At 46.6% G+C, this 136,379-nt stretch overlaps 6 protein-coding genes across 14 annotated transcripts; 4 read left to right on the forward strand and 2 right to left on the reverse strand.

Annotated features, from left to right (window-relative positions):
* Positions 1-2,400: 2,400 nt before the first annotated feature.
* On the reverse strand, positions 2,401-9,973 carry Kmt5c (lysine methyltransferase 5C). 2 transcript variants are annotated; one of them, XM_021657324.2, is made up of 9 exons: positions 9,856-9,973; positions 8,150-8,335; positions 7,837-8,002; positions 7,420-7,529; positions 7,025-7,188; positions 6,889-6,908; positions 4,004-4,140; positions 3,675-3,871; positions 2,401-3,549 (listed from the first exon to the last, which is right to left on the reverse strand). In XM_021657324.2, the coding sequence occupies exons 2-9, from the start codon at positions 8,257-8,259 to the stop codon at positions 3,044-3,046; spliced, it is 1,410 nt and encodes a 469-aa protein (XP_021512999.1). In that variant the 5' UTR covers positions 8,260-8,335; positions 9,856-9,973; the 3' UTR covers positions 2,401-3,043. The 2 variants fall into 2 exon arrangements, with proteins under 2 accessions (XP_021512999.1, XP_021513000.1); XM_021657325.2 differs by lacking the exon at positions 9,856-9,973 and adding an exon at positions 9,650-9,822.
* Positions 9,974-30,583: 20,610 nt separating this feature from the next.
* Positions 30,584-38,024, forward strand: Tmem150b (transmembrane protein 150B). 2 transcript variants are annotated; one of them, XM_060367132.1, is made up of 7 exons: positions 30,584-30,713; positions 30,930-31,006; positions 31,338-31,397; positions 31,487-31,554; positions 31,936-32,063; positions 33,866-34,049; positions 37,750-38,024. In XM_060367132.1, exons 2-7 carry the CDS (start codon positions 30,939-30,941, stop codon positions 37,947-37,949), a joined length of 708 nt encoding a protein of 235 aa, XP_060223115.1. In that variant the 5' UTR covers positions 30,584-30,713; positions 30,930-30,938; the 3' UTR covers positions 37,950-38,024. The 2 variants fall into 2 exon arrangements, with proteins under 2 accessions (XP_060223115.1, XP_060223114.1); XM_060367131.1 differs by having other exon boundaries at positions 30,618-30,713; positions 30,847-31,006.
* Positions 38,025-38,159: 135 nt separating this feature from the next.
* On the reverse strand, positions 38,160-61,837 carry Brsk1 (BR serine/threonine kinase 1). 2 transcript variants are annotated; one of them, XM_021657319.2, is made up of 19 exons: positions 61,511-61,837; positions 59,897-59,991; positions 59,684-59,769; positions 57,847-57,987; positions 53,199-53,315; positions 53,077-53,110; positions 52,925-52,993; positions 46,751-46,897; positions 46,269-46,300; positions 45,735-45,905; positions 44,964-45,061; positions 44,586-44,745; positions 44,347-44,407; positions 43,571-43,940; positions 43,115-43,163; positions 42,897-43,020; positions 42,101-42,299; positions 40,577-40,666; positions 38,160-38,821 (listed from the first exon to the last, which is right to left on the reverse strand). In XM_021657319.2, exons 1-19 carry the CDS (start codon positions 61,638-61,640, stop codon positions 38,664-38,666), a joined length of 2,331 nt encoding a protein of 776 aa, XP_021512994.1. In that variant the 5' UTR covers positions 61,641-61,837; the 3' UTR covers positions 38,160-38,663. The 2 variants fall into 2 exon arrangements, with proteins under 2 accessions (XP_021512994.1, XP_060223110.1); XM_060367127.1 differs by having other exon boundaries at positions 59,680-59,769.
* A 6,719-nt stretch (positions 61,838-68,556) lies between these two features.
* Positions 68,557-87,549, forward strand: Hspbp1 (HSPA (Hsp70) binding protein 1). Of its 3 annotated transcripts, none has more exons than XM_021657323.2 (8): positions 68,557-68,878; positions 69,208-69,498; positions 71,630-71,834; positions 74,032-74,256; positions 84,700-84,855; positions 84,959-85,055; positions 86,126-86,237; positions 87,223-87,549. In XM_021657323.2, exons 2-8 carry the CDS (start codon positions 69,295-69,297, stop codon positions 87,295-87,297), a joined length of 1,074 nt encoding a protein of 357 aa, XP_021512998.1. In that variant the 5' UTR covers positions 68,557-68,878; positions 69,208-69,294; the 3' UTR covers positions 87,298-87,549. The 3 variants fall into 3 exon arrangements, with proteins under 3 accessions (XP_021512998.1, XP_021512997.1, XP_060223113.1); XM_021657322.2 differs by having other exon boundaries at positions 68,558-68,878; positions 69,205-69,498; XM_060367130.1 differs by lacking the exon at positions 68,557-68,878 and having other exon boundaries at positions 69,027-69,498.
* Positions 87,550-89,016: 1,467 nt separating this feature from the next.
* Ppp6r1 (protein phosphatase 6 regulatory subunit 1) lies at positions 89,017-114,233 on the forward strand. Of its 2 annotated transcripts, XM_060367126.1 has the most exons (24): positions 89,017-89,561; positions 97,737-97,969; positions 101,471-101,657; positions 101,771-101,908; positions 101,989-102,054; positions 102,829-102,941; positions 103,036-103,149; positions 103,408-103,570; positions 103,663-103,815; positions 103,900-104,034; positions 104,764-104,828; positions 104,948-105,063; positions 105,166-105,251; positions 105,376-105,465; positions 105,541-105,638; positions 108,736-108,793; positions 108,882-109,054; positions 111,853-111,986; positions 112,079-112,211; positions 112,337-112,410; positions 112,546-112,627; positions 113,135-113,240; positions 113,331-113,393; positions 113,472-114,233. In XM_060367126.1, the coding sequence occupies exons 2-24, from the start codon at positions 97,743-97,745 to the stop codon at positions 113,685-113,687; spliced, it is 2,790 nt and encodes a 929-aa protein (XP_060223109.1). In that variant the 5' UTR covers positions 89,017-89,561; positions 97,737-97,742; the 3' UTR covers positions 113,688-114,233. The 2 variants fall into 2 exon arrangements, with proteins under 2 accessions (XP_060223109.1, XP_021512981.1); XM_021657306.2 differs by lacking the exon at positions 89,017-89,561 and having other exon boundaries at positions 113,130-113,240.
* Positions 114,234-114,369: 136 nt separating this feature from the next.
* On the forward strand, positions 114,370-117,440 carry Tmem86b (transmembrane protein 86B). Of its 3 annotated transcripts, XM_060367134.1 has the most exons (4): positions 114,370-115,255; positions 115,400-115,425; positions 115,679-115,925; positions 116,769-117,440. In XM_060367134.1, the coding sequence occupies exons 2-4, from the start codon at positions 115,405-115,407 to the stop codon at positions 117,149-117,151; spliced, it is 651 nt and encodes a 216-aa protein (XP_060223117.1). In that variant the 5' UTR covers positions 114,370-115,255; positions 115,400-115,404; the 3' UTR covers positions 117,152-117,440. The 3 variants fall into 3 exon arrangements, with proteins under 3 accessions (XP_060223117.1, XP_021512977.2, XP_021512978.2); XM_021657302.2 differs by lacking the exon at positions 115,400-115,425; XM_021657303.2 differs by lacking the exon at positions 114,370-115,255 and having other exon boundaries at positions 115,383-115,425.
* Positions 117,441-136,379: the final 18,939 nt, after the last annotated feature.

A 136,379-nucleotide genomic window follows, 5' to 3' on the forward strand; every position in this document is an offset into this window, starting at 1 on the left:
TTTGGTGTATCTTCCAAACATAAGGAGTGGCACCATCCTCCTTTTTATGGAGAATGTAGCCCAAGTTGGCCTTGAACCCACAGTGATCCACCCATGTCTGCCTCCTCTGCACTGGGATTAAAGGTGTAAACCACTACCGCACCACACTAACTTCCTTCCCCTTTTAAAAATGTGTGAGTGGGTGGGTGCTGGTGGGAGGTGGCTATAAGAGAACATCAGATGCCTTTAGAGCTGGAGTTACTGGAGACTGAGCAACCTAATGCCAGGTCCTCTGGAAGAACAGCAAGCACTTTTAACCACTGAGCCCTCTCTCTATCCTGAAGTCACCCTGTTTGTTTATCATTCTGAGATAGTCTCATATAGCCACAAGGGCCTTGAACTCTGAATCCTCCTGCCTCTCTCTACTTCCCAAGTGTTGGGATTGTAGCACTAATAATCCTTAACAGAGCCAGAGGCCTTTAGGTTGGTTGTGCTGGCACCTGCTGTTACCTACAGCTATCAGCCTCTTGACTAGACCTGAAGTAATCCTCAGACTCTATCTTAAAAGGCCTCATGTGACTACATTTAACTCCCGGGTTCAAAGATAATTTTGATGACGCATGTCACTTTCCTGAGTGACCAACCTCAGTTTCTCCAGCTGTAAGCCAAGATGGCTCAGAGTCTGGTTATCAGAAGCAGGAGTGGAGAGATGGCTGACCTCAAAGGACTGACTGGTCACACCCTTGATGACCTGTCTACCACCTGCCCCATATGGCCTGGGATGACTATATCTAGACCTTGGCCTCAGAGCTGTCTGACCACAACCTGAGAGGGAGGGGCAGGATGGAAGTACCAGTGGAGACAAGGCTTCGGGAAGGTACTGTTCAGTCACCATCCCCACTAGTGCTGCTGTTGATAGAGCAGCAGCTGACTAGAGGGCACTGTCATAGGAAGAGGCCAAATGCTGCCTGAGAACTTAATGATGTCACCCAGTTAAGTGTCAGAGCACAGATGCGTAGCCACCTTTTGCCCTGCCCAGAGATCTGGGTCTGGAGCCCATTTTCTCCCAATGTACAGCTTTCCTCTACTTCCCCTCCTTTTCAGGTCTACAATCCTTCCTGCCATTGTCACTTAACTACTTCCTGTCTGTTTCCAAACCTTTTAAAGACCAGACTGGCTTCATACCCTCCACCCTCTTTCCACAGAAGCCTGAGTGCTCAGATTACAGCTGTGCTATCACCCCGGCCTCACTCCGGGCCAACTTTGCCCTGTTCGAGCTATGTGATAAGCCAGGACACACCTTGCTTCTAGCCTGTGGACCATCCCATCACAAACTCAACAGCTCTCTAGGCTCCACCTCTATCCATTAGGGTAAATTTCCCAGGATCCCAGGGCCACACCCTGTCTCTCAGCAGCCTCCCCTGTTCACAGAATGCAAGTCCAATCACCCTATTTTCCTCTAGCTATGTAGTTCCTTCCTCAGAAATCCATTTCTTCCTAGGAATACTCTAGGCTCATGTGCTTCATGAAGTAAGAATGTCAAAATGGCTCTGCTGCTCTTCATAATTTGTTCTATGGATCAAGGCCCTACTTCATTTCCATTCACTGGCTCTTCCCACAGGGCCCCATGCTCCTGGAATCATTAGATCAACCTCTAAGGTTCTCCAAGAGGAAAAACAGGGTTGGGACAGCCCCACAGAGGCAGCACCAGTTTCCATGCTGGTCCTCTTTATTTCTTGTTCCTTTTCTGGTATGGACAGTTAAATTCAGGACTTGCTACATACAAAATAAGCCCTCTAATACTGAGATATACCCTCCAGCTTATTTTACTCCTAAAATACAACAGGAAGTTTGAAGCTAACTGGGCTACATGAGACTTCCTCTAACCCTCATCAGAGCTAGGTTTCAGGGCTCCATCTATGTTTCCTCCCCAGAACCTGTTCCTGTACAAGGCCCCTCCCACCCCCCCATGCACAGATCGATTTATTTATTTAGGTCAGTTTCACTATGTAGCCTTGGCTGGAACTCCCTGTGTAGACCAGGCTAGCCTCAAACTCACAGAGACCTGTCTGCCTCTGCCTCTTGAGTGCTGGGATTAAAGGGGTGCCACCACACCAGGCCCTGCTCTAGATGTCTGGGTACCTGGTTGAAAAGTGAAAGGAGCAAGTCACTCTGCTTCCTTGCCAACTACAACTAGTTGCCAATAACCAACTAGTTATTGGTTATCTCTTCACTTTCCCCTAGAGAATGCATTTGGCCATCTCCTATAAGCAGTATACAGCAGCTCCCAGAACCCATTGCTCTCTCCTTTCTTAAGGCTTATTAGGGTAGCTGCCAGTCTCCAAGGCAGCCAGCTCATCTTCCCAGCAAGGCTGAGATCTCACCCTCCAACTTGACATCCCCTACAAACATAAAAAGTGCTAAGGGCTTATAAGACTTTAATAAAAAGTTCAAGTTCTTCCAATCCCCCATCATACCCCATTCTGGTGTGGGGAGGAGAGGGAGCCTCCCCTTCACCCCAGTAGCACCAGGGATAGCACCGTGAGAAAGATGAGGTCACACCTGGCCTCCCTGAGACCCATGGGGCAGGGACAAGGATGTGCCCCCGGGTACCACCCACCCCATCTGACTGCCCCTACCTCTAACAACTGCAGAGCTGAGAGCCAACCCATTCCCCATTGTGGAAGCAGCTCTGGGAAGGCAATCCCCGCAAGTCAATTCCACCTTCTGAGGCCTGAGCTTCTAGAGAGTTCCCATGGAGTGGCCCCTACCCCCTTATGGCTTTGCTCCCTGGGGAGGAAGAGGCTGAGGGGAAGGGGATGGCTCCTACAGTCCTGAAGTGGAGGCAGGGATGGAGAGGGGGACATCAAATGGCCAGGGCTCCCTGCTGAAGTGGGGCTGGCTCAGGGGTCAGCACTCATAAAACAAGGATCAACTCTCTAGGGATGTCCTAAGCAACACTCCCAGGATCAGACCTGGGTCAAGGGTCAAATCCCTCTTTCCTGTCTGGAGGGGTCCAAGCAGAGACTCTGCAGTCCAATCTGAGCTCCCTGCAAGCAGCCCATCATGGCTCACCACTATTGATGTCCAGATCAATGGAACCATGACTGACCACTAGCCGGAGGCGCTTAGGTGGGCAGAAAGGAGCGAAGGCAAGGGCCTGCTTAGGGATAAGGTCGGGGGTGGGGACAGGGCCTGGGCTCCCAGCAGGGGCAGGAGCAGCTGGTAGGGCAGGGGCTAGGCGGTTAAGTTTCACACGCACCACAGAAGGTAGCCCATAGCGCCGGGCCCAGTACCAGTCCTGTTGTGGGGTCCAGCAGGTCTGGGGGAGCAGGGGTAGGGTCACCACGGCCTCTGCCTGTAGTTGGCAGTGGGGACCACAGCCTCCCCATCGGTGTAGGGAGACACTGGCAGTGTGGAAGACAGGGGTCAATGAAGCCTGACGGATCCTAGGGCGGCGCCGCTTCCGGGGACGTACTCTGGGCTGGGGCGGGGACATCCACTGGAGCCAGAGGGGCAAGTAGTCCAAGTGGGGGCTGGCAGGCAGCAGGCATGGGGGCTGGCAGGCAGCTGTGAAGGTCAGGGAAGAGAGAGAGAGAGAGAGGGGGGGGGGAGCTGGTCAACAGGACCTGTGCAGTTGCTCCTGCGGACAGTTCAGAAGAGAAGTGACAAAGGCCAGAGAACAGGGTGCTCACCACAGAATGGGTCACGGCGCAGTGGGGACTGATGGGAGCAGCCCCACAGGCTCATCAAGCTCTGCTGGCTGCTGTCCTGGCCCTGCTGCAGACGCCGCTTTGTCTCTCGGAGATCATACTTGTCCAGGGCCTGTGGCTGCAGCTTGTCTGGCTTGTCTGGCTCCCTGGGCTGCAGTCTGAAAGCCCCCTCGCCATTCCTGCAGGAACAGAAAAGGGCAAAGGAAGATGCTGGGCTGGACATGTTTTAGAGTGAATCCCGAGGGTGCATCCCAAGCCAGGGAGTGACCAAGGCAGGCTGGCACGCTCCACCCACCCTCAGCCATGCCTACCTCTCGCAGGTGTGGCATTCACAGTGTTCATTCTTCTCACCAAAGAAGCCCTCGCCATAAAAGCATGTGACTTCGTCCCCTGGCTCAATGTCTCGTAGCACCTTCACACAGGCAGTATTCCCATCTGAGGGCACAAACTGAGGCGATGGCCACTCAGCACTCTAGCCTGGAGCTGTCCAGCTCCTCAACCTGGCCAGGCACCCTGGTCCAAGGGTTCCATAATGGGTTGGGCCACAACTAAGGAACCTCACCCTGACCCCACCATTTATTAGTAGCTATCCTGATGGGAGCCTGTCCCCCACACAGCTCCTTAAAAGCCCATCTTCTGTGTTTATCCCTCCCTACAAGCCAGTGAGCTAACCTGACCTCCCAGCACCTTGTACTCCTCCTCTGACTTGTGGACAAATGTCAAGCTCCACCCCTGAGACCTACCCACTCTCACACAGTCCCTCAAGAGCCACTCACTCCTCCCTACTCTGCTTCTGTGGCTAGGTCCCATCCTCCCAGAACTTGTGTCCACTCAGCAGCCCAATTCCCATGTCCTCCAGCCCTACCTTTGAGATCACTCACTTCAAGGCTACCCTATAGACTCCTCATTCTAATCTACCTCCCACATCTGTGTCTGCCTCTGTCCTCCCTATCTGGAAGGGAACATGGTCACCATCTAGCTATCTAGCCAGCCAGCTAGCCACTCAAACCTGACACCAAAAGTGGCCACCTATATTCTTGCCTTCCCCTTGTCCCTCTACCTTGACTTGTTCCTTCATCACCTCATGGTCCATCACCTGTTAATCTCCTTGAGGACACCCATACTCTATATACTTCTTCCCTTCCTACTAAGCCTCCTGTACACCACTGCCTTAGCCACCTAGAAACCAAACCTCCATTTATGCAGCTAGAAAGAGAGTCACCTAAGTTTACTAGTCTGGTTGCCACCATCTTTGGGCATGAGATGCCTCTTTACAGTCCCAGACTTATGACGTGAAATTTCTTACTCTCTTGTGCCCCTGACTTCCTTCAACACTCAGGAACTCTGGTCCTCCAGAGCCTACTGATTCCAGATCACTATATTCACTTAGTGAGCAGGTGACCGCATGTTGCCCTTTGCTTTCTGTCTCATCCAGTATCGTCATGCAGAGCAGGCGTCCTAGTGAGGGCTGTGTGTCACTCATCCTGAGAGCCTCTGACACAGGAAACAAATCTGTGTAGTCTCAGATGCTCACTACCCAACTCCAACAACAGTCTTAGGGCACTGACAGGGAAACCTAAGGCCAGGCAATACAGCTAACTCTTTCTAGTTCTGACTCAGGAAGCTGAGCTTTGGCCTTCACTCATGCCTTGGGGGCTCCCACAGGGAGTTAGACATCTGTGTCCTGACAGGACATAAATGGGGGGCTTTCCAGGGACTCCCCTTACCTTCTAATATTATTATTATTATTACTTGGTTTCTTTTTTTTTTTTAAAGATTTATTTATTTCATGTATATGAGTGTTCAGTCTGCATTTACATCTGCCAGAAGAGGGAATCAGTTCACATTACAGATGGTTGTGAGCCACCATGTGGTTGCTGGGAATTGAACTCATGACCTTTGGAAGAGCAGACAGTGCTCTTAACTGCTGAGCCATCTCTCCAGCCCCAAAAGATTTATTTATTATATATACAATATACATAATATTTTTATTATGTATACAACGTTATGCCTGCATGTACACCTGAATGCCAGAAGAGGGCACTAGATTTCATTATAGATGGTTATGAGCCACCATGGAGTTGCTGGGTATTGAACTTGTGACCTCCGGAAGAGCAAGCAGTGCTCTTAACCTCTGAGCCATCTCTCCAGCCCCCACTTGGTTTCTTTTATATAACTTACTTTTATTTTATGGTCATAGGTGTTTTGTTTGTGTGAGGGTGTCAGAAGCCCTGGAACTAGAGCTACAGACAAGTGTGAGGGGCCATGTGGGTGCTGGGAATTGAACCCAGGTCCTCTTAAGCACTAGGGCATCTCTTGATCCCTTCTTTTTTAGTTTTTTTGGAGACAGGATCTTGTTACTATATAATCCTGGGTGACCTGGAGTTCACTATGTAGACCAAACTGGCCTCTCTAACTTGCAGCAATCCTCCTGCCTTTGTCTCCAAAATACTGATTTCACACGTACAAGCAGTGCTTAACTAAAACTGTTTCTGCTTCTGTTGGTCCTATGGATTGATCTCAGACCCCTCCTGTGTTAGGCAAGAGCTACATCCCCATCTTTGTCTGTTCTGCTCTGTGTAGAGTAAGGATCTTGCACACACTAAGCAAGCCCTGTACCCTGAGCTATATCCCTAGCCCTTTTGAAATAGTTTCACTCAAGTTCCCCAGATTAGCCTAGACCTTTGAACATTTCCACCTCAGTCCCCCAAGACGCTCAGATGACAGGACAATATCAACATACCCCACTAGACCTCCCAAACCCTTTGCAATATGTTCAGGCCAGTTACCTCCTCACTCTTTTACTCTGCCCTTCTACCCATTTTTTGGTTTTGTTTTTTTTTTTAGCAGAGGTCTTTGCCCTCCTGGATTTTCTTGGCTTCTCCCCTGCTCCTGCCATCAAAGCTGTCTAGGTGAGCTCAGCCATCTGCTAATCTGTCTCCCCATCACACCTTAGGTTCCATTTTAGTCAGGCTCTGGCACAAGTGTGCAAACACACTGATGCCCCTCTTCCAGCTCTGATGTCCTTGAGGACACATGCCTTCCTTTCTATGCTGCCAACTCTAGGTGCTGCTACCAACTACAAGGGACTGTCAAGGATAGGAAACCACTTTCTCAGGTGGGATGGTTCAAAAACATCCCTCGATGCACTTCATCTCCCACATGCCCCACCCCTTTCACACACTGCAGATCTTACCTTGCAATTGGGTTTGCAGTCTGCCACCATTGGGTGAGCAAGAGAGAAAAGGGAGAAGAGTGAGCAAGTGAAGGCAACCCTTTCCCCTTATCTCATGCATCGTCCCCCAGCATCCTCTCCCTAGCCTTGCCCTCACCATGGTTGATGAAAGCAGCCGGACCAAGCCACAACTGGGCACTCCTTTTGCGTGTGGAATACATGATGCTGAAGTCATTCTCCCCAGCCCTAAGCAGATACTCGTCTTCTTCACGCAGGTCTGCAATGCAGCCCACCAGCATCTCCAGCTTCTCATTCTTCTTCCTGCCAAGAGGCTAGGCTATAGGGCTGTGAGCAATACCTCCCACCTTGCTGAGGGTGAGGGCCTCTTGTGCAGAAATACCCAGGGAGCAGGAGCTCCAAGGGACAGGGCCAACAATTGCATCCTCCATTCTCTCACATTCACCAGGTCCTCCTGTCTTTGCTAGCCCCACGTCTGCTGGATCCTACCTCATCCACAGGGATTTGGATCTCTGCTCCTAGCCGCCCCCTTACCAAGCACGTGTAGACACAATCTTGGCCCCATTGGTCTCCATGGAGTAGCGTGTACAGGGTAGAATGGTGAAGCCACTCTCAGGCAGGAAGGCTCGGAGGTAGCAAAAAATCTGAGAGAAGAGTAGGGGAGGGCAGGAAGGTGAGCAGGGCCAAGCATGGGGTCTCTTTCTTCTGGACCAGGTCTACTTGACTGTGTGGCCTGGGTCCTTTCTGGGTCTAGGCATCCTCATCTGTCAAAGGAAGAGGAAGCTACACTCATCTCAGAGCTCACCCACCCCCAATTCTAAGGAAGCTGAGCCTTGCAGAGGAAAAGCAGTCTTGGACCTGAGGGCTGTTCTCCTGAGAATGCTAGAATCTTCAGCTAAATGGAGAGAGTACGGTGCAGGGCAGGGCAGGGCAGGGCAGAGGCTCCCTCACGTGGGTCTTGAGGGCAGCTTCCTGCCGAGGGGCCCGGGTCTGGAAGTAGTGGGCCATCCAGCCTCCCAGTGTCAGGGCCCGGTATGCAGCCTCCAGGTCCCGTTGCCTCAGGAAAGCTTCCAGTGCTGAGCGAAGGTAGTGTTGTCGTCGAAGGGTGGGCGCAGGGCTAGGAAAAAGGGCATGCCTGGGTTCCAGAGACTTCCAGGGCCCCGACCCTCACCTGAAGCTTCAGGGAGGCCAGGCTGAGGGTTGTAAAAATATAAAAGAAAGGGTCCAGGACCCATCCCTCTATCACCCTCAGGAGCCCCCTCACCTGACATTCATCTTATGGGTTCGGAAGCCGAGGTAGGGGTCAAGAACAAGGCTGGTAGCCAGGTCATCATTCTCGCACAGTTCTCGGGCTGTCACTCTGTCAGGGCCCATGCTGCTCTGAAGACCATGCTGCTTCTGGTACAGAACAGGGCATAGGGATGTGCCACTCAGAAGCCGAGTAGGATGTCTGTAGGAGAGCATGAAAGAAAAGCAATACTAACTTCACAGGGCTCTATAGAAGAATGACACCCAACAGGTACTTTCAATAGTGAGGAAACCCCAAACAGTCTCTGGTGCATTAAGCATAGCCCCCCCCCCAGTCACATACACAACCTCCATATACATTTTCATGGATGTTGACACACAGAGATCACCTTGCCAAGTGCACATTTAGGAGACAAGTCCCTGTGCACCCATTGGAAAGGCAGAATAATTGGCAATCTGTGAGAATTCCAAAGGCTTAGCATTGCAGGGGAGAGCTAGGACCATCAAGGGACCAGAGGGGAATGAATTCAATGTTTCTGAGCTTCTAGCCTGCCTCTGCTAACCCTTGCTAGGCTGGGTCTGTCTTCACCACCTCCATCCAAGGTCACCTTCCTGAGAAGTGGTCAAAAGGTTGTGGGTGGAACCCAGGCAGCCATGAGGTAAAGTAGGATCTATGACCTATTCCCCCACCAGAGGATTCCAGCAAAGGGGAGGCCCTCAAGAGAACAAAAATCAGGGACAGAATGAAAAAAAAAAAAAAAAAAAAAAAAAAAAAACAAATCAAAACAAAAGGGAAGGAGGTGAAGTGGGGGGAGCCAGATCAAATAAAATGGAGGCACAGGTTACCCTGTACCCTCACCATGGGGTGTCTGGCAGATCTAGGTTTGGGAGAGAGCTATGTAGGAACAAGGAAGGAGGGAGGGTGGCCAGACACGTGAGGAGAAGCTACAAGAACTGGGAGAAAGAGCTGAAAAACGAAACAAAACAATAAAAGTCTGCCTTAAATGAAGAGGGTGCTAAGAAAAAGCCTGGAAGGTGAGGAGGAGCCTATGGGAAAAGACAAATAAAGCCAGGTACTAAGAGTATGGCTAAAAGGGACAGAAAGGCTACAAACAAGGAGGGAAGTCAGGAAGGACTTAGTAGGGAGTTGGGGGACGAGGGGAAGGAGGCAAAGGGTGGACAGATAGGTGGATAGGCCTGGGGTCCAAGGAAGGGCCTAGCGGACCTAAGTAGGGTTTGGGGGAAGTCCTGGGGGATTTGAAGTGATGAGAATCTCAAAGACCCTAGGGGTTCCAGAAGAGAACTGAGGAAGGTAAGCAAGTAAGAAAAGCCTGGGAAGGTTGTAGAAGGGGGCTGGGGAAGCAGTGAGAGTCAGAGAAGGGACTCTCGGAGGCCAGGACAGTGAGACAGGGATCAGGAAGTGCCCTGAGCATGACTGGGGAGGTTACGGTGCGGAAAAGGTGTGGGGACATGCCCTGGCGGGGCAGGGAGCGGGCCCTAAGGTGCAAGCAAAGACCTGAGAGTAAGAGAAGTCTGCTTGGGCTCCGAGGGTGTGGGCAGGCTAAGAGTGCGGAGCGCCAGACCCGCGGGGCTGCTGACTTGGGCGGCAAGGCTCGAAGAAGGGCCCGGGGACAGCCCGGTCAGGGGGTGACTGGGAGGCCGGGCGGCACGGGGCGGGGGCCAAGAGGGGGCTCAGAGGTCGGGCCCCGCGCCGCCCCTCACCCGCTTCTCCGCCTCCTCCTCCTTCTCCTCAGGCGCCCGCGTTGCAGCCGCCACCTCCTCCCACCGCCTCCTCCGGCTCCCGTCAGACTCAGCCGCCGCGCCTCCCCTCAGCCGGCTTGACGGACGACTCAGCCTCCTATTGGCCCAGCTCGCCGTCACTCCTCTGTTGCTATGAAACCTGTGCTGCTCTTATTGGCTGACTAGCATTACTCTCTTTTTTCCGCTTCTCGTGGCCTCATCTTGTGCCCTGACAAAACCCCGCCACGCCCACGCCGTCAATAAATCTAACAAACTACAGCTAATGGCTCACGTCGCTGTCATTCAGCTGTTGCCATCACGATGTATCCAGCCCCTCCCCCTGCCCTGCCCCAAATCAATGCTTTCATTGGCTCAAAGCGCCGTCACTCAGGGCGAAACTCTGTCTGGGTCAGGTTATTCAGGTCCAAATGAAAAGGGGGCGGGCTCTGCCAGATCCAAACTTTGTATATTATTGGTTGAGTTTGTGCAAGCCCAGCTTCCATTGGCTAAGGCCTCCGCCCATCACCCTAGAGTCCGGAGTCCTATTCTTTTTCTTTCAGCATCCGGAGGGCAAAATCAGAGCGAACCAGGAAGGAAAGAGGTGAATCCGTGCTCGTTCCTGCTGCCCATGGCCCTAGGAGACCATTGGTTGCCATGGCAACAAAACTTCGTTGCCAGCTCTGCTTGGCAAGAAGACCTCCTTTTCTCTCTCCCAATATTCTTTATCGTTTTGGAAATTGTACCTGCAAGAACCCTGTGAAGTTCTCTTGCCCTGCCTATGAACAGGTCGGAAAAGAGGCTGAGAAGTTGGGACTTTGGAGACAAGTTCTGACTCATAGGGCACTCCCATGGAGGAAACCCCTGTAATTAAGATCACCCCCTCTTCAATCCTGCAAATATAATTAGCAGTGTATCATAATTACATCCAAACAAATAAGCTCCATGCTTGGAGCAAACAGTCTTTGTTTTTTGTTTTTCATGAGTTATCTATTTGGTGGGTTAGAACAATGCCTACCACACCAGAATGTTTTGTTAATTCAATACAACGGATTGAAATGAGCATGGCCCAAAGGGTAAAGACGTCTGCCCCCAAGCCTAACCGGATCCGCAGGATGGAAAGAAAGCACAGACTCCAGCAGATTGTACTCTGTCGTCCGCATGCATTCAAAGGCCAGGGCATCCCCACACATGCACATACACACAAAATCAATTAATTAAAATAGAATAGCTTCTTTTTTGAGGGAGTATGCTGCTCTGACTGTCCTGGAACTCACTATGTAAATCAGGCTGGCCTTGAACTTAACAGAGATCCTCCTGCCCCTGCTTCCAGAGTTTTGAAATTAAAAATGTACGCCACTATGCCTGGCATTTTGTAGTTTTGTTGTTGGTTTGGGTTTTGTTTTGGTTTCCCTTTTTCTTTTCTTTCTTTTGTTTTGTTTCGTTTTTCAGTACAGGGTTTCCTTGGCTGTCCTGGACTTGCTTTTGTAGACCAGGCTGGCCTGGAACGCAGAGAGATCCACTTGCCTCTGCCTCCATGAGTGCAGGCACACCACCACGCCTGGCTGGTTTTGATTTTTCAAGACAGGGTTTCTCTGTGTAGCACTGCTGTCTGGGAACTCACTCTGTAGACCAGGCTGGCCTCAAACTCTCCTGTCTTTGCCTCCTGAGTGCTAAGGCATGTGCCACCACCAAACAGCCTAACATTTTGTTTTTAGTGACTATTATTTAACTTTTATTTTATATGCATTGGTCTGATTGTCAGATCCCTGGAACTGGAGTTACAAACAGTTGTGAGCTGCCATGTGGGTACTGGGAATTGAAATCAGGACCTCTGGAAGAGTAGCCAGTGCTCTTAATCACTAAGCCATCTCTCCAGCCCCAACATTCTGTTTTTAATGAGGCTGAAGTTTTGCACTGTTCTGTGACCTTGGGGAAGTGTTTTGCCACCTCTCAGCTTCATGGTTCTATCTATAAAGCAAACATCACACACACTGGTACACTTTTAAGCTTCTGAGGTCCAAGCTTCACCACTGTTATCCCTCCTGAGTTCTAAGACACCTCCTTGTAGGTGTTGTTTTTAAACTCTACTTTATTTGGGATTCCTAAAACCTCTACTTCCCTTCCAATTTCGCAACTTGAGGTAGGAGAGAAAGAAGGTTAGAAGGGAAAGCAGGCATAGACCTCTTTGCTTCTCCTGGCTCGATTGATAGGGTTATCAGGTTCTTTTAGGGCCAATACCAATCTCAGTCGTCAGGATATCCTGCAGTTCAGGTAACCAGCAAATGCAGCAAGCAGTCATCTTTCTTTGAAGCATTACACCGAATTGTTCTTGTTAGGAAATGATCCCAACAGTTCTCTCTCCTCCAAGTCTGTCTCCTCTAAGCTGCCTGGCGTTCTCACTCTAGGCTCTCAGATTTATACCCATTATAGTCCCCAGAATTCAACTAACTCCAGCTGGCAAAGACCATGCCTCTACAGGAGGCAATTATCAGCTGTGGACAAACTAAAGGACAAACTAAAATCCCACACTTGGGATTAAAGCAAAAAGATGTGTACATAACATAACTGAGTTTTTAAAGAAACCAAAACTTCCATTATACCTCCCTAACCTAAGCTTCACTCCGGATAAACGTTATGGGTTCAGAAATAGTTGAATACTGACCACTCAGACACTCAGACTGATGCAAGTTTATTAAATGCTGAACAAAAACTGACCTGTCAGGGCCATAATCTAGACTCAGGAGCCAGACAAACTATGACATTGGTCTGCTCCTAAGGCAGGTTTCTTATACAACAAACAAATAAACAAACAAAAATGTAACCAGGTGATAAAACTATAAACAAGTGCAGGAAACAAACTGCAGCTAGGTAACAACCAGGTAATAAAATCACAACCAAGTCTCCAGGTGTAGAAAGCAACAGTACATCATTTTGACTAGCTAGACAAGAAGTTTCTAACTGACCTTTAATTTAATTGGTTCTGCAGTTGGGGGACTTCATAGAGTGTCCAAGTAACAAAGTGTACAAAATTTGAGAAGTGAAACCATAATAATTGGAAGGCAGAGCATAATAACTTGAATTTAATTCCACCTTATAATCAAAATGAAGAATTGGAGACAAAATGGCTTCTGATATGTTAAAGGCTACAGCAGGTATTAACAGAGGAGCCACAGTAACATTAAGAACTAAATTAGAACCCAGTAGAAGTGCTATAGAGTTTAAGCAGGTTACAATAACAAAGATGACTGCACCTTCCTTGGGTCCCATCACATGAACACATCTAGAACCGACAGAGGGGAGTCAGGCCGAGGTATTGCACTGTAGCAGCCCCTTAACAGGGTGAGCCCTGCTGTGAGTTCTCTGGTTATCAGCCTAGGAGAGATTGACAGCAAGAGCCAGGTATGATGGTATATCCCACAATTGTAGCATTTGGGAGGATCAGGAGTTCAAAGTCACAGACTGGGCTACAAAAGACCCTGTCTCAAAAAATTAATTAATAAAAAAAATTTAAAACAAATGGCTAATAGTGGGGTGTTGTGGCACATGCCTTTAATTCTAGCACTCAGGAGTCAGAAACAAGCCTATTTCTGAGTTTGAGGCCAGCCTGGTCTACAGAGTAAGGAATTCCAGGACAGCCAGCGCTACACAGAAGACCTGTAGCACAACCTGTTGGGGGATGGTCTTGTGCACTGTGTACTCAGATGCTGATTTCTGTGCCCAGAGATCTGGCTCCAGTCAGAACACGGGCATTGTCATTTCTATGAAGAATCTTCTGTTTCAGTGTTGTGTAAAAATTGTTCTCCATTATCTCTGATTGGCTAATAAAGAGCTGATAAGCCCATAGATGGGCAGAGAGGACAGGAGGTTCGACTTCCGATCCCAGTCAGGATGTCTCAGGGAGGGACTACAGAGAGAACAGAGAGAGAGGAGGAGCTCGCCATGAGGACAGAGAGAAGGAGCAGAGTCAGCCAAGGTGAGACCAAGATGGTAGGCAACATGGGGCACTGCCTCAGAAGTGGTCAGGCTAGTTTAGACAGGTTAGAGTAGATCTATGTCAGCCCAGCTATAGTGCTTTAAAGCTTATTAATAAATGTAATAGGTCTCTGTGTCATTATTTGGGAGCTTCTACAGGCATATAGAAAAAAATCATTATACTTTACAACAACCTGTCTAGAAATCTATGTAGCTCAACGCTTCTCATGAACTTTCTAAACTCATAAAACAAGCACTGAGGCCAAGCACTCACACTGCAAGAGGACCACTGAGTTCGGGCTTCTAGCACCTGTATAAACTTTTGGGCAAATCCCAGGGCTCAGGAAGTGGAGATGGGATTTCTGAGCAAGCTAGCTAGCTAAAGTCTCCAAATTTGCAAGGTCCAGGCTCAAGTGGCAATGTCCCAATAGGCCCTGTCCCCATAAGCAAGATGGAGAGATCTGGAAGCTTGGCATGGTTCATCAGATAAAGGCACCTACTATGCCTGGCCATCTAATTTTTTACAAAGTTGTCACAAGCTTACATAGGAGAAAAGACAGTGTTGCCAATAAATTGTGTTAGGAAAATTTGATTTTCATATTAAAAGAATGAAATTAGGGGCTGGAGAGATGGGTCAAAGATTAAATGTACTTCTTCTGGCTGTTCTTCCACAGGTCCTGATTTCAATTCCCAGCAACCACATGGTGGCTTATAACCATCTATAATAATAATTCTGGTGTGTAGCCAAACACATAAGCAGGACATTTTATGTGAAATAAATAAATAAATCTTTTTTAAAAAAGTAGAAAAGGTTTTTTTTTGTTGTTGTTGTTCATTTTGTTTGGTTTTGTTAATGAAAGTAGATCCAGGGAGGGAGAAATGGTTCCATAGGTAAAGGTGCTTGCTTCTAAGCCTGATAACCTGAGCTGGATCCCTAGGAGTCACAGGGTGGAAAGAAGGCACTCGCTCCTGAAAATTGTCCTCTGACTTCCACACACATTCTGTTGGTGTGCAGGTGATTCAGCTGGCCTACCCTCAGGGTCCTCACAAGGTCGTAGTAATTACCACTTGTGTCGGGCACAGAGGTTATAAGAGCCTTCCTGCCACCCCAGCACTCTCTGTCTCTGTGTCTCTTTCTCTCAGTCTCTCTAGGTCTGTATCTCAGTCTTTCTCTCTGTCTCTCTCTGTGTCCTCATGGCTTACTCAGGCTCTAACTCCTCTCCTTTCTTTCTCACCTAAACCTCCTTTATACCAGGTATGCTACTTGGCATATCCTTTATTATAACACACTCACCTCCTCACCTGAATCAATAAATGGAATTTTTTTAAAAAAAAGAAAAATTAGATGTGGTGATTTAAATAATCCCAGAACATTTGATCTTAACATAGGAAATTGCCTTTTGTTCAAGGCCAGCCTGGGTTACAAAATGATTGAGGCCAGTCTCTGCTACATCTTTTTATGGTTGTTTTTGAGACAGGGTTCCTCTGTGTAGTCGTGGCTGTCCTGGAACTCACTCAGAAGACCAGGCTGGTCTCGAACTCATAAAGATCCTCTTGCCTCTGCCTCCAGAGTGCTATGATTAAAGGCATGCACCACCACTGCCCAGCTTAAAAAATCTTAAAAGTTACAATATGATGGCTCGGTTTGCAATCCTGATGACCTGAGTTGGATCCCCAGAATCCATGTAAAAGTAGAAGGAGGTCAATTCTGCTGACCTCCATCACACATACAATAACAGTATTTTCAGTGCTTAAACCAACAAAATAACATGCCCATACACATATGTCATGCCTACACAATAATAACAATTTAAGCCAATAACCATACATGATGATGGCAAATAACCAATGAATAAATGAATGAACAAATAAATAAATAAATAAGTCAGGAGAGAAGGCTCAGAGGTTAAGAGCACTGGCTGCTTTTCCAGAGGTCCTGAGTTGGATTCCCAGCAACAACATGGTGGCTCCCAACCACCTAGAATGAGATCTGGTGCCCTCTTGTGGTGCACAAGTACACATGCAGGCAGAACATTGCATACAGAATAAATAAATCTTAAAAAAAAAATCACTCAAAAAGTTAAAAACAAAACAAAGCTGCACAGAAAAACCTTGTCTCTAAATAAATACACACCAAAAAGGGTTTTGTTTTTGTTTTTGTTTCTGTTTTTCTTTGTTTGTTTGTTTGTTTGTTTGTTTGTTTTGAGTCTTGGCTGTTGTGGATTCGTTTTGTAGACCAGGATGGTCTTGAATTCACAGAGATCCAACTGCCTCTGCTTCCCAGAGTGCTGGGATTACAGACATGTGCCAGCATGCCTGGCTCCAAAAAGTTTTAAAAAGAAAAAATCCAGGGCTAAACAAAGAAACCCTCTCTCAACATAAATAAATAAAAATGTCCAAATAGTTTTTAAAAAAAACACATGTAATCCCAGAACTTTACAAGTAGAAGCAGGAGCATCAGGAGTGCAAGATTATCCTCAGCTGCATTTGGAGGTACCAAGTTAGAGTCTAGCCTGGGCTATAAAAAGACACCTCAATAGCAACAGGGCTAGTAAGATGTCTCAGTGGGTAAAAATGCTTGCTTAGAAAACCTTATAATTTGAGGACCCAAGTTTGAGTTTCAGAATCCACATGGCAACTCACAATGGTCTGTAACTATAGCTCCAGGGGATCCAATACCACCTTCTGGTCTCCACAGGCACCAGACATGCATATGGTGCACAATACAAACAGAGGGAAACCACATTTAAATTAAAAATAATTTAAAGAATACACTGTATGAGATTTTCAAACAACTAATAAAATATATTTAAGAGCAAAGAAAAGAAAGAAAAAAACTAAATCACAAAGTCACTTCCAAACTGTTGAAGTAGATTACAGGATGAGAGTGTAGCCTGTGGTTACAGAACATGCACCATGGATGAGGCTTGTGGTTTGATCTTTATATTAGAAGAAAAAGAGGTTTGCCTGGGAAACAACTGAGGCCATCAGCCAGGGTGAATACCCAGGTGTGCTCATTTGAGAAGGAGAGGGGACAGAATCTCATTATGCAAGACCAATCTCTATGACCTGGTCTTTCAGCTCCATCTTCAAAGACCACACCTACTCGGTGCTGTGTGTTACTCCCAGGGCTTCATACATGCCAGGAAGAACTCCACCAACTGAATACATCCCTGGAGCTTTTTGTTTTGTTTTGTTTGTTTCCAGACAGGGTTTGTCTGTGTAGCCCTGGCTGTCTTGGAACTCACTCTGTAGACCAGGCTAGCCTCAAACAATCTGCCTGCCTCTACCTTTTAAGTGTTTGGATTAAAGGCATGTGCCACCACCAGCCAGTTGCTTTTTGTCTGACAGGGGGTTTCTTATAGGAGGAACTGGCCTGGAAGTCACTATGGAGCTCAGGCTGTCCTTATACTCAAAAGATTCTCCTGCTTCAGACTCTGGCGTTCTGAGATCACAGGCTTGCACCCCTGCACCTGCCTTTAATGTACATGTTGACTATAACCCCACAAAGCAGAGGTAAGATGTAACAGGCCCACAGATCTTAGCACAATTATGATTTATGATGACATTATGATGGAAATACCATTCAGGCCTTGGAACCCAGCATGTAGACAGCACCTCCTTGCCAAAACAAGAGCAAAGATCTAAAATTCATCAAAGTTCATAGTTCTGGAAAAGTCTCTACATGTCCTGGTCTTGCTTTTTAGCTTCTGTAGTTCTGCTTCTGGCCAACTGTTCTTGTTAACTGAAGCATATCAACCCAGAGCATGGTTGGAGCTACACTGGGGTTCAGAACATAGTATAGTTGCTAGTCAGCCAATAAAGACTTTCCAGGGCCTGTAGAGATGGCTCCATGGTTAACAGCACTGGCCGCTCTTCCAGAGGACCCAGATTCAAGTCCCAAAAATCCACATAGCAGCTCACAAGTTTCTGTAACTCCAGTTCCAGGGGATCTGACACCCTCACACAGACATATATGCACATAAACTAAAATATAAAAGTAAGTACATAAACAAAAGACTTTCTATTGGCCTGAACTTGTGTCCAACTAGTTTTCTCTGGGGAACACCTCACAGCAAGGCCAGGACTACATAGCAAATTCATTCTTCTTTTTTTTTGTTCGGTTGTCCTGGAAGCAAATTCCCAGAGATTGGGAGGTGCTGAGCATTTCTTAGGCCTGATGCTGCTCTAGTTAATCAACACATTCCTAGATTAAAATCTGACTTTCTAACGAGGACATTTTTCTCTGTCCTCCCCAGTCTCTCCAGCCTTAAGCTGTCTCTGTGACCTCATCTGTATCTGCTCCCTCATCAGTTCAGTCTGTAACCATCTGGTCAGCCTCCCTGATAAATGCTGAATCCAGCTTGTTTTTTCTTTTTTGTTTTTTTGTTTTTTTTTTTTTTTTTTGGTTTGTTTGTTTAAGATCATGTCTCCTGTCACCAGGGTTGTGCTCTAATTTGTACACAAGCTGATTTTGAAGTGACCTCTCCAGTGCTGGGATCACATGTGTCCATCATTTCATTTGATAAAGATTTGCTGGGGCTGGTGAGATGGCTCCCTTGGTAGAGGCACTTGCAATCAAGCAACACACAAACAAAATAATATTTTGTTTTTTTTTTTTTAACAGTTTCCTGAAGGATGAAATAGTATCAACCACGTAAGAAGTAAGGGAGAAAATACCAAATTGAATGAAAATTGTTATCCATAGGTAGGCAGCTGTTCTTCTGGACTTCCATAAACACAGTGATTCCAGCATGTCCACACCACTGTGGACATAAAAGTATTTGTGCATGCACATACACACAAAGACGTAATAAGTACAAAATAAAACAAAAAAAAAAAAAACAAATTGGGATAATTTTCTTCCTATTTTTTCATTCCCTTTGTTAACCAATGTGGAGAGGGGTTACATGAGAAACCAAACAATAGATAATGTGCATAGTCCGGTGACGATACAGACACCACTTCTAACTAGTTCTAAAGCATTCTTATCACTCCCAATGGAAAGCTTGAACCCATTATGTAATTACTGTATTTCTCCCCTCTTCCCACCCCTTTCCCCTCTCATCTGCTTCCTAGCTCCATGCATTTGTCTATGGGCTCTCACATCACCCACTAGGGTATCACACTCTCTTAGATCTCAGGTTCTTCTCTCTGTCTCCCTCCTCTCCTTTCCCCAGGGTCAGGTCCACCTACACCATGTCACCCATCTTTTCTGCACTTTTTCCCTTTTCTCTTTTCACCCATCATGCATTAATCTCTTGTATTGTCTGCAAGAACCATGTCACACAGTCATCTGCTTTTCTGGGCTACAGTTACCAACTCTTCAAAGACAGTGTTTTGAAAAATATAAGAATGGGTCACCAGAAGGTGTTGACAATGCAAAATAGGTACAGAGGTATTCAGAATGGTGCGTGCAATTGATCAAGGACTTACAGACAGAAGTGTGTCTTCAGAGGCAACAATAAAGGCAGGAGCAGGGCTAGACAGAGGGCCACAGCAAAAGAGTACTTCTGGGATTTCTCTAAAGTTATTAACCTGTCATAAGTTAATCAGTTAATCAACAGTTTGGAGGTGCTGGAAAGATGGCTCAGTGGTTAAGGGCACTGACTGCTCTTTTAGAGGACCCAGGTTCAATTCCCAGAACCCACATGGCAGCTCACAACTGTATCTCCAGTTTCAGGGGATCTAACACCCTCACACATACATACACACAGACAAAATACTAATGCACATAAAAAATAATGAATAAATTTTTAAAAAAGGAAGAAAACTCTGTCTCAAAAAAGCAACAAATAATAATAATAATAAAAGAAAGAAAAAAATAAACAGTATAGAAGCTGGGTGTGGTAGCTAAGACCTGTAATTCCTGAATTTGGGATGTTGAGGCAGGAGGATCAAAAGTTCAAGAGCAGCTTGAGCTACATAAAACTTTGTCTCAGAAAGAAGGAGGAGGAGGAGTTGTGTGGAGATAAAAGAAGGAAAGACCAAAGGGAGGGAATGAAGACAGACAGACAGACAGACACAGAGAGAGAGACTGGCATGAAAATGTTCAGCTGACTTTTTGTTGTTTTGTTTTATCTTGCTTTTCAAGACAGGGTTTCTCTATGTAGCCCTGGCTGTCCTAGAACTCAGTCTGTAGACCAGACTGGCCTTGAACTCACAGAGATCTGCCTGCCTTTTCCATGGGCTAGGATTAAAGGAGTGCAACACCACACCCTGCCAAAAAAAATTTTTTTTTTAAATTTTATGTTTGTTTTTTCCCTTGTTTTTGTTTTATGTGTGTGGTGTGTTCCTTGCATGTACATATGTGCACAATGTGTGTGCAGTGCGTAAGAAGGCAAGAAGAGGACGTCAGATCTCCTGGGTCTGCAATTACAGACAGTTGTGAGCCACTGTGTGTGTGCATGGTTTCAGAGGAGGGTGTCAGCTGTTGTATAGTGCTGGGAACACAGGTCCTCTTTAAGAATAGCAAGTGCTCTTAACTCCTAGGCCATCTCTCCAGCCCTATTTATTTTTAACATGGGCACAGGAGATCAAACTCAGGCCCTCATGCTGGAGAAACAATTACTTTACCAACTGAGTTCAGCATCCCCAAGGGTCAGAAGCAGAAAGAGAGGGGAGAAGATGCAGGCCTGAGTCAGAAACCTCACAGAGATAACAAGGCAATGAAGAAAGGTGAAGGAGCATCTGTAACCTGAGCATTCTAGAGGAGAAGAAATTCATAGTCATCTGGGCAACAGGGAATTGAGAGCAGACAGGGCTATGTGAGACTCTGTCTTAACATGGCTCAATGGCTAAAGATGTTTGCTCCTGAGCCTGACAATCTGTAGAACCCACATGGTAGAAGAAGACTGACTCCTGATCTTTTCAGGCACAATATGGCACCCACCTCCACACACACACACACACACACACACACACACACCAAAAAATAAAAATGTAACTTAAAATGTCATCAAGTAGATTCTGGTCTGGAGCCTCAGGGATAGAACCAATCAGGCTAAAACTGCACTTCAGCCTAATGAGACTTTCCTGAGGCTGTAGATCTCTAGAACTCTCAGCCAATTTGTGTTATCAGTGGTCTTTCCTGTGGCAACCACAGATAACCATTCCTACTATTTTTGCGTTAGGGGTGATATCTGAAGTCAACCCTTTTTGAGCTGAGTGTTTTGGGTCATAGTCCTTTTCCCTTTCAGTGTCAGGACAGGACCAGAGCCCATGCCATGGAAGAACTCCACCAGAACAACCACTGCCTTCCACAATCTCCTGAATCTATGCAATTTGAGATAATTGCAGGTATTCTGTCCTCAGGGTTACTGGGCTGTGTGTATGTGTATGAGTCATACAGAAATGAGTCATGAAATTAAGCATCCCCTGGGTGTGGTGCAAGCCTGTAATCCCAGCCATTGGGAGGATGAGGCAGGAGGATGGATGCAAGTGTGAGGCCAGCCTAGGATACATAGTAAAATCCTTAAGTGAGAGAGAGAGAGAGAGAGAGAGAGAGAGAGACAGAGACAGAGACAGAGATAGAGACAGAGAGGGACAGAGAGAGACAGATGAAGAGACAAAGAGAGACAGAGAAAAGGAGGGAGAGAGAGACAGACCGGCTCAGAAACAGAGAAATGGAAAGAGATGCAGAGAATACTAATGTCAGACGTTATAGGCATAGTAATGGTTCTCTCTCTCCTTCTCCCCTTCTTCCATATCTTTGAGACAAGATCTCATGAATCTCCCTGTGTAGCTAAACATGACCTTGAACTTCTGCTTCTCCTGCTTCCTCCTCCCCATATGTGCACTATCACATCGGTTGACATGGTGCTGGGGATTGGAACCAGGGCTTCATGCATGCTAGGCAAGCTACATAGTGACAGAGCTACATCCTTAGCACTGTTTATTTGTGATCTTGTTTTTTGGAACAAGAGTCTCAGTATGTAGCTGTGACAGGCCTGGAACTTTCTGTATACACTAAACTAGCCTTAGACCTACAGAAATCCTCATGCCTCTGCCTCCCCATTGCTGGGGCTGGGATGACAGGCATACATCAACATAGCCACCATCCATGGTGCGTGTGTCTATCTGTTCATCTGTCTTTGTCTGTCTGTCTATGTGTCTTTGCGTGTGTGTGTCTGTTTTTCTCTCTGTGTGTGTATATGTGTCCATCTCTGTATGTGTGTGTTTGTCTATTTCTCTGTGTGTATCTATCTCAGTGTGTGTGTGTATCTGTCTATCTGTTTCTGTGTGTGTGGGTCTGTCTGTCTCTCTGTGTGTCTTCTATCTGTTTTTGTGTCTCTGTGTGTGTATATGTCTCTCTCTTTCTCTGTGTATGTATCTGTTTATCTCTCTGTGTCTGTCTATCTGTCTCTGTGTGTGGGTCTGTCTGTTTTTCTGTGTGTGTATAACTGTCTGTCTTTCTGTGTGTCTGTCCATTTCTGTGTGTGTCTGTGTGTCTGTTTCTCTCTCTGAGTGTATCTACCTCTCTTTCTCTCTGTGTGTCTGTCTGTTTCTCTGTGTACATGTGTCTATCTTTCTTTCTTGGGTCTCACTATGCATCCTTGGCTGGTTTGGAACTTACTATCTAGACTAGGCTAGTTTCAAACAAAGATTCCACCTGTGTGTGCTTCCTGAGTCACCATGCCTGGCACACCCAGGCTTTATTGTCTGTTTCCTGTCTCACCACTTCAGTATCCTTTCCTCTTACTTTACCTGATTCCAAGACCTCACAAGATTTCCCAGTAGCCATGGAACCAGTCCAAGCCTTTGTGACATCCAAGAACATTGGGTCTTACTCTGTTTCTTCTACTGGATGCTCCCCTTGGACCTGACAGAGGCATTGCATTCATGTCCACGTGCCAAGTTTCAGAGTGGCCTCAACTCTGCAGAAGCCTTTGTGTACTCTGCAAATTCTCACATATCTCTTTCTAAATGTGCCTGATGAGGCCTCTCTGTGAGATTTTTCCCCCTTCTTCCCACCACCCATCTATTCTGGCTACAGTTGCTAGTTGGCAATTTCCTCGTCTGGGGCCACTGTGCCCATTATTATATCTTATTTCTCTCCCCTCCTACATCTTTGTGTTTATGTGTTCTTGGTTAGGGAGAGGTAAACTTATGTGTGCCAGTGTATATGCCTGTATATGTGCATGTATGTGGAAGCCGGAAGACAACTTCAGGTGTCCTTTTTCAGGTGCCATCCACCCTGGTTTTTTTAATTTTTTCTTATAATTTATTTATTGTTATTTTATGTGCATTGGTGTTTTGTCTGCATGGATGTCTGTGTGAAGGTGTTGAAAACCTTGGAACTGAAGTTATAGGCAGTTTTGAGCTGTGTCTTCTGGGAAGTCAACCATGGTCCTCTGGAAAAGCAAACAGTACTTTTAACCACTGAGCCATTTCTCTAAACACCCCCTGCACACACATACTCCTTGACTTTTTAAACAGGACCTGTCACCAGCCTGGATCTCATGAAGTAAGTAGAATAGCCTGGCCAGGCAATGAGCCTTTAGAATCCACCTGTCTTTGATTCTCTGGCACCAGGATTACAAACAAGCTACAATGGTCAAGTTTTAAAACAGTTACATTTATGGGCTGGGTATGGTGGACATACTGTCACCCCTCTTTTTGTAGGAAGTCAGGATGCCACCTTGCCAGAAGTGCACACTTCTCCTGAGGGAAGGGCCAAGCGTTCTTGCCTTATAGGCAGAAAAGGGTGTAGTGTGTAGGGCAGGGTCAAAGTGTCTGCCTCTCCCAGGAATACTGGTCCCTGGGTGAGAAGGGTAGAACGTGGAACTGAGATCCATGCCAGGAGATTTCCAGGTCATCTAGAGGTACAGGAGAAAAGATTTTCTCTGCAAAAAGGTGTCACTCCTCCTTTAGCTGGGCTGCCAGCACCAGGCCAGGCACCAGCAGGGAGCTCAGAGCTCCAAAACCCCAGCCAGGAGGCCAGGAGGCTGTGACTGCTTCCAGAACAGCTGGCAATAGAGGCTCAGCACTCTGAAACCAAGAGGCAGTGGTGGAAGCCTGATTTGGTTGGGGAGGACAGAATAGCTGCTTTGAGAACAGCTGGCTGCTTGCCTTTGAAGATGGCGCTGTGGTGGATGCAGTGGTATGAGAAAGATGGCAACATTCATCCTCACTGACATGCCAGTGAATGTTGGAAGCACTGGCCAACAGCAAGTGGTGCTAGACTCGACGCCAAGCACAGGGTTCAGCAGTAAATTATTTGGGGAGAGGGAGAGCCTTTCTTTCCCTAGAATAAATGATGAGTCTCAGGCAGTCATGGTGGAGGAATGGAGTGAGAGAAAGTATTTATTTTGTGAATCAGAGACATTATAAACCTTGAACAGTGGGAGGGGTTTCAGGGGTGAATATGTTTGATTCAATGGGGCTAGGAGTGCCAGGGATACATCATTTACATGCAGCAGCACAGTCCAACCATAAGAAGGGAAACACAGTTCTTAATTATCCTATGGGAATGGGGGGAGGTATGGAATAAGGTAAAAGCTGAGGTACCAGGAGATCTCATTATCATGGGGAGGACATTTCCAGGAATTCCCAGGGACACAATGAACAGGGAAATGGTTGGGTCTATATCTCCCTATGTGACACTCCATAGATCAGGAAACCCCAGATCAGTGCAGACAGGAGGGAGCCCAGCTGAGGAAAAGAGTACTTCATTTAGCACAAAGCTCAGGGGCTATCTGATACTGCCAGACTTTGACCTTAACAGCAGGGTCCAATAACACACATTTAGTTCTAGCACTCAAGAGGCAGAGGCAGGTGCAGCTCAGTCAGGTTCGGTGGCTGCCTCCTTACATACTGAGCAATCTCTTTAGCATCCCCTAGGTTATTTGTTTTGTTTTGCTTTGCTTTCAAGTTTACATGGCAAGCACTTTATCTACTAATCTGGGTCCCAGGGGTTAAACTCCGATTGCTAGGCTTGCTCATCAAATGCATTTACTCCCTGACCCATCTCATCAGCCCCTTAATGTTTTGACTCTGTGTGTGTATGTGTGTGTGTGTGTGTGTGTGTGTGTGTGTGTGTTTAAAAATATTCTTGAAGGGACAGGAGAGATGACTCAATGGTTAAGAGCACTGTCTGCTCTTACAAAGGACATGGGTTCAATTCCCAGCACCTATATGCCAGTCATAACTATCTGTAATTCCATTTCCAAAGGATCTAATATCTACAAACCAATTCACACAAAATATAACTAAATAAATATTTTTAAAGATAAAAAAGATTAAATAAATAAATATTATAAAGAAGGAAGGAAGGAAGGAAGGAAGGAAGGAAGGAAGGAAGGAAGGAAGAAAAGATATTCTCACATAGGTCAGGCTGGCTTTGAACTATTGAGGATGACCTCAAACTTCTAAAATGCCTGATCAGATCTCCACAGTGCTGAGATAATAGGTGTCTCTGGTCTCAGATACCTATGCTAGCTGCCTCTGTTTCACTTCCTTTTCCCCTGTCTCAGGGAAGGGAGCCTGCTGTATAATGGTTTCCTCCCAAATTAAACAGTTCTTCCAGGAGAGAGAGAGGTGATTCATGAGACTTGGTAGGTAAACACGTTTCACACATCTAGGAAACATGAAAGTCCAGTCTCCTTAGAAAAACTCTAACATAAGAAAGCCTAGAGTGGTAAGTGTCAAAAAACTGGACATCTAGCAGAATTTAAGGTCTAGGCCCAAAGAGATGGGGTCAATGGAACATTACACAGCCATGAAAAGAATGTTGCATGTCTCTTAGTCTGCACTCTGCTCCTTCCAACGAGACTGCAGACGGGGTAAGTTATAAAACAGAGCATCTGAGGAAAGGAGCCACATCTGGTGTTGGGCTTCTTGCTGACCAAGTCCACAAATAGTGCCGGCATCAGATGATAGGAGACAGAAGGCTCCAAGAGACTTCTTAAGAGACCACATCACTAACCTAGTGAGTGATTAATCTTTTAAGTGTTTTTTCTTTTTAAATTTTCCTTTGAGACATTTAAATTAAATTTTTGAAAATTTTTATATAATATATTTATACTTTAAAAAAGAAAGAAAGGGGCTGGAGAATCTGCTCTTCCAGGGGTCCTGAGCTCAATTTCCAGCAACCACAGCAGATGGCTCACAACCATCTATAATGAGATCTGGTGCCCTCCTCTGGTGTGCAGATGAACATACAGGCAGAACACTGTATACATAATAAATAAATAGATAGATAGATAGATAGATAGATAGATAGATAGATAGATAGATAATTTTTTAAAACAGAAAGAAGACAAAACAAAAAAGAAAACAGAAACAACAACAACAAAAATAAAAACACACACATAGAAAAAAACATGGAGTTTATTGTGTTGGTCAATTACTCATAAGCATGGTGTCTGTCCTGGAGGGAGTGTGGTTGATATCACTATGACATTCCACTGGAAAAAAACTCATTTTGCCTTTCTTAGCAGTTATCAATTGCAAATAGCTTCTTGGCTAGGCATAGGACTTTGTGTCCACTTCCTTTTCTCAGTGCTGAGATTTTGTGTGGTTAACTATTAAATTATTATTATTATTTTTTTAATTAGCTGGGTGTAGTAGCACAAGCCTTTAATCCCAGCACTCAGGAGGTAGAGGCAGGTGGATCTCTGTGAATTTCAGGCCAGGACAGCCAGGGCTACAGAAAGGCTTTGTATCTAAATAAATAAATGAAATTAATTGTTGTGTGTGTTCATGGAGGAATACATATGCCATGACATATGTGTGTGTGTAGAGGAGGGAGTCAGAGAAAAACTGTGGTGTAAGTTCTTTCCTTCCACATTCACATAGGTTCTAAGACTTGAACTCAGGTTGGCAGGCTCAAATATCAGTGTTTTTACCCATTCAGCCATCTTATCAACACATATTAATCTACTTTTTGGGAGCACAGCTTTAACCAACTTTACTGCTACTGAGGATTGACTCAGGGTCTACCATTGAGCCACATCCTCAGCTCCCCCATAAGACTTTATAATGAGGGCACAAACCTCAAGAACATATAACAAACTGGGCATGAGGACACATACCATTACTCCTTGCACTCAGGAGGCAGAGGCAGGTGGAGCTCTGTGAATCTGAGGCCAGCCTGGTCTCAGATAGTCAGGACAGCCAGGGCTATGTAGAGAAACCCTGTCTTAAAAAAAGAATGAAAGGAAAGAAGGAAGGAAGGAAGGAGGGAGGGAGGGAGGGAGGGAGGGAGGGAGGGAAGGAAGGAAGGAAGGAAGGAAGGAAGGAAGGAAGGAAGGAAGGAAGGAAGGAAGGAAGGACGGACGGAAGGAAGGAAGGAAGGAAGAGAAGAGCATGGTGGAGCTTGCCTTTAACCCCAGCACTCTGGAGGCAGATCTCTGAGTTTGAGGCCAGCCTAATGTACAAAGTGATTCTAGTGAAAGCCAGGACTACAAAGAGAAACATTGTCTTGGAAAACAAAAAAGCAAACAACCAACCAACCAAACAAAAAAAAAAAACCCCAAAAAAAAAAAAACCAAAAAAAAAAAAAAAAAAAGGAAGGAAGAATATATAAAAAACTAGACTTGCTGGGGCAGTCATTTCAGCCCCTGGAGGCAGGAGTTCAAGGTCAGCCTCCATTATGCAACCAGTTCTAGGCCAGTTGGGAGTACATAAGATATACCTAAACAACACAAAGATACAAGAAAGGGGGTAGAAAGATGGCTCAGAAGTTAAGAATATTTCCCGTTCTTCCAGAAGATCTGAGTTTGGCTCTCAGCATCTATGTTGGGTGGCTCACAAGCAACTGTAATTCCAGGTCCAGGGTGTCTGAAATCTTCTTCTGGCTCCACACACACACATACACACACACATGCACACACACACACACACACACACACACACACTTTTTTTTTTTTTCAATTCTTGTAAAGAAATAAAACAGGGCTGGAGAGATGGCTCAGTGGTTAAGAGCACTGTCTGCTCTACCAGAGGTTCTGAGTTCAATACCCAGCAACCACATGGTGGCTCACAACCATCTATAGATCTGATGTCCTCTTCTGATATGCAAGTGACCTACAGATAGAGTACTCATACATGTAAAATAAATAAATAATTCTTTTAAAAAAAAAGAAATAAAATAAAATCCACAACACATCATACAAACAAAAGAAGCCAGACACAAAAGGCTTTATAGGGTGGGCTTCACCTTCCATGAACAGTGCAGGGTAGCTAAATGCATACTGATGGAAACACAAGCAGGGAATTTCTATTAGGGGTAATGAAAAGTCATAGGCTAGGTAAGTGTGGCAATGGCACATGTCATGAATATGCAAAATGCCGCTGAATACCGAATGTTAAAATGATTAAGTCTATGTTCGGTGACTTCTATCTGAATTAAAAATAAAAGAGGGCCAGTGGGATGGCTCAGCAGAGAAAGGCATCTGACACCATGTGCCTTGATGATTTGAGTTCAATCCCTGGGATCCACAAGGGGGGAGAGAATAAACTCCTATAAGATGTCCTTTGATGTTTACATAGATGCCATTGCACCTATGTGCTCCCCCCCACCACTTAAGTAACTGCCTGCAGTGACACACACCTTTAGCACCAGCATTCAGGAGGCAGGGGCAGGTAGATCTCTGTGAATTTGGATCCAGCCAGGTATACATGGTAAGTTCCAGGCTATACAGAGCTACGTGGTGAGACCCTCCCTCAAAAAAAAAAAAAAAAAAAAGACTAAATGTAATTTAAAAAATTTTAAAAGGAAGGCCAGACATGGCGGATCTTAGTGAGATTGAAGACAGCATGGTTGACAAAGAAAGTCCAGGACAGCCAGGGCTAATCACAGAGAAAGCCTATTTCATAAAACCAAAATAAAATAAAATAAAACAGAAACAGAATGCTGGGGATGCATCTTGGTTGGTAAAGTGTGGCCTAGCATGCATGGGGCCCTGGGTTCCATCCCAACCCTGAATGAATTAGGCATCCCTGGTATCCAAAAAGATCACAAGTTCATAGTCATCCTCAGCTACATGGTGAACTTGAGGCCAGGCTAGGCTACATGAAGGGGAAAAAAAAAAAAAAAAGGAAAGAAAAGAAAACTAGCCACAAAGTGGTGGTAACACCTTTAATCCCAGCATTCAAGAGACAGAGGCAGGCAGAGCTCTGAGTTTGAGGCCAGCATACAGAGAAACCCTGACTTGATAAACCAGTCAACTCACACACACCCCCACCAGCCAAAAAAAGAAAGAAAGAGAAAAGGGGGAAATGCTGAAGAAGAAGGGAATAGGATTTAGAGTCCTGATTCCTCAGAGAAAGATGGAGAAACGACCCAAACATGAGGGTACTATGGTTGAACAAAGTTCAAAAAGAAAATGGCAGCTGGCTTTCATTACTATTGTTTGTTGTTTTGTTTATTTTGAGACAGGGTTTCTCTGTGTAGCCCTGGCTGTCCTGGACTCACTTTGTAGACCAGGCTGGCCTTGCACTCACAGAGATCCTCCTGCCTCTGCCTCCAGAGTGCTGAGATTAAAGGCTTGTGCCACCACGATTGGCTTTGTCATTATTGTTAGTTACTGCTTTTATTTATTTATTTTGCATGTGCCCTGTGTGGGAGCCAGTTCTCTATATCATGTTTGTCGCAGAGACTTATATCATGTGTGAGGTCTTCCATCAGGCTTGGCAGCAGCTGTCTTTCTTTTATCTTCTGTCGTCTGACTGGCAATTTATTATTATTATTATTATTATTATTATTATTACTATTATCATCATTTTTTTTGAGGGAGGTTTTCTATGTAGCTCTGGCTGTCTCGGAAATCACTTTGTAGACTAGGCTGGCATCAAACTCAAAGATTTGCTGCCTCCTGAGTCCTTGAATTAAAGGAGTACACCCCTACTGCTACACTTACCATTTATTATTTTTATCATTACCATTATTTCATTGGTGTGGGGGTGTGTGGCCATGTATCAACCATGTGAGTGCACACATGCAAGTTGAGGAGAGGAGATGTCAGGTGTTTCTTTTACCATCTCTGTTTTTACCTTCCGGGTATTTTCATTGGGATGGAAGCTTGTTCTTCTTTAGGATAGGCATGCTTTTAGGTGCTCTGTCTCTGACTCTCAGTGCTGCAGTTGTGGGCACAAATAGCCAAGCCTGTGTGGTGTGCTGGGCATTCAAACCCAGATTCTCATGTTTACATAACAAGTGCTTTTGTCCACTGAGCCATCTCAATCCCAGCACTAGGAAAGCAGAGGCAGGAGTAGCTGCTTATGGGAATAGGGATTTGAGTTGGGAATCTCATCACCACTATCCTCTTTCCCACCCACACCCTGTCCATTTTGGGGAACTCTGTCAAAACAGAAAAAGAAAGGATGAAGGGAAGGATGTGGGGTGAGGTCATCAAGATCCCACATTAAGCAACCCAAACAAAGATTGAACCCAGAAAGCAGAAATTCAGAACTGACAACCAGCCTGGTGGTACAGGACTGTGATTCCAGCCACTTAGAAGACAGAAACAGGCAGGAAGATCAGAAATTCAAGGTCAGCCTGGGCTACAGAAGAATCTAGAACTCAGAGACCTGAATTTGCAGGTAGGCAAGTGTGGCTGGATTCCAGAAGTAACATGGAGGCATGCATTCCAGGAGGCTTTATTCAGTTTGTAGAGAGGTTAAAGTGCTGCGGACTTTGGCCATTGAACCCGCAAAAGCTTTAGGAAGGAAGTTAGGGGCTCCCTGAAGCTAGGGTGCAGCTTTTACACATCTGAGACAGGAAGTGGTAGTTTGGGTGACTAATTAGACCTGAGGCCCAATCTCTCATAAGCACTCAACCTGGACTTTGTCTCTGTGGGAATGTGGAGGCCTGCCTTCTCCTGCCACACCTGGAAAATATATCAAGGAAGTTGAGGAAACTTGAGGTGAGGGCCCTAAGGGGAACCCAGAGACTGGGAGGGGGAGGTGAAGAACGAAGAAAACAGACAAACATCAGTTTATCAGGGCTGAGAAAGATAGGGAAAAGTGCCCTGAGCAAGGGCTGTCCTCTATCGACAGTCACAAAAGCAGGTGTCTTCAGCACCGTATACCTGAAGACTGCTTGCGGGCCTAGGAGACTGAGCTTCTCACTTCTGCTGCAGAGCCCAGCAATGCCTGGTTACCTGTCCTTTCTGCCAGTCATCCTAGCTCTATGGGCTATGGCTGGCATCTGGATTGTGTAAGTAGCAGAGGCCCAAAGTATGCTTGGGTCTGAGAAAGGAGGGTTGGGGTCTAGACTATTGGGTGTGAAGAAGGGCTGGATTCCTGGGTGTGAGAAAGGAGGGTTGGGGTCTACACTATTGGGTGTGAAGAAGGGCTGGATTCCTGGGTCTGAGGGAGGAGGACTAGTGTCTGGACTCCTGGGTCTGAGGGAGGACAGCTGGGTTTTGGATGCTTATGACAGTGGATAGGGGCCAGCAGTCCATTAACGCACTGAAGTGTTTTATTTGGTGAACAGAAAGGAAAGCTATCCTTTCTGTTACTGACTTCCTGTATCCCTCCCATCTCAGTTTCGCAATTGCTGTGGTTAACAAGAGTGTGGACCTTGAGAAAGGCTTCCCCTTTATCAGGTTGTTATGGCTGAAGGGGTGATGGGGAGGAAAACGGGGGGGGTCCTGTCTCGGAGGAGCCAAAGGATGACCCTGTTATTCTTCTGCAGTTACTGTGGGTCTTACAGTCCCCAGAGCTGCATTTTCAGTCAAGTCCTCAATATAGGAGCTGCTTTAGGTAAGTATTTCCAGATCTTTCCTTTCAGTGTCAGCCAAAAACTGCCTAAAGGGTCTTTAGATCCCTCCTCCTTCTCCAAGTCAGATCAAATAGCTTTCCCTCCAACCCCGGCCAAAGCCAGGAGCCTTCTTCCCTCAAACCACTAAGTTCAGGCCCCAGCCCTCCCCCCTCAGACTCAGGAGTCTAGAACCTTTAGCCCTTTTCTCTCAGACCCAGAGTCCATACCCCAGCCCTTCTACCCAGACTCCAAAGTCCTGTACCTCCAACTCTCCTTCCCTTATCCTACCCCTCTCTCCAACACCAGCCTTTTTTGTTCTAAGTCCTCCCCTGCTTCTGGGAACATTGTGGTGAATCTGAGTGTCGCTCATGTCCCTCTCTTAGCTGTTTGGATCTGCATTGTCCGTTATCACCAACTACGGGACTGGGGTGTCAAAAGGTGGCAAAACCAGCTGATTCTGTGGTCTGGGCTCTTCTGTGCCTTGGGGACCTCCGTAGTAGGCAACTTCCAGGTGAGATGCTTAGGGAGTCAACCTGGGCTCAACCGCCGGAAACTGGACTACAATTTCCTATGTTTTCTGCGGCTTCTTGTGGTCCTTTCTGTGGGCTCAGTTCGCAATGCTTTCTGGGATTTGTAGTTCTCTCTCTACCCTTGGATGGCAGAGGTCTTTGTGGACTGAGCGTCTTGTACTCACCTGCATCCTCAAAATTTTGTGGAACCCTTGGAGAATCTTATTGTAGCTACCATTCTCCATCTCATTTAATCATGAAATTATTGCATGTAGTTAAGTCTTCTTTCTATACAGAATGTCCACAGAACTCTTTAGTCTCCTTGGCTGTAGGTAGAGAGAAATCAGCTTGTCTGTGGGTGGTCAGAAATAACTGAGATCCATAGATTCTAGTCCTGGCACTCATGAAGCTCTGTAGATAATTTTAGAATGAATGAACTGACAAAGAATAAGAAAAATCTCACTGGTTTATTTTGTTACTGTAAGTTTATGTTCTATCTGATGTTTCAGTCTCCTGCTGAAAGATGGGGGGGGGGGGGTGCAGGGTGGAAAAGAAACCATAGGATGGTCAGACTGCCTCCACTGTCCACTGTTATTTTCTTAATTTATTTGCTTGCTCATGTATTCTTATGTACCTCAACCTACTACTTTAATATTGCTATATTGCTATTACATTCCTTTTTTTTTTTTTTTTTTTTTTGCGATGGTCTCAAGTAGACCAGGCTAATCTGGAACTCACTATGTATTGGAGGATGGCTTAGAGCCTCCTGCCTCTACCTCCTGAGTTCTGGGATTACAGGCGAGCCCCACTCCTGCTTTTTTGTTGTTGTTGTTGTTTTGTTTTATTACACTGGTGTTCTGCCTTCATGTGTGTCTGTGTGAGGGTGTCAGATCTCTTGCAACTGTAATTACAGACCGCCATGTGGTTGCTGGGAATTGAACTCAGGTCCTTTGGAAGAACAGCCAGTGCTCTTAACCACTGAGCCGTCTCTCCAAGCCCCCTACTCCTGTTTTATAGGAACCAAGCACTGTATGGACTGAGCTGTCTTCTCAGTCCCTATCACTAATTTGCTTTCTAAGGAACTTCCTTAGCCTTTCTCCAGTTTTCTTCTCCCTCCATGACTTTATTTGAGAAAATATGATTATGTGTCTATGTTGATCTTGAATTTGCATTTCTCTTGTGTTGGTCTCCAGCATCCCTCAGTCTCTATCTGTTACAGGTATGGCTGGCATATCCAGCCCTCTACCCTGAACTCTCCAGCCCAGGGGAGGAGCCTCCTATTCTCCAGAGACTCTTCCCTATATAATCCAAACATTTTGGCTCTCTCACTCTCTCTTTCTCTCTGCATGTCCTCTTTTCTCTCCTGTATGTGCCTCCTCCCCAGCTTTTCTGTCTCCCTCTGCATGGTGACTTTCCTGATCTGTGAGAACAGTGAACCTGCCGGATAGCTGGCCCACAATCAGCCTGTCTTTATATACTCTAATTTGGCTTGAATTGGTGTATTTTGTTGGTGGAGATAACCTATCAGTCTGAAAGTTGGTAATAGGGTGGCAGGTTATTTTTGTATTAGGAGGGGGCAAGGAGGAAGTACATGCATGCTGAAGCATGTGGGTGGAGGACATCTTTTAGGAGTTACAGCTCTTCTTTCTCTGTAGCCCCTGAAAGCATTTACCAGCTGAGTCATCCCACCAGCCCTGAATTTTGCATTTTCAATGACATCTGTTAGACTGGTTCAAAGTCTCTTCTTCCTATTGTTTTCTTCCCCCTGCTGCAATTTTTTTTCCTCAATTCTCCCTTTCCTCAGGAGAAGAACCAGAAGCCTGTACACCTGGCAGGGGCCTTTCTGGCTTTTGTCCTGGGCAACCTGTACTTCTGGTTGCAAGTCTTTCTGTCCTGGCAGATGAAGGGCCTGCCCCAACCTGGGCCCCGCTGGATTAAGCCTCTGCGAGCGAGCCTCTGCAGCTTGTCCACCATCCTCATCGTGGCCAGTATCCTTTCTGGGGTTGAGGACGATCAAAGGTGGCTTCTCTTGGGCTTGTTCCCTTTGCTGTGAACCACAGTGGGTGTCCCTTCATGACTCTGGACCTGTGTCCATCCAGGATCACAGCTCCCTAGTGGAAAGTGGAAACCAGACTTGGTGGCACATGTAATACTCATACTGGGGAGGGAGGATTATGAAGTCAAGGGCAGCCTGGGCTTTGTGGTAGGATTTTGTCTTAAAAACAAAACAATTGTAGCAGATAGCACTGACATTGAGGCTAGTGTGGTTGCTCAGGGGCCTTGGTTTCTAAATATATTATGCAGGGGCACTTTTACTGGTTCCTTACATCCCTGAAGTACCTCAGTTTCCTCACTTATTAAATGCAAGTAGTTGAGGCTGGGGCAAAAGTATACCTATGAACCTGGGCTGCACAGTGGGTTATGTTCTAAGAAAATGCAGATCGTTAACAAGCTGACCTCAGTGTTCTGACTTAAAAATAAGACTCTGACTGTGAGAATCTTAGACCCATGCCTGGCATGGAGCATGTGGCAAATAGGCATTAGGAGAAGGTTCGGTTGATAATTGGTTGCTAGGGGAACCATCCAGGCATGTCAAGCATCTTTCTGGGTGCTGAAAAGGTACAGACAGGGGAGGTCTCCTGGACAACGGCAAAGTCCTGGCTGGAAGTGGTATCAGGCTGCAGATGACCTGTGCTGCTCCACAAGACCAGTTAGTTGCTCAACCATCTTTTCCCAACTAGAGTGTTCATATAAGTGACCCAAAATGGCTTAGATGGGAAGCATTGTTTGCCCTGGCATAATCAGAAATGCTACTACTTTGAACCAGCCAGGTGTGTGCATGCATGTGTGTGTGAGAGAAAGAGAAAGAAAGGGAGGGAGAAGAGAATTGTATAGCCAGAGATGACCTTGAACTTTGTCTTGCCTCTAATTGCTTCAAATTGCTGGGATTCTAGGTGTGGGGGACCACGCTTGCTTTTCTCCCCCAGGTTCTGAGCACTCTACCAATTAAGCTATTCTCCAGCACCACTCCACCCTTTGAAAGCATTTGTACATTTAGTGTGTGCCTTTGAATGTTTGTGTGTAGGTGCTTCTGTGCCACAATGCTTACATGGAGATCATTCTTTCTACCATGTGGTTTCTAAAGACTAAATCAAGGTTACAGGCTTAGTGGCACACACGATCACTTAGTGAGACAGTTTGACTACCCCAGCCCTCAGCTTTTTGTTTTTCACTTGGTGGATAAGTATAAGTATTTTGCCAGCATTATGTATGTGCACCATTTGTGTGCCTGGTGCCTGCAGAGGTCAGAAGAAGGTGTCAGATATCCTAGAACTGGAGTTGTGAATGGTTGTGAGCCAATATATGGGTGCTGGTAATCAAAGCCAGGTCCTCTGCAGCAGCCAGTGGTTTGTTTTTTTTTTTTTTTTTTCAGTACATGCATGCCTTTTTTTTCTTTTTTTTTTTAAAGATTTTATTTTATTTTATGTATATGAGTGTTCTATCTGCATTTACATCTGCCAAAAGAGGGAATTAGTTCACATTATAGATGGTTGTGAGCCACCATGTGGTTGTTGGGAATTGAACTCATGACCTTTGGAAGAGCAGACAGTGCTCTTAACCACTGAACCATCTCTCCAGCCCTTGTTTTGCTTTTCAAGACAGGGTTTTCCTGGAACTCGCTCTATAAACCATCTGATCTCGAACTCAGAGATCTAACTGCCTCTGCCTCTCTGAGTGCTGGGATTAAATGCCTGTGCCACTACTGTTCTGTGTAGCTCTGGATTTCCTGAAAACTCACTCTGAAGATCAGGCTGGTCTTGAACTTAGAGGTCTGACTGTTTCTGCCACCCATGTGCTAGGATTAAAACAGCCAGGGCTCTTAACCACTGAACCATCTCTGTAGGACTTGCCTGACACTTTTAAGCTTTGAAGTCCAAGAAAGAAAGAAAGGAAGAAAGAAAGAAAGAAAGAAAGAAAGAAAGAAAGAAAGAAAGAAAGAAAGAAAGAAAGAAAGAAAGAGCGAGCATGTATAGAATGGTGGTGGTGCATACCTTTAATCCCAGCACTTGGAGAGGCAGAGGCAGAGGCAGAGGCAGGTGGATCTCTGAGCTAGAGACCAGCCTGGTCTACAGAGCAGTTCCAGAACAGCTAGGGATACCCAGGAAAATCCTGTCTCAAAAAAACAAAACAAAACAAAACAAAAAGGCATGCATTAGAAGGGCAAGAGAGCTAAGCAGGTAAATGTACCGAGGACCCTCATGGTGAAAGGATGAAATCTCTTCCCCAGGTTGGCCTCTGATCTCCACACGGTACATGTATGAGGAAATTAATGAAAAGATATGTGAGCTGATAGACGATAACGAGAGAGGGAAACAAGGAAGAGGACACTGAGAGAGGTTTTAGCAAAAAGCGTTGTCCCTTCTGGGTTGGACGCTGGAAGGTCAGAAAGCTGACAAGAAGTTTTTCTTTCTTTGCTCTGTTTTTTGGAGAAGATTGGGTCTCAGTATGTAACCATGGCTGGCCTGGAACTCACTATATAGTTCATGCTGGCCTCAGATTCACAGAGAACCCATCGATTCTGCATGAGGCACCACAACCAGCAGGAAAAAAAAATTTTTTTTTCAGGATTTGAATGAAGCCAGTTGAGTGAAGCAGTTGAATGATGGGTAGAACAGACAGCACAGAAGGTGACCAGCTCCTCTAGGGACCGGGTAATTCCTAAGTATCAACTTGAATGGAAGGTAGGGTAAGTTCCCTTAGAAAAAGAAACAGACTTAGGGCAAGGAGGTCCAGTTCTGTTAATGAGTTAATATGGAGGTGGCTATGGGTCACAAAATAGGGGGAAACTGTAAGTAGCCAGAGAAGTTATGTCTCAGGGCTAGAGAGATGGCTCAGTAGTTAAGAGCACTCACTGGCTCCTCTTCCAGAGGAGCACCCACATGGCAGCTCACAACAGTCTGTAACTCCAGGTCCTGGTGATCTGACACCCTCACACAGACATACATGCAGGTAAAACACCATTGCACACAAAGATGATAAATTTTAAAAAGAAAAGTATTTAAAAAAAAGTTATGTCTCTGAGGCTGGGAATGTAGCTCAGTTGGTAGAATGCTTGCTTGCCTAGCACGCAGGAGGTTCATTCCCCAGTATTGAATAAATAGATTATGGTGGCACAGGCTTAGAACCCCAGCATTTGGGAAATGGATACAGGATTAGAATTTCAAGGTCATCTTTGGTTACATATCAATTTCAAGGCAACCAGGGCCTTTGTGACAGCCTGTCTCAAAATAAATCCAAACAAAGGGGGAGAAAAAAACCCAAGCAGCAATACATCTGGAGGTAGCAGGGATGGCATTTTTCTTGGACATGTTGGAGAGCAACAGGAGAGTCATTCTGGGATCAGGAAGGATCCACAGAAGAATCAGCAAAGTAGGTTTGGACATTGGTACTCCAGTGCTAATCAGTCACAGATAGAGAGAGGGCAAGGTTTGGAGGGCACTCACAATCAGGATAATAGCTGGAATCCCTTTAAAGGGATGAGGGTGAGGAGGGTAACTAGTCATGCCAGGACAGGGAACACATCATAGGACCAAAGACACATTTATCCCAGCCTGAAGCACCAGAACATGTAAGGTGGGCTGTCTGGGCTTCTGCACAGGCCATGTGACCCTTGACACTGGTGTGAAGTGATTGTCCTGCACTTCCAACGTTTGCGGTCTGCCTCAGCTGCCTGTGAATGGGCGGTGGCCATGCTGCTCTTTATACTATTTGGTCTCTTTGCCTCGGACTTCTCCAGCTTTCAAGGTTGCAGCCTGCACTTACAGCCTCGACTGGATTCCAGCTTCTCACAAGCTCCCTCCGGGTCTCCAAATATACAGATGGCATAGGTGCTCTGACTAGGCCCGGTAGAGGAAGAAAGATGGGACTAAGCCAGGCTCACTCAACAATGAACTGGAGTGGAGGCTGAGGTGGACAGCCTGACAGATAACACAGCAGAAAGGACCAGTGCTTGCCACTCAGAGAAGTGGGAACTTGGAACTACCTGTCCCTGTGCACAGAAACACCCTAGGAATTGAGAGGCCAAGGCCAGCCAGGTGTCCCTGATCAAGGCTATTTATTTTTTGTTGTTGTTGCCGCCGGCGGAATCAGACACAGACGCAGGCAGGATCACGCGAAACCAGAATTCCTTCCAGGAGAGCAAATCCGTACAGAAGGTCGCAGGGGAAGGGGAGAAGGACCTGGTGGGGAGGGAGCAGGGGCCCAGGAAGGGGAGTGGGGGTTGGGGATGACACAGAGACAGAGGGCCCTGTCCGGATCTGCTAAGCCACCCCCATCCCTCCCCCACCCCACCCGCAGAGATCGATCAATAAATAAAATAATAAATTAATCAATAAATAAATAGAAACAGCTCCCGCCCCCTTTTTGCCCTAGAACCTCCCCCCATTGGGCAAGGCGCTTAGAGCCCTATCCCTGCAGGGCAAGGCCGAGTTTTGTGTCCCCCCTCTTCCCAACATACTCCTTGGGCCTTATATACAGATTCACAGTAGGGGGGCAGGGAAGGGGGGTGGAGGGGGCTCCCCTCCTTCCCTGGCCCCCTGGGGTCAGGGTAGAGGGGTTCCATTGGTGGCCAGGAGCTTCTTGTCCTTAGGGGGTCCTCGGCGGGGAGAGCTGCTCAGATCAGGGTCAGGGCGGCCTGGTGGAGGCTGCAGACTTCGGGGTGGGGTGGCAGCAGGCCGTGTCTGGGCTCCGTTCTTCTCATCTGCAAAGGAAGAAGTAGTTTTGTATGGGCTGAGAGGCTGCTTACCATAGTCCCAAGCAGCCAAAATTGAGATGCTGAGCCCTTTTGCAGTGGCCCCACTTTCTGAAGTTGCTTTTGTGAGGCCTTTTGTTGCAGCAACCAGTAGTCTAACTAATCCTTCTGGATACTGACACTTTGTTTTGAGAGGTGTTCTCTGAGTTAAAGGGTTTTTTCAGCATCCTTGGTTCCTATCCACATGTTGTCAATGACTTCCTGCCCTCCATGTGTGAGACAATCCAAAAGAGTCTCCACATACTACCAAAGCCACTCAGGGAGGCTGTGGTAGGTTGAATAACGGCATCCCCCATAGATGTTCACATCATGAAGTTGGGAACCTGTGAAAATGTCATGTGTTGTGATTAAGGAAAATCCCTGTGGGTGGGGAGACTGCCTTAGATTATCTGGGTAGACCCAGTTTCATCACACAAGTTGTTAAATGAACCAGTAATGTCAGGGGCAGAACAGTGCTACTGGTTCTGGAGGATGCAGCCACAGGTGAAGGGAGGAGCTGCAAAGCAAGAGAGGACAGCTATCAGGAAGACACCTTGACGTCAGCCTGAGCATCTCACCTCTAGGACAGGAGGATGAAAACCTCCTGAGATGCGCAAAGTTGGTGGAGGGACCAACTTTGAGATCATTTTCTAATGGCAGCCATAGGTAATGAACCCAAAGTCAAGAATAGCCCTGTTGCAAGTTAAGTCACTAGTGTCCTCCAGTAGCTGCTATATTCATTGTTGGATTTTATTCACTCGATCCCTTCTATAGGGAATGGAGTCAGAGGGATGCCAGGCTGATTTCACTAGGCTTCTTGTGTACCTATCATGCTCCTTTCTTGCATCCTACAATAGAGCCCAGCCCATTTTTGTTTGTTTTGTTGGGTTTTTTCTTTTTGGTTTTGAGACAGGGTTTCTCTGTGTAGTCTTGACTGTCCTGGACTACATTTGTAGACCAGGCTGGCCTTAAACTCACAGCAATCTGCCTCTGCCTACCTGAGTGCTAGGATTAAAGGTGTGCACCCCCATGACCAGGTAGAGCCCACTTTTTTAAGCAAAGCCTTCATTCACTTAGAGCTCTCATCTTTTAGGTCTGGTTGCTGTGGCAAACACATCTTTACTACAGGCTAAATGTTGTATAATTCATATGCTGAATCCATCATCCCTAAGTCAATGGGGCCTCTGGGAAATGGTTAGATCTTGAGGGTAGAGCCTCCATATATGGCATTAGCTACATCTGAGCTAATGCCCTGGTCAGTTTATGTTATTCTCTTATGGAAATCTGAATGAACTACAACACCTCCCTGAAGCCTGGCCTCTCCTCTCGCCCCTGGTTTCTAGATGAGAACTATGTCCTTCAAGGCCAATGGCTTTTGGGTCCTGCAAAGAGGGCCACCAGCCTATCCTATCTCCTGGTTTTAGCTTAAAGGTTGTGCCCTGTCCCTAGCCCCAGGCACACCAGGATGACTGGTCACTCTCCCACAGGGCTCTGCAGCGCCATGTTCTATTGTTCACAACATGGGCGCCCCTGTCCTCAGAGGGCCTCGAGGTTGCTGAGGGATCCTTTTTTAGACCCCAGCCTCCCCAACAGTGCAGGGGAGGCCTCAGCGAGACAATGGCCGGAAAATCCAAGAAGCAGGCTAGCCTGCGAGTGGCAGAGAGACCGGAGCTTGCACCTGGTCACCCTTGAGGTGTGCCCACCACCAGCAGTTCCGTCACCCACCTGCCAATGCCTGCACGGAGGGCTGGTCGTGCGTGCTCAGCAGCTGTGCCTGGATGGTCTCTACCACTCGCTTGAACCGACGGCTGGGACCTGGGGAAAGATGGGAGAACAGGAAACACAGGGACTCAGAATGAAAGCAGACAAGGTCACTACATGAAGCAAGACTGTCCTCCTGGGCTGGAGAGATGTCTCAGAGGTTAAGAGCACTGTCTGTACTTCCAGATGTCATGAGTTCAATTCCAGGCAACCACATGATGGCTCACAACCATCTATACTGGGATCTAATGCCCTCTTCCAGCATGCAGGTGTACATGCAGATAGAACACTGAATACATAAAAAACAAAACCAAAAACCTGTCCTCCTTTAAGGGTTAATTTTCCTGACTCTGTTGGGCTCTGCATCGATAACTGGTCCCCACATGGATCTCCGTGTTGCACTTAGGAACACTATCACACCTGGATATCTTCATTTTAATATAACAGTAGCTGTTGGTTTCTATTTATATAGATATTGTTGCTCATTTAACTTTCCTTAAGGATGTGAAGGAGAAAAAATATAAAAAAAAAAAAGTGAAGGGCTGGAGAGATGACCCAGTGGTTGAGATCACTGGCTACTCTTCCAGAGGCCTTGAGTTTGATTTTCAGCACTACCATGATATCTCACAAATATCTGTTATTCTAGTCCCAAGGAACCTGATCCCTTCCTATGGCTTCACTGGGTACCAGGCACATGTGATGCAGATATACAGGAAGAAAAAAAAAACCTGCATACATAAGATAACTTTTTTAACATAGAAAAAAAAGTGAAAGAAAAAAAAACATAAAACAAAAAAACAAAAAAATAAAACACAGAAAACCTTGGACTGGCAAGATGGCTCAGTGGATAAATGCACTTGCTGCCAAGCCTGACAGTCTCTGGGATCTACAGGTTAAGAGAGAACTGATTCCCACAAACTTTCCTTTGACTGTCACCTGACTGTTGTGTCACACACACACACACACACACACAGTGCAGCCTGATTTAGAAACTCATAGAGCAAACTCATCTCCTGATCATAACATGTTAAAACTGATGACAAAGAAAGCACACACACACAAATACACACACATATTTCCAATATTAAAACACAGGAGCCAATAATTAGAAGCAAGACATCCCTATGTTTTTCCTCTTGATTGGTCATGGCTGCTTGGAGTTAAAATTTTGAGGCTGCAGCTAAGTTTAGGAAGAACTCCATGGATAGACTGATGATGTATGCTCTGGGTAGGGCACTGATACTTACACTTCTAATAGAAGATGAAAAGGTGACACAAAGTACTCTATAGTTTTTTTCCCTTTGTAGAAATGAGTGATTACTGATACCCATGAAGTAACTTTTCATTATACAGGTCCATGGAAAGATAGAAAGGAAAGCACACAGGGGAAGGGGCGCACATTCTGTGCTCACTTCCTCTTCTTGATGCCCTCCTGTGCTGATATTCTAATTTAGAGATCTTGAATGCCCCGAGGCAAGAGAGACTCACCAGAGATAAGGGTAAAGGTGACAGAGTAGATGCCACCTCCACTGCTGCCATCTCTCCGGGGCGAGGGCTCTGGACCCTCAGAGGAGCTGATGTCCACTTGGAAGCGGACAGGCTTCTGGAAGACGGAGGGGCCACCACTGGCCTTGTATTCAGCCCTGAAGCTGGTCTGGGACAGCACACTGTGACTCAGGCTGGGGATCTAGAGGGTAAGGATATAAGGCACAGATTAACCATTCTACATCTGGCTCTGGACAAGGGACAAACCCCATCAGCCAGTGGGGTGAAAGAGTAACAGAGGAGGCCTTGGGAGGACCCATTGCCTGCTGGCACTTCCTCTGTGTCGTCCCTCTGCCCCACATTCAGAAGAATGAATCCTAAAAAAATTCATGTTGTCTCTGATATCTATGGGATAGTCCCACGTTTCTGAACCATATGAAATACACTTTTCCCTTCCTCTACAAGTCACTTGTCTTAGCAACTGCAAATCTCATCAGCCCTACAGCAATGGACTGTGGGACTGGTAATAAACAGGAAACTACTGGGAAAGGTCTTTACTTGTACCACCCTCAGATCTTGTGACAAGGCATGGCAGGCAACTCACTCATCTTCCACTGTTTCTCAGGAACTTGTTACTTTACCACTTTTAGGCTTTGGGCCCAATAGTATGTTTCTGCCTCCCTGTCCCAACTTTTGCTGGAAAACTACAAATCCCATGAGTCTCAGAAGGAAGTCAGGCCAGGGCGAGAGTGTTAGGGGGATGTAGCTTTGTAGTCCATAGGAATGCCAGGACTCTCACCGACAGAAAGGCATGGACAATGTCCGCTTTGATGCTGCTGAGAGGTTTGTCCTTTAGCACAAGGAATATTTGTTCTTCTTTGTCCAAGGAGATGAAGTTCCCGAACCAGGAGCGTTTTGCCAGCCTGAGTGGAAGGGGATAGAAGGAGGAGGGTCAGGAAGGCGCTAAGAGACAAGTCCTCTTGGTTCCCAATTAGTTCTTTCCCTTGTTGAACTTACTCGGGAGAGGATTCTGGTGTTAAACTGGACATCTCCTCAGCGGTGGGGACTGGTTAGGGATGGGAGAGAAAGTAGTCAACAATTATTTATTATTTATCATCTATGGACTTCTCAGTTCAGTCATCTCCCAAATGGATAACCCTAACTCTAGTAGTCAGATCTGACCCTTTGGGATAGCCAGCATGGTTAGACCACAATCCTCAGGGTAGGGCGCAAGCCTGCATGAACCAATAAGTAGGTGATCCAGGACCTGTCCCCATCTCCTCTTTCCCGAAGGCTGCCTTGTTCCTCCAAACCTTATCATGTCTATTTTCTATGGGACTTGGGAAGATGCCTCTTTTTTCTATCTGGAGACTCCAGTGGAGATTTCCAGGAGAACAGACCACTAGCCCCGCTTCCCCATATTAGAATTCAGCCGTTGGCAACCCGAGCCCAGCACCTGCCGAGACCCCCTACCCTGCATCTTGCGCCGGTGGAAGCGAGGGGAACCCAGGAAGCTGTTGCGGATGGAATTGAGACGACTTCTCCAGGCGGCTCCCCCAACACCACCGCCTGGGCTGGGAGGTGGCGTCGTTCCTGGGGTCCCAGTAGGGCTGGCTCGAGGCGTGTGCAGAGGTGAGTGCAAGGGGGTTCCGCCGGAGGAGCGTGGGGAGCCTGGTGGCCCAGGCAAGGGCGTGGAACGGGCACTGGGAGGAGGTGGCTGCTCCCCAGCGCCCCCGCCTCTTGGGCCCCGAGAAGGCAGAGTCTGTGTTTTGGAAGTTGGGGAGCCTCCGCCTCTAGCCTCATCTCCAGCCCCTGGCTCCGGTGAGAAGGAAAAGACCGGACTCTGTAGAGGAGCAGGATCCGGTGTGAGTTCGGACTACAATTCCCAGAGGTTTGGGGAGTACTACTTGCTTAGACTTGCTGGGGAGGGTTGCGAGAGATGCTGGGAATTATATTCCAATCAGCCTCACCCACCCGCAGGATTTGAAGCACAGGCATTGTTTTCAACCACCACACTAAGGCTGCAACGCGAGAGCCTAAGCAGAGACTGGCACACTGAAGGTGCTCAAAGATCTTCTGATAAATGATTAACACTCCTTGGACATACTACAGACCCAATCGTGAGAAGACAGAAATGGGGTCTTTGATACTTCTGGGGCAAGAATGCCTCCTGGAATTGTATTTTCTGTTACTCATTTTTTGCTGAACTCTCTCAGACCTGTCTTAATTCTATGAGGGTCTAGCCTTACCCTTGGGCTGCTCAGAGGGCTGGAGGACAGACCAGTGGAAGCTCCACTGACGCTGCGGGATCTGTTTACAGGATTAAGAAATATATATCTGAGAGAGTTTCAAAAAGTTCAGATGTTTCTTCATTTCCATGTCCTCCCAGATGAGGGAAGAGGAAGGGGAGGTTGATCAGGGTCTAGAACGCTCTGATCCCTTTTATAGTCTGGGACTGAAGATACTTTCAGAGGGGACAGCTTCTCACCTCTGACTGTGCTGGGCCATCTCCAGGGCCCGTCTGGTAGGCACTGGGGAGCCACCACTGCCAGCATCTGTGATGCTCAGGACTTCCATGGACTTCCTCTCTGGCCTCCTCTTCCCGTGTCTACTCAGCATGGGAGAATCCACACGCTTCCGAGGTGGGTCTGAAGGGAGAGAGTTATCAACCCACTCAGTCGGTAAGTTTGTCCAGCTATAGATGGCATATGTACAACTGCCTTGTAAACAGGTGGGGAAAACCAAGGTCCAGAGCTGAGAGAGGTTCCTACAAATGTCTAGCTGTCTAGAAATAGACTCCCAGAGCCACAACTGGGAGTGTGAGCTCCTCCCTCAGGAATCTGAACTGCCCAATCTGCCTTCTTACCAACGTCATTCCGAGGAGGCAGGTCCTGGTCTTCACAGCTGGGGTATCGCTCTTTCCGATCCAAAAGCAAATAATAGATCATCTTTTCTTGGTTTTCCCTGAGACATGGAAGAGGGACGTGGTTAAAGGGGGGGCTAAGGTCAGAAATTAGTGCCCAGGGCTAGAGAGATGGATAAAGGTGCTTGCCACTAAAGTTTAATGATGTGAGTTAGATTCCTGGGACCCACATGGTAGAAAGAGAGAACCAAACTCCTGCTAAATTATCCTCTGTTTTTCACAAATGTGCCTTGGCAAACATACCCCCTCCTCCCATATGTAAATGCATGTAAATAATGGGAAAAATTTATGTAAAATAAGGAAGCTTGTGTCTGAATGAGACCCCACTCCCTCCCATCTGCTGTGGTTGTTTGAATTCAGGCCACCTAGTAAGTAGATCTGCCCCTAGATCTATAGGTACAAGTCTCAACCCCAGCCCTCCTCCCTCAGACACAGGTGTTTAGGTTTTATTTCTCTTCTCGGACCCAGAATGCCTTTTTCCCACGTCTCAACATTGGCTTCCTATGGTCCAATGCACAGCTTAAGCGCTTAATACTTTCTCGGTGTGTTTACAGATTGAAATTGCTCCCGCGCACCAGCTCTAAGCCACGCCTCTATTTTTGTCAGTTCTCTAAGACTGGACACAGCACGCCTCCTTCAGGCTGTTTAAGGAACTGCCACACACCATTCGCCCTGTGAAATTGAGGCGCCTGAAGGGATCTTGGGAGCTCTTACTCTTCGCTTCGCAATTCTCGATGCAGCCTTTCCCGGTCTCTGAAGCAACCCAGAGACGCCATGCTCTCTAGAACATCAGGGTCCAGTTCTCCATTGGAAGGCAGGCTACGCATGGCTACCCTGCGGCCTGGGGCTGGCTCCAGGCAAGGGTCTGGTTCATGTTTCCCGCCCCTGGAAGGGTACAGAAACACTTTAGAGAAACCAGCATCCGTAACAGAGCCTTCATCATCCTAGGCTTAGGCCCCATGCCCAGACTACTCCTCCCAGGATCTGGAGAGTCTGGATCCCATCTTTATTGCAGACCCAATGAGTCCTGATGCTAGTTCTCCACTCTTTGACTCAGAATCCTGGGCTCCTTGTTCCCTCCTCTCTCTAGGCCCCAAGCCCTTTCTTCAGCTTTGTCCTCCTCTGCTAGGATTCCATCCCATCCCACCCATCAGGAACATGGCATTCCACCATCCACCTTTCTCTCTATTCTGGCCCTGATGTCCTACGTCCCTCAGGTGCCCAACTGTTCAATTCCCTCCTACTCACAGGTACCAAGGATGTTTCTGAATTTGCTCCAGCTGTGAAGGGGTGAGTGACAGAGAAACAGCAATTAGGTCATACACAAACAGCAGGTGAGCAATTAAGTAAAATTAATTAGAGTTGACTCTGGGAGGCCCCTGAACCATCATTCTCCAACCAGAGGCCGGATGACATACTGTTATAAGCACCTGCAGACTGACCATTCTTAGACCCTGGGTAATAGTTTTCTGCATGCACAGTGCCAGCACCTTCAACCCCTGCCAATGCCCAAATGTGCCATCCCCAAGGCTTGGGATTCCTTGGTCCAATCTTGGATTGACTGCTTTCTAAGTTAAGTTTTAAGTTTTGCTGGATTTTGGACTTGCAGCTCAACCAGCAACTCATTCAATCCAAGAATTACAGGCAGACCCCACAAACTTGTCCCATGACTCCCTTAGGAATCCTGTCATCGCCAGCACTGTTCATCTTCGCTAGTCACTTCCTCTTACGCTGAGCCTTTTCTCTGGCTCCACTTCTATCATCCCTCTCAGGAGGCTCTGGCAGTCTGGAGGAATGAAGTGTGGCATGTGGAAGACACCTCGTTTCACCTTCTCCAGCAGCTGGCGCAGATTGTCGTCATCAAAGGGCAGTGCCCCCTGTCAAGACATTGTCGAGAACTCAGCTCAGTGGTTCTCAACCTGGGGGTCGTGACCCCTTGGTGGGGTTATAGGTATTCACTAGCAGGCCCAGTTTATGTAGTTTGGGGGATGGAACCAGAGCAAGCAATCTACCAGGTAAATTACATCCTTAGCCTTGAGTCGGTCTTTAGGGCAATGGTTCTCAATCTCTGTTTTGCAACCCCTTTGGGAGTCAAATGACCCTTTCACAGGGGTCACCTAAGACCATCAGAAAAACACGGATATTTACATTACGATTCATAACAGTAGTAAAATTACAGTTATGAAGTAAGAATGAAAATAATTTCATGGCTGTGGGTCACCAGAACATGAGCAACTGTTTAAAGATGTGCAGCATTAGGAAGGTTGAGAACCACTGCCTTAGGTGGAGCTTAAAATTAGCCAGGTGACCACAGGAGACCAACAGAGCCAAAAAAATCTGGGCCAGGGTAGCCTGCAGAGACCAATACTCCAAGCAAGGACCATGTATGGAGTGGACCTAGAACCCTGCACAGATGTAGCCCATGGCAGCTCAGTCTCCAAGTGGGTTCCTGAGTAAGGGGAGCAGGGGCTGTCTCTGACATGAACTCAGTGGCTCTTTGATCACCTCCCCCTGAGGGGGAGCAGTCTTAATAGGCCACAGAGGAAAATAATGCAGCCAGTCCTGATGAGAACTGATAGGCTAGGGTCAGACGGAAGGGGAGGAGGACCTCCTCTATCAGTGGACTTGGGGAGGGGCATGGGAGGAGATAAGAGAGGGAGGGTGGGGTTGGGAGGGGCTCAGGGAAGGGGCTACAGCTGGGACATAAAGTGAATAAACTGTAATTAATAATAATAATAATTTAAAAATATTGTCCAGGTGCAGTTCCAAGTACTAATGATGCATTCACACATCTCACCCTCACTCTGAGCACAAGGGTTGAAGGTGACACTTAATATCCTCATCTACAGGGCTGGAGATGGAGACCAGTCAGTGGGGTGCTGGCCTAGCATTCATGAATCCCTGGGTTCAGTCCCCAGCACCAGTGCCTACAACCCCAGAACTTGGGAGATAGAGGCAGGAGGATCAGAAGTTCAAGGTCATTTTCAGTGATATAGTGAACCCAGAGCCAGCCTAGTTGACATAACCCACTGCCACAAACACAAACCACAATTAAAGCAAAACCAAACGGAAAAACAAAAAAAGCATCAAACCCAAAGTAACCTTCACTTTTATGAATATTTATTTTAAAAAAATTTTTAGTGATTTATTTTTATTTTATGTGCATTGGTGTTCTGCCTGCAAACATATCTGTGTGAGGGTGTTAGGTCCCCTGGAACTGGAGTTACAGGCAGTTGTGAGGCACCATGAAGGTGCTGGGTATTGAACCCAGATCTCTGGAAGAAAAGCCAGTGCTCTCAACTGTTGAGCCTCCTCTCCAGCCCCAATTTTTTTTATTTTTATTTAGATTGTGTGTGTGCCATATGTATACAAGTGTTCTTGGAAGCCAAAAGAGGACATTGGATCCCTTAGAGCTGGAGTGAAAAGCATTTGTGAACTGCCTGGTAAGGGTGCTGGGAATTGAAATCAGGTCCTCTGGAAAAGCAGTAAATGCTCTTAGCCACTAAGCCATCTCTCCAGTCCACAATCTTCATTTTTGATGAGGAAATTAAGACAAAAGAAGCTCAGCAGTTTGCCAAAGCCTGTTCAGTTAGTAAATATGTAAGTGACATAGTAGAGATTTGCAGGAGAGAAGTACGTCTCTAACATAACAAAACAAAACCCATCACTGCAAATTTGAGGCCAGCCTGGTATACAAAGTGAATTTTAGGCCAGCCGGGGCTACATAGTGAGACCTTGACTCAAATGAACAAACAAAATGATAAAAGAGAGGTGAATTCTATGGAGTTGCAGTTCAGTGGTCGAATGCCTGCCCAGCATATACCATTTCCTAGGTTCAGTCCCCAGTGCTGTGGGAAATTCCACTGGAGGCTACATTCATCACATTGTAGTTGCCAGGTATGGTGATGCATGCTTGTAATCCCAGCTCTCAGGAGGCTAAGGCAGGAGGATGGATGCACATTCGAGGCCAGCCTGGGATACACAGAGAGTTCTCTTCCAGTGTGGTTTACACAGCAAGACCTAGTCTGAAAGAGATAAGGAAGGGAGAGAGATCACTGGGTGGGGTGGCTCAAGCCTTTAATCTCGGCATAGGTAAATAATAAATAGCTATACCAATAAAACAAGTGAAAGGGCTTGTGGTGTAATTCAAGTACCCAGGAGGCAAAGGCAGCTGGATCTCTATGGGTTCGAGGCCAGCCTGGTCTACACAGTGAGTTCTAAGCTAGTCAGGGTTACCAGTGAGACCCCGTCTCAAACAAATTAACCAACCAACCAACAAACAAACAAAAAGTGTGGTGGCACAATGCTTTAATCCCAGAACTTGGCAGTCAACAACCTCTGTTGGTTTGAGGCCAGCCTGGTCTACATAGAAAGATCTTGTCTGAAACAAACACTAAACAAAGCAAGCACTCAAACACACACACACACACACACACACACACACACACACACAATGGCTGGGATGTGGCTCAGTTGTCTGTAGGGTGCTTGTATAGCATGCACACAGCTATGCATAGGTCCCACAGAATTGACTCTTGTAACCCTAGCACTGGGAGGACGTGGAAGCAGGAAGATCAGATGCTCCAGGTCATCTCCAGTTACATAATGAGGTCAAGGCCAGCCTGGGATATATGAGAACCTGTCTCAAATAAGGCTTGAAATGACTTGGTAGGTAAAGGCATGTGCCACCAAGCCTCTGCACCAGAGTGTGATCCCTGGGACCCACATGGTGAAGGAAAGAATTGCTTCCTGAATGCCTTGAACACACACACCACATACTGTCAATGAATGAATGAATAAATAAATGTTTAAAATGGCTAATATATATATAATGTATATTATATATATATATATTAGAATAAAAGGAGAAACAAATGCAGGTGGGAATGGAATGATGTGATGTTCAGGATTGGGACAGAGCAAGAATGGGATCTGGTCTGACATACAGAGTCAGAGGAGGGCTTGTGGGAGAGATAAGTCTGAGGACTTTCCCCAGTGTTTTAAATGGTTGACTCTGGTATCCAAGAGGCACAGATAGAATGCAGGGTGAAGGAAGATGGGGAGAGGGCGCCTTATTACTGATCTTGGGCTCTGGTGTCTGATGCATTGGCAGTGAGCCTCAGCTTCTTGCCTGGAAGGGATACAAGGATTCTATTGGGAAAGGCTGTGGGACAGATTTAAAAAAAAAATACCAGCCACAGCACAGCTGGTCCTCATTACTCTCGGAAGTCCAATTTTATGTAATCACTGTGAACAGTGAGTTAGTGAGTACTGGAATAGTGAATTATTGCTTTGCTCAAAACCAGCTAGGGTCCTTCTACTGTCTGCTCACAGCCTTTTTCCATCAAGGTCAACCAATCATCACTCTAAGTTGTTTTTAATGTGCTTTTCGTTGCTGGTCTGTTTGCAGTACTGGGAGTGGAATGTGGGATCTCCCATTTACTTTAAAGCTTCACAGTTCTTGGTATTATAATTATAAAAAGGTGAGAGTTAGGTCTGGAGATCTAGCCCAGTGGGTAGAGAGCTTGCCTAACAGACCGAAGCCCTGGGTTCAACTTCCAACATTGTTATCTACCTGGCATGAATGGTGGGAGAAGGAACAGGAGTTCAAGGGCAGCTACATTTTGAGTTTGAGGACAGCCTAGGTTACATAAACTGTTATTTCAAAAACACCTAAAAATTGGATCTGAATCCAGGCAGTGGTGGTATATGCCTTTAATCCCAGCACTCAGGAGGCAGAGGCAGAAGCAGGGAAAATTTCTGAGTTCAAGGCCAGCCTGGTTTACAAAGTGACTTCCAGAAGAGCCAGAGCTATACAAAGAAACCCTGTCTCAAACAACAACAACAAAAACAAACAAACCCAACAAACAAAAAACAAAACAAAACACCACCACCAACCCCCACCCCCAAACCAAATTGCGTCTGGGGAGATAGCTCAGCAGTTAAGAGTACTTACTGCCCTTGCAGGGGACCTGGGTTTGGTTCTTAGCACCCACACGGTGCCTCATAACTGTCCATAATTCTAGTTTCAGAGGATTCAGCCACCCTTTCTGGAATGTTTAGGCACCAGGCAAGCACACAGTTCACAGATATACATGCAGGCAAAATACCCATACACAGAAAATAAAAATAAATAGATCTTAAAAACAAACAAACATGCTCAGGGGAATGGAGAGATGGCTCAGTTGTTAAGAACACATACTGCAGCCTGGCATGGTAGTGCACTTATAATCCCAGCACTCAGGGAGATAGAGGCAAGTGAGTCACTGTGAGTTTGAGGCCAGCCTGGCCCACAAAGGAAATCCAGGACAGCCAAGGATATGAAGATAAACCCTGTCTCGAAAAACCAAAACAAACAAAAACGAACACATACTCTTTTCCAGGAGGCCCAAGTTCTGTTCCCAGCATCCACACTATGAGGCTTATAACCACTTGTAACTCCAACTCCAGGGGACCTGACATCCTCTTTTAGTTCCCACAGATACCCATGTACTCATGTATACACACAGGCACACATAAATAAAAAATAAACCTTAAAAAACATGCTCAGAAGAAAGCTTGCTTTGAGTGACTTATTAATTTATGCTGCATCAGGGGGTTCGTTGGCGGTACAACTCTGGGTCTTCAAAGATGAGTCAACTAAGCGAATGTACTGAGATGAAAGCCACTAATAAGAGCTCCAACCTGGAGGGGCTTATGATAGACAAGGAAGGGAGATAAGGCTTGAAGAATTATGCAACAACATGCACACTGACAACCCAGACCATGGCCAGAAAGAAGAGCACATACCATAAGATCTGACCTGAGGAAAGGGGTTGAAGGAGGGCAGAGGGAGGCTCTGGAGGCTTTTGGGAGAAATAGCCATAGAGCCGAGGATTTAGAGAGGTCTTGATATTCACCAGGTAAACCACAGAACTAACAGGAATAGAGCAATGTTCTAGGCCTAGCACACCAAGCCTTGGGTGCAATCCTTAGCACTGCACAAACCAACTGTGGTGGTACACAGCTGTCATTTAAGCATTTGGGAGGTGTAAGCAGGAAGATCAGGAGTTCAAAGACATCTTTGCCTATATATGAGTTTAAGGCTAGCCTGGGAAACAGGATATACTGCTTGTTCCGCTCTCTATTAGTGGTTCTCAACCTGTGGGTCCTGATCACTTTGAGGGTTTGAACAACCTTTTCACAAGGCTTGCCTAAGACAATGGGAAAACACAGATATTTACATTATAATTCATAACAGTAGTAGATTACAGTTAGGAAGTAGCAATGAAAATAATTTTATGGTTGGGGGTCGTAACAACATGAGAAACTATATTAAAGGGTCGAAGCATGAGGAAGATTGAGAACGACTGCTCTGTATAAAAATCCACACATATGTGGGAGATTTCACAACCGTGGGAGATCAGAGACACACACATACACGCATACCTATACACATGCCTACATTCATGGGATCACACACATATAGCACACACACATATTTAATCATACACACACATATTCAAGATCCCTCTCTCACAAACACCTATATATATTCAAGAAATCACATACACTCATATATATAATGCAATCACACCGCATACAAATATTCAAGAGATCTCACCCCCAACACACATAAATATATATGCACGCCATGCACACAAACACTTATTCTTTAGGAGATGACCCTGGAGGTGAGGATGCATGTAAGGTTCTATGTTCCCCTGGGTGACACTCATACTCTCTCATCTCTCTCTCTCTCTCTTTCTCTTTAGAAGGTGATCCTGGAGGTGAGGATGCATGTAAGGTTCTATGCTCCCCTGGGTGACACTCATACTCTCTCATCTCTCTCTCTTTCTCTTTAGGAGGTGATCCTGGAGGTGAGGATGCACGTAAGGTTCTATGCTCCCCTGGGTGGCACCTACCACAAGCAGGGCAAACAGGATGACTCCACAGCTCCACATGTCTGCCCGGCGGCCATCATACTTTTCCCCCTGAAAGGTAAGGGTGTCATTTCAACTGCATCTCTGTCCCCACTCTGTCCAGTCCCCTTATCTTCCCGGTGCCCCTTGCTCACCTTGATCACTTCTGGACATGCGTAATGTGGGGACCTGGAGAAGGAGAAGGATAAAGAGACAGTGGTATGAGGGTATGAGCCCTGGCCAGGAACTGGGGATGGGGTAGGGGGCTCCCACTCACCCACAGCTGGTCTCCAGGAGGCTGTCCCCCACCTGCAGGGATGCCATACCGAAGTCTGCGATTCGGATGTTGTTTTTCTCATCCAGGAGCAGGTTCTCTGGCTTCAGGTCTCTGTGACTAAGACAAACAGGCAGAGTTCAGCTTTGGATGCTCCCAGGGAAGCTCATCTTCACTCATTCACTCTCTCTTAAAGTGAGATACTTCTAGCAATTTTTAAGGACAAGGCATCATGTAGCTCAGGCTAGGCTTACATTGCTTATTTGGTCGAGGATAGCCTTGAAATCCTGCTCTTCCTGCCTCTCTCTCTCACTTTCTGGGATCTGATTTTCTTGTGTGTGTGTGTGTGTGATGCTACAAGGTCCTGGCCCAACTTGGTCTCAATTTTTAATTAATCCATTTGCTTTACCCTCTCAAGTATAGAGATTATAGGCATATACCACTGTGCCTGGTTCTTCATACTTTTTTTTTTTTGTATATGTGTGTACATATGTTTATGTATGCCTGTGGAGGCAAGAAGTTGACATCTAGTGTCTTTTCTTCTTCTTTTTCTTTTCTTTTTTTTTTTTTTTTTGTTTTTTTTTTTTTTTTTTTTTTTTTTTTTTGTTGTTGTTTCATTTTTTGAGACAGGGTTTCTCTGTGTAACAACCCTGGCTGTCATGGACTTGCTTTGTAGACCAGGCTGACCTCAAACTCACAGAGATCCATCTGACTCTGCCTCCTGAGTGCGGGAATTAAAGGCACGTGCCATCAAGCCTTTGATGTGCTTTTTGAGGCAGGGTCTCTCACTTCATTTGGAGCTTATCAGTACGGCTAGATTGGCTGCACAGCAAATGCCAGGGAGATTTCTGCTTCTGCCTCTCAAGCACTGAGTTTGCACTGCTGTGTCTGTGGTATTTTTACATTTTACAGTACAGGGTTTTTGTTTTTTTTTTTTGTTTCATTTTACTGGAGATCTGAACTCAGGTCTTCACTGTTTTGTGGCAATCACTTTACCAACTGCTCCTCTTTATGCCTTTTAAAAAAAATCTTCCTTTGGCTGGGCATGGTGGCACATGCCTTTAAGCCCAGCACTCCGAGGCAGAGGCAGGTGCTCTCTGAGTTTGAGGCCACTCTAGTCTACAGTGGAAGTTACAGGATAGTCAGGAGTACACAGAGAAACCCTGTCTTGAAAAAAAAAAAAAAAACATCTTCATCTTTTAAAAACACCTAATGTTTAAAAATTACATGTATGTATGTATGTGTGGGCATGTATGTATGTGTGTGTGTGTGTGTGTGTGTCTATATGCATGCCACAGTGTGCATATGGAGGACAGAGGACAACTGTGTGTTCAGTTTTCTCCTTTCTCCATGTGAGTACCCAGAACCGAAATCTTGTCAGGCAAGCATTTGTACCCACTGAGACATCTTGACAGCCCCTACATGTCTATTCATGCTAATTACAAACATACCCCAAGGTGCAGAAGAAAAGAGTATAAATACCCCTGTGAATTTACTCCAGCTTCCCTTATTATCAACTTGGCATGTCTTAGCTCATCTGTGTTCCCTACATATTGACCCCTTGCTGGGGGTGGGGGTTAATTTTTAAAAAGTCCAATGTATTTATTTAATCTAGCTATCTATTTTGGATTTACGATTTCATGTAACTCAGTCTGGCCTCAAACTTGTTATGTGGTTGAGGGTGACCTTGAACTTCTGATCCTATTGCTTCCAGGTGCTCCAATTATGGGTTTACCATGCTGTGCTCAGCTTGAGCCTAGACAGCACAGCATTTTAACTTCTCAAACTTGAATAGATTCAAAGTAAGCCATTTAGAAGTATGTATGGCAAATGTGGAACAGGTTATTTAAATTAATGAGTTACTTAATTATTTAATTAATTATTGTTTGTTCTTTGTGTAGCCCTGGTTGTCCTAGAGCTCTGTAGACCAGGCTGACCTTAAACTCACAGATCTGCCTGCCTCTGCCTCCCAAGGGCTGGGATTAAAGGCATGTGCCACCAATACCTGGCTTTTTTTTGGGGGGAAGGGGTGGTTGTTTGAGACAGGGTTTTACTTTGTATCCCTGATCCCTGGCTGTCCTGGAACTCACTCTGTAGATCACAGTGGCCTTGAACTCAGAGATATGCCTGCCTCTGCCTGCCAACTGCTGTGACTAAAGGCATGTACCATCATGCCCAGCTATTTTTTTTAATGTATTTATTATTTATATAACAATCTGCCTGCACACCAGATCTTACTATAGATGGTTATGAGCTACCATGTGGTTGCTGGGAATTGAACTCAGGACCTTTGGAAGAACAGCAAGTGTTCTTAACCTCTGAGCCATCTCTCCAGTCCAGTGCCCAGCTATTATTATTGTTGTTATTGTTATTATTTGGGGAACATATCAAATAATTTTTTTAACTTTTTTTTTCCGAGACAGGATTTCTCTGTGTAGCCCTGACTGTCCTAGACTCACTTTATAGACCAGGCTGTCCTTGAACTCATGGCAATTAGCCTGCCTTTTCCTCCTGAGTACTGGGATTAAAGGTGTGTGCCACCGCAGCAGAACTTTTTTGAGGCAGGGTTTCTCTATGTAATACTAGCTGTCCTGAAATCCATAGAGATCCACCTGCCTCTCCCTCCTGAGTCCTGAGATTAAAGGCATGTGTCATGATAGGCTTCAGGTAATTAAAAAAAAAAAAAAAAAAAAAAAAAACAAAAAAAAAAACAGAAAACAAACAAACAAACAAAACAAAAACCCTGCTACTCAAAGCAAGCAACTTGTTCCTTCCTCAGAACCTTTCTATTCCTGGACCAAACTCCTCAAGATTTAAGGGTCAAATGTGGAGGGAAATGGGGCTGTAGAATTCTGTAGTTTCTATTTGAAGTGGTCAGTAAGTGGGTCATACCCACTGTGTGGAATCTTGCCCCCTAAAGGCTGTGGTGTTCATTGTCACGGCTTGATACCGTGGCTCCTCAAAAAGGTGTTGAACTTAATTTAAATAATATGAGTTTAGTTGCCTTTTTAAAAGATTTATTTTAGTGGGAGTGGGGGTGATGGAGCATGACTTAATCCCAGCACTCAGGAGATAGAGGCAGGAAGCTGTCTGTGAGTTTGAGGTCAATCTGGTATACAGAGCTACTTCCAGGAAAGCCAGGGGTACACAGAGAAACCTTGCCTAGAAAAACCAACCAACCAACCAAATAAACAAACAAACAAGCAAACCAGAACAAAAAAGGAAAGATTTACTTTTTGTGTGTATGTGTGTGTGTGTGTTTGTGTGTGTGCACATGACTGCAGGTGTCTGGTGAAGCCAGAAGTATCTCATCTTCCTGAAGCAGGAGTTACACCAGTTGTAAGGCTTCAGATATGGGTAGTGGGACTTGAACTTGGACCCTAAAGGCATTACATGTTCTAACCAAAGAAAAATCTCTTTAGCTATGGCCGCTTTTGTTTCTAAAGACGAGGTTTTGGGGGGTGTTTGGTTTTTTGAGACAGGGTTTCTCTCTGTAGCCTTGGCTGTCCTAGATTTGTAGACCAGACTTAAACTCAGAAAGATCTGCCTTCCTCTGCCTCCCTGAGTGCTGATATTACAGGCGTGTACCACCACACCTGGCTTGGCTTAAGACAGCATCTTCCTATGTAGCCCTGGCTGGCCTAGAACTCTTTAAGTAGACCAAGCTGGTATTAAACTCCCAATGAGGCTCCCACTTGTCTCCTGAGTGTTAGGATTACAGGTATGTATCCTCACCGTAAATGCTGCATGCATCATAACTTGTCTGGGCTAAAGGCAAGTTACTGGAGAAAATATCTCTCTATAGGGATATCCATGTCAAAATCATGAACGTGATTCTTACCTCATATCAAATACAATTATGAATTTGAAAGAGATCCCAGGTTTAAATGCAAGAGATAAAACTGTGTAACTTGTAGAAGAAGCCATTGGATAGAAATGTTGTGACCTTGAGTTTGTTTAGGCAGGAAGAAGTGCTGGCAAGATAGCTCAGGGGGTAAGGGACTTGCCTCCAAGCCTGATGACCTTGGTTTGATCCCTAGGACCCACAAAGAGAACAGGATCTGAGAAGCTCCTCTGACCTCCACATGCTCATCACTGAACACATGTATGCACCCTCTCTCACTCAGCAATAAATAAAATATAAGAACACCAAATGCAGAGCTGCATATGGTGGTGCACATCTACATTCTTGCTGAGACAGGAGGATTGCAATGAGTTTGAGGGCAGGCTAGTCTACACAGAGAGGAGCTTTATGAAACCTGTTTTCTCTCTCACATACACAAAGGGGGAAAAAAAAGAAAGAAAAAAGCTGGGGATGTATTGCAAATGGCAGTGCTCACCTAACACTCGTCAAAGCCCAAAACTGTGCACACATACATACACACACACACACATACAAACACACACACTTAAAAAAAGTCCTAAAATTACATAGCAACCATGCACAAAACTGAAAATGTATTTAAAACCACTAAATTGTACACTTTTTCAAGAGGGTAAATGGTATGGTCTGAGTTACAATACCAGGAATTTTAAAAAGGTTAGGGGTGAGGGCTAACCACATGGGTTTCTGCTCAGCCCTTCATGTGGCTGTGGGGACCAGCCTCATGTGCCACCCTCAGCCATCTCTCCCCTGTAGCTGTCTGCTCACCAGATGGAGTAGCTGTGGCAGAAATCCAGTGCTGACACGATCTGACGGAAGAACTTCCGGGCCTCCTTGGGTGTGAGTCTCCCTTTTTTTACCAGGTAGTCGAATAGTTCACCGCCAGAAACGTGCTCTAGAACAAGGTATCTGAAAGACACAGATGGGGCCGAGGGCTGCAAGGGGCATGTTGAAGGGCCAAAGCCTGGTTTCCCTTTACTGAAGACAGTGAAGCCCCAATTCCCACCATCCTCTGCAAGGAACAAAGTTCAACTGGGAAAGAGACTCCAATTGCCACAGGCCTCCAGGAGAAGTGATTCTAATTTCCACAATCTCTAGGAAACCAAAACTCAATTCCCACTAGTCCTGGGTAGCTTAGATTTCCAAGGAAACTCTTGGTTGTTTTTTGGAGATAAAGCAGTTCCTTTGGCACCTGAGGTCAGAAACCACAATTCCCACAAACTCTAAGAAATAAAGACCCTGCTTCCATGAACACATTCCCCCACCCCTCAGGCCAAGCCTTTAATTCTCACAAGCCTGTGAACAAATCCAAGTTCTCATTCACTTTTGGTCAGTAACAATTATAGTGTACATTAAAGAGAAACTACAACTCCCAACAATTCAAAGTCAAAACAAAACAAAACAACACCCCCCCCAACTCCCATAAGCCTCTGGGACATAGAGAGTCCCAATTCCCATCAGCCACCTGGATTCTAGAGACTCTAAATCGCATCAGTCTCTGAAAAATTAAACCTCCAGTTCCTATCAGCTCCCAGGAAACAAAAAACGCGATTTCTGAGCTGTTGGCTGGCTAGATTCCCATGTGAAGCACTAACTCTCATGAGCCCTCTCTCAGCCCTGATGGAGGGGTGGGAGCGGTAACTATTAATTGGTGGAGACAATGGCTTCTCCTAGTCTCCACACCTGGGGAGCCTAAGGACTATGACTCCCATGAGGAACTGGGGCTGGGCCCTCCTTCCAGCCCAGGAAAACCTGTCCTATCAATCTGACGGATGTTGGAGTGGCTTTACCCTACATACTGGGGTGGTTAGGGTATGTCTGTGAGAAGGCCTGTCCCCTCTCCTGCTGTCCAGTCCAGCTGTTCTTTGGGCCACCAGAGTCTGGATAAAGAGTCATTCTCTGAAGCCCAGACGACTTACCCCACCCCCTCCTTAACCTGGTGGTAATGGACTTTGTGATACTGACTCACGACTCCAGAGGAGGCCATTGTTGGGGTGGCCAGCCCTGGCATCAGAAGTGATGTTGGAATAGGAGAGACCTCAGGTGTCCCAAGAGTGGGAAATCAGAAGGACTCTTTACAAGGCTAATGCTAACTCTAACTTCTTAGGAAGAAAGGAGCAGTTACTAGGCTTGGTGGTACAGGCTGGTAACCCCCACCAGTTACGCATAAAGATAACAAGAAGCTCAGCTCTGTCCTCCAGTTGGGACCACTCTGCTGTACTGTTAATACTATCAGGACCCAGTGTGGATTGCAGGGTGTTCCTATACCCAAGAGAAGGACGAGGCATTCCATGACCCAGCCTAGCAGTTTGAATTTTCTTTACTTTGTCCCAGTCACAAATAGCTCATTCTGGCCTCCTACACGGCTATGTAGCTGAGGATGACCTTGAACTTTTGATGGCTCTGCCTCACCTCTCTAGGGCTGAGATTACACATCCAGTTTATGCAGTGCTGGGGGCTGAACTCAGGACACCTGCATTCTACACGAACACTCTGCCCAACTTGCCCTACATTCTGTTTCTATTTGAACTGTGTCCCTTTTCTGGACCAGTCTCTATGACATGGAGAGGGGGCAGAGAGGGGCTGGGCGTCTATAAATACCTACAAATATTTCTTGTTCTCGTAGACGTCGTGGAGCTTGAGCACATGTGGGTGTTCAATGAGCTTCAGGATGGCGATCTCCCGTTCCACCTGAGGGGGCCAGGACACAAGAGAGGGGTCAACATGACCTCTTTACTTTTCCCTCTGCACCAAAAGACACTCCTGCTACAAACATACACACACACACACACACACACACACACACACGTACACACACCTTCATCAGCACCGATTCCGACAACTTCTCCCTGTTCACGATCTTGACGGCAACCTTCTGGCCTGTGATGCAGTGGACTCCAAGTTTAACCAGCCCTGGAGATTGGATTTAAAATATGGGGTGTTTTCCTGGATCTTTTCCCAGCTCTTAAGTTGTCAAAGCTCCCCCACCCCCAAAACCCCCAGCTTGACTACCCTTTTCTTCTTTCCTGAAGCTCCTGCATTGAACTGATAGCTGAGAGACCATTCCTTACAAAACACAACTCCCTGCCCATCCATGTTGTCCACTTCTGTTCCTTCTGCCTATCGCCCTCACCAGCCTCCCTTGGCCTTTCACTTTGACCCTCTGGCCTTCTCCTGTGTCTGTCCAACTTCCTTTTTCCAAATTTTCTTTCTCTCAACCAGCCCATTACTCCCTTGGATTCTCTGCCTTTCCAATTTCAAAGCCCCATAGTCTCACAAAGAATACACTCTCAAACTTGCTTCTTTCACAAGCCTTCCCGTCCTCAATTCCTTTCAAACCTTAACCCTTCTATTATCTTTAAAGGAAAGAAAACAAAAAGCAAAAAGCACTCTTAAAAAAATAGCTGCCATGGTCAAAGGCATGCAGATTCCAAAGGTTTCCAACAGCAGAGATCCCTGACTAGTCCTCAGAGTCCGAAAAGATAGTTAAGCACCCAGAGCTCAGATATGTGCCCTACCCTCTTTTCTCTGTCCCAGGAATCCAGATTTCAGCCCTCTTTCCTCAGACCCAAGAGTCTTGGCCCCAGCCTTTCTCCCTCAGATCCAGGGGTCCAGGTTCCTGACCTCCCCACCCCCCTTCCAGAGTTCGTGAATTAAGGTCAACGACGCTTCACACTCTTAGTACCAGGATGTAAAGGTCTGGCCTCCCTTTCCTCTCTTAGGCTGGTAGCTCAGCCTCATAGGGAGGGACCCAGGACTCCCAGCCTGGAACACTGGAGGTCGGCTCCCAGTTCATCTAGACCCACTGCCCGGAAGGAGGTGGTTGTGGCCACAGTCAGCAGTTAGCATCAACCAAAGATAACCCTGCTTTCCAGGGCCATTCCTGGGAGCTGAGCTTCCTACGGTCCACTTCTCCATCCTGTTTCCCCACTGCAGAACAGGGAGAATGCGGTCGACCTCACACACTAGGGCTCCAGCATGCTTCCCAGAGCGCAAGTGGCTCCTTTTAAGCCTGAGACATGAAAGCAGCCTCTCCCAGGATGCACGCACCTCCACCCTGCCTGCGGCTGTACTGCAGCACCAGCCTGCCTCAGCTTGCAGAATCAGCCTGGGGGGGGCCCACACCCGCAACGGGCCTACTTGCCCAGTGCTTCTAGGAGCCCCTCCAACATCTGCCCCATAGGGTTATTTGAATCACAGGAGTCCAGACCCCTACTTCTCCCTCGGACCCAGAAGTCCCAGACCCCTGCCCTCTCGAGGACCCAGAATCAGACTCCCTACATCCGTACACGTTGGGCCTTGTAACTCAGGACCCAAGCCCCTTTTCTATGAGGGACCCAGAAGTCTGCCCTTTAAATACCCATGGTCCCGCCCTCTGCCCGCTCCTGTACCCCGCCCCCGCCCCAGGTGTCTGCTTAGGTTCTAGGCTCACCTGTCTGTCCTTTGCCCAGCGTCTTCTCCAGCCGATAGGGGCCCACATATTGGGCGTGCTGGGGTGGGTGTGGGTGTGGGAGGTGGTAAGCGGGGGAGTCCCCGCCACCCTCCTTGGACCCGGACGACATGGTGCCCTTGGTCCCGGCCCGACCGGTTCCCCGGCAGCCCCCCCTGCGGCCCGTCGCCCCGTTCCTCCGGTGGGGGCCGGCGACACCTCCGTCCCGGCCCCCCCGGTTGCTCCCCACTTCTCCGGGGGTCCCCAGGGGGCTGGGCTGGGCCCCCCAGTCGGTGGGCCGCAAAGCCGGGGGAGGGGGGGCTGCCGGGGGGGGGGTCAGGCCCCTGGAGTCAGCATGGCCGGGGGGGCTGCTTTGGCCCCCCCTCCCCAGCCCGTCCCTGACCAGCCCCTCCCTTTCTGTGCCTCCCCCTGCAGGGGGGGTCTGAAGTGCCGGGCCGGCGGATGCTGCAGGCCGAGATCCCCCCGCCCCCCCACGCGCCCTCTCTCCTCCGCCTCCTCCTCCTCTCCTCCTCCCCCCCCCCCACCACCTCGTTCTTTCTCTCCCGCACGCTGACATCACCATCCGGGGACTCCCGGCCCTTCCCCACGGTTAACCCTTTCGGAGAGGGGAGGGGGAGTGGCAGGGGGCGGGCCTGGAAGCTGGACGGATGGAAAGGAGGTGGGAAGGTGCAGGGTGGGTGGACAGATATTCGGATGGTTGGATGGATGCTAGAGGAGAGGGATGCCTGAAAGGATGGAGGGAAGGATGGAGAGAGATACAGGACCAGTAAACAGGCAGTAATGAAGGCACAAAGAGAAGTCTGACTGACATAGATGGGAAGATGCAGAGTGGCAGAGACAGGACGGGGGAGGGACAGAAGGGCCGGAGGGAGGAAGGGAAGAAAGGAGGGAGGATTAGGAGTTCAAGGCCATCCCAGCTATACAGTGAGTTTAAGGATAGCCTGGATTATGTAAGAACGCCCCCTGACCTCCCTACCACAAAAAAAAAAAAAAAAAAAAAGAACTAAAAGGGGCAGATAGGAATAGGAGACAAACAACCAGATGGGATAAGGAGACAGAACTGCAAAGGAAGATGTAGAGAGAGGGGGACAATGGGAAACAAGAAATGTCAAAATGTCAGGTGTCCAGGTATTCACAGGAGGAAGGAAAGATGCTATGTATGGCTTAGATGGGAATAAACTGCAGGGTGCAGTATCGGGGATGAGAGGGTGGACAGAGGATAAAGGAGACAGAAATGGAAAAGGGAAGACTTTGGGGAGTTACAGACCCAAGTGTGATCTATTTCTCTATGTCTTCTCAGATCAACACTCTGTACTCCTTGGGCAAAAGTTCCCATTATTATCAGGCCTACACGACCTGCTATTGTTTTTAAGACAGCGTCCAGCCCAGGCTGACCTCAAACTATGTGGTTGAAGATGACCTTGAACTCCTGATCCTCCTGCCTCTGCCTCTGCCTCTCAAGTGTGGGATTATAGTCCCGGAGAGATGATTCAGCAGTTAAAAGCACCAGGCTGCTTCCTGAGGACCCAGGTTTGATCCATCCACATGGCAATTCCTGGTCATATGTAACTCCAGTTTCAGGGGACTCTGGCTCCAGGGCACCAAGTACACATGTGCTACACAGATATATGCACAGCCAAACCACCCATACACATAAAATAACTTTTAATTCATTTTAAATTGTCTTAAAACAGTCCTGTGCTACCATGCTTTAATGTCTCATATACTGAGACAGGTAAAGCAGATAGCTTGGATGCGGTTTGTGTTTGTAGTCTTTGCTTGTAAGTCCTGTAAACCTCATGTAGGCCTCAGTATAATCCATACGCCCCTATGGGAGCACCATAGATCTGCATTCAGCCATGTGGACTTCTGCATATGCCAGAGCCTTTTTTATGTCAGGCATCCAAAGTTGTTAGACACCCATTAAATCCCTAAGTTTCTCATAGGGTGTAAGCATGAAACTTGGTGCTCCTTTGAAGAGGTAAGCCTATTTCAATCTTTATTATAGCAGTCTCAATATCAAGTCTGAGCCATAGACTGCTCTGAACAATAGGGATATGGCAGGGTGCTAATCAACAAAATTCCTTCCCTGTAGAGTTTCCATGATAGTGGAGAAGGCAGCTGATTGAATACGGCAAAGATGTTGTTAGCTACTTTAGACAGTCATGGTTTGTGCTGAAGAGAAGGCTAAGGGTAAGAATATATTGGTTTTTTGTTTTTCTTTTTCCTTAAGATTTTATTTATGTGTGTTTATGAGCATTTTGGTGCTGTTGGAAGTCAGGGGAGGATGTTGAATCCCCTGGAGCTGCAGTTACAGGCAGTTGTGAGCTGCCCAGAGTGAGCGCTGGGAACTGAACTCAGGTCTTTAAAGAGCAAAGCTGAGCCATTTCTCCTGGAAAGTGTTTGTAGACATAGGTATGAATTAGGTTATATGGCTAGGGAGTAAAATGAATCATGCAGACAAAAGGCAAGGAGTAATCTAGGTAGAGAAAGAGCAAGTGTAGAGGCCCTGAGGCAGGAGTATGCTGGGTCATATCTTAGGAACACTGAAGAGGCCAGAGTGTCCAAAATGAGCAAAGGCCAAGAGGAAGGCAAGAAAGCAGCTGTAGAGGGCCATAGAAATGCTCATCATGTCTTTGTATTGTGTCTGGTATTCTGTAATCCTTATAAGTTTTCATCTGTTTTAAACATATATATTGTTGCCAGGCAGTGGTGGTACATGCCTTTAAACCAGCACTTGGGAGGTAGAGGTGGGTTCTTATGAGTTCAAGGCCAGCCTGGCATACAGAGCTAGTTCCAGAACAGTCATGGCTACACAATAAACCCTTTCTCAAAACAAAACAAAATAAAAAAAACCCAAACAAACAAGGGCTGGAGAGATGGTGCAGAGGTTAAGAGCACTGGTCCTGAGTTCAATTCCCAGCAACCACATGGTGGTTCATAACCATGTGTAATGAGATCTAGTGCCCTCTTCTGACCTGCTGGCTCACATACATGCAGGCAAAAAACTGTATAAATAATAAATAAGTCTTAAAAAAAAAAAACAAAAAAAAAACAACCAAAACTACCCTCTCCCTTAAAAACAAACAAAATAGTTTCTTGAAAATTTTATACATGTATTTAATGTATTCTGGTTACTCTACCCACATTTGTAATTTATTATTTGTATGTGTGTGTGTACACAGGTGTGCTTAATGCTTGTAGAGGCCAAAGGTCAACCTTTAGTGTCATTCCTCAGGAATTGTCCACATTGGGTTTTTTTAATTATTATTTTAAATATTTGGTTTGTTTGTTTGATTTTTGAGAAAGGGTTTCTCAGTATAGCCCTGGTTGTCTTGGAACTCACTATGTAGAACAGGCTGGAATCAAACTCAGAGATCCGCTGTCTCTGCCTCCCAAGTACTAGGACCAAAGGCATGTGCCACCACCACATGGTTTGATTTAAAAAAAAAAAAGACTTATTTATTATTTATACAACAATCTGCCTACACATCAGATCTTACTATAGATGGTTATGAGCCACTATGTGGTTGCTGGGAATTGAACTCAGGACCTTTGGAAGAACCGAAAGTGTTCTTAACCTCTGAGCCATCTCTCCAGCCCCACGTGGTTTAATTTTTAATTAAAAAACATTTATGCATTTTTTATGTGAGTGCTCTATCTGCATATACACTTGCACACCAGAAGAGGCATCAAATCCTATTATAGATGGTTGTGAGTCACCATGTGGTTGCTGGGAATTGAACGCAGGACCTCTAGAAGAGCAGCCAGTGCTCTTAACCATTAAGCCATCTCACTTGCTCCCTGACTTTTTATATATATATGTCTATGTATGGGTATATGCACATGAATACAGGTGTTCAAGGACACCAGAAGAGGGTGTGGGGTCCCCTGGGTCCCCTGGAGCTGGTATTACAGGTGGTTGTGAGCTTCCTGACATGGGTTCTGGGAACTGAACTTGGGTTTTCTGAGAGAATAGTATTCATCTTAACTGCTGAGCTGTCTCTCCAGCCCCACTTTTGTTTGTTTGTTTGTTTTGAGATAGGGTCTCTTACTGACCCTGGATTTTGCCCCCTAGGTTATACTGGCTGGCTATTGAGTCCCAGGGATCATCCTGTTTCCACCTCTTTACAAGCATGTAACAGTACCACCCCACACCTACCCTGTGGGTGCTGGAGATCAAACTCAGGTCTTTAATCATGTGCAACCAGTATCTCCCTCACTCTACTCTCTAGTCTTTGTTTTGTTTTGTTTTCTCCTTTTGGAAACAGAATCTCCATAGTCCAGGCTGGCCTTGAACTTTCTATATAACTGTGCTGATCTTGAACTCCTCTTCTTCTCAAGTACTACGATTACAGGCATATGCTATTAATAGGGCCCCTTTTACTCTGGAGTGTCTAAGTAGAGATTGAAAAGTTATATGATCATATTCCTTATAGGTTATTATAAATTTATGTACTACGTATCAATGTATCATACTGTAACTTTCATAGTATGCATGGGAGCTTTCATCTGGGCTACCAACATGGTGTGTATGTGTATAATATTTATAAATATGGCTAGATATGCTATATGTAATTTACATTATGTGGCATCATATATCGTTAAACATACATACATTATATATAAACCCATACATTCTAGTTCTAATTCTCAGAACCTGTGAATATGTGACCTTAATGCCAAAAGAAATTTTGAAGATGAAATTCAGTTAAGGACTTTTTTGGAGGGGTGTGTGTGACAGGGTCTTATTGTATGGCCTTGAAACTTGAAACTTGCTAAACAGATGGGGCTATCCTTGAACTCACAGAAGTTTGACTGCATCTGTATCCTGAATGCTGAGTTTAAAATATAAGCGGCCACTTCCTGCTCTAGAACATCCTGGTATATCTTGGTGGGTACAGGTAATCACAGGATGCTTGTAAGAAGAATGATGGAGGATGCAACTCAGGCAAGGAGATGAGACAGTACAAGCAGAGGCCAAACGGATGTTGTCATAAGCTAAGAAATTAGGGTAGCTTTCAGAAGCTGCTGAAGGGATGGGAAACAGCTTTGTAGCAGAGGCCTAAAGAAGGACTCCTGCCCACACCTTGATTTTAGCTCAGAAATAGTTGTTTTAGGCTTCTGTACTCATAACTGTAATATAAAAATGTGTATTGTTTTAAGTCATCAAGATATTTGTTAATACAGGTTAGTGGTAGTGTACACCTTTAATCTCAGTAACTCAGGAGGCAGAGGCTGGTAGATCTGAGTTCCTGGACAGGCTGGTCACATGCACATACTTATACGTAGACATACACTTATATACATAGATAAAATAAAAAGTTGGGGCCAGGTGAGATTGCTCAACAGTTAAGAGCAGTATTTGCTCTTCCAGAGATCCTCAGTTCAATTCTCAGGAACCACATGGTGGCTCATTATCATTTATAGTAGGACCTGATGCCCTCTTCTGGCATGCAAGTGTACATGCAGATAGAGCACTCAAATAAATTTAAAAAATCAAGGCAGGCAGAGGTAGCACATGCATTTAATCCTAGCAGTTGGAAGCAGAGACAGGCAGATCTCTCTGAGTTTGATTCCAGCCTGGTCTACATAGTGAGATCCAGGACAGCCAGGGCTACAAAAAGAAACCCTGTCTCAAAAGAAAAACTAAAATTAAAACAAGAACAAGATATTTGTTAACAGCAGTTGTGTGAATTCCAGGGAACAGATCTCAGTTCTGGCTCATAAGGGCACCAAGCATGCCCACGTTGTATATATATACATATAGGTAAAACATTCATAGGTATCAAGACTACATAGTGAGAGCTTTCTCCAAACCAAACCAAACCAAACCAAACCAAAAGGGGGCTGGGAGGGCTAGGGAGAGATAGTTCAATGACTAAGTGTCCTTGTTTCTTTATTGCTCATTCCCAGAACTCATATGATGGTTCACAACCATTCATGACTCCAGTTCCAGGTAATCCAACGCTTATGGTGCGCACATATACATTCAGGCAAACTGTTCATTCACATTGGGTGGTGGTGGTGCATGCCTTTAATCCCTGCACTTGGAAGGCAGAGGCAGGTGGATCTCTGTGAGTTGGAGGCTTGTCTACAGAGTCCAGGACATCCAAGGCTACATACACAGTGAAAACCTGTCTTGAAAAACCAAACCAAACCAAACAAACAAAAAAACCCTCAACCCACAAAACCAAAAGGCACTCATACACAAAAAATAGATAAATCTGAAAGAATTAAAACAAACAAACAAAAAGCCAATAATAATTTGAAGAGCTGAAGAGACGGCAGTTTAGAGTACTTACTCTACTTGCAGAAGACCTGAGCTTGGTTCCTGGCACCCAGATTGTTTGTTTCCTAACCACCTATAACTTCAACTCTAGTCCTATGTCTCTGGCCCCATGGGAACCTGCATTTACGTGCATTCGCGCCCCCCCCCCAACTACATAATTAAAAATATCTTTAAAATTCTAAAAAGATAGAAAAATGAAGTGGAGATTGAAGGAGGAAGACACCTGGTGTTGACAGACGGCCTTTCTCACACACATCATGCATAGCCACACCACTCATACAACGAGTGTTCCACACTGAAGCCGGTGATAATTGAGGAAACTAAGGCCGAAAAAAGGGTGAAACTGAGTCTCAAGTTTCAGAGGTGGGATATTAAAGGCCGATATCCCAAGACTCCAGTAGCAACTGCAGTTAAAATCAATTGAGAAGGGCTGGAAAGATGGCTCAGAGGTTAAGAGCACAGGCTGTTCTTCCAAACATCCTGAGTTCAATTCCCAGCAACCACATGGTGGCTCATAACCATCTATATTGAGATCTGGTGCCTTTTTTTTGGTGTGCAGTCATGCAGGCAGACTACACACCAGAAAAAAAATCAATTGAGAGGTGCAGACAAAGCCCGACAAGCTGCAGGAAAGGGGCGTGGTCTATGTAGGGGCGTGGCCGAACAGGACAAGTTGACGTTACAGGTAGTTTAGAAAGAGATGGGACTTGACTGGCAAACGCCGAAAGGCCTAGAATAGAGGCGGGGGATATGTGCGTAGGCGGAACCTTTACCTAGAAGGGGAGGAGTTCGCAATAAGAGTCCCGTATTCGCTAAGGCTTACAAAGGAGCCAGGAGCGGGGCTTATAACTAACGCCAGAAACGAGGGAGATGGGGACCTAGTTGAGAGAGCTGAGTACGGTTGCGCCAAGAGGTGCTGCTTAGACTTGGACAAACAGCTGGGGTGAGGCACTTCCGAGTGAGACCGTGCGTATTTCCGGTAAAGATGGCGGCGCCCAACAGAGTCAGGTGCAGGCGAGTCTGTCTTTAGGCGTGGTGGCGGCTCTAGACCCGGGAAGGTGAGATCGGCCCCATTAGGGGCTCTTCTTCAAAGACAAGGGAGGAGACTTGTTGCTAAGGAGACTGAGGGAAGGCTTGTTGCCATGGAGGCGGTGCAGTGGTGTTGCTAAGAGACGAGGACGCAAGCTGTGGAGCTTGGGGGGGGCTCGTTGCCAGGGAGAGTGGGTGGGGCCTGTTGCCCGGGAGGAAGGAGGGGCAGCTGGATTTGGGGAAGGGTCCTGTTGGTATGAAGCAAGGAAAGGGGGCTATGGTTAAGGTGGGTACAGGCAGAATGGTTTGGGATTGTGAGGAGGCGCCTAACACCTCCAAAATGCCACCTTCTCAGCAGACCTTCAGGAGTCAACCCATCCGGACGCCAGAGCTGCCTCAGCGGTGACCATCTTCCTTCAACACATTCTCCCTTCACAGAAGGTCCATGGCAGACAAAGGCTCAGGGGGTAGTCGTCTCCCCCTCGCGCTGCCTCCCGCCACCCAGGGTTGCTCGTCAGGGGGCAGCGGCTCCTCTGCGGAGGCCTCAGGCAACCCCCGGCCCCCACGGAACCTCCAAGGCCTGCTGCAGATGGCTATTACTGCGGGCTCTGATGAGCCAGACCCCCCTCCAGAACCCATGAGCGAGGAGGTAAAGTATGAGGATCCAAGAAACTGGGGTGGGGGTCCTGGGCACATAAGTGTCTTGGGAAGAGTGGCTTAGTGAGCTAGAAGCTGTTGTCTTCCTGGGTGGTGAGCAAGAGTCTAAATGTGGCATCATGATAACTGAAGGTCAGCTGTGAAGTGTCTGATCACAGCCTGAGAGGCATAATAGTCTCGTGATGAGAAAAAAGAAAAAAAAAAAAAAAAAAAAAAGAAAAAAAGCCCGGCTTCTCTGGAACCAGACAGAAGTGGATTCAGCTTTTCCCCACAGCTGTGACCTTAGGTGTATTATTTAATCTTTCTAATCCTCAAGTTTTCATTCATTTTTGAATTGATGATAATAATAATAGTAATGCCAATAGTAACTGCCAATCAGTCAGTTCTGGTGTTCCAGTTTATACTGACCTGTACACACTATGTAGTTGGGCTTAGCCAACCATGACCTTGGTTAGGCAAGCCACATCCTTTTTCTGCCTCAGATTTTTTTTTTAATCAGTGCATTTGGAATAGCCATAATGAACCTTGACAGAAGTGTCTTGAGGTTGATAGGAATTTTACATATTTTTTTTAGCTGACAGTTACTATATACATAGAATATTGTAGCAATTTGATTAAGTTATGGAATAATTTATTTACATTGTGAAAAAATCTTTACAGCACAGGGAGGAAATAGGCACAGAACAATGGGATAGTTTGGTCAAATTTGTCTGGGAGAATGATCACAAAGCTTTACAACCTCTTCCCCTTTTTTCTCCTTTGAGATTAAGGTCTCATACTGACCAGGCTAGCCAAAATGACCTTGCCCTCATGATCTTCCTGCCTACACCTCCAAAGTACTAGGATTACAGGTGTGTGCTGGTCATGTCAGTTTTCTTGCAGCTTCCCTTTTGGGACAATGTAGTCTTCTGGTTTTCCTCTGAACTTGATTGTCCTTGGCTGTGTCATTTGTTGATTTCTCCTCGTTCTGCATCCTTTCTGTTTTTTGTTTGTTTGTTTGTTTGTTTTAATTCTCCAGAGGACAATGGGCATGGGTGGAGCCATTCTTGTTACAACTTGGTGGAGAGTACAGGCTAGGGATACCGTTTAACCTCATGTAGTTCTCAGGACACTTGACACAATTCAGAGCCATCTAGCTCAGAGTTTCGCCAGATCATAGATGCAAAGACCTCTGGTTATGTAGCAGATCCTCAAACCTGACATTTTGTGAGAAACGAGTGCATTCAAAGCTGCCAGTTGCTCTGGACAGAGCCCCTGGGTCACCCTGATTTCTCTCTCAGCTTCTACCTTAGCTGTACAATTGGTTCTCTTTTTAGAGTCCAGGATCTGGCCATTTTTCACATTGCTACATAGTTGAGGTTGTTCTTGAACTTCTAATCTTTCTTTTCCTCTCCTGCTGTAGTGGTGAGATTATAGGCATGTGTGATCAGCTCCATAACTGTTTCTCTTGCATGGACCACTTAGTCTCCTACTAAGTTTCCTTTTCTCTGTTCTTGTGCTTCTCATCCATGTCTCTACCTCTCTGCTGAAAACTCCCTTTGCAGCTCCACCCACCTCATTCAGAGTGAAATCTAGGCCTATAAGATTCAACCTGCTCTTTTCCTGGGGTGTTTCTCTCTCCTCAGCTTTTTTTCCCTTACTTAACCTTGTTTCAGCTGTTGGTTGCCTTTGCCTTGAGTATTCTTTCTAGTATTTTGCCTGGCTACTCCCTGGTCTATTTCATTGTTGACATATGACCCTCTAAGATGATCCCATTTAGTTCTGCAGGCTTATCTACGCTGCCATGGTCCTCCACTCTACTTAATCTTACTCTATGTTGCTTGTCATATTGTCATGTCATATCACATACTATTGTATTTATTTTCCTCTAGCCTTTCTCTGTTCACCACCCACACCCCCTGAAAGGCACTTTTTCTTCTTCTTTAACCAGTCTTCTCAGGTCCGAGTCCCTAGAATCTAGAGAAGACTTGAATGAGACCTTTGTGCTTTGCCACCATGTTTCCTACATACTTGGTGATGGAATCATCAGCCCTTGCATTTGGCTGTCATATTAATGTCACTCCCTAGGTAATGTCACTGAGAGACTTCTGCTTCTCTCCCTACCCTTTTCCCTTCTTCCCTAGAGACGCCAGTGGCTGCAGGAAGCCATGTCTGCTGCCTTCCGGGGCCAGCGAGAGGAGGTAGAGCAGATGAAGAGCTGCCTCCGGGTACTGTCCCAGCCCATACCCCCAACTGCTGGTGAAGCTGAGCTGGCCACTGACCAGCAGGAGCGGGAAGGGGCACTAGAGCTGCTGGCAGACCTGTGTGAGAACATGGACAATGCGGCAGGTACCTCTCCCACCCCATCTCCCACCAGAGTGTTCCACATCCTGTATGGCTCAGCCCTTGTCCCCTCTCTCCTGGACTGTACCAGCATCTCCTCCCAGGCTCTCCTTTTTTTGTTAGCACAGGTACAAGGCCCTTCTCACACCCCACCAAGTCACTGTGGTGACAGATTTGTTCTGCCACTTTCTAGATAAGTCCTGAGACTGATCCTTTACCCCCTAATCTGCTTGGCCATCCACCTCTACTCTAGAGGATGGGAAGGAAGGTGGCTGGGGGTGGAGTGGTAAAGTGAGACCCCTTTGAGGTACAGCATTTGGTCAGAGACCTGAGTGAGAGTATGTCTTAAGATTATCCCAGGTTTGGAAAAAGCGTTCAAGGCCGTAGCTACTGCAAAGGTCCTGAGGTAGGATTGTGCTATTGTGGTCAGAACAGTCAGGAATACTATTAAGGAAGCCTGGGGCATGTGTGAGTCTAGGATAGGTAATGGCATTGAAACATCCAGGGTCAAGGTGCATTCACAGGTCACATTCATATATATATATTCACCCTATTTATTTACTTATTTATTTATGTATTTATGTATGTATTATATGAGACAAAAATCTTACTGGCTTAGAGCTCTGTAGGCCAGAATGGTTTCGAACTCACAGATATGTACCTGCCTTTCATGTATTGGGATTAAAGGCATGTGCTACCACACCGAGGTTTGGTTTTGTTTTTGTTTGAGACAGGTCTCATTGTGTTGTCCTTGCTGGCCTAGAACTCAGTTTATTTATATTTTAGGCTCTGCCTTGAACTCACAAAGATCCACCTGCCTCTGCCTCCTGAAGGTTAGGATTAAAGGCATGTGCTATATATTTTTATTTTATGTTTATGCATGAGTGCATGTATATGTATGTACCACACGCATATCTGGTGCCCTGGAAGGCTAGAGGCAGGCTTTGGATCTCCTGGAACTGGAGTTACAGGAAGTTGTGATCTGCCTGTTTGTGGGTGTTGGTAACCAAACATGTGGCTGCACACACACACAACAAATAAATAAATAAGTAAATATAAAAAGTCACAAAACAGAAGTAACCATTTCAAGTGTATAATTCTTTAGCATTCATTGATTTTATTTTATTTTACTTTGGCACTGTGTGGTGATTGTTTTTTGAGACAGGGTTTCTTGTGTAGCCTTGGCTGTCTTGGAATTCACTCTTTAGACCAGGCTAGCATTGAACTCAGATTTGACTGTCTTTGCCTCCTGAGTGCTAGGATTAGAGGTATGTGCCACTATCACCAAGCTTTTTTTTTTTTTTTTTTTTTTTTTTTTGAGGCAGTCTATTACATCCTAGCTGACATTGACTTTGTGGCTATCCTTCTGTTTCTGCATTCTAAGTGTTGGAATTACAGGTTTGTCCTAGCATACTGGACAGCATTCAGAATATTCATGATACTGTGTAACTATCACCTCCAGGTTCTAGAACGTTTTGTGGTACTAGGGATGGAATTCAGGACCTCCAGCATGTCAGGCAAGCACACTGTATCAGGCCATATCATTAGCCCTCTTTTCATTTTGTATTTTGAGCCAGGGTCAAACAAAGTTGTTGAGCCTGGTCTTGAACTTCCTCTGTAGCCCATGTGGAACTTTTGATCCTCCTGTCTCAGCTTTTTTTTTTTTTTTTCTAGGACAGAGTCTCACTACTAAGCTCTGGCTGTCCTGAAATTTAGTACATAAACCAGGCTGACCTCGAACTCAGAGATCCACCTGCTTCTGCCTTCTGCTGGGATTAAAGGAATGCACTATTATACTCTACTCTGGCTCAGCTTTCTGAGTCTCTGGGATTATCTCTGTTTTGTGACAGTGTTTTATGTAAACCAGGCAGGCCTTAAATTTCCTATGTAGCTGAGGATGACCTTGAACTTTTGATCTTGCTGCCTCCTCAGTGCTGAGTGTACCATTCTGCCTATTTTATGTGTGGTGCTGAGCTTGAAACTCAGGGCTTCATGAGTGCTGGGCAAGCACTCTTATTAACTGAGCTATTGCCTTAATCTCAGACCTGTTTCACTTCCAAAACTTCTCATCATCCCCAAAGGAGGCCCCTTTCCCATTAATCAACCTTTCCCTTCCTTGTCCCTGAATACAGTCACATTCTAAGGAGTAAGAGGTCAGCCTGTGAGTAGGGTTTGACAGTTCTCTCCCCTCTTCTGTCTGTAGATTTCTGCCAGCTGTCAGGCATGCACCTGCTGGTGGGCCGATACCTAGAGGCAGGGCCTGCAGGGCTGCGCTGGAGGGCCGCACAGCTCATTGGCACTTGCAGTCAGAATGTTGCGGCCATCCAGGAGCAGGTGTTGGGCTTGGGTGCCCTTCGCAAGCTACTTCGGCTCCTCGACCGGGACTCCTGCGACACGGTACGGGTCAAGGCCCTCTTCGCCATCTCCTGTGAGTGTCCCAAGATTGCTGGGGGAGGGCCTGGGGCCAGTGTTGACCTCAGGGGTGGGGCTTGCTGGATCCTCCACAGGGGATAAAAGGTTGGGCTCTTCCTTTATTTTTTGATTCATATTCTTTTTTTTTTTTTTTTTTTTTTTTTTTTTGAGTCAGGGAACAAAGATCTGCCTACCTCTGCCTCTGTGAGTGCTGGGATTAATGGTGTTTGCCACCACCGCCCAGCTTGATTCATATTCCTGTTGGGACTCTGTGTGAGAGGTTCCAGAGTAGTGAAGTCAGAACCAGATACTAACAATACCTGGGCAGTGGTGGTGATGACCTTGTGTTCCAGCTTGAGTCTTTGTCCATGTGTGGGGTCAGTTCGTTTTCTGCCTTGGTGAGCATCCTGTATGTTGTAGGATATGAGCTGTGCTTGTGGCTTCCACTGACTGGAGACACAGGAGCATTCCCAGTTATAACAACCAACACTTCTCCAGACAGGGCAGAGTCCCTCAGTGAGGGCCGTGGTGACTCTACATGAATGCCTGTGAAGCAGGGATCCGAGTCATGGACAGAGATTTAGTCCAGATTTAGCTGCCAGCTTGGGGACAGGAAGAAAACTGGCATCTTGGGGCACTTGCTTATTGCTGGTTTTTGGTTTTATTTTTATAATGTATGTGATTTGTGTATGTGTCTCCTTTTACCATGCAAGGCACCAGGGGTTGAATTCAGGTCCTCAGACTGGTGGCAAATACCGTTATCTGATAAGCTATGTCACAAGCCCTGTTTATTTATTTATTTTTTTAAAGACATAATATCTCATATAGTCTAGGCTAGAACTCTTTTTTTTTTTTTTTTTTTTTTTTTTGGTTTTTCAAGACAAGGTTTCTCTGTGTAGCCTTGGCTGTCCTGGACTTGCTTTCTAGACCAGGCCAGCCTCAAACTCACAGAGATCCACCTGCCTCTGCCTCCCCAAGTGCTGCAATTACATGTGTGCGCCACTGCACATGTACAGAGCTCTTTCCAGAGCTCTGGGAGTTTAGGTATGCACCACCATGCTTGACTAATGAGCTGCTGAGAACTGAACCTGGGGTTTTGTGAATGCAGGGAAGCATTCTACTACCAACTGACCTACAACTCTAGCAGTTACACATCATCATTGAAATGGGATGTGTAAAGTCAGGCCTGGTGGTCTGCACTTGTAATTCCAGGGCTCGGGGATTGCCATGAGTTTGAGGCCAAAGAGGGTTACAAAGCTAGATTGTGGAGAGAAGAAGAGGGAGCTGGAGAGAAAGAAGGAGACATGAAGTATGTTGGAGGAGCCTCTAACCCACATCCTTTTTCATTTGTCCTCCTCTGCTTCTGGAGCTCTGGTGTCCGTGTGCTTGTTCACAGCAGATGGGCAGATGCTTCTGGGGCATAGAGGCTAGTGGGAGGAACAAGGAAGGCTTGGATAGGAGGGGGCTTTCATCAGGGAGGAAGCATTTTAATCTGAGGCAGGAAGGAAGTCTGGATTAGGGCAGCCTTGGAAAGTGATGGCCAAATTAGGGGCATGAAGCGAAGAGACACAGGATAGCCTAAACCTAAGCCGCATATCTGCTACAGCTACATTTGGAGGTGAGTAGCGAAGGACCTGCAAAGCTTTCCTCTCATATTTTAAGATTTATTGTTTATATTTTTTTATGTGCATGAATTTTTTGCATGCATGTATATGTGTGCACTACATATATGCAGTGCTTGAGGAGGCCAGGAGAGAGCAATGTATCTCCTTGAACTTGATTTATAGGAGGTTGTGAGTTGCCATGTGGGTGCTGGGAACTGAGCTTAGGTCCTCTCTGCAAGAGCAAGATGTGCTCTTAGCTGCCAGCCATCTTTTCAGCCCTCCCCCCCCCCTTTTTTTTTTAAAGAACCTATTTTAAGATTATTTTTAGTTCTGTGTATGTGTGTTTCTGTGTGGAGGGTAAGTGCGTGTCTGTGTATTTGTGTGTGAAGGGGTATGTGTGTTTTTGTGTGTAGGGATATGTGTATTTCTGTGTGTAAGAGTGTGTGTTTCTGTATATAGGAGTATGCACATGAGTGCCCACAGATGCTGAATGCATTGGATTCCCTGGGTCTGGAGTTATATGTGGGTTCTGGCTACTGAATTTGGGTCCTTTGAAAGAGTAGTAGTAAGTGAGCTCTCTCTAGCCTATCCAGTCCCAACCCCTTTTTAGGAGACATTCAATGAGGTGAACATGGTAACTCACACCTATAATTCTGATAAATGAGAGGCAAGCTAAGCAGGAGAATTTCTGTGAATTCTAGGACAGCCTGCGGTCTACAGTGAGACTGTGTTTTAAACACCCCTGCCTCCAATGAAGATTTTTTTATAATATTAAAAATACAGAGTTCTGAAAATGTTGGTACACATTTGTGATTCAACCTCTGGGAGTGGATCAGGAGGATGCCTGTAAATTGGAGGTCAGCTGGCTCATGCCTTTAATCCCAGCTCTTCCAGCAGACACAGGTGGATTGCCGAGTGTGAGGCCAGCTAGTCTACATTGTGAGCTCCAGGAGAGCTGAAGCTACACAGAGAAACCCTGTCTCAAAATAAATAAAATAAAATAAAATATAAAATAAAATAAATATAAAATAAAATAAAATACAAAAAAACCAAAAAAAATTAAATTTTTTGGAGATCAGTTTGGGCTACACTTTGAAGGCTTAAGGCTAATAAGAAACAGGTGGGGATGTAGCTCAGTTGGTAGAGTGCTTACTTGATGTGCAGGGAGCCCTGGGTTTGATCCCTGAACCACATAGACCAGGTGTGTTTACATATGCCTGTAACCTCAGCATTGGGAGGTGGAGAGGTGGAGTCAATATCAGAAGCTCAAGGTTATCTTTGTGTATGTCACCCTTGGTTATATAGTGAATTCAAAGCTAGCCTGGGCTATCTAAGATCCTGGGGAGAGAGGAAGCTGAGGGAGGTGGAGAGGGGAAAGGAGAAAAGAAAATGAAAACAAAACAGGAAAGAAATGTGTAAAAAGTTACGTTGTTCACAGCACGGCAGCTACAAAGATTAGCAGTGAAAAGCCCCTGACCCAGACCACCTGGCCCCCTTCTTGTACATGGTAGTATTTCTGTTAAGTGTGTGTGTGGGTATGTGTGTGTGTAGGGGGAGGTGTTTGGTATGGGTATCTTGTGTGGGTTGTGTGTGATGTGTGGTGAGTATGGCAGACATGCACATAAAACCCTCTCTTCTGCTGCTCATTTTCATGTACAGACCATCTGAATGGATCTGCCCAGCTTGTCTTGGACTGCCTTAGCAGTCTTTACACAGCAATGACAATTTCTTTTGCGATTTCTGTGTGTCAGGGCTCAAGAACAGCTAGGTCACTTAAGTTGTTGCTTTGGGCCTTTATGAGACCCTGAACATCAGGGCAGTGGACCATGGCATTGATTCTGTCTTTGAGCCCACATACATCCTCTGCTGTTAGCTGTCTGTGTCCAAGGTGGCCTGCTGCTGAAGGGAAGCGTTTGAGGGCTGAGGAAAGAAGCCCCAGGTGGCTTGAGTTGGCCTCACAGCATGGTGGGTTCTCCAGATGCAATGGGGAGCTAGCAGAACAACACTGCCATTTTACTCTGAAATAGAGTTCCCATAACCGCTTTGAAGTGCACAGTGGTGTCTGCCCTTCCTTGTGTGGCTTTATAGTAATGATGTTGTGTGGCTTCTTTTCAGGGTTCTGTGCTAGGAACTGGTAGGGCTTGGTCACATGGGCTCCTACTGCCGGAGGCAGGGACATTACTGCATTCCTGTCCCTCTCTTGTGAAGGCACACACTTGGATGCCCTGTCACTTCACTTTTATAAGTGGTTCTTTGTTTCCACACAGAAAGGGTTTCAGATAGACTCAGAGATGGGTTACTTGGAGTCTTGTGTGTGCAGGCTTTGGGTGGGGGAAGGGACAGGGAAGGCTAGGGGATACACTTGCACCTCTGTTGGTTTGATCTCTGCTTCTTCTTTTCTTCCTCCTCCACTTCCTCCTCTTCCTTTTTGGTTTTTCTAAGATGGAGTTTCTCTGTGTGACTCTCACTCTGTAGACAAGGCTGGGTTTGAAGTCAGATCCTCTTGACTCTACCTCCGGATTGCTGGGGTCAAAGGTGTGCACCATTACACCCAGCTTATCCATGCTGCTTTGCTGTGGAATCAGTTCTTTTTTTTAACCTTTGTGAGGAATCTGAGTATCAAACTCAGGTCAGCTTTTTGGTGCAGCAACTGCTTTTACCTTTGAACCATCTCACTAGACTTGTCTTCTCTACTTTTTCAGACAGGGTCTTATGTATTCCAGCCTGACCTCAAACTTGCTATATAGCCAAGACCTCGTGATCTCCCTGCTTCCCAAATACTAAGATTACAAGTGTGTGCTACTACATATGGTTCTTGCTTTTGGATTTTTTTTTTTAGAATTATTTTTATTAATTACAGTTTATTCACTTTGTGTCTCCCTGTACCTCCCTCCCTTGCTTTTGGATTTTTAAGATTTTTAATTTTTTTTTACATTTGTGTAGGCATGTGTGCCATTGTGTAAGTGTGGTGCTCTAATGGCAACTTGTAAGAGTTGGGTTTTCATCTTCCAGCAATGGGTTCCTTTGATTGAACTCAGGTTATCAGGCTTCATAGCAAGTGCCTTTACCTGCTGAGCCATCATGGTGGTCCATTGTTTTTTGAGAGAGAGTCTTATGTAAACCAGTGTGACCTTGTGTGTAACTCCTGATAAAGCCCAGGCAGGCTTTAAATTTGCAGGATCTTTCTGCTTTATTTTTAATTGTGTACATGTGTGTATATATGTATATGTGGAGAGCAGGTTCCTGTAATATTCAGAAGGAGAGAGCATCAGAGCCCTTGATATCAGGTGGTTGTCAGTTGCCTGCTGTAGGCTTTGAGAATTGAACTCAGGTCCTTGGGAGGAACAGCAAACATTTTTTTGTTTGTTTGTTTGTGGTTTTGGTTTTTTGAGAAAGGTTTTCTATGTGTAACATTGACTGTCTTGGATTTGCTTTATAGACCAGGCTGACCCATCTGCCTCTGCTTCCCTGAGTGCTGGGATTACAGGCGTGCAACATCATGCTCAGCACCAGCAAACACTCTGAACCACTAAGCCATCTTTCCAGCCCGTTTTTTTTGTTTCTATGACATGTTTTCACATGGCCTAGCCTCACCTTGAATTAGCTTTGTAGCTGAGGATGACCTTGACCTGCTGGTCCTTCTGCCCAAGCCTCTCTAGAGCTGGAACTGCAGGCATGCACCAAAATCCCAGTTAGGTGGGTTTTAAACCCAGGGCTGTGTACATGCATTCAAGTACTCTACTACTCCATAGTATCTCCAGCCTTAGAGCAGTTTTAGGTTCACAGCAAAACAGACTGCAAGGTCTAGAGAGATTTCCTATTTCCCTCTGTTCCATGCCTACACAACCTCCCTCCTTATCATCACCCCAGCAGAGATGTGCATTTGCTACAACTGATAAACCACATTGCTGTCTCATCTACAGTCTGTAACTCGTATTGTGTACTCTTTGGTTTGGACAGGCATCTGATGACATGTAGTATCTATCATGATAGAACCATGTAGAGTCATTTCACTGCCTAGAGCTGCCAGGACATCACAGCCCTAAGCTATAGTTTGACTTTTCCAGAATGCCACTGTCTCAGCTAGAGTTTCCACTGCTGTGAAGAGCCATGACTACAGCAACTCTTATAAAGGAGAGTGTTTATTTGGGGTTAGCTTAAAGTTCAGAGGTTATTTCATTATCATAATAGGAAGCATGGTGGCATGCGGACAGATGCGGTGCTGGAGAGGTGGCTGAGAGTTTTATATCCAGATCAGCAGGTAGCAGGAAGAGAGTGACACTAGACTTAGCTTGAGCATTTGAAATGTCAAAACCCACTCTTTAGTGATGCACATCTTCCAACAAGGTCATACCTACCCTAGCAGGGCCACACCCCCTAACAGTGCCACTCCCTATGAGCCTCCCGGGGCCACGTTCATTCAAAACACCACCGCCACAGTAACTGGAACCCAGGACGCACCCTTTGCTAGGTGGTCTTTTATGTAATAATGTGCACTTAACCTTCCTCTGTCCCGGCAGCTCATTTCTTTTCAGCCAGAATAAGTGTAGCCGTTTTGTTTTGTTTTGTTTTGTTTTCAGAGACAGGGTTTCTCTGTGTAGCCCTAAATATCCTTGAATTCCTTCTGTAGACCAGGCTGGCTAAAAACTCACTGAGATTCGCCTTCCTCTGGGATTAAAGGTGTGTACCGCCATCACCTGGCTAAGTGTAGCCTTTTTAAGGGAGAAGTGTAGCCCTTGTTGCTGACCTTTCCTGTCATTGAGACCAGTACCGGCTTTCTGCCTTTCCCAGTTGCAGAGAAGAGATGGCCAGCCAGGGTCTGTGAAAGGCAGGATTATGGTAATAACTTAGGCAAGAAAGAAAATTGAGGTGAGTAAGCAGAGGTCCTTGGAGGCTGTGCCCTCCACAGACACTGGTAATGACCAAAGTATTTTCAGTTGTCAGCATCTGGGTCAGGGCTCTAGTCTACATCTAGCCATGCTCATGGTACCTCTCACAGCACCGGTTGATCCAGCCCCAAGTGCCTACCATGTCCAGGTGGAAAAACCCTAGGGTCAGGGGCCATGCTTGCCCCTGGTCATGCTTTGGAGGTGGAGCTTTCAGGTAGTGTTTGCCGGTTGAGTTTGTGGTGCCTTGTGTCTCTGCCCATGGATTATTGTGTTATTTGTTTTTTATCTAGTTTTATTTTGAAGTGGTTTTTAGAATAGGGTATCAGATAGTCATGGCTGGCCTCAACACTCACTGTATCATTAAAGATGATCTTGAATTCTGAGTTCTGGGATTTTTAGACAGGTGCTACCATGACCAGCTATTATTATTTTCTTTAAATTTTTATTTGTTTCAAGACAGGGTTTCTCTGTGTAACATCCTCGGCTGTCCTTGTTCTGTAGATCAGGCTGGCCTCAGAGATCTTCCTGAAGACTCTGCCTCTGGAGTGCTGGGATTAAAGGTGTGCACCACTGCCGCCACCACCAGGACTCTTTCTTTCTTTTTTTTTTTTTTCCAGCTTTTGAGACAGACTGTCACTGCATAGTCTTGTCTGGCTTGGTACTTGCTGTGTAAGGTGGACTTGGCCTGGCAGCAGTGTTCTTGCTTCTAAACTGAGATTACAGGTGCTTACTACTACAACCAGTCTTCTATCCCAAACAAACCTCTTAAGAGGTTGTGTCTTATGCCTTTAAACCCAGCACTTGGGAGGCAGAGGCAAGGGTATACCTTTATGAGTTCAAGGACAGCCAGGTACACAGAAAAACAACCCCCCCCCCAAAAAAAAAAAAGGGAGAGAGAGAGAGAAAGAAAGAAAATGGTTTACTTGTTTAGGTGCCCACAGAATCCAGAAGATGGTATTCAGTCTCCTGGTACTGGAGTTAGAGATGATCATTAGCTGCCTTGTGGGTGCTGGGAATCCAACCTGGGTCCTCTGCAAGAGCAGCCAGTGCTCTTGAACTGCTGAGCCAGTCGCAAGTCTTTTCTTTTAAATAATATTTTATTAAGTTCAGGCATGGTAACATATGCTTATAATCCCAGCATTTAGGGCATTTTGGAGACTGAGGAAGAAGAATCATGAGTTCAGGGCCACCCTAACTAACACACAGTAAGTCTTGAAAAAGAAAACAAGCTGGAGAGATGGATCAGCAATTAAAAATTTTTTTTTACTTATTTACCTTTATCTTATGTGCATGGGTAGTTTCTTGTATGTATGGTTGTGTGAGAGTATCAGGTCTTGGAGTTACAGACAGTTGTGAACTCTGCCATATGGGTACTGGGATTTGAACCTGGCTGTTCTGGAAGTGGAGTCAGTAGCCTTGACTCAGCAGGTGTTTTTTGTTTGTTTGTTTGCTGTTTTTTTAAAGCAGCATACTGTTTTTGCAGAGGACCTGAGTTTGGTTCCTAACATCCTTATCAGGCAGCTTATAACTGCCTATGACCCTAGCTCCAGGGTATCTGATTCCCTCTTCTGGCCTCTGTGGGCCCATGTACTCTAACACACATGTGCACATGCATACAACTATAACAATCTTTATTAAAAAGAGAAAACAAAAGGAGTTAACTATTGACTATAATAATTGGAGCACATAGTGGATACAGGCCAATTTTAAAATCTTTTTTTTTTTTTATGTCTTTGTAATAGTATGTGTATGGGTGTTTTATATGCATGTATGCCTGTATACCTGGTGCCTGACTTCTCAGAAGGAGGAGAGCATTGGATCCTTTGGGATTGGAATTACAGGTGGTTGTGGGCTAACATGTGGATGTTGGGAAGTGGTCCTGGGCCTTCTGGGAGAGCAACTGCAGCCAGTGCTCTTAACTACTGAGCCATCCCTAATTAATTAATAGTCCCTGCAAATGGACTATTAATTAGATGCTTTTTGTCTTTTTATCTTCAGAAGTACTAGGTATGCATTCTACACTTAGCACTTCTCAGTTTAGGTGTAGAATTTCCAATGGATGGTGTATAGTTTTACTAAAACAGCAGAGTTGTGGCTTGTTTTGTTTTGTTTTGTTTTTGTTTTTTTGTTTTTAAGACAGGGTTTCTCTGTGTAGCCTTTGCTCTCTTGGATTCACTTTGTAGACCAGGCTGGCCTCAAACTCTCAGTGCTGGGATTAAAGGCATGTGCCACTGTGCCTGGCTCAGAGTTGTGTTTTTATGGAAACATTTGCACTATTTCTTGTTGTTTCAATGAACTTGAAAGGAACAGCCCAGCCCCTTAGTCACACTTGTCACATGTGAGGTACATAGTGGCTTTGAATTTGCAGTGGCTCCTATCTGAGCAGTGAAGGCTTGAAGCTTGTCCAGGAGCTAGCCTTCCTGCAGATGCATCCCTGGTTGGCTCTTGTTCTGCTCGGAGGCTGCTCAGAATCCTCATGCAAGCTTGGTAGTCTGCTTGTCTTGGCCTTGGGTTTCTTGTCTGTAAAATGGGAATTTAAGCTATGTGTGGTGGTGCATACCTATAATCTCTGCATTTTGAAGGTGGAATTGGTAAGACTTAGAAGAGTGCAGGCTTACCTTTGGCTTTCTGAGGGAGTTGGAAGCCAGACTGAGACATACGGAAACCTTATCTTAAAAGACTCAAGTAAGCTCTGGAGAAACGATTTAGTTGGTAAAGTTTTTGCAATCATGAGGACCTGAGTTCAGATCTCCAGTACACATGTAACAAGCTAAGCATGGAGCCTGTGGCTGCAATCCCAGAGCTTGGGAGGCAGACATTGGTCCCTGGAACTCCCTAGCCATTGGGTGTACTCTAACTGGAGAAGCTAGAGCTTCGGGGAGAAGGCATGGCTAAAAATCAAGGTGGGCTGTGATTCTGGGCAACACCAGATATGACCTCTGGCCTCCACATGCATGTGGACGTGTGAACACAAGGACACATATGTATCATGTATACAAGCAGAAAAAGACCAAAATAAGTGAATGGGTAATAGATAAAATGGGCACCTAAGAGCACCTACCTGTAGGGCACTTGTGGAGGGTAGAAGGTAATGATGCATAAAAATGTGTTGTGCCCTACAATAGAACATTGTAAGAAAAAGTGAAGTACTTTCAGAATTTATAACATGGATGCACCTTGGAAAGATTTGGTTGAGTGAACAAAGTTAGATATAGAAGGTTCCATATTGTGTGAGTCCATGCATATGAGGTATGTAGGATAGGCAAATCCACAGGGAAAGAAACTAGACCCCTGGTGCAGGGACTGGAGGGAAACTGGGAATGGGAATGACATGTAGTGGGTACCAACATGATGTGAATATTCTGGAGTTAGTGATAATGATGGTTTCATAGGTTTGTGAACATACTAAAAACCACAGAGTTGTAGGCATCATATGGGTTATGATGATGGACTAAATGATGGTGGTGATGATGGGATAGTGATGATAGTGATGGTGGTGACAATAGTGCTGATTGTTGAAGTGATGGTGGTGGTGATGGTAATAGTGATGGTAGTGCTGGTTGTTTGTAGTGGTGATTATGTTAGTGATAGTAATGCTGGTTGTGATAGTAATAGTGATATGGTGGTGATGGTGTTCAAGGTTGTAGTTCTGCTGATAGTAGAGGTGACTATGGTTGTGGTAATGGAAATGGTGTTGATGGTCATAGTGATGATGGTGGTATTGATGGTTTTAGTAATGATGGTGGTAATAGTTATTGGTGTGCTGGCGATGGTGATGATAGTGCTAGTAATGATAATGCTACTTGTGATGGCATCGATGATAATAGTGGATGGGTGGTGTTGGTAGTTGTAGTAACTGAGATGGTGGTGATGGTCATAAGGCTAGTGATGTTGCTTGTTGGGTTGATGATGATGATGATGGAGGCCATGGTGACTGGGACCTCAAAGCTCTGCCTTTTTCTCCAGGTCTCGTCCGAGAGCAGGAGGCTGGGTTGCTGCAGTTCCTCCGCCTAGATGGATTCTCTGTGCTGATGCGGGCCATGCAGCAGCAAGTGCAGAAGCTCAAGGTCAAGTCGGCATTCCTGCTACAGAACCTGCTGGTGGGCCACCCTGAACACAAAGGTGAGGTGGCTGAGAGGGCATACGAATGCCCTGAGAAGGACATTTGGGGACCATGGGAGTGGTGTGGGAATGATGTTCCTGACTCCCACAGTTCTTTCCCCAGGAACCCTTTGTTCCATGGGGATGGTCCAGCAGCTGGTGGCCCTTGTGAGGACAGAGCACAGCCCTTTCCACGAGCATGTGCTTGGAGCCCTGTGCAGGTAGGTATGCTGGGGTCCAAGGAGGAAAGGGCCTTGATGGGGTCCCCACAGAACAAGCAGTTCAGGCACTAGTCTGCCCCTACGCTGGGACCCTACACCAGAACAATCTCTGTGGGAGATGAAGAGTCTAGGCCAGAGAGGAGCAGGGTCATACTATATTTCCTCATTCTTGGGAGGGAGAAGCCCTTCTTACAGTTAACAGGGTGAACAAATTAGTATTCGTGACTTTTTCAACCTGCAGGCTTTAGGTTACATGTGCCTCACAATGCTACCCAATAGAGAATTGTAAACTTAAAAACATTGTAAGATTTCTTTATATATACACACACACACACACACACACACACACACACACACACATATATAAAGACTTAAAACTATATAATATACGTATATATAATTTATTTTATGTTCACTGGTGTTTTGCTTACATGCTTTTGTGAAGGTGTCAGAAACCCTGTAACTGAAGTTACAGACAGGTGAGAATGGCCGTGTGGTGCTAGGAATTGAACCTGGGCCCTCTTAACCACTAAGCCATCTCTCCAACCCCCACACCATAAGATTTCTCTTTTTGCAAGACAGGGTTTTGTTTTTTTTTTGTGTGTGTGTGTGCGTGTGTGTGTGTGTGTATGTATGTATGTATGTATGTGTGCATGTGTGCACATGCGTGTGTTGCCCAGGCTGTTCTGGAACTCACTATATAACCAGGCTGGCCTCGAACTCAGAGGTCCATCTGCCTTTGCCTCCTGAGTGCCAGCACCACCCCACCAAGGTTTCTTAAAATAAGTCAATTATACCATTCTCTAGTATGAACTTTGTAGATGACATTATGTCAAAACTTGGACACAGCTGGACCATGGTGGAGTCAGCATAGACATCATGGCAGGCACCACCCAAACTTTGTGCTCACTGTGCAGCTGGATGGCAGTTTTACAGATGGGGAACTGAGACCCACTGTAGGGCTATGGTATACCTTGGCTCCCATAGGAGCAGTGGTGAGGGCTAGGAGCTGGGTTGTGTTCTTTGCTGCAGATGGGGTCCTCAGGTCTGTTCTTGTGTCTGCCCTCTAGCCTTGTGACAGACTTTCCCCAGGGTGTTCGTGAATGCCGGGAACCTGAGCTGGGCCTGGAGGAGCTGCTCCGTCACCGCTGCCAACTGTTGCAGCAGCATGAGGAGTACCAGGTAGAAGGGGTGGGGTTGAGTCCTGTGCTGGCCCTGTGGCCTATGAGCTCCATATGTCCCTGCCTTCCTTTTCTCACTACTGTGCTTTCTCCTATCATCTAACACTGAGGACGACCACATGTTGTGTCAGTAGGGAAGGGAGAAATATTCTATAAACTGGATGATAATTAAACTGATTAGGCATTATGTATCACAAAAGTGATAACAACTTTATTATTAAAGTATTTAAGAGTGCTAATTCATTAGGTAAGTAATGAATGACCACAGTTGACTTAGTATTCATATTTTTTCTAACTTACTTATTTTGAATGACGATTCTTTTTTTTTTAATTAAAAAGATTTATGTCTGTGCTTCTATGTGTATGTATGGTGTGTGTGTGTGGTGGGGGGTTGCCTTTGGAAGCCAGTGGAAGGCATTGGAACCTCTAGAGCTGAAGTTACAGGTGGTTGTGAGCTGCTTGATATGGCCTCTGGGAACCTCTAGTTTTCACACACATGCATGCACATTAGTGCATACACGATGACATAAAAGCTCTTTATCCCACCCCCATAAAATACAGCTTTAAAAAATGTAATTAGTGTGTGTGGGAGGGGAGCAGATGTGTGCCATGGGTGCAGGGGTTGAGGTCACAGGACAGTTTGTGGGAGTCAGTCAGTTCTTCCCTTCCACAACATGGGTTATGGGGATTGAGCTCAGATCCTTAGGCTTGGTGGTCAGCACCTTTACCTGGGCTGAATATATGAACCACAGGGTTGATGTGAGGACAGACCAGTTTGGGAGGCCTCAAGTCTTTATTTCCAGACCTCAGAAACCCATGAGCAGGACAAGTGATGGTGATCTGAGTAGTGGTCACTGGGAAAGCCCCGTGGCTACTGGAGTGGGCAGGTGGTAGCCAAGGAGTAGAAGGGGATGTTCTGGCTGCTGAATGTATGTATGGGAGGCAGGTCTGCCCCTGTGCTCAGGACTCCTCTTACCCTGATCTAGGAGGAGCTGGAGTTCTGTGAAAAGCTGTTACAGACCTGTTTCTCCAGCCCCACTGACGACAGCATGGATCGGTGAGATCAGGTGGCTTACTGCATTCTCTGCGTGGGAACCCCAGGCCTCCTGCCTCCTTCCTTCCCAGGTGTCTCCCAAGGGATTTCCAGGCCTTGTTTGGGCCTGGCTGGGCCTGGGCCTGCCAGCCCATCTTTGGGCAGCCCCCTGGAGGGGTTGCTGAGAAAGGTGCTGGCCCCTTGGATCCCTTTCCCTTGCTTTCTGTCATCCTTTCTTCTCCTGTCCACACTGCTCTTCCAATAAAAGCATTTCTCCCGCTCCCCTGTACTGTCTTGCTTTGGTTTTTGGAAGGTTCTTATGGAAGGCACGAGGGGGCAAGGTTCACTACAGGGATAATTAAAATGTTGCTCTTCTCATTCTCAGAGCTGTTGTCTCCTTTTATCTTCCAGCCTTTGTAGTGCTGGGATCATGTGTCCTTTCCAAATATACACTTAAAAAAAACCCAAACATTTATTTAAGTGTATAAGGTAAGGGCAGGGCATAGCCTGTGGGTGGGGGTCAGGGACAACATGTGGGGAGTAGCTTCTCCCCTTCCCCCATGTGGGTATTGGGAATCGAATTTTAAATTGAATCAGGTCATAAGGCTTGCACATCAATCGCCTTTATCAATGGAGCCAGCTCAGTCATCCCCAAAGGAAGTTTTATGTGCAGGTTAATCTTGTCAAGTTGGCTGGATTTAGAATAACCATGAAAACACATCTCCAGTGTGTCTGAGACGGTTTCATTGTGGAGAGAAGGCCTACCCTGAAATGTGGGTCCCAGACTGAAAGGAGACATCGGGAGTAGAACTAGTGTTTAAGTTATGTGAAGGTGGTCTGTTACATAGAACCAGCTAGCCAATACAAAGATAAAAAAAAAAAAAAAAAAAAAAAAAAAAAATTAGAAACAGCTCAGCTCAGAAGAAACAAGACAGAAAAATTACTGGCAGGTTTTAATCCGTGAATACAAATCCAGTAAAGCCATTTGAGAATTAAGGTGTGGAAAAAACAAATTACCTCCTTTAAAGACGAGAATATACACAAACATGGCTCAAAACTTCCCCGTAATGTAAGTACCAACCGGCTGCTTTAAAGAAGGAAAAGTTTCTTACAAGCACTTAACTAGTCCTTACAGCTAGCTGACCTCTAATATGGGCACGAAGTGGGGCATGAATATTGGGGTAAACTGAGACACAAGTGACTGAATCCCAGCGGTAACGTGTTCCACTTGTTAGAAGAGAGGGCTTTGTGCAGCAACTGGCAACAGATGCCGCTTGGGCAAATGCCTGAGTGGGGACTGAGGCCAGCCAGCAAAACTCCGCAGAGGCGTCCCCCGACGAACCCGGCTGAACAAAAGCAAATAGCTTCAGATGGGGCGAAAAGTCAGAATGGATTTCTTAGTTATCTCTAGAGTCAAAGAAGTAAGATTGGAGGAGACGGAATAACAAACGGACTTCTGAAGGTAGCTATCAGGGCGAAAGATCCTAGAACAGAATATTCAGCGGGCTTTTGGAATGCGGTCACAGAAAACGGGGTTCTGGATGGAACAGCGCCTGCGCAGTGGGCCCCTCGGGTTTATTCAGGGAGAGAGCGGTGGCAACCGCGGGTACAAGCAGCGGCGGAGTTCCGGAGGGGGCGGGGCCTGGGGGGTCAACGAACAGTGCGCACGCGCCTCGCCAGGCCGACCCAGCGGCCTCTCGCGCACCTGCGCACGGACAGCGACCACGAGAGGGCGGAGCCTGTCTTCTTGCGGCCTCCCGCTCTCGGGGCATTGTGGGATAGTGGCGGAGCTAGCTGTGCGTCGGAGACCCTGAAGTGGACGGCTAGGCGGGCGAGAGCTAGCCGCTTCAGGCGACACTGAAGCTGAGGAGACGGGCGTCGGCTCTCGGTGCAACTCTGCACCCGCTGGCGCTACGGAGACTTTTTTTTCCCTGTCCCGCGGGCGCCGGCGAGTGTGTGTACACCCGTGGCGACTTCCCTTGTCGCCCCTGCTCCGGAGGCGCCTGCGCAGATCTCGTGTCTGCCACGGAGCTCTGCTGTGGAACGAGCGCGCCTACTTTGCCGCGACGCCCCGAACTCGTCGACGCTCGGCGGTGAGGCAGGGGGATTCCCTGTGGCCGGAGGGCGCTTGCGCGGGTCCGTGAGCTCCGGCCCAGGCGCCTGCGCGAGCCCCCCGGCGCCGCCCCCGCCCCTCATAGCCGGCCCCTGTACAGGGCCGGAGCCGGCGGCGGCGGGGCGGCGGGGGCGCCCCGATGAGCCCCGAGTGCGAGGAGCCGCCGCCCCCCCGCGCAGGTGAGCCCCACGGCTGCCTCCCCGGGCGTGCGCCTTCTAACCCCGAGTTCTTTCCTCAGCTCCCTGAGCGCCCCCAAGTCCTTTAGTACGTACCCCCCTTTGACTCCTCAAGCCTCTTAGCCACTTGTCAGTGTCAAGTCTATTTCCTGCCGCCGGGCCTGTGCCTACCTCGCTGTCGTCACTCCCAGCCCATCTTCCTCTTCTCTTGGGGGTCCCTTCTAAGTCTCTTAGGTTCGCTCTTCTTCCTTACTCTCTTCTCCCTGCAGCCCGTCTCTTCCTACTGGGATCTACATCACCTCTACCTGTCATTCTGACTCAGCTCCCTTAGGGCTCCTCGGGCCCACTCTCCTGTCGTGCTCTTCCTCCTCCTGGGCACCTTCCTCTTTTCTTCTTGTCTGGTCTTCCATTCTCACCTCTTTGTTTACCCTTTTCACTCTCACCAGCCTTCGTGGACTCGGCCTTTTTGATTCTCACCCTCTGCTCAGGTTTTTCCTTCACTGTGGCTGTGGCTGTCCTATTCGTGGCTTCCTGTGGTGTCCGAGGAGGCACAAGGGAGCCACTGTTTTGGTGCACTACTGTAAGATGAGGCCTGCTGAGGGCAGGCCTGGTTGCTTGGTACTGAGTCCAGGAGGGAGTGGTCAGTGGAAGGCCCCGGCACTTTGTCTACCCAGAGAGCCGAAGGCAGAGCTGGACAGTCACAATTACTGTGTGTTGTGATGGTGGTAACCCAGGGTGCTGTGGCAGCAGGCCACAGAGTGGGAGAGACTGGTGCGACCGGCCGGATGGGTGGCTTTTCTGTCGAGGAAGGCTGAGTAGGAGTTAACAAATGGAGAGTGGGAAGAAGGGCTTTCCAGGTGGAAGAAACAGCACGTGCAAATATGTGAAGGTGGGAACATTGAAGGAGCCAAGTCCCAGGGGGGATGAAGTGGGTTGAAGTGCTGAGAGGGCAAGAGAAGAGAGGGCAAGTTTGGTTGGGAGGGTTGTCCAGGACCTTAAGTGACCTGGTTAGAGGTCCCTTCTTTTTCTCCCTTCTGTGGTGATACTGAGGCTCAGTAAGCACTACCGCTGCTGGTGAGTAAGCATTCTACCACTGAACTATCTACAGTCTGAGCCTCTCCTATTACTTTTAAGTTGTGAGACAGTATCTAAGTTAGTTAGGCTTGCTTTGAACTCACTTTGCAGAGCTGGTGGGATATTGATTCACAGTCCTTTCTCAGTCTAAGTAGCTAGGATTGCATAGTTATGTTACCAGGCCAGGGTGGTTATGATCTTTCTTCATCACTATATACAGAAGCAACTGTACTGAGGACATATTACCATTAACATCTGAAAGGCAAGATGTTTTGGAAAGGAAGAGAATATCTGATGTGATACTGCCTTGAGGGTTGTAAATACCACAGCAGGTTTGCTTTCATCCCAAAGGAGAGGTTCTGTCAGCACCAAGGCCAATGTTGCAGGGACTGGATTGCTTGAACATCACAGTATGAGTTATTTCTGTATGCATTCTGTGTACCTAATGTGAACAGTTTACATGGGAGCACTTGCCATGTTCTGCCACATACACGTGGAGTTATCTTGTGCTGTTTAAAATGTTTCTTCTGTGGATTTTTTTTGTTGTTGTTTATTTTTCTGGTAACCTTTGCCTAATGTGAATCATTTTGCCTAAATTAAGTGACTGATCTTCTAGTTTTGGGATTGGGATAATGAGTTATTTAGAGCAAGGTTTTTTGTGAGTTAGACCTACTTCGAGTTCTGGCTCTTGCCTTTCAGAGTGGTGAGTCCTTGGAAAAGTTATGCAAGTGTTCCGGACCTGTTTCTCATCTGTAAGTGGGCTAATAGATGGGCTTTCTGTGCAGGGTGGTTCTGGATATCGAGTACAGTGTTTATAGATGCCTCTTACAGAATGCAAGGCACAGCAAGTACACCACATCAGTAGCTCTTAGGCTTATCATCTGATTTTCAATACTGTGTCCCAGTACTCATTAGGTATGTGTCCTCTAGGGGACATTTGGTAATGTTTGGAGACCCTTTGGTTGTCAAAACTACAGGAGGTAGGCAAAGGTATGCTTTCCACATCTAGTGTGTATGTATCCCACCGAGGTAGGTGCTATTGATTGTCTTCCAATATACAGGGCACAGATAGCTATCCAGTCCCAAGTGCCATTGGTGCCCATAGGTGGGAAACACTGCTCCTCTGCTTTTTGGCTTGAATATCTTGTGAACTTTTAGTGGTGTAGAAGCTGTTGTATACTTTCCTTTACATTCATCCTCTTTGGTTGTTTGTTTTTGTTGGGTCATATGGCATCTTTTTTCCATTGAAGGAAAAACAACCTCAGTGCCCCCTATCTATTCCCCCCTCCCCCCCCCATTTATTTTCTACTTTGGGCTCTCTGGCCAAGTGATCTTCAGAGGTCACTTTCCCCTCTCTGGTTTTAGTTTCCATAAATCCAACAAGTACTTTTACCTTTTATTTTGAACCAGAGTCTTATGTAGACTCCTTTGGCCTCAGACTCACTATGTAGCCAAAGATGACTTGAACTTCTTGCTCCTGCTGCCTCTGCTTCCCAAGTGTTAGGATGGCAGTGGTGTTCCACTCTCGGTGTTGAACTCAGGGCCTTGTGCATTCTAGACAAACATCCTTGCAAATGAACTACATCCCCCAAACTCAACAAACACTTGGTTTCGTATCTGACAGTATTTTAGATCCTAGGTTGAATCTTTATAGAGAGTGGAAGGTGCCTGGACAGACCTATGTTTTTCTTACAGCTAACACTTATATGTTCTCATACAGTGACCAAAGGAATGCTTTGAAAAGTGGCTTCCTGGGAGAGGCTTCTTGGAGGAAGTGGTGTTGTCAATGTAGAGGCCTGACAGTCTCATGAGAAGGTAGTCAGACTTAGCTTGTAGGGCAGGTAGAGGGCACAGCCCCCAACCTGAGGACAGTTAGTTGAGGCACAACTGTTGAGTGCTTCTGTCATTAATTAGACTTGCTGCAAGAGACAGTAAGAGTTATTGCCCAGTATTGGCTTGGTGGGGACACACTCGTGCCAGGCCAGGGTTTTCCCTTTGTACCTCAGTTTTTTGTTTGTTTGTTTGTTTGTTTGTTTGTTTTTGTTTTGTTGTTGTTGTTTTAATTTTTCTCCAGGAAGATATTTACCTCACTTATAAGAGATTTCTCAGATGAGGAAACTGAGGCTCAGTAGAATTAGGTTCTTGGTACCCTGGTCAGGTGCAATGGTATATACCTACAGTCTTAGCTACTTACGAAACTCAGACAGGAGGATTACATGAGTTTGGGAGTTTGAGGTCAGTCTGGACATAACACATAGAGAGGTCTTCCAAGGTTTAGTTTAGTTTTGAGCTAGTATCTTGATTTATAGCCCAGGGTAGATCACCTTCCCAAGTCCTGGCCCATTGATCATGGTTTTCCCATTGTTTTTCTAGGGGCTATGTCACATCTGTTCAGTAGGCTGTATGGTTTTTTTTCCTTTAAACCTGTGCCCACTCCAGGAGATGAGTACTGAGTATAAACTTTTAAGTCCTCTCCCCAGTCCTTGGCCAAGTGTGCTTGGCCAAGTGTTTTCTAATTATGCCTCCTTTGGGGTTGGGCCAGTTTCTATTTCATCTAGGAGAGTGGTTCTAGGATCTGAGGAGGGTAGCCCCCTGGTTTGTTATCTCACTCAGACCTTTCCTAAGCCATGGGAAAGACCCAGCTCATTGTTCCTTGTGGCCAGGTCCTTCTGTCGGTGGTTCTGTTTCTGTTTCTAAATGGTTGTCTCCCAGTGCTTGCTTTGCCAGAGTGGAGGTGTGCTCTGAAGGCCACACTGCTGCTCTTGCTTAGAGGTAGTTAGGTTGTTTTTATTGTCTCCTCATCCCTGGTATTAAGTGTCCTAAACCCCTTTTCCAGATTTGGCCAGGAGTTGGCTGTGGCATTAAAAAATAGAGGCATGATCTACCCAGCCTTTTAAGGAGCTGGCAGGCCTGATGCTGGTAGCAGGGTTTCCTCAGCCAGCCAGAGGGTCTGTCCTGATGCTAGAACCTTTGGGCAGCTCAGGTGTCTGTCCTAAAGGTCCTGCCAAAGGTCTCTCAGCTCTTGTCTCCCATTTCTAGGTGGTTGGGGTCTGGGTAGTTAGGTAGTTAGGAAAAAGGATTCTTTATCTAAAGAATCTGTTGGTGGGTTTGCTGGTAGGCAGAGTGTTTGGAGCTACACAGTGTTTGGCACCACAGTGAGGTCCTATCTGGGTCAGGGAACGAGAAGGTACAGGGACTGGCAGGCTTCTGAGAAGCTGGTGTCAGAGACCTTAGAACAACACAGCAAAACAAGAAGCCAGAGCTGCTGATGTTAGAGCTGGTAGGAGAGGCAGAGCGACTTTCGTTTCTAATGGCTTCCTTTCTCATTTATAATTTCCCTTCCTTCCGTTAGCAGCCAGTCTTGGTTTTCAAACCGTCTCTAAAACTAGTGGTTGTCACTTCCGTTTTCTTGAAGTTGCTGATGGGGGTGGCGGGGTGTGTAGTGCAAAGTGTCTTAATGATTGGAGGAAAATGCTTAAGTCCCTGGGCAAATGCTGAGAGTCCCTGCTTTTCTGTTTTTAGTGCTGCCATCCTTGGTGTAGTGACAGTCTCCTGTTGCTCCTGCTCGAAGGTATTTGAGCATTGTCTCAGGACAGCCTGTAGAAGGAGTTCACCCTATTGCATTAGTACCTCCTGTTACTCCCTGTTACTGTGGGTTTTCCAGACTCATGTAGAAGCTACTGGACACCAAACTGGAACCCCATACATTACCTCTAGACTTGTTCCCAGTTCTTTGGAAAGCCAGTTTGGTGAGAAAAGTCCAACTTAATTACTGAGACATGTGCAAAAGGGAGTAGGGATAGGGGATTTTTTCTTTTTTTTTTTTTTAAAGATTTTATTTATTTATTTAATGCATATTAGTGCTCTAAGAGGGCAGTAGAGGGTACAGATGGTTGTGAGCCACCATGTGGTTGCTGGGAATTGAACTCAGGACCTCTGGAAGAGCAGACAGTGCTCTTAACCACCGAGCCATCTCTCCAGCCCGAGGGGATTTTTTTCACTAATGGTTTTGTTGACATTTATTTGCCATCCAGTTCATTCATTTAAAACGCAAAAGTTAGTGGGTCTGAGCACATCCACAACTTTGTATAGCATCACCACAATCATACTATTTTCTCTTTTGGCTTTGAACTTTGTTTCATTTGATAACAGGGTCTTAGGTAACCGAAGCTGGTGTTGAACCCACTGTGTAGTCAAAATTGACTTTGAACATCAAGATTCTCCTGCCTCTAGTGTTTAGATTATAGGCATGTGCCACTGTGCCAGGTTCAGTTTTAAAACATTTTAAAAAGAATCACCTCAACAGGAAACTGTCCCCTTATGCAGTTACTCTAATTTCTCTAGTTCCTTAAAACTTGTAATCTCTTTTCTGTCACTGTGGCTATCTGTCTCTTCTGGACACATCATAATATCAAAATGTTTAGTCCTTGTTTCCTTCACTTGTTTGGGCAACTTTCTGACCTGTCTGATCTTAATGCCATGTGTGAGACAGCCTCCTGTGCAGAGAGCCTCCACATTCTTTCACCAAGTCAGACTTCTTGTTACTTCACCATGTGGCCTTCAGCCGGAAATCAGCAGAGTCATGATTAATGTGGCGATTGCCCCTTGAGATTATTTTAGTCCCAGGTATACCCAGATCAGGAAACCTGTCTGCCTCACCCCTCCCTTCTGTCAGTGTTCTTCCCGCCTGGTGAATCCCCTTTGCAGTGCATATTTCTGTGACAGGTTTTGGTTGGCCTGTGAGATTGCCATTAAGGTAGGAAGTAGAAAAGGGTCCCCTGAGGTCCACACACTATGTGTTTCTTGTGAAGCATGGGTTCCTTCACCCTCACTCTACATCTGTGATAACTTCCCCAGCACCTGCATTAACATTGGCACTAGCCTGTCTCCCCCTAGCCTGCCCTGAGTGACCTTGTACCTCCTTCTCACTGGACTTCCTCCCTTTGGCCTTGATGGAATGGGGCCAAGGGGTGGGAGTGATTTTTTTTCAGTCTCAATCCCAGACCAGACTGGCAGTCTCCTGCCTTGGGAGGGGGAGGGGGGAGTTGGAGCCCTGTGACAACATGTTTTGGCAATATGTGTGTCTTTCATTAATATTTGTGAGCATTTACAACTACAATGTGAGGTCGTGTGTTAGGTGCTATCCTGTGTGCTCTTAGTAGCATACAACATTTTGGAAGAATAGTTTTAATTTTTTTTCTTTTTAAAAATTGTTACATTTAATGTGTATGGGTGTTTGGTCTTTGTGTACATCTGTGTACCACATGTGTGCCTAGTGCCAGCAGAGGCCAGAAGAGGGCATTAGGCCTCAGGAACTGGAGTTACAGACAATTGTGAGCTGCCATGTGGGTGCTGAGAATTGAACCCCGGTCTTCTGTAAGAACAGGTGCTCTAAACCACAGAATCATCTCCAGCCCCTAGAGTCTTTATAGTCAGAACATGTAGCTTAAGTACATTGTTATGTTGTGATAATCTTTCTGGATAGCACTAGGTAAGCTCTGTATATGTCAGCAAGTGGACAAAGGCAGGACCAGGGTACTTCGTGGTTCAGCCAAGCTAATTGGGAAAAACCTCTCTGCAAGGAGATGCTTAGTAATTACTGAGACCGTTTAGAATGAGAAGAAACTAGCTGTTTGGACAGAGTCACGGAGGGAGACCAAAGCTTAGCATGTTTTGGAAACAGAACAAAGAGCAGTATGTGCAGGGTGACTGAAGAGTACAGCATAAAGAAAGCTGGAAGACTGGGATAGGCATCTGGGCAGTGCTTGAGTCCACTGGAGCTGACTGTCTCTTCAGCAAGCTCTAGCTGGCTGCCCGTGGTAGAGGAGGTATCCCTAGGACCAGACTCAGGTTGTAAATCGTGGGAAATAATAGAAGTCTGTGCAAGAGGGCATCGTTTAGGCAGAGAGAGTCTGATGTGCAAAGCTATAGGCACTCCTTGCTGGCTGTACTCTGTCTTAGCTTTATCCAGCATGGCCTGGTGCAGCAGCAGCCTCTGCCTCAGGTGGTTGGCAGGCTGTCAGGAGAAAACTGAAGAGCAGAAGTTGTGGTCAGGTTTTAATTGTAGGAAGAGTTCCACAGATGCTGTCCTTGGGCCAGAGAGCCCTGAGGTCCTGGAAAGCCTCATAACTTACTGGGGTTCAGTTCATCCCATCCTGTGTGATGAGGTGATGGCAGCTTCTGTGATTGTGGATCTGTGTACCCAATGCATGTTGTTGAATGAGTAATTGGTAGCACAGGTTGGCTCTGTTAAACTATCTCTGGAGCATTGTTCCTTGAGAGGAGCAAGGTATTTAGTGTAGGTCAGGGACTTAGGACAGTGCTGCCACATGGTTAGTAGCCAGGGTATCCTGGTCTTAGCTAGTTTCTGGAGTCAGGGCTTGATAGCTCACTTTATTTTCATGTTCAGCTGTTTCTCATGTGTTTCTTTGGGCCCTGCTTAGTGGCTGTCCTGTTCTAGGAACCCCCAAGTTTTCCTTTTCCCTGTCCCAGGCTGGGGCGTGAGGTGATGAGAGTATGGTTGGGCTGTGTTTGTGTGTGTTGTGTCTAGGCAACAGCCACAGCCTGGAGATGAACATACTTCCTCTCTCCAGGCTGCCACTACCCCACACCTCACCAGGCGGCCTTGGGTGATTTGCTGGTATGGGCAGCAGCTGTGCGCTAGAGGTCATGGGAGTATTTGAATTTGTTCAGCAAATAAAGTGAATCTGAAGCAAGAATTCCTTGCCCAGATACAGGATAGTGGACACCAGCTCATGGGGATGGGCCAAGGTCACTGCATGTTTAGCTTTTCCCTGGATGGTTCAGACTGAGAACTTCACTGGCCTCGAGCTGAGAGTGATGAAGTGACTTCTTGTACTGCAGGGGAGGCAACTTGAAGCCTTAGATGGTTGATGGTTGGGCTCTGGGTTCCCTAGCAGGACTGAGTACTGGTCACAGTGCTTAGCATGTGTGCTGTGCCTGTGGAGCCCCTGTGTAGGGCAGACTTGTGAGGAATCTGTGTCTGGGGCCTGGAAGGGATGTTTGTGCTTGGTCACTGGCTGTGCTTCATTCATCAGGGGTTGCTAGGTGCATGTGACAGCTTGACTATGCCCATGCTTGTAGGGCGCCATGTTTTGGAAGTTTGACCTGCACACAAGCTCTCACCTGGACACACTGCTGGAGAAGGAAGACCTGAGCCTGCCTGAGCTGCTGGATGAGGAGGACGTGCTGCAGGAGTGCAAGGTTGTGAACCGGAAGCTCCTAGACTTCCTGCTACAGCCATCCCACTTGCAGGCCATGGTGGCTTGGGTCACCCAAGAGCCCCCAGCCAGTGGTGAGGAGCGGCTACGCTACAAGTGAGTCTTTCACCTGCCCTGTACTCAGTAACTGAGTTTTGGGGATGAGGTAGTAACGCAAGGATGTTGGCCTGGCCTTTATAGGTTCACAGCTCACCTAGTTAAGACCTTCATGTCCAAGTCTTTAAAAATCTCATATGATGAGATTCTGTATAGATAACAAATACAAGGCCTTGGGATAAGTCCTTCTCACCCTTCAGACCCCAACAGGGAGTCACATTTTCTCACTTTCATTTTATTGTTAACCTTTTTTCTTGTTTGTTTGTTTGTTTGTTGTTTTTCTTGTTTTATTTTAGTTTTTTTTTTCTCTTTTTCTTTTTTGTTTGTTTTTTAAGATAGAGTTTCTCTGTATAACCCCAGCTGTCCTGAACTTGCTTCGTAGACCAGGCTAGCCTGGAACTCACATCAATCTGCCTGCTCCTATGATCCCAAGTGCTGGGATCATAGGTGTGTGCCACTTCGCCTGGCTTGTTTTGTTTTGTTTTTTGAGACAAGGTGTCTCTGTAGCCCTGGCTATCCTGGAACTTGCTCTGTAGACCAGGCTAGCCTCAAATGTAAAGATCTGTCTACCTCTGCTTCCTGAGTGCTGGGAGTAAAGACGTGCACTACCACCGAGCACATTGTGTTGTTTTTGAGATAGAGTCTCATAATAGCTCAGGCTGACCTTGAACTGGCTATGTTGAATTCCTGATCTTCCTGTTCTTTTCCCAGTGCTGAGATTATAGCCTTCATTCACCATGACTGACTCTTGTGTGAGTGTGCCTATGTGCGTGTGCGTGTGCGTGTGTGTGTGTGTGTGTTTCTCCTTTCTCCAGTCTCTCCTTTCACCATATGAGTTTTGGGAATTTAGGTTGTCAGGCGTGGCCTTTACCTGCTGATCCATCTCACTCCATATTTTGAGACAGGATCTACTGAATTAGAAGCTAATCAGTTCAGCTACACTGGCTCAACAAGCTCCAGAAATGTTCCTATCTGTGTCTCCGTTGCTCTGGGATGAGACACAACCATTATACCCACCCAGCATTTCACATGGGTGCTGGGACTCTAAACTCAGTTCCTCATGTTTGCACAGAAGTCACTTTTCTAACTGAACTACCTTCCCAGTTCCTTCCTGATGTTTCTTTGTTGGTGTTTAAGTTTTATATATGTATGTGTATACCTATGTGAGTTTGTGTTCCACACATGTGTAGGTTTCCAAGGAGCCCAATGGATATTGGATCCCCTGGAAATGGAGTCACAGGAAGTTGTGAGGCATCCAGTGTTGGTGCTGAGAACTAAACCTGGGTCATCTGCAAGTCTTTTTTTGTTGTTCAACACAGGGTTTTTCTGTGTGTAGTCCCTGGCTATCCTGTAACTCACTCTGTAAACTAGGCTGGCCTCGAACTCACAGAGATCTGCCTGCCTCTGACTCCCAGAGTGCTAGGATTATAGGCGGCGTGTACCACGACCACTGCAAGTCTTAAACATGCTTAACTGCTGGTCTTCTCTCTAGTCTCCTTCCTTATATTTTTAATTAAGATTTTTATCAGGATGGTGTAGACTTGAACATAGCTATAAAAAGTAGTTGAGTGATTCCAAGTGTATATGTTGTTAGTTTCCTGACTGGTGGCATTATAGGGTATCTCCCTGGTGACATTTCACATAGCATGCCTGGTACCTGCTCAGTATCTGTTGAAAGGAGACTTCCTGACTTGACTTATATCCCTTTGCATGTGTGCAGGCATTTAGTGCATAGATTTGTGTGTCTGAACCACAGCAACATCCTTACTACTTCCATCACCACATGGACACATGGATTCTTTCTGTTCCCTTCATAACATGCTGCCTCCCTTTTAACCCATGCTTTGGCAGCTACTATTCCCCTTATTATCTGGTTTTGTCACTGGCTTTTCTCAACATAATTTTCTGGAGGTTGATTTAGGCCCCTGAGAAAAGGTGGTTGTCTTTTCTATCATTGAGAGTAGTAAGATTGGACCAGGATTGGCTTTGGCTCACTACCTTCTTGGCCCAGATACTGTTGATGGACAGCCTGTGGGACTCCCATATGGTTTACAGTCAGCCCCTGACTCCAGACTGCCTTATTTTCCATCTGAGATTTTTTTTTTTTTTTTTTAATTTCTCTCTTGTATTTTGAGAGTACAGTGTCTGCATCTGTGTAACCATTCTTGGTGCCTAGCACAGTGCATGGTATGAAGGCTCTATGTAAGGTAGGAAACATGCCCCCTGCATGGGGCATCGATAGGGTGCAGCACTAGGTGGTCATGCAAGACCAAGTAGACAGGACACTGTTGGTGCCCTAGAATTGTCTTGCTATTCTTCCTAGGTTGCTGTTTCTGCATGATCCTTCCCTGGTTTTACATCTCCTCCTCAGTGTGCTGTCCCTGCCTTGCTCTGTCTTCCCATCCGGGAAACCTTGAGCCAGACAGATAACGATGAGAGCTGCTCCTCAGTTTTCCTGTTGTAGTGGGTACTCAGCAAGGCATTGTCAGCTGCAGCACCGTGACCTATTTGGTCTTGCTACCTCTGATAGCACTTCTTGGGGACAGAGTCTGTAACAGTAGAGCGTACTTGTTCCCGTGTGTCTGTCATTTGTCAGTTCATCCCACTGGGTGTCCTTTGTTTTGCCCTTCCCTCCCTGTCCAACCCTCACTAAACCTATATCTAGTGGGCTATATCTAGACTCAGCATAGAGAGTTGATAGCGAGGCAGCCCTGCTAGCTCTGGATGTCCCTGCCCTTATTAGGAGTCTGTTTTCTGGATTTTGGGGCCCCTTGGCACAGGTCCTACAGTTTTGGGGCTAGACTTGGAGCAGCTACAGTCTTACAGGGCCTTTGGTGACACCAGAGCAGGGAAGCTCTTGGAATGTCAAATATCCAAGTATGTTTGAGTAGAGGAGCAAAGGTTAGAGCTTTAGAAAAATGACAGCAGGGCTAAGATGGTAAGGAGAGAGTTGCCCAGAGCTAGAACAGCGTATGGGAATGAGATGACATAAGAAGAGATGGAAGTTAGTGAGAGGGCATCAGGACTGCGTAAAGTCAGATGTCATTTTGTGGTGGTGGGAGCCCCAGTGGGTTTTTTTGTTTGTTTTAAGTCAGGATTTCTCTGTGTAGCTCTGGCTGTCCTGGAACTCCCTATGTAGACCAGGCTGGCCTCAAACTCACAGAAGTCCACCAATCCTTTGCCTCTTGATTACTGGGATTAAAGGCATGCACCACCACAACGGGTTCCCGGTAGATACCTGTCATGTAGGTGCTAGGCATCAAACCCAGGCCTTCTGGAAGAACAATAAGTGCCCTTAGCGACTGAGCTGTAACTCTTAAGAACTCAGAGAGTTCATAAGGACACCTAAGGAGGGCACAGAAGTTGAACGGGGCTTTCATTTCTCTTTGTTTTTCCTACATGGGCATAGGACTCCCCTGAACCCCAGTGCTGGATGCAGGAATGAAGGCTGGGCCTCTACCTTTTCTTTGTACTCACACCTACCTTGTACTTACTTCTCAGGTACCCTAGTGTAGCCTGTGAAATCCTGACCTCTGATGTGCCCCAGATCAATGATGCCCTGGGTGCAGATGAGTCCCTCCTGAACCGGCTCTATGGCTTCCTGCAGAGCGGTGACAACCTCAACCCACTGCTTGCTAGCTTTTTCAGCAAGGTCATGGGCATTCTCATCAATCGAAAGACAGACCAGGTACTTGCTGACTCTCAACATGTGGGTGAGGAGAAGGGAAGGTGGGTGTCAGGATCCTACGTTTTGACACCCAAGCCTGTGTCAAGCCTTTTGATACAAGCCTGTGCCCTCAGCTTGTATCCTTCCTGCGCAAGAAAGATGACTTTGTGGATCTGTTGCTTCGGCACATTGGCACCTCAGCCATCATGGACCTCCTATTGCGCCTGCTTACTTGTGTGGAGCGGCCCCAGTTGCGGCAGGATGTCTTCAATGTGAGGAGCCTGCTCAGGAGGTGGGGTGGTGGAGTGGCATGGGCTGGCATATGGTTTAGGAACTTAATTTTTTCCTTCAGTGGCTCAATGAAGAGAAGATTGTCCAGCGGCTAATTGAGCAGATTCACCCATCAAAGGATGACAATGTGAGTGCCAGCTAACGTCTTCAAACCTCTTCTTCAGATTATATTCTACATCCCCTTTGTGCCTTAAAAGATGGGTAGCAGGGCTGAGGATATGGCTCAGTTGGTGCTTAGGAGTGCCTTGGGAGTCACATGAACCAGCCATAGTGGCTCATACCTATAATCTCAGTTCTCTGGAACCGGAGGCAGGAGAATGAGAAGTTCAATATCATTCTTTGCTTCCTAGAAAGTTTGGGGGTAGCCTGGGCTACATGAGACTGTTTTGGCAGATGGTGGGGATGTTAATTTTTGTTTGTTTGTTTTCCCGAGGCAGGGTGTCTCTATGTAGCTTTAGCTATCCTGGACTCACTTTGTAGACCAGGCTGGCCTTGAACTCACAGAGATCCATCCGCCTGCCTCTGCCTCTGCCTCTGCCTCTGCCTCTGCCTCTGCCTCTCTGAGTGCTGGCATTACAGACATGTGCCACTGTGCTCGGCTAGGGGATGTTAATTATTATTGTAGTATGGGTCAGTGCCTTCCTTTTCGTGACTGAATAATAAGTACCCCAATGTGGGTGGACCAGGCTTTGCTTTTGCTTTCCATACAGCAGCTAATGAGCATGTGGTGGAACACTGCTGCATGTGCATATGTGAATGTCTCCTTTCTGGAAGTTTTTGGTACTGGCTTCCTCATTATAGCATGTATCCTATGTCCGTGTGACTACCCTTTTCTCTCTGAAAGGGACTGGGAGCAGATGGTTAGCTTGTGGTTCGTCCTCACTTGTTTCCACTTCCCCAGCAACATTCCAATGCATCCCAGTCCCTGTGTGACATCATCCGCCTCAGCCGGGAGCAGATGATCCAAGGCCAGGACAGCCCGGAGCCAGACCAGCTGTTGGCCACCTTGGAGAAGTGGGTTTGCAGGACCAGTGCTGAGGCCTAGGGAGGGGAGCTGTCCTGGGGAAGTCCTGGCCCTTGGCCCTTCACTCTGACTCCCTTCCCCCAGGCAGGAGACCATCGAGCAGCTCCTGAGTAACATGTTTGAGGGAGAGCAGTGCCAGTCTGTCATTGTCAGTGGGATCCAGGTGCTGCTGACCCTCCTGGAGCCTAGGAGGCCAAGGTGAGGGGTGCCAATCTGAGGTGGCACACTGCCCCTGCCTGCACCTGCAGTCCCTCAGAGCCTCAAGGTCTGGATGGCCATTGTGCAAAGCTATGGCTAGTAAGAGATACGGTTCTTGCCCAGCCAGGCTGTCCTCTGCCCTGGTTTTCTGACTTGTTAAAGGGCTCCAGATGTTCAGGGCACAAGGCTATGGTGTTTCTCTGGCCCATTCTTGTGGCCTGTGTGGCTCACTCTGCCTAATCCTGCTCTTTTCCACAGGTCTGACTCTGTGACCATGAACAACTTCTTTAGCAGCGTGGATGGGCAATTGGAGCTCCTGGCCCAGGGGGCCCTGGATAATGCAATATCCAGTATGGGTGCCTTGCATGCCCTGCGTCCCCGGCTTGACCGCTTTCATCAGCTTCTGCTTGAGCCTCCCAAGGTGGGAGACACAAGGTTGTTGTGATTCTAGAGGGAAGTGGGGGTTGGAAAAGAAAGTACCCAGTGTGCACTAAGCCTTTCTTGTTCCTTTAGCTGGAGCCTCTGCAGATGACATGGGGCAGCCTGTCCCCACCACTGGGTAACACGAGGTTACATGTGGTTAAGCTCTTGGCCAGTGCCCTGAGTACCAACGCCGCTGCCTTGACACAGGAGCTCCTGGTGCTGGATGTGCCCAACACCTTACTGGTACAAGGGATGGGATCAGGGGCCAGGGAGACAGAGATGTGGGCAGAGCACTTTTGATATCAGCCTATGTCCCCACTCCTTCAGGATCTATTCTTCCACTATGTATTTAACAACTTCCTGCATGCTCAAGTGGAGGTGTGTGTGAGCGCCATGCTGAGTTCCGGGCCCCCTGCAGACAGCAGCTCTGAGACACCTGTCCCGAACCCTATTGTGAAACATGTAAGCTGGGACTACTCTTCTCTTCCATCTGGGGAGCTGGTGCTTGAGGACATAACCTCCCAGAGGTCTCCCACTTGCTCCTTATACTCTTGTCTGTTGGGCAACAACAGTACTTAGGATGGGTATGGGATACATAGTTGGGGAGAAATGGGTAAATATTGAGGGCCAGTGAATGCTATGACTTGGCAGTAAGAGTCCAGATACTAGGGATGGGTCTCTGAGCAAGTAAGGGGCTGAGCCTTGGGGGTGTCTGTGTACACTCCATGTGAGAAGTCAAAAACACATGCTAGGTGTGGTGGCCCACACCTTAATTCCAGCCCTAGAGAGGAGGACCTCAACTTTTGAGTGTAGTTTAGGCTACATAGTCTCAGAAATAAACAATTAGGGCTTGGGATGTAGCTCACTTGGTTAGTGCATGCCTAGCATGCGTGAAGTTCCCGGTGGTCCCCAGAACAACATGAGAAAGCAGTTGTGGTGATGCACTTGGGAGGATCAAAAGCTCAAGGTCATCTTTGACTGCACAAAGAATTGGAGGCTAGTTCACATGAGACCTTGTATCAGAAAAATGAGACCTTGTATTAGAAAAGGAAAAGAAGAGAAATCCAAAATTAAAGCAAGGCAGAGAGACTGGTTTCTACCCTTCCTTCCTCTACTGGCAGGCCTGGGTCCAGGTGCTGGGCTCTGAAAGTGTAGCTAATCCCAGTCTAACTCCTCTTTGTTCTCCTGCAGCTGCTTCAGCATTGCCGCCTAGTGGAGCGCATTCTGACATCCTGGGAGGAGAACGACCGTGTGCAGTCAGTACTTGCAGCCTTCTTGTGGGGGCAGATAGGACAGTGGGAGATGGGTTGGGGTCCTGGATAGCTAGCCCAAGCATCCAGCCTGTCATCCAGCTGTGACCTCCACTCTCAACCAGGTCTGGAGGGGGCCCAAGGAAAGGCTACATGGGCCACCTGACTCGGGTGGCCAATGCGGTGGTGCAGAATGCAGAACAGGGACCCAATGCTGAACAACTGGGGCAGCTACTAAAGGGTGAGGCATGAGGCTGGCTAGCATCTGGCTGGCATCTTGGAAAGGTGGGTGTTGGAAGCTCAGGTTCTCCCACCTCACATTCTCTCCTGTCCATGTGCTCAGAGCTGCCTGAAGAGCAGCAGCAACGGTGGGAAGCATTTGTGTCAGGACCCCTGGCTGAGACCAACAAGAAGAACACAGTAGATCTGGTGAGGCCTGATCTGGTATCTCATGGTGCTTACCCTCTTGATGTACTCACACCCCTACTTCTAAAGCTGCTTGCCTTGCCCGTGCTTCAGCAGACCTGACTACTCTCCATCATCTTGTCCCTAGGTGAACACTCACCATCTTCACTCCTCTAGTGATGATGAGGATGACCGCCTCAAGGAGTTCAACTTCCCTGAGGAGGCTGTATTGCAACAGGTGACCTGGGCCGGTGGAGGTGGAGGAGTGGGGAAGGACAGTTCCCTTCCAGCCTGACCTTTGTTCCTTTTGTAGGCCTTCATGGACTTCCAGATGCAACGAATGACCTCAGCCTTCATTGACCACTTTGGCTTTAATGATGAGGAATTTGGAGAGCAGGAGGAAAGTGTGAAGTAAGTGTTTCTCATATGAAGTTGGAAGTCTGCCTTGTTACACATACCTGCCTGTATGTGTCCCTGTGTGAGCTCGGTCACGGTGCTGTTTATTTAACCCCATGGTGGTGTATGTCTCACGCCTTTCCTCGATTGTTCATTTGTTTGTGTACCACAACCTAGCTAGCAGCCTCTGTTTCTGGGCATACCTCAGCTGTGGCTTTGTGTGTTTACGTCTTCTAGACTAAGACCCAGCTCTGTAGTCCTCTTCCCTTTCCACAGTGAAGGTCATGAGGGTGGGACAAACATTTCTCATGGTAAGGATGATGAGCATAATGTAGACTGCAGGAATGATACCTGAGTAAGAGACCCTTGATAAAGAAGTTGGAAAAGAACATGGTTGTCAGATGGCTGGATTCTGAGGTTCTCTGCAGTTGGGCTGGATTCTGAGAAGCTAGTCTTGGGGAGTGTGGAGTGGACATCTGTGTTATCACTTACGGTGGTCTGGATACCTTTTGTGTTTTTCTCTGTTTTGTAATACCCATTGCCACCCTTTGAGCAGGCCTATCAGCCATATCTACACAAAGAGACAAAGTCCTGGGACCTAGCCACAGTGAGAGCCTTGTTCATGTCCTTATGCTGAACGTCCCTGGGTATGTGGTGGTGGGCTGCATCTGCTGCTGCTGTTTCAATGTCCCGTTAGCTAGAACTCTGTGTGCTGCTTCTTTGCCTAGTGCCTGGCCTTCTGTTAGTCAGAAACCTTTATTTGGTCCCTTGGAGAATCTACTCAAGTGGAAACTTTACTCCATTCTGATTGGAATGAGGCTGGTTTCTTGGTGGGTAGAATTGGGGTAACTAGCTGCCCTTTTGAGACAAAGCTCTATTCCTGCTTTTCCACCAAACTAAGTTACAAAATCAACAAAACAAACCATCCAGAGTTAGAGTAGGGAAGGTACCTATTAAACAGTGTTGGGGAGGGTGTCCTGCAGTGGTGCTGGGAGACACCAAGTTAGCTGAGGGGCAGTGCAGCACAGCAGTTGGCTGGGTTGCGCCACTCTTGACTTTTGAGGGCCTCAGCTCCTCTCAGTTATTTTGGGAAGTTAAGGACACTTCCCTTGTAGAGTGGTTGTAATAATGGTGTGTGTGTGGGAATGTGCCACTTAGCCATTTTGCTGCTGAATATTTCATGAACTTGAGACAGCACCTTGAGTAATAACCGTAACCTCTGTATACAATGTGAATCTGTGTAGAAAGTGTTTTTACCGTGTAAAGAGGGAAAGACATCTCAGTAGAAAAAGCAAAAAGCCAGATTTGATAGCACATTCTTATAATCTCTGTACTTGGGGTACAGAGTCAGGAGGATTAGGAGTTGAAGGTCATCATCAACTACATACTTCAAAACCAGTCTAGATGTGCTACATAAAGCACTATCGCAAATTGAAAATTTGAAGAGGTGGATAAAACACACTAAGTAGAAAACTCTTGGAAAGTTACCGCCTCTGCTGGGAGGAGAATAAACCGACCCATCATTCTGGAGAGCGTGTGCATATTTTAAATGTGCAGGTTTAATTGCATTTCTGTGGGGCTGTCTGGAAGACAGTGTAGCAAAGATGCCTATGCACAGTGCTAAGTGACAGTTGGAGGTGGACATGGATGGCTTGTCATATGCCTACAGGCAGCACCTTCTGGTACTCAGGCAGTTAACTTTTTTAAATATTTGTTTATTTATGTAGTTTATGTATATGTCTGCTCTGTCTTCATGCACACCAGAAAAGGGAAACACATCCCATTACAGGTAGTTGAGAGCTACCATGTGGGTGCTGAGAATTAAACTCAGGACCTCTGGAAGAGCAGCCAGTGCTCTTAACTGCTAAGCCATCTTTCCAGCCCTGACAGTTAAGTCTTACTGGGGTCCCCCCTCATGGTTGGGAGTGGTGGGGCCCTGACAGCATGTGTTACTTAATCTCCAAAAATAGTCACACTCCCAGGTTTAGCATTTGAACATCATAATGCAGATTTCTTGGTGAGGGGTTGTGTGTCAGCTGCTGCAGCCTGTACCTGTACTCTGGTGGGGTCTGGCTAGGGTGGTCTCTTTGATGCAGTTTGTCGCATTGGCACTCAGTGTTATATATTTTCTAGGAGGGTAGTACCTGGCCGCTTCCCTTTAGCACTTGCATTTTCACTAAAGACAAGAAAGAGGCTAAGGTCACAAAGCCTGATAGGAAGTGATTGGTATCCCCTGCATTTCTTGTTAGCTGTAAATGGTACTGGTGTACTCAGAGCCCCTCATAGAGTGGTGGCAGAATAGGGAGTGTCTTGCTGATTCTTTTTAGTGGTTTGCTTTGTTGCATGGAGGGTATGAACAGCGGATTGGCACAGCCCAAGCTATTGTTTTCAGGAAACACGGATGTAAACTTACCTGTGTTGTAGTTCTAAATCCTTAAAAATACCCCTTGAGGTAGAATCTGTTTCCTTGATTTTACAGGTGACAAAATGAGATTTAGAAATTCAGAGTGAGTTGCCTGAGGCTACTCCACAGACAGATTAGGATTCAGACCATTTTACAAAGTTTCCTGCATGGCAGGTCACCTGAGTCTCTGTCTTCTGAGCATCTGAAGGAAGCTGTGCTGTTTTTGTCTTAAGATTTATTTTAATTTTGTGTGTGTGAGTTTTGCCTGCATGTGCTTATGTGTGTATGTGCACCATATGCATACAGTGCCTATGGAGGCCAGAAGAAGGTGTAGAAGAACCCTAGGAATTGGAGTTATGGGTGGCCATGAGTCACCATGTGCTTGCTGGGAACTGAGTCCAATTCCTCTGAAAGAGCAACAAGTGTTCTTGACCACTGAGCAACCTCTCCAGCCTAAGAAGCTGTATTTTTATGTTTAGGGAGGAGGTGAGGGTGTGAGAATCAAGTGGAGTGTGCTGGGAATGTGTATGTTAGGTGACTTACTCTCCTCCTTCTTACTGACTTTAAAGTGTTGTGAACACTGGGTTTGAGGTTATAACACCTTAGGGAGGAGGTGTATTTGCATAGTAGTGAGGGTTGCTGTGTGTCATATGAGTGAGCAAAGGAGGTAAAAACTAAGTCTCACTGCAGATCTTTGTTTTCTTCAAGTGCACCATTTGACAAGACTGCCAACATCACCTTCTCCCTAAATGCTGATGATGAGAATGTGAGTGCTACCTGTCTTGGTTACGGTGGGTTAGAGGGGCTGGAAGGGTCACAAGCAATACAGCCTATCTTCTTGCCATGCTCTGCAGCCCAATGCCAACCTGCTTGAGATATGCTACAAGGACCGGATCCAGCAGTTTGATGATGAGGAAGAAGAGGAGGAGGAGGGCCAAGGCTCAGCAGAGTCAGATGGAGAATATGGTACCTGGCAGGGCAGCCAGCCAGCAAGGGCATCCCATGCAGGCCAGCCCCCTGGTGTCAGGTGAGTCATGTTAGGGACAAAATGAAGAGGGCTCCACCATTCAGCTCTGCTCCTGAGTTCAGATGGTACCACACAGGTTTCCCTTTCTCCTCTTTCTGGAATGAAAGAAGAGGAAACCTCTCTGAAATTAGATCATCTTTTTTTTTTTCTATTAATTATACTTTATTCATTTTGTATTCCCCCATAAGCCCCTCCCTCCTCCCCTCCTGATCCCACCCTCCCTCCCCCTTCCTCATGCATGCCCCTCCCCAAGTCCACTAATAGGGGAGGTCCTCTTCTCCTTCCTTCTGATCTTTGTCTATCAGATCACCTCAGGAGTGGCTGCATTGTCCTCTTCTGTGGCCTGGTAAGGCTGCTCCCCCCTCAGGGGGAGGTGATCAAAGAGCAGGCCAATCAGATTATGTCAGTGGCAGTCCCTCTTCCCATTACTATGTAACCCACTTGGACACTAAACTGCCATGGGCTACATCTGTGCAGGGGTTCTAGGTTATCTCCATGAATAGTCCTTGGTTGGAGTAGGAGTCTCTGGGAGCATAATCTTTTCTTTTTCTTTATTCTTTTTCCTTTTTTTTTTTTTTTTTTTTTTTTTTGGAGGGGGTTCCTATAGTGTGATCAAATTAATTTATTTCAGAACTTTGGCTGAGGTAAACACCACCTCTTGTATGGCCTACAGCTCCAAGATTTAACCTCATGACTTGATTTGAAGACAGTTATTTGTGTTATTTGATAATTGATGTATAGTGTGCATTTAGATATGTGTATAGACCCTAGGTTTACAGTGAAATGGAAACATGAAGTCAGTACATAGAGCCAGAAGCAGGACCCACTCCCATTGTGGCCCTGTACAGCTGCTATCCCCCCTGCCACATGTAACAGTGTCCTGATATATTGCCCATAAGTCAGTTTTGCCTCTTTCCCTGCTATTTATAATCATACACTATAGGGAAAGGGCCCAGTATCTGAAATTCTTGTCACTAGAATGTTTTGAGGCAGAGTTTACAGATGTGTACCATGACTTGTAAAAGTCATTTCTCTCCATAATTTGAGTCCCAGAGATTGAATTCAGGTGCTTAGACTTGGTGGCAGGTGCCTTTATCTGCTGAGCCACCCTGCTGGTGTATACATATATACACTTAAATTGGGACAAATTCATTGCACAAAATGGTAGATATTATGTATTGTTAACCCTTCTTTACCCTCTCATAACTCTTTTCATATCTTTATAAACTATAGCTTGTTTTTCTTAACGCGGAGGTCTCTGTTACCCTGCAAATGATGTAATTTCATTCTTTGTGGCTGAATAGAACTCAAAGCTCTGCTGTGTGCACACATCTGTAATCCCAGTACTCAGGGAGGCTGAGACAGGTGGATCTCTGTTAGTTCAAGGCCAGCCTGGTCTACAAAGTGAGTCCAGGATAACCAAGGCTACATAGAGAAAACCTGTCTTGAAAAACCAAAATTAAAAAAAAAGAAAACAAAACAAAAAAACAACTCAAAGCTCTTTTTGTGTATAGATCACATTTTGTCTAGTCTTCTGTTGATGAACACCAAGGCTGGTGTTATAACTTGACATTGGAAATAGTGCTATAATAAACACAACTGCAGGCATCTTTGTTCTAGTCTGATGTAGCTTCCTTATGTGTGTATCCAGGTCTAAAAAAGCTGCCTTACAGAATAGAGCAGACCTAGGATCAGTTTTTTAAACAAATTCTTTCTTTCTTTTTTTTTTTTTTTTTTCAAGATTTTTGTTTTATTGTTTTGTTGAGACATATTATCATGTAGCCCAGGCTGGCTTGAGGTTGCTGTGTAGTTGAAGATGACCTTGAATTTCTGATCCTGCTGAGTGCTGGAATTACAGGCATATATCACCACACCCTGTTTATGATCTTTGTGTTCTAGTAGTCTTTTCTTCACTTTATTCTAATGAGTTCACAAAAAACCTCACACAGCGGATTTAAAGGAAGTTACCCAGACACTTGCCTAGTCCCAAACTCTGAACATCTCCGTGACGTTCTTCTGTACAGTAGATGGCTGTTCTGAAGCACCAGCACATTCCTTAAGGTTTAACACTACTAACACTTTATTTTATGGTGCTTGCTCCTTCACTACCCGGAACATCTTCCTTGGTGGGGTTGGGGGAAGACTGTGATGGAGTTGAGACTTTGTAACATCTTTCTGACTCATACCTTTTGCCTACATTCCATCTTTCCTCATTACCTAATAATTTCCTCTTTTGGTCTCTTTTCTAAATGTTGCATTACACTCACATTTGTAGCTATTTACGTGTATACATAGAAGCTTTAAAATGTAGGATCTCCATAGGAGATATAGCTAAGTTTGAGTTGCCCTGATCCTTCTTTCCTCATTTGTGCATGCATGTAGGTAGTTGGGATTTTCTTCATGGTTAATCATGTGTGTTGTAAGCATTCAGACTATTTTTAGAGCTGCCAAGGGAGCTAGGTGTTGTTCAGTATATGGCAACTGTGTTTTCTGACATTTCTAGCTGGGGGAAAAAAAGCAAAGGAAAGTCTTTTATGTATGTTTGATGACACTGGTGACAGGTGACTTGAGAATGGATACCTCATCTCTTCTTGTGGTTGTGGCTGATCTCGTTCCCAAGTGATTAGATTCCCCTTGTTTGCTGGCTTCTCCAGCACCTTCATCCCTGGGCTGCCTGGACCTCTCTGGAGGCCTTTGTTCCTCTTCTTTTGTTGTTTTATGCTCTGTGATCCTGGGCTGTGGTTGGGGAAGTGGTCATAGGCTGTCCCTACATGGCCTCCTAATGGTGTCTGAGGCAGGAGTGGAGGAAGCACAGACAGCGAGGATGACGAGGAGGATGAGGAGGAAGACGATGAGGATGAGGGGACTGGCCAGGCAGCCTGTGGAAGAACCAGCCCTTCCTCCTTCCCCGACCCTGACCCTCAGCCTCCTGGTGAGTGTTGGGTGGCTTGTGCTCAGGTGTACATGGACTTCCTGGCTGCCTTAAGCTCACCTTCTGTCCATATTCTTTCACCTCTGCCACAGGCCCAAGTTGGACAGCTACCTTTGACCCAGTGCCTATGGATACCCCAATAGGTCCCCCAGTTTCCAAGGAGGCAGACATGTCCTCTGCCCAGATCCTGACCAACCCTCCAGCCCATGATGCCCCACAGCTCAGGTGTGGATGGGCAGGGCATGGTAGGCGGGTATGGCTCTGGCATCTGACCTGGGAGGCATTTCCATGTCTCTTAGGGTTGGGTGTTGACCACAGCCATCCCTTCAAGCTCCTCTCTTACTTTCTAGGTCTCAGGACCCCACACCCCCCTCAGCACCTCAGGAAGTCACAGATAGTAGCAGCAAAGTAGTGAAGCCCTTGGGTGAGCCAAGCCTATCTTTCCCATAAGGGCCCTGGGCTCTGCCTCAGGCCCACATGTGTGAAGACAGCAGCACGGGCCATGTCTCAGCTTGTTGGAAGGTGGCAGCTGAGATGTGGCCCATCTCTCCCTCCACAGCCCCCTGCCAGGCCTTGGTTAGTGTTGTGGATGTCCAGGCCACTCTGCGTGGGATGCGCTCTGCCCCCAGCTCCTTGGACAGGTGACTGTTGGTGTTCCCTCTGAGCTGCTTGCTGGATGTGGGGTAGGGAAAGCCCATCCTCCATGCTGAGGTGGGTACTGGGCTCTTGTCCCTAATTGTTCTCAGCACCAAGCTCTCCCTTGAGCTCCTGTGCCCCTGTAGCCGTTCCTTTTAGTAATTAAATGTTTTGGACAATGGCACATAGAAGGGCTCTTGTGAACCCAGAGGTGAGAACAGCTTCCAAGAGGATCAGGGATCACAGAAGCATGGGTGTAGATGACACCACAAACCTATCCTGCAGGGAGACAACTAAGAGCAGCCAGGTATAAGGCTGAGGAGACCTGGTTTTCCCTCTGTGGCTCTGCAGCCCTACCATGCTCTGCCATCAGTATGCTCATAGGTTTCCTTGTTCTGAGGTGTCTTTGCTGCCCAGCCCTACCCTCACCTGAGGCCCCTTCTGGAGATGGGTGGCCTCAGGCAGGCAGGGCTATGGGAGCACCTAACAAATTGCTCTCTCCCACAGTGCAGCCAGAGACCCCTCTACCTCTGTCCCAGCCTTCAAGGCCCACCAGACCTCCCAGACCATGGAAGGGGGAAAGAGCCCCGAACCTGTGGGGCTTCCCCACAGCCAGAGGTGAGTTAGCTTCGCTGGGAGGTGTTGAGTGGATAGGGCAAGGTTAGTGGGATATAAAGTAACTTCCAAGTCTCCTTTCTCCCCTTACAGTGCCCAGGCCCTCGAGGTGCCCAATGGCTCTACCCCAGGAGGGCCCATTTCATCGGATTCCCAGTAAGTGTGGCTGCAGCCTGGGGTGGGTGGGCAAGATGGGGTTACTGAACCCTCACAAGTGTTTTCCTCTGTTTCCAGGTAGCTGCCTGGTGGCAGTGGTGGCCAAATCCTCTGTCCTCCCTATGGAATCCCCCAGTGGGGCAGGATGGGTCTTTTGGTGGCCCTCTACCCCATTGTCCCATACCCTGTAGTCTCTCCTCTAGACTTCCAAGGAGGCTGGTGCCAGGGAGATGCCCTCACCCACCCCCATTTGCACTGAGAAGAGAAACTATGGAGCTTTGTCTCCAAGAATAAAGATAGAGAGTCACATAGAGAGAAAGGAGAGAGAGAGAAAGAAGTATATTATATATATATTATATATATACACACATATATATCATATATATGTGTGTATATATTGAGGGAGGCGTAAGAAAGGAAGCCAGGACAATAACTGGGCCAGCAGCTCTGAAGCACAACACCCCGTCTGCCCCAGCCAGAGCGTGCTGGGGTTTGAGGCCATTGGCCTGTGCTCTGGTGCAGATGTTCACAGCCAGCCTTTCACTCAGGGCCACCTTGGGGTGTGGTAGAGGGCGTCTGGCCTGTATGGCTATGCATTTGTCCAGACTTTGCACTGCAACCAGTCATCTGTCCCCAGGCCCTGGGGAGCAGGCTTCCCTGGCAACATCCCTGGAGGCCCAGAACTGGGGTTGCTGGGTACCCCATTTCCTGAGGATCCCAGCACTGCTGCCAAGTGGCCTTGTCCCAGCTCCCTCCCCCAGGCTGGCGTGAGTGTGCAAGAATGCACACAGAGCTTGTGTTTCATATTGCAAATATAAATAAAGGAAGACAGCTAAAGATTCCCGGTGTCAGACCTGGAGTTCTGGTACTCAGAGTTGGATGAACCTACTCTACATGGCCTAGCGAGAGCTACATTTTCTTGAGATCACACTCGCAAGTGTTTGTGGGGTGGGGGTTAGGGGAATGCTTATGCACCAGGAAGAATATCAGAAAAAGGGCACTGGTCTCTTTGAGTTAGCACTTTGGAACCCTCTCATCCTGAAATGTAGATCAGAGTAGGAACTATACTCAGTTAGCTAAGAGGTCCCTAGACCTTGGAGCTGGGCTTTCTGCCATTAAGGGGATAGTAGGCACACCAGACATGGTGGTGCACTCAGGAGGCAGAGTCAGAGGCAGGTGGTTCTCTGTGAGTTCAAGGCCAGCCTGGTGTACAAAGTTCCAGGACAGCCAGGCTACAGAGAGAAACCCTGTCTTGAATAAACAAAGTGGGGAGGGATTAGGAGACAAGGAGCTGCCTTGGGAATGAACACAGGAGGAAGCATCCCCTATTACGGAACCTAGTGGTAAGCTGGGCACTTAAACCCAGTAGGTCCCTGTCTTCTCACGGGAAGGTTGCACAACAGTGAGTGATCATCCTTCCAGGAAATGTCTTTGAATGACATCAAGCACAAGGCAGGATTTACTCAAATAGTGCTGTGGCAGAACTCTTCTGGAGGCCTTCCAGCTTTCAGGGTTGGTTGTGGGGTGGGTACCTCTCTGTGGAACCCTGCATTTTCCCTTCTGATTGGCTGGGCAGAAGACAGTGGGAGGTCCTTTGAGGTGGGGTTCACTTTTACTGCCTATAAGAGGAGGTGACCAGGTTTCTAGGTGCTGGGGGGGGCTGAAAAGGGTGTTCTAATGGACACCTTATCAGCAAGTGCCAGGCAAGAACAGGCCTTGAGTTAGTCCTGTTATTAGCCCCAGAGTCCACAGGACACTTGGGTTAATGTGTAACCACAGAGCTTCCCCTCTGCCCTCTGAAGCCACTCAGTATGGATGCTAGAAAAGAGGGGCTGCCTCTGAAGACATTCTTCCCAGACCAAGTGAGAACCCCTGAGGTGGGGATGGGGTCAGCCTTGGGAATGTGGGCAGCCGTGGGGCCTGTGATTCTCTATGCTTGGTGAGTTGGTTGGGATCCCCTGTCCTTCCAGAAGGCTGACTTCTAAGGTACGATTTTGTCGTTACAGGAGACATGAATGAAAAGGTTACCAAGGTAGCTAATGATCCTATTCTCTGAAGTCCAACTTGGACACACCTTGGGTCCTGGCATGAGGGTGGTGTGGGGGACAGATGTTAAAATAGGTTCTTACTATATATCCTAGACTGGATTGAACTGAACATTCTCCTGTTTCTATCTTCTAAGTACTGGAATTATAGGCATTTCCCAGCGTGCCTTGTTGTGATGTGACCCCTACCCCAGGACTGGGCTGAGTGTGGGACACTGAAGCAGCTTTCCTCTCCTGAAGCACCCACAGGTCCGCAGGTGGCTGGTCCCCTTCATCCTTGCCTGCTCCCTCTACTTCCTCCTCTGGATTCCTGAGGACCAGCCGTCCTGGGTCAGTGCCCTGGTCAAGTGCCAGCCCATTCTTTGCCTGCTTGTGTTCCTGTGGGCTGTGGGCCCTGGTGGGAGCTACACCTGGCTTCTCCAGGGAGCGCTTGTGTGTTCTGCTGTGGGAGATGCCTGCCTCATCTGGCCTGAAGCTTTCCTTTATGGTGAGCAGGGAACCCCATGACAATACATCTAGGGCTCTTGTGCAATTGAATCAGTGCACAGATACAACTCTGGATTATAAGGAACTTTCCCTAGAGCCCCCTGGCTGAACCAGGCCAGGTTCAGCAGGAGGCAGTCATGAGAGGTAGGTAGCTCACAGCTCAGCCAGGGCCTTGAGGTCAGGCTGTTTGTTTGGAGGGGGGATGTGTAGAAACTGTAGCATAGCTGAGGAGGGTGAGGGTGAGGGTCATTTTTGAGATGCTCCGTCTAGGCTGGTCTGAATGGCCTCAAACTCACGGTCTTCCTGCCTTACCTTTCTCAAGTGCTAGTATTGCAGGAATATACAGAAATTTCTCAACCACACCTGTTACTGAATGTTTTCAAAGATGTATATGCATGTGGGGAGAGTGGCCATTCTGGGCATGGAGATACTGTATAGAAAGGTTCTGGGGTGATTTTTGCCCAAATGGGCCAGTCTGTCTGGTAGAATGGTTCGTAAAACAAGGGTGTAGAGCTTCTCAGAACACAATTTAGAGTGTTAGATGGACACTTGAGCAGAGTAAGCACATGACACTATGGATTTTAAGGTCATTCCCATTGCTCTTAGGACCAATTGAACATCCAAGGATGAAAAGAAATTGGAAAACCACCAAGAAAAGGGGTGCTATAATCTCAGCAGGACATGGTGATGGTGCCATGGCTGTGGGGTGGAGCTGGTACTTTGGGGACATTGTTCTTTCAGGTCTGGTGGAGGTCAAGACAACAGTGAGAAGTAGGAGGCCAACTCTCGCCTCGCTGGGCACCTACCCCCTACCTCAATAGGTTCCCATCCTTCTCTCCCTCAGGCATGGCTGCCTTCTCTGCTGCCCATTTATTCTACCTCTGGGCTTTTGGCCTGTCTCCCCTGAAGCCTGGATTGCTGCTGTTTACCACCCTGGCCTCTCTCATATATGACATCTTCCTTCTACCACACCTTGAACTGAACATGGCCCTGCCTGTGTTGGCCTATGGGCTGATCCTGAACTCCATGCTGTGGCGTAGCCTTGTCTGGGGTGGGAGTGTTGGCTGGGGTGCTGTGCTCTTTACTGTTTCCGATGGGGTATTGGCCTGGAACACTTTCGTCCACTCCTTGCCTTTTGCCCGCATAGTGATCATGAGCACCTACTATGCAGCCCAGCTCCTTTTCACCCTGTCAGCCATCAGGCACCCAGGGCTCAAAACCCACTAATGCAGGACCCAGTATCCCCTCCCATAAAGACAGCTTTTCCACAGTAACCCAGCCTGGGAATGTGCTTGCAGATTCGAAGCCATCTTGAAACATCTGTATACTGTGGGCAGAATTCAGATCTACTACTGAGATCCAAGTTGCTTTCCCTGGCTTCTTGATTGTGGATTCCAGTCCCCTCAACCCAACCCTCCCCATGTCTGCTTTCTTTTCCCAGTCACCTCCTATCCACCTACCCTTTCACACTGCTCCAAATCTGATTCAAGCTGCATAAGTAAAAGGAGTGTTGGAACATCAGTGTCACCATTATTTGGAAGTAATGTATAGGGATGACAGCAGTTCATAACAGCAAGATTGAGTATGAGTGAGTGAATGTGAGTAGATAACACGTGTGTACAGATGTACATACTTGTGTGCTCCTACTGAGTTGGGAAGGGGATATCTCTTCTGACCTCAGTGGGAGCACACAAGTATGTATGCTCTCTCTCCACCTATTTGAGACAGGATCTCTCGCTGAACCTGGGGCTTGCAGTTTCTCAGCTAGGCCACAGGCCAACAAGGCCCAGTAGTGCTGTCTCTGCCCTCCTCAGAGCTGGGGTTCTATGGCTTCTGTGCTGGGATTTAAACTCTGGTCCCCACAGTTGCACAGGAAATACTCTTTTTTTAAGTGTGTGTGTACATGATTATGTGCACTTGTGTTTATCTGTTTGTATACATGAGTGAAAGTACCTGTGGAGGCCAGAGGTGTCAGATCCCCTTGGATCTGGATTACGGGCAGTTGTGAGCTGCCTGATGAGGGCTCTGGAACCTTTTGCTTTTGTTTTTTCTTGTGTAGCCTGGCTGTCCTGGAACTAGCTCTGAAGACTGGACTGGCCTAAAACTCAAAAGATCCATCTGCCTCTGGGATTAAAGGTGTGCCGCCACCACCTGGCAAAGTATGCATTCTTAATGAGTCATCTGTCCATCTCCCAAACTTTTTTTTTTTTTTTAATGAGGTACATGCTCTCACTTTGTCACACAGAATGGCCTTCAGCTAAGAGATCAGCTCATAACAAGCATTCTTGACTGCTGAGTCATTTGATGCTCCAGCCCTTAAAACATGTCTTTTTGCAGAAAGACACTCATGGCATATACTCACTTATAAGTTGATATTAGATATATAATATAGGATAATCATACTAAAATCTGTACACCTAATCAAGAAGGAGGACCCTGGGTAAGATGCTCAATCTTCATTCAGAAAGGCAAACGGGGCAGACATTGGAAGAGGGATAAAACGGAACAGGACAGGAGCCCACCACAGAGGGTCTCTGAAAGACTACCCAGCAGGGTATCAAAGCAGATGCTGAGACTCATAGCCAAACTTTGGGCAGAGTTCAGAGAATCTTATGAAAGAAGGGAGAGATAGACCTGGAGGGGACAAGAGCTCCACAAAGAGCAACAGAACCAAGAAATCTGGGCCCAGGGGTCTTTTCTAAGACTGATACTCCAAACAAGGACCATGCATGGAGATAACCTAGAACCCCTGCACAGGTGTAGCCCATGGTCCCTCAGTTTACCTAGAGGGTTCCCTAGTAATGGGAACATGAACTCATGGGCTGGATCTTTGATCACCACCTGAAGGGGGAACAGCCTTACTAGTCCACAGAGGAAGACAGTGAAGCCAGTCCTGATAAGACCTGATAGACTAGGGTCAGATGGAAGGGGAGGAGGACCTCCCCTATCATTGGACTGGGAGAGGGGTATAGGAGAAGAAGAGGGAGGGGGTGGGGGAGGGAACTACAGCTGGGATACAAAGTGAATAATAAAAATAAAATTTAAAAAAACATGTCTTTTTCAGACAGGATTTTTTATCATGTGACCCATAACGCATGGTGATCTCAAATTCACTACTGCCTCAGGCCCTCAAACATCTTGATTAATCCCCATGATTCAGGCCTGGTGCCTGATCACGTTCTCCCCCACGCTTCCCTGTGTGTGTGTACTCCAGGGATCCTTCTGTTTTCCATTAGTAGGATTATAAACACATGCTACCATGCCTGACTTTTTCTGTGGGCTCTGGAGAATCAAACTCTGTTCCTCATGTTTATATAGCAAACACATTACCAGCCTATCTATTTACCTTCCCCACCCCTTTTGATACCAAGCAATAGTACAGGCAGTCTTTAAACTCAATATGTAGCTGAAGAATGACCTTGAACTTACAGTACTGCCTCCACCTCTCAAGTGCTAGAATTACATGTGTGTAAATTTGTTTATTGTCAGGGATGGAATCTAGGGCTTTGTGCATGCTAAGCAAGCACTCCATTATTGAGCCACATCCTCAGCAAGACAGCTTTTCAGAGAACACAATCCACTATAGTCAATGTCAGAGGAAGACGTGAGGAGAGTAGGACCTTGGAGGGGACAGGTAACAACAGATGGGTGTAGAAGAGGAAGGAAGAACTGAGGGGTGGTTTACATCAGCAGTGTAACCTTGGCATTCAGGAGCTGGGGGTGGGGGGAGCATTGTTAAATTAAGGGCTTCCTATGCCCCCTCAAGCTCCCAAATAATGACACTGAGACCCATTGTTTTTGTTATAAAGCTTTAAGCATTATATGAGCAGATACTGAGCTAATCTTACCTGACCATGCTGGCCTGGTCTACTTCCCAGACAACGTGGCTCATTTCCTGCCATCGTAGTCTCAGCCTGGCTGTTCCATTTTCATCTGTATCAAGTCTAGCACTTGAGAGACTGAAGTAGGAGGGTCAGGAACTTAGAGGCCAGCCTGGACTTCATTGTGAGTTTCAGGGTAGCCTAGGGTATGTTGTTAGACCCCATTTCAAAACACTAAGGTTGGACTTGGGGTATATATGTTCAGTAGAGTGCAATCTTAAGTATTGTGTATATAGTTGTGCAGATGTGCATGGTAGTGCAGACATAGCGAGGTGGAGACAGGGTCAGATGTTCAGCTCATTCTTGACCACGTAGCACATTTAGGGCCTATGCCAGCACTGAAGTGTGGTGCTCAAAGGACAACCACAGGAGTGTGTTGTTCCCTTCCACTGTTGGAATTCAGGTTATCAGGCTTGGTAGGAAGCTTTGTGTTTGTTTGTTTGACTTTTTATGAGTATGTGTAGTATGCATGCTTATATGTATATGTGTGTACATATATAGATGTGGGTGCATGAGAATCCTGCATGTTGAGGCCTGTGAGAATTTCTGCAAACACCAGGGCCATCAGAGTAACAATTCATATGAAACAAGAAGGAAACCTGGTTCATCACAACTTGGCAGTTATAGCCAGTTCAAACTTCTAGTCTGACCCTGAGCAGTTTCATTTAAGCATATTTGAGTACAATGCAGAAGTTTCCTTTTCTGTGTAACAATCACTGCACAAGGAGGCCTAATCCCATTGAAACACTTCTCAAAGCACATGTCACTTCCTTGAAGATGGGTTCTAGAGAATAGGTATGTATGGAGTGCCTACAGGAGGATCTGGTGTGGTCTTGGTCAGACAATGTAGAGCTCATGTGGGCTGTTAGCCGCCTCTCATCCTGCTTGTGGGATCTTGGGGGAGTACCAGATAACAGAAAGGTCACCTAGGCTATTAAATTTCTCCAGTCCTGCTTAGAGGAGCCATTGGTCATACAAATAATGCAAAGGGCACCTGGACTGTAACCACCTCCTATCCTGCTGTGGGAGCTTTTGGACTGGCTCAACAGATAGTGCAGGGATTACTTAAATTGTCCCCCACCTCCATTCCCAGCCTTCTGAAAAGACAACCTGCATGTTTGAGATTCTTGGGTTCCCTGGTGCCCATCCATGTGCTCCCAAGAGAGGCCATGGTTGGCATTGAGTCTTCCTTGATCACTGTGTACCTTGTTTATTAAGGAAGTCTTCCTCCGGCACTATCCACTTCCTTTATTGAGGAAGAGTCTCTTGTTGAACTTGGACTGGCTGTTTCTGACTCCTCTGGCTAGCTACCTTGCTCTAGACTGGCCTCAAAATCACAGCGATCTGCCTCATACATACATTGCAAGTGATGTACATGATTTAAGTCTCTACACCTGTTTCAAGACCAGATTTCACTCTCTAGTCCAGGCTGTGTAGTTCATGGAGTAAAGCTCAAAGTAATTATCTGCCTCAGCTTCCCAAGTGCTAGGATATCAGGTATGAGCCACTACAGCCGGTTAAAAGTGGAGTCATTCAACAGCATACCAGTCTTCTTTCTTACCCCTGTAAATTCAAGTATTCTAGGCCCTTCACGGAAGTGGGAAAATTTTTGTCTTTTTTGTCAAAATAAGGTGTGTTTTTTTTTTTGTCTTATATTTACTCTTTGACAATTTCATACATGTATGTGCTATATTGTAACCATTTCCACTCTGGACTTTTGCAGTGCCAGCAGAAGTCAGAATAGGGGATCAGATTCCCTGGAACTGGAGTTACAGGCAGGTGTGAGCCACCATGTGATTACTGTCTTAACCACTGAGCCATCTCTTGAGCTGGTCTCCCATCTCTCACTGAACATGGTACTCCCTGCCTAGACTGGTTGGCCAGCAAGCCCCAGAAAGTCTCCCATCTTTACCACCGCAAAGGCAAAGCTGGGGTTACAGGTACATGTGTATGCCTGTGCCCAGCTTTTAGTGGGCGCTGGAGATGGAACTCCACACAGCAAGTAAGTTACCACCAAGCTTCCCCTGCTAGTTCAGTTTTAATTCCTTGAGGAGCCATTATGTGATTTCCCTGGCAGCTGTGCCATTTTACATTTCTAGCAGTATGCAGGGGGCCAGTTCCCCACAGCCTCACTAACTTACCTGTGAGTTTTTGTTTTTCCTACACTCTTGTTTTTCTTAAGACTTATTTTGCCTTTACAGGTGTATGCACATGCATGTAAGTGAAAGTGTCCAAAGATAATTCAGGCAGCCATCCCATGTGAATACTGGGAACCATGCTCAGGTCCTCTGAACAACGAACATAGCTGTACACGCCTTTAAGCCCAGCACTTGGGAGGCAGAGGTAGGTGGATCTCTGTGAGTTTGAGCTATGCTCAGGCCAACCAAGACCTTGCCTCCAAAAGAAGCAAGCGACAAAAACAAAACAAAAACCAGCACACACTCAAAACTACTGAGACATCTCTCCAGCCCCTTCCCCCAGCCCTAGTTGTTATGGTTTGTTTGAATATGAAACATTTCTCACAGGATCATTGTTTAAATGTGCCTCAAATGGTGATATTGTTTTGGCAGGGCCAGGGTGCTGGACCCTCCTTCCTGTACCATTCTCTCTGTTTGCTGACCCACAAAGATGTCATCAAGCTCTCCTGCAAATTCCCACTACCACAAATAGAGATGTTCTGGAAACCATTCCCTTCCTATCACTGTGGACTCTTGAAACTGTAAGCGAAAATAAACTTAAGTGTGGGGCCAGGAAGCTGTGAGACCACAGGAGCTGCTCCAGAGCAAGAGTGAGGTCGGGATATGTCCAAACCCAGAAAATCTCATCCTGAGACTGGCAGGAGTAAAGACTGCCAGGACTCCTACCAGGACAGGAAGGAGAGTTCAGCTCCACCTCCATCTCCACCAGCAAGGTCCAGCACCCTGCCTGCCAAAACAGTGCCACCATTTGAGGAAAGTTTACCTGCCTGTCCCAACTCAGGTGGCCTTACAACCCCCACCTCTGCCATCCATGAGGTGACCACATAGCCTGGCAGTCAGGTTACAGGTTAAACTCCCCCTTTCCTTATATGGGCATGTCCAGCAAGCACCTGGAATTCCCCTTCATGCAAATTCTCTTCCTCTTCATGGAATTCCTCGTCAGGCATTCCCAGCACCTCAGCCCCAGCCAATAAGGAACACTCACCTGAAAAGCCTCTATCCACTTTTCAAAGGTTTTGATAGTCTTTGTTCCTCGTCCCAGCTAAACAAGCTGCCCCTGGTCTGTTCTTGTCTTGCTCACCTACCACACAAGGTCTCCATTACCTCATTTTCCCTGGTCAGGCCCCCATCGTGTCATTGTGTGTGTGTGGGGGGGGGGGGGGCGAGGGAGATCGGAGTGGGAACAAAATTTAAAAAGTTGCTTTTTTATTTTTTGAGATGGGGTCTAATGTAGCCCAGGCAGGTCTCAAACTCACTAGGTAGTGGAAGAGTGAAAGATGACTTTGAACTTCAGACCTTCCTGCCTCCATCTCCTGCCTTTTGGGCTTATGGGCATTCATCACCACACCTGGCTTCTCTTTAAGTTGCATCTGACAGGTGTTTTGAAACAGAGATGGGGAAAATAGTTAACAGAAATTTAATGGATGTGTGGAGATATTTAAGTGTTGTTTTTTTTTTTAATTTTTAAAATTATTATTATTTTTGTCTTTCAAGTCAGGGTTGCTCTGTCCTGGACTCACTTTATAGAGATCAGGCTGGCCTGAACTCACAGAGATCCACCTGCTTCTGCCTCCCTCAGTGCTGGGATTATAGGAGTGTGCCATCTCACCCAGCTTTTTAAAAATTTGAAAAAGATTTATTTTAGGTGTCTAAATGTTTTGTCTGCATGTATGTCTGTGCACCACATGCATGCCTGGAGCCTGTGGGAGTTCAGAAGAGGGCATCTGATCCTCTGGAACTGGACCTACAGATAGTTGAAAGCCACCATGTGGGTGCTAGGAAGAGCAGCCAGTGCTCATAAGCACTGAGCCACCTCTTCAGACCCCACTCAGCATGGTTTTGAGTTCTGTTCTTCTCATGACTGAAGATGCTGAGTGCTTGTTGGCATGCTCACTGGGCACTCTTTTTGGAAGATTGTGCTTCTAATCCTTTACCCATGGTCCTGCCTGTCACAGTTTTCTTTACATGTTCTCTCCGGTTAACCCAAAAGTCTCTCTCATTCAGCTGGGTGATGGTGGCACACACCTTTATCCCAGCACTTGGGAGCCAGAGGTAGAAAGACCTTTGTGAGTTTAAGGCCAGCTTCATCTACAGAGCTATTTCCAATACAGCCAGGGCCACACAGAGAAACCCTGTCTTGAAATAATTTTTTTTTAAAGTCTCCTGTGCGTGTGTGTGTGTGTGTGCGTGTGCGTGTGCGTGCGTGTGTGTGTGTGTGTGTGTGTGTGTGCGCGCGCATGCGCGCGCGCTGGGATAGTCTCTTGTCCACAGTGTAAAGCTGGTCTTTGTATTATTCAAATGCTATTTTTGTACAGCAGAAAGCTGAGTACAGCTTTTGTATTTAGTATTGTGGCCAGACTTCAGCATTGCTATTTTTATGAAGCATCATCACCTGTCTCAGTGTTTTGTAAACATCTTCACCATCACCTTTTGATTGGTTTAATAAAGAGCTGACCGGCCTATAACAAAGGCAGGAGATCATTGGCAGAACTTCCAGGCAGGGATAGTAACTCTGGGAAAGAATTAGGCAAAGGGATTTGCCATGGACTGACCCAGCCGGGTCCCACAATCTCGGGAGAATCAGGGTTTTTGGATATCAGGAAGGCACAGGTAGGCAAATGACAGACAGAGACGACACCGAGATAGCTTTGACTCTGTTGTAATTTTACTGAAGTCAGGCTAATAATTTTATAGTAATTATATAAGGAAATACCTTAAAGTTGGCATACTTCCCAGAACATTTAGATTTTTTTTACCAAGAATACAAAGTTTATATTTTAACATAGGGCAGTGCCCACAAGAAATCTTGGCCTGAAAACTTTTGATCAAAGCAGACAAAGGAAAAGAAACCTCAAAATGCAGTTTCACTATTGCTAACCAATGAAGAGGAAAGTCAGGAGCTAAGTCAGGTACCTGCCAAAATCTTTTCTGCATCAAAGTCTATATACACCTTTGTTAACCATCCTCCCATATATCTTGCTAAAAATTTACAATTTTCCTTAGAAACAGGATGCCAAAGGGAGGCATGCTTGAGCCAGCTGTACTTTTTTATGCTATTTTTTTTAAAGAAGGAGTCCATTTTTTTTTTACTATTTTTATAGTGTTTTTTAATACTGAATTTGATTTATTATTTTTTAAGATTTTTTTATTTTATTTTTGTTAAAGCTTTTAGTAATCTATAAAAAATATGTTTCCTTGAATAGTTAATTGTGCTATTCCAAGAATCATAGAGAAAGATCAAAAGACTCATTAATCCAACCCCGCAACCACAACCGAGAAAGTGTAGAAATCTCAGAATACGTCTTTTTAGCTTAGGTGGTCGGGGGACACTTGCTAGGGACCTCCAGGGAGTATATTTCCAAAGAAAGCGTATCTCCCATCTAGTAGCATAGTCTATTGATATGCTACACTGACGATGCTGGAGTGGGTGTAGCAGGGATTTACCAGCCAGACTCAGAGGAAGAAACACAAGGTGGCCTGGGATACAAAAGATACACAAATATAGGACTTTCTCAGACCGCCAGCTCCCAGTAATGGCATAGAGACTTTTTATTAATTATATGAAAGCTTGGCCTCAGCTTAGGCTTGTTCCCAGCTAGCTTGTATAAATTAACCTGTTTAGACTAATCTGTGTTCTGCCACGTGGTTCATTACCTCTTCAGTCTTGTCACCTGTTTCTTCTTCCAAGTCATGCCTGGCTTTAAATGTCTTAATGTCTGGAATGCTTAACAACATTGGGCCTCCCATCTTTATTTTTTTTCTTCCATGGAGGTTGAGGAAAAATGAAAGTGACGTTAGAGGTATAGATGCTAGTTAGACTTGGTGGGATAGGCCAGACCTCCTAGCTTCTTGGACGACTGAGGCAAGAAGGTTGCATGAAAGCTACAGATATTAAAGGCCTGCTTGGCAACTTAGTGAAACCTTGTATCAAAAGAAAAACAAAAAGCCTAGAGGCTGCGGGGATGCTCAGTCCTTAACAGCACTTCCTGCTTTTGCAAGGGGACCTGGGTTTAGTTCCCAGCACTCACATGGCAACCCACAAACATCCACAACCACAGGAAAGAGGATCTGTCGCCTCTTCTGACCTCTTCAGGCTCCAGGCATGTATGTGTGCCGAGAGCCAAAGCTATCTACGGAAGCCAAAGTCAAAGCTATCTAGTGGAGACAAAGGTATTTACTGAAGCCAAAGCCAAGTAGAGAGCAGAGGTCATTTAGTGGAGACCTAAAGCCATTTAGTGAAAGAGTATCTAAGACTCTAAATCATGGGTAATAGATTGTGAGGACATCCGTTTGTTAGAGCATCCGTAAGATATCTTAAGAAAACATCCTTATGGTATCTTGCAGGTACAATATTTAACCCATGAAAGCACTCTTCCTATTTCCTGCAGCAGTAGATTAACCTTCCCCCTTTCCTGCCTTCTCCCTATATAAGTTGGGTAACAATTTCTAATAAACGAGACTTTGATCAGACGAACAGACTTGGCCTTCATTTCTTGCGCTTCTCGTTCCTTTCCCCCCATCCCTTCCAATCTCCCCTTAGGAACCCAGTTGAAGCCCCTCGGGTGGGGACATATGTGGTAGACATAGACATAAAGGCAAACACATATACAACACTAACTTTTTTTCGAGACAAGGTTTCTCTGTGTAGCCTTAGCTGTCTGGGCTTGCTTTGTAGACCAGGATGGCCTTGAACTCACAGCGATCCGCCTGCCTCTGCCTCCCTGAGTACTTGGATCCAAGAAGTGTGCCACCAAGGCTAGCTCTCAAAGATATTCTTAGCATTAACCTTAATCTATGTAATCCCTCAGAGATGTGTCCCAGAGGCTTCTCTCTTGAGTGAGTCCAATTCTAGTCAAATTGACAACCAAGATTTGCCATCACATCACAGGGAACAAACAATGGCTTTTCTCGAGTCTTGGGTAAAGTGTGCAAGCCTTGGAAGACCCAAGGGACACACTGCCCTAAATCCTGTTTCCATTCCACAATGGGATTCACCATTGCCACCCATGTGTGGCTTATTTTGACAGAACTGCTGTCATTCAGTCCTCCCTCTTTATAATTTAGTGAGTAGTGGGCAGCTAATGGTCTTGCCACCATCCAGTGTACCTATCTGGCAGTAACCAGTACCAGATGGTCAGACAAGGTCTCAGCAGGAGGCATCTCTCTCCTGAGCACATGTAGAGTGTCACCCTCATATCCTGCCAGCTTCCCTCACATACCTTATGCATGTTCTTTTGGCAACTCAGCCTCTTGGCCAGGCCCCGAGGAGGCAAGAGAACAGTAAGGGCATCCAGAAGACTGTGGCCACAGGCAACGGCCTACTGAGCACTGTTGAAGAGGTGGAGGAGACAGCTCAATTGATAAAATGCTGGCCTGATGAGGCAAGGACCGAAGTCTGATCACTGTAACCCAACGTTTTAAAACAGAAGCTAGGGGTGGTAGCATCTGCTTGCGATTCCACTGGTAGAGACAAGAAGAGCCCCTGAAGCCGGCTGGCCAGCCAGTCTAGCCTACTTTGTGAGTTCCAGGGCAGTCAGAGGCCCCTGAAAAAAAAAAACAAAGTGGGGTGAAGAGATGACTCAGTTGACATTGTGCCTGCTACACAGACATGAGAACTCACATAAAAAAGTGGTGTATGGTCATGTGTGCCTGTCACTGCAGTGATGGGAGGATGGGTTTGGAGATAGCCAGAACCCCAGATCTCTCTACCCAGGCAGACTAGCCAGGCAGTGAGTAGTGGGTTCAGTGAGAAATTTTAAAGACTGGTAGTCAAAGACATCTCTGCTTTTGGCAGGGCACACATACAAATAGCTGATGTTGAGCCAGGAGTGGTGGCGCACCCTTTAATCTCAGGATGCAGAGGCAGGTAGAGCTCTGAGTTTGAGGCTAGGCTCATCTACAGAGCAAGCTCCAGTACAGCCAGGGCTATACAGAGAAACCCCATCTCACACTATCCCCCAGAGAAAAAAAATCAATATAAAACTAAGTTAAAACTAAGTTAAAAGTAAAAAGAGAGTTGGATGTGGTGACACAGAATTGTAGCCACAGCATTGGGGAGATAGAAGCAGGAGGACCAGGACTGAGGCTAGTTTGGACTGCATAGCAATTTCAAAACTAGCCTGAGCCACATGAGACCCCACATAAAACTAAAAAATAAAAATGAGAAAGGACTCAGCATGGTGGTGTACACCTTTAATCCCAGAACTGGGCGGGCAAAGCCAGGATCTATGTAAGCGTAAGGCCAGCCTGGAATAAGAAGTGATTCTGTCTCAAGACAAAAACACCACGTAAAAGAGAGATGGGGATCTAAACCCTGCCCAGAGTCCAGCAGTGAGGACCTGGGAGTTCATGGCTTCACTGTACAGCTTGCCTCATACCCAGGAGACCCTAGGTTCAGCTCCTAATATCACATAAACCAACAAGCTAGAATGTTATGGTGTCTATTCCCCTAAGTAGATATCACTACATAAATGTGAGGGGAACCATTGTGATATCTTGTGGGTGATAGGATGGCCAAGGCCCCGGAAGACCCTCAAGGGAATCATTGCATACCCTGCCTCTGTTGAATGGAAGATAACTATTTGGGCCAATTTGAATTGAGGCATCTTCTGGTTTTTAGGCAAATACCAAAATTCAGGGCCTGTGTGGTTTTGGGAAAGCAGACTCCATATTGAGAACACCACTGCCTCTGAAGGTGTCACCCTATAAAATTCATGTCTATCTTCACTTCCATTTTCCAAGATCCACCACCCCTGGCACAGATTAATCATGTACACCAAAGGAGAGACTGGGTCAGTTAGTAGATGCCCACCTAGAAGGCACAAAGTCCTGGGTCTGATCTTCAACACTGATATAAACTGAACAGTGGCACATACCTGCAATCCCAGGGCTTAAGAGGTGGGGGCATGGCCTCCATAGGCTCATCTATTTGAATACTTGGTCCCCAGTTGGTGGAACTGTTTGGGAAAGATTATAACCTAGTTGGAGAAGGTGTGTTACTAGGGGTGGATATACTGGCTGGTTATGTGTGTCAACCTGACACAAGCTAGAGTTATCAGAGAGGAAGGAGCCTCAGCTGAAAAAAAATTATTCCATGAGATCCAGTTGTAGGGAATTTTCTCAGTTAGTGATCAGTGGTGGAAAGCCCAGCCCTTGGTAGGTGATGTCAACCCTGGACTGGTGGTCCTGGGTTCCATAAGAAAGCAGGCTGAGCAAGCCATGGGAAGCAAGTCAGTAAGTAGTACCTCTCCATAGCCACTGCATCAGCTGCTGCCTCCAGATTCCAGCTGTGCTTGAGTTCCTATCCTGACTTCCTCCAGTGATGGATAATGATCTGGAAGTATAAACCAAATAAGCCCTTTCCTCTCCAACTTGCTTTTTTGTCATGGTGTTTCATCACAACAATAGAAACCCTAACTAAGACAGAAACTGGTATCAGGAGTTGGATATTACTGTGACAGACCATGGTGAGCTGGTCCCACCATTAGTAGGCCTTGAGGTGGTGTAGGTGCAGGGTGATGCCCTTCCCCCAAAATCCCGTGCCACATTCGGTAGTTGGGAAGAGTTGACTCCTGGGGTCATGAGAGTGTGTGCTATCCCTGACCCCACCAGCTGCAGCACTTGGGTGAGCGGGCCCCAAGCATTGTCAGAGCAGCAGCACAGTGGAGCTGGCTCTGGAGCTGTGGGTGCAGATGAGCCCACCCAAGGGCGGAAGAGCAGTAGAGCCGACCCTGCCTCCTGCAGATGGTGGCTGGAGCAGTGCTGAAGTGCTTCCCCTGGTGGTAACGATGCAGGAGTGCAGGCAGGCTGAACAGCTCAGCTACCACTCAGGTCCAGATCCAGGGCTTTGAGTTGGCCCACTCCAAAATCTACATCATGTGTGAACTGTTAGAGCATGTGAAAAGGCTGGTCCTGCTAATGCAAAGCTGCAGGATCTCCATGACACAGGGCAACAACAGGGGAGGAGTTCCCAGGAGGATCCAATATTGATGGTATGACAGGAGCCAGAGACCTCAGACTAGACCAACAGACTAATGACTCTTTGAAATGAACATTTGCAAGTGAAGATGTGTTGTTGGCGGTTGGCCTGGTGCTGTGTATTCTAATGTTAATTACTGGCCCTCAAGATCTTGTCCCTACTCAGAAGAGCACATTTTCACATAAACCTATCCTTGTTGTGTAAACCTGCCTAAATCATTATATCTGATTGGTTGATTAAACAGCCTATTCCTGGGCAGGGCAGAATGGGGTAGGTGTGGTTAAGGTTCTCAGGCTTGGAGAGGACAGGGAATCACAGGAAAGACTGCTAGAAAGAGAGGAAGAAGGACACCATGATGGGTTAGCATGGAGAAGAAACCACGTGGACTGGAGGAAGGACTCCAACAATGGCGTGAAAAGGCCCAGATGAAGAATACAAGAAAGTACCATGGGGTTATGGATGGAAGATAGACCAGATGAGGAGGATTAATGCGGATGGCATTGGATGGGGGCTGGGAGATGGATGGTGGCTGGGAGATGGATGGTGAGGATTCTGAGACAGCGTAGGTGAAAGATCTGCCCGGCCCAAGGCAAATAAGACAGTTATAAATCTAACAGGTGTCTGTGTCTTATTATTTCTGATAGCGGGTTATATAATACCACTGTGATAATCTTAAGGCTAATAATCAACATTATAGCTCAACACTCAATTTTTATTTTCTACAACAATGCGTAGACTAAGGAGTATATTGTGGGACACACTGACACTCTACAGCTCTCAAGGTGATGTTTTCTATGCTTTTACAATTTTTTTTGTTTTTATTTTCTTATGGGGGAGGTTGCAAAGGTGGATACAGATACAGGGGGATGGGGAGATAAGTGGATGCCTTAGTTATGATTTTACTACTGTGAAGAGACCATGACAGTGACAACTTATATAAAGAAAAACATTTGAGGCTGGCTTACAGTTTCAGAGATTTAGTCCATTATTTTTATGGCTGAAACGAAGGGCATACAGGTAGACATGGTGCTGGAGAAGGAGCTGAGAGTTTAAGAGACCAAAAGATTAAAAATTAGCAGCTATTATTAAGGCTTGAACTAGGTGGGTAGAGAAGTCCAGTAATGCCCTGAGGGGAAGGACCGCCTTACTGCGTTCTTTTCCCACCCACTAGAGATACAGATATAGGAAACTGACCCATCCCCCTAGGGAGGGACACCAGGTCATTAATGGTCTGGGAACCTTCCTATAGCCAATCAATTCAAAATGTAGCCAGGCAGGAATCGCCCCTGCTTGGGCATGCTGGGAGGGACCAAAATCTTTAAATCACCCAACTAACCTGGGCACAGGGCTCTCGGCTCCCACCACTTTGGCGGTGGGGGGGGGGGGTGTGTGGGCCCAAGCTGCAGCTTGTAATTTACAATAAAAAGAACCTCATGTATTTACAGCGGAGTCTGTTTATTCCTGGTCTTTTGGGGTTCATGAACTGGGCAGAACAAGTTCTACATCTTGATCCACAGGCAGCAGGAGACTGTCACACTGGTGTAGTTTGAGTATGGGAAACCTTAAAGCCCGCTCCCACAGTGACACACTTCCTCCAACAAGGCCACACCTCCTAATAATGCTGTTTGCTGTGGGCCACGCACTCAGACACAGGAGTCTATGGGGGTCATGACTATTCAAACCATCAAAGTGGTACTAGGGTGCATGATGTGAAACTCACAAAGAATCAATAAAAAAAGGGATTGGGGGAGACCAGCATCACTGAGATGAAATCTGGGAAGTGTTTACTGAGAGCTCGGAGAAACTGTGTTCCAGAGACAGCCATGGTTGTATCTTGTGTTGGTTGCTGGACTTGGTAATGTATAAAAGCCACGTAGATGGTACTGGTTTTGAAGGCATGAAGAGCAGCTGAGACTTGGCACTGTGAGAAGCCAGAAGAGGCCATTGAGACCAGCTGAGACTTGGCACTGTGAGAAGCCAGAAGAGGCCATTGGTGAAGGTGAAGGTCCAAGACTCAGGGTGATGCAGAGAAGTTGTGGCTTGGCACCATGAAGACAGCCTAAAACAGGCTCGAGGTGAAAGTGCAGCCCGGCTAGGGACCCGAGCAGTTTTGGAGATGCCTGTGCACCATGAGATGACCACCAAGAACAGCAGTAGTGGTGGAGTGGAGCCAGCAGCAGCCAAGAAGACCAGTTGTGTGCGCTGCAGAGGGCAGAACTGGAGAAGTGACCCAAGCCCTGTGAAGGAGCCCAGAAGATGGGGGTAGAGCCCAGGCATTGGACATTGCATTGTTTATACTGCTGGAGTTTGGCTTTGTTTGGTTCAGACTGTTTTGACTGTGCCCTGGTTGTTCCCTCTTGAAGAAGGTATTTAATTTGACTTTTATTTCTACAGGAGCCCACAGCTGAAAGACCTTGAACTTTTAAAAGAGATTTAGGATTTTTAGAAATATTAGATATTTTAAAGAGACTGAAATTTTTATGTGTTTTAATTTGTAAAGACAGGGGGACTTTTAAAGTTATGTTTTTCATGTGAGATCTTGGGGATGAATGAAAAAGGAAGGGTTGTGGCTTAATAGTGATGTGTTTGTGTGTCAAGTTGACAGGGGTCAGTTGTACTGGCTGGTTTTGTGTGTCAACTTGACACGCTGGAGTGGTCAGAGAGGAAGGAGCTTCAGTTGAGGAAATGACTCCATGAGAGCCAGCTGTAAGGCATTTTCTCAGTCGGCTCTCTGTGGTAGTATGTTTGGCTAGCACGTGGGAGACCCAGTACCAGCAAAACAAAAGGAGAATGCTATATGACTTCTGTCTGTAAGCTGCAGTCAGTTCCCCCAGTCTCATGGCAGCACTGCTCTGTTCCTTGGGTTTACTATTTGGGATGTTCAGAAAGTCATTCCGTTTTTTCTCAGCACCAAAATCCTCACGCTATAGATTGGGACAGCCAAAATGGCGTGCCTGCTATTTTATGAGCTCTGACACCCATGGGAACTGAGGCAAGAGCCACATGGGGCTTCTATCCCAGTTAAGGGGTAGCCTTAGCTACAGTCTCCCTGGTTCACCTGGTTAGAATGTAAAGTGTCCTCACAGAATCCTGGTTTGAACTCTTGATCCCAGCAATTAGCGCCATCTGGGGACCTTCGGGAGCCAGTGCCTCGTTGGCCGAAGTAGGTTGCTGGAAGGCCAGCACTGAGGGTCATAGCTGGGTCTAGCTTCCTGTTCTCAGGTCTGTGACACTGCAGCCTCCCACGGCCATGCCTCTCTGATGGACTGTACCCTCTCCAGTCATGAGTCCAAAGTACCCCTTAAATTACTTCTGTTAGACATTTTAATCATAGTGTAGAGAAAGTTAACTAGTAAAACATTGATTCCACTCCCCCACCCAGCCTCAGCCAGACCTGGGGTCACCATGACCTTTCAAATCAAATCGTTTTTCTTTTATTTATGAATTATTTTTATTTCATGTGTATGGATGTTTTTCCTTCACGTGTGTCTGCTCACCACGGCATACAATACCCACAGAGTTCAGAAGAGGGAATCAGATCCCCTGGAACTGGACTTACAGATGGTTGTGAGCTGCCATGTGGGTGCCGGGAAAAGAACCGTGGTTCTCTGCAAGAGCAAGTGTTCTTACCCATGAGCCATCCCTCCAACCCCGACAGTGACCAAAAGGTCTTCCTTATGGGTTGCTATTGAATCAGAGCCAGGATAGAGTAACTGCAATTCCTCTTTGCTGATCTTCCAGGACATTGACAATTGGCTTCTAGGAGAAGCTGGGAGGAAGGTTTCCGGCCTAGCTTTGATTAGCTTCAGCAAGCCCCCCTGAGGGGGACAGGCCCCAGAAAGAAGTGCGTTTTCCCCTAAAGCTTGCAGGGAGTTGGAAACTGGAGCTGTGAGCCTGTGAGCCAGCTTCGGCCAACGAGGCACTGGCTCCCGAAGGTCCCCAGATGGCGCTAATTGCTGGGATCAAGAGTTCAAACCAGGATTCTGTGAGGACACTTTACATTCTAACTGGGTTAGAAGCCTGTATGGGGTGTTGTATTTGGTACTTCACATTGATCCTTTTTCCAGGTGCAAAGCTGTCACCCCACTCCTGGGAACATTTAGTTGCTCACGAATACCTGTCACTCAGAGACAACCCTGTGTGTTTGTATGTGTGCTTGTGTTATTGGAGATGCCTCACACTATAGGCCAGGCTGCCCTTCATCTCTCAGTGATCTTTCTACCTTAGCCTCACAAATTCTGGGGTGACAAACCTGAATCACCATGCCTGTTTGCCTGCTTCTGTACCTGCTGCCATGATGGTCATGGACTCAACCTCTGACAAGATAAGCCCCAAATAAACACTTTCTTCTGTAATTTATCATGGCCATGCTGTCTCTTCACAACAATAGAAAAGTAACATTACGGGGCTGGAGAGATGGCTCAGAGGTTAAGAGCACTGCTTGCTCTTCCAGAGGTCTTGAGTTCAAATCCTAGCAACCACATGGTGGCTTACAGCCATCTATAATGAAATCTGGTGCCTCTTCTGGCATTCAGGTGTACATGCAGACAGAACACTGTACACATAATAAAAATAAATAAATATGTTTTAAAAAAGAAAAGTAACATTACTTCCCTTCAGTGACAGGGTATGGGTGGGGGTGGCGGTATGTTCTGTTCTGAAGGGTCAAGGGAAAAAAGGAAGATCCCACATATCTTAAGATGTGCTTTGCCCCTGCATGGGTACATGATCCTTTAGTCATTCAGAAGCCAGGGAGATGCAGACAACACTAAAGAAGGTGTGTGTGTGTGTGTGTGTGTGTGTGTGTGTGTGTGTGCGCGCGCGCACGCACGCGCGTGTAGCCTAGCATATTCGAACCATAAACCCCTGGGTGGGATTCCCAGCACTGCAGAAACTTTGTTATTTAAGTACCTCGATAGGGCTGGTACACGGCTCAATTGGAAAAGCTTTAGCTCGACAGGCACATAATACTATAACATACCTGAGGTGGGAGAGAAGAGACAAGGGGATCCTGGGCGCTCACTGGCCAGCCTGCCTAGCCAAAGGTGAGTCCCAGCCAGGTTCAGTGAGAAACCCTGTCTCAAATATAAGGTCCATCTGGTGGCGGTGGCACACAACTTTGGTCCCAGAGGCAGGAGGATCTCTGAGTTTGATGCCAGCATGGTCTACAGGGAGTCTCCAGTACAACAAGGGCTACACAGAGAGACCCTGTCCAAAATCAGACACAGTTATCTGTGATGAGAGCAGTGGAGGAAGATGCCCAATGTTGGCCTCTGCCTGCTACATGTGTTCATGGGCACATTTATCATCACATGCATATATATATATATATATATATATATATATATATATATATATATATCACCTAGGTAGTAAAAAAAAAGTTTTTTGAGACAAGGTTCAGGTTGTCCTTAAAACCAAGCCTTCTGGCCTCAGAGATGAGATTACAGCTGTAGGCTCTGATGTACTGCAATAATTAATATTCCTTTTGTATTTTTTTGAGACAAGTCCTCACCATGTAGCCCAGGCTGGTTTGGAACTGGCTATGTACCCCAGGCTAGCCTCACCTGCCTTGGCTTCTGGAGTAGTAACACATCAATTTCTCCTTTTTTTTTTTTTTTTTTTTTTTTCCTTTTTCCTGAGACGGAGTCTCTTTATGTAGTTGAGGTTGGCCTTACACTCACACTATGTAGATGAGGCTAGCCTCAAACTCCTGCTTCTGCCTTACAAGGGTTGGGATTACAGGTATGTACCACCATAGCCACTTTGTAGTGAAAGTTTTCAACCAGCTCCTCCCCACAAAGTAACAAAACTAAAAGTTCCTATGGTTCTGATGGTGGCGCATTCAGAAATGCCCTGAAGGGTTAGGTATGCAGAAAACTGTATCCTTATATCTCAGGAGATGTAGAAGAGGAGTGAGTTGGGGCAGGGCAGGGTGGAGTGGGGGTTGGGAATCGAAGGCTGTCCTGGAGGCCAAAGGGCAAGGCTTGGATTAGGATCCTCCCCCTGCCCCCTTCCTTGGGCCTCACTTCCTCCTCTGACTCAGGAGAAATGTCAGTGCTGAGATGTTTCCAGCATGGGGCAAAGGTGCCCGTCCCTACACACCCCTCCCCTTTGTAACTCTGCTTGATAAATGGGAGGCTATGAGACAAGATGAAAAGGGGAAACATTTATTGTGAGCCAAGATGGCACGGTAGATGATACCATCCAGATGGCCCCCGTAACATTCACTTCCTGCTTCTCACACTTTCAAGCTGTGCCTTCCAATGCTGGAGAGGAAAAGGTGTTAGTGGACAGGTGTGAGCCTCCTGAGACAAAATTAGAAAAGGCAGCATGTGCTCCTGTCACAATGGCAGTTGGAGGGAGTCAATCTTCGGCTACAGAGTGAGTTCAAGGCC

Source organism: Meriones unguiculatus, chromosome 14 (assembly GCF_030254825.1).
Source record: "Meriones unguiculatus strain TT.TT164.6M chromosome 14, Bangor_MerUng_6.1, whole genome shotgun sequence".
Taxonomy (NCBI): Eukaryota; Metazoa; Chordata; class Mammalia; order Rodentia; family Muridae; genus Meriones; species Meriones unguiculatus.

Bases quoted from the DNA above. Each gene is read 5' to 3' on its own strand.
- Kmt5c (XM_021657324.2), bottom strand. From the start codon at position 8,259: ATGGGCCCTGACAGAGTGACAGCCCGAGAACTGTGCGAGAATGATGAC. The intron at 8,003-8,149 runs GTGAGGGGGCTC...CCTTTTTCCTAG, and splicing joins ACCCATAAGATGAATGTCAG to CCCTGCGCCCACCCTTCGAC. The intron at 3,550-3,674 runs GTGAGCACCCTG...TGACCTTCACAG, and splicing joins GCGCCGTGACCCATTCTGTG to CTGCCTGCCAGCCCCCATGC.
- Tmem150b (XM_060367132.1), top strand. From the start codon at position 30,939: ATGCCTGGTTACCTGTCCTTTCTGCCAGTCATCCTAGCTCTATGGGCT. The intron at 31,398-31,486 runs GTTGTTATGGCT...ATTCTTCTGCAG, and splicing joins AAAGGCTTCCCCTTTATCAG to TTACTGTGGGTCTTACAGTC. The intron at 32,064-33,865 runs GTGAGATGCTTA...CCCTTTCCTCAG, and splicing joins CCGTAGTAGGCAACTTCCAG to GAGAAGAACCAGAAGCCTGT.
- Brsk1 (XM_021657319.2), bottom strand. From the start codon at position 61,640: ATGTCGTCCGGGTCCAAGGAGGGTGGCGGGGACTCCCCCGCTTACCAC. The intron at 45,062-45,734 runs GTAAGAGCTCCC...TCCATGTCTCAG, and splicing joins CGAGAATTGCGAAGCGAAGA to GGAAAACCAAGAAAAGATGA. The intron at 43,164-43,570 runs GTAGGGGGTCTC...ATCCCTAACCAG, and splicing joins CCACCGGCGCAAGATGCAGG to TCCCCACCGCTGAGGAGATG.
- Hspbp1 (XM_021657323.2), top strand. From the start codon at position 69,295: ATGGCAGACAAAGGCTCAGGGGGTAGTCGTCTCCCCCTCGCGCTGCCT. The intron at 69,499-71,629 runs GTAAAGTATGAG...CTTCTTCCCTAG, and splicing joins CAGAACCCATGAGCGAGGAG to AGACGCCAGTGGCTGCAGGA. The intron at 71,835-74,031 runs GTACCTCTCCCA...TTCTGTCTGTAG, and splicing joins GAACATGGACAATGCGGCAG to ATTTCTGCCAGCTGTCAGGC.
- Ppp6r1 (XM_060367126.1), top strand. From the start codon at position 97,743: ATGTTTTGGAAGTTTGACCTGCACACAAGCTCTCACCTGGACACACTG. The intron at 112,212-112,336 runs GTGTGGATGGGC...CTTACTTTCTAG, and splicing joins CATGATGCCCCACAGCTCAG to GTCTCAGGACCCCACACCCC. The intron at 112,411-112,545 runs GTGAGCCAAGCC...CTCCCTCCACAG, and splicing joins CAAAGTAGTGAAGCCCTTGG to CCCCCTGCCAGGCCTTGGTT.
- Tmem86b (XM_021657302.2), top strand. From the start codon at position 115,205: ATGGATGCTAGAAAAGAGGGGCTGCCTCTGAAGACATTCTTCCCAGAC. The intron at 115,256-115,678 runs GTGAGAACCCCT...CCTCTCCTGAAG, and splicing joins AGACATTCTTCCCAGACCAA to CACCCACAGGTCCGCAGGTG. The intron at 115,926-116,768 runs GTGAGCAGGGAA...TCTCTCCCTCAG, and splicing joins GCCTGAAGCTTTCCTTTATG to GCATGGCTGCCTTCTCTGCT.